Source organism: Taudactylus pleione, unplaced genomic scaffold (assembly GCF_031769625.1).
Source record: "Taudactylus pleione unplaced genomic scaffold, aTauple2 ptg000125l, whole genome shotgun sequence".
Taxonomy (NCBI): Eukaryota; Metazoa; Chordata; class Amphibia; order Anura; family Myobatrachidae; genus Taudactylus; species Taudactylus pleione.
In genome coordinates, this window is record NW_028284527.1 from 3,428,595 (window position 1) to 3,566,300 (window position 137,706).

At 44.4% G+C, this 137,706-nt stretch overlaps 1 protein-coding gene and 1 pseudogene across 1 annotated transcript; both read left to right on the forward strand.

Moving 5' to 3' along the window:
• The first annotated feature begins 2,016 nt into the window (after positions 1 to 2,016).
• Positions 2,017 to 114,566, forward strand: COG2 (component of oligomeric golgi complex 2). The gene is made up of 18 exons (XM_088472493.1): positions 2,017 to 2,124; positions 3,610 to 3,771; positions 6,704 to 6,769; positions 18,513 to 18,593; positions 20,945 to 21,042; positions 22,331 to 22,439; positions 28,624 to 28,803; positions 42,620 to 42,744; positions 45,962 to 46,088; positions 62,082 to 62,221; positions 64,926 to 64,987; positions 66,995 to 67,146; positions 85,800 to 85,997; positions 90,300 to 90,372; positions 91,789 to 91,931; positions 108,734 to 108,873; positions 111,191 to 111,368; positions 114,131 to 114,566. Exons 1-18 carry the CDS (start codon positions 2,068 to 2,070, stop codon positions 114,224 to 114,226), a joined length of 2,187 nt encoding a protein of 728 aa, XP_088328619.1. The 5' UTR covers positions 2,017 to 2,067; the 3' UTR covers positions 114,227 to 114,566.
• Positions 66,547 to 66,646, forward strand: LOC148523899 (U6 spliceosomal RNA; annotated as a pseudogene).
• Positions 114,567 to 137,706: the final 23,140 nt, after the last annotated feature.

Sequence of the window (137,706 nt, forward strand, 5' to 3'; positions counted from 1 at the left end):
GACATAAAGAGGACCTTTTTGTTTATTATTGTTATTTTCTGGACATTTCCCTTTTCCAAGATGGCGAAGGAAACGTTTCCGCTTTTACATGTGGTAGAGTGCGGGAGGAGATGGAGAGTGCACGCGTCCCTTCCGGCTCTAAAGAGAATCTCAGTTTGTTTACCTCTGGCGGAAGTCACGTGTTGCGTTGTCGCGCGACTTCCGGCATTTGCGATTCCGGAAGTAGCGGGATTCAGCAAGCATGTGGCCACTTTGGAAATTAGTAAAGGTATTTAAGATACAGTAGGTAAGCATCCCACTATGCTTTTGACGAAGGATAATTATATCGGAAACGCGTTAAGCAAGTGGGATGGTGAACATAGGGACGTTGGTATTGGGAGAACGGTGTATCCTGTAAAGCGGTGTTTGGTATCCGGAACATCTAACACTGCACCTTATTCCATCCAGGATTTTACTGGTATTTCCTATACAACCTACCCTGAGAGTGCATCCAATAGGTGGTGCTATATGACTGCTTTGTATTTGCTAAATGTGAGTGTATCACTTGGAATAAAAATTGTGTTTTATATGTGGAACATATTGCACTATTTTTTGTTCCTTCTTTCTTTGAAAAACTGATTTTGAAGTGATGAAGAAAGATTGAAATATGCTGAACTCTGGGAATACTTCATGTTTTGAATACCTCATCAGAGCTTTTGATGTAAGAGTCTTTCCTTTATATTATTTTCTGACAGCGCTGGACTGAAATCCTATATATTTTTGTATCATGTCCTTGTCCTGTTTTGTTTTATATTACTATTAACATTTTTTCTTGTGTGCTCATTTATGTACTGTGTAAGGCGCTACGGAACCTTTGTGGCGCCATATAAATAAAGGATAATAATAATCATCAATAGGGACTACGATTTTAGCCCATACTTGCTGACAATCTGGATGTCCCCACTACACAATGCCGAGAATACCGGTATTGTTCAGCAGGGGGCAGGATCACGATCACGCGATTCAGTGCAAATCACGTCATAGGCTCCACCGAACCCCCCAATTATTTTTAAGAATTTAGTGGCTACAGTTAGGGGGGAGTGGATGGTGGCGGCGGGGGAGGTTGGTGCTGGCGGCTGGCAGGAAGACTTGCCCACTGTTCCGGCCGCCTGTGAGTGTCATCCGATTTCTGGGAGATTCCCGGTTGTTCCAGGGAGTAGGCATCTTCAGATGGAGTAAACTGCTTTAAGCCTATGAAGGCTTACGAGCGGGATAAATATTTTCTGATCTTTCTCCTGCAGCTTCTGAATTGTGGCGGAAGCTTACAGCTTCTACAGGAGAAGTCTTTTACAAACGTGAAAGATTTCTACAATATGTCGGGCATACAACTTGCAGGGACAGTGATTACTGCAATGCTGTCCTTGAGACTTCCCCTTTGTACATAATGAGGATATTTTAATTAAAATATCCACGGCGATACGAAAATCTTAATAATCACAGAAGTTCAGACGGTGTAATGGTAGCATTGCTGCCTCACAGCACTGAGGTCGTGGGTTCAATTCCCACCATGGCCCTAACTGTGTGTTGTTTGTATATTCTCCCTGTGCTTGCGTGGGTTTCCTCCGGGTACTCCGGTTTCCTCCCACACTCCAAAAATATACTGGTAGGTTAATTGGCTCCCAACACAAATTAATGCTTGTGTGTATGTATATGTGTGAGCATGTGATAGGGAATATAGAGTGTAAGCTCCACTGGGGCAAGGACTGATGTGAACGGCCGAATATTCTCTGTAAAGCGCTGCGGAATATGTGTGCACTATATAAATAACTGGTAATAAATAATAAATAAATAATATGATTTATGCCAAGGGTCCAATATTATCCTCCACATATGTACAACGATAGACCTTAAGTAAATGGATTGTGATAACAGTTGGCGACCACCAGGAGGCGCTGCGATGTGTAAGTATTTTGCTAATGTCGTCGTGTCGTCATCATATGTCCCGGTGGCTGGCGGAAGTGCCGCGTCAGAGATTTCCCTTCTCACTGCAGGGTCTGTGTCTGTGAAGAGAAGGATCAAGTAGAGAAGATGCAGCTGCCGCAGAGTCCTGGCGCCTTGTGCTTCGATAAAGACGAGTTCATGAAGGTTCGGATGGATGGTGCTTGTCACCTTGTTACGGGTCCTGTTGTGCTGTATGATGTCACTATTTCGCTCTATAAATAAAAAAACAGTGTTATCACAGCTTTCATGTAAAGTTTTTATCAGTATGAGGTAAAATGCAACTGTCCAGTTGCTGTGGAGGCACAAATCCCGGCATGTTATAATAATATCTGCCTGCTGGGTCATATAGTTCCACAATAGATGTCCAGCAGCAGGTCAGTTTGCCTGTCACTAATATTTTTGCTGTACATGGCATTTGGATGGCTCAAAAATGTTTATATGTTTGAAGTGACTCTGTTGTAGAGAAGTATGTGACAGTTTACAGAATATGTGCATAAATGCCTGCTGCACACATTCTGTATACCCTCAGCTATTACACTATATGCTAACAGTCTGGGGCAGATTTACTAAAGCTTCTAAAAATAAGTGGTGTTGCCATAGCAACCAATTAGATTCAGTCTATCATTTTGTAGGATGTAATAGAGAAATGATAGCTAGAATGTTATGGGCAATACCACCACTATTCATTTTTAGAAGCTTTAGTAAAGCTACCCCTCTATTTCTACTTTTTTTTTTTCTGTCTCATTTTCCAATTTAAATAAGTGACTGAACTCAACAACTTTTGATCCATGTATATAATTTGCCCTTGGATGGCTCTAATTTTGTATCAGACTTCAAGAAAAGAAATTGTAAAACCATTTACAACTCTATATGTCCCCAAATTAATATAAAACAATCGGCTTAATATTAATTCCAATTAATCACCACTAACACATTAAAAACTTGAAAATGTAACACAAATAGACACACATACTGTAAAAGTAGCATAAAAATTAGCATCAGAACTTGTATATTACGGGAGATGTGTAAAGAGTGGCGAAGTTGCCCATAGCAACTAATCAGAGGCATCACTGCAGGGTAGTCCTGGGAGGACAAGTGCAGAGCAGATCTCATCTTCTAAAGCCGGGGCAACGCGGTTGCATGCGATGCGACCTTGCCAGCTGCATCTCATGCGATGTTACCAGTTAAGTGATTAACAGGAAAGGAGTAGAAATTATCAGTGAATGGATGCACAATGCTAGCAAATTAACAGACAAGTCCAGTAAATAATGACTTAAGGCGTTTTCCAGTGTTTGGTAACAAATTTCTATTGTTATTTGCTTCCATACATTACCAGATTTTCCATCCCACCAGATGGATTGGACAGGACAGATATATCAATAGGTGTGTACGAAGCTTAACATCAATAACACATAGTCAATAGATCTAATCTAAAATGTAAAGATTACTGTATTAAACCTGAAACTGTTCATTCACTGGTAGTGTTCCTTCACTGGAGATAGATATTTATTCTTTTTATCTTGAGAGGGGTGGTTAACTTTGCTGGTGTGTATATCTTGTGTTTACAACTTTTCTCTGTTTATTCAGTGTCTGAACTACTGTTTACTTGTATTAATTTCTTTTGGAAAGGACTCGTTTGATGTCGACCACTTTGTATCAGAGTGCAGGAAGCGTGTGCAGCTAGAAGACCTTCGAGATGATCTAGAGATTTACTACAGACTGCTCAAGACTGCTATGGTTGAGCTCATCAACAAGGACTATGCAGACTTTGTAAACCTGTCCACTAACTTGGTATGTTTATCTTGTATTTGTATTGTATACAATCCATGGCACTGTATCACAATGCTTTACATTTGGAAACTTTATGCATGCCAGTCAATTGTTTACAATGCACCAAATGGTACTTCATGTTTGGAAAAAAAAATGGAACTTTAAATCATAGCTTACTGCAACATTGTCAGCAATGTCATAATAGTAACCCTGAAGGCCTCAAATTCAAAGGCATTGGACATGTAGCGTTATATAAGAGTGCGGCAAAAGAAATAAGATGCTTATGAGACGAGAAACTTATTGAATCCTGACTTTCGATACTCTGGTCCCCAAAGTACTTAACGAAGGGTTTGAGATCACTCTGTTTTTGGCTGATTGATATAGCTTTGCCATAATATTAGATTTGATGTGGATTATGGTATCTTGACAGCTTGTTGTTTTGATGTACAAGCCCCGTGGATTTTATTAGTCGGTAGTTATGATATGGTTAATTTGTTTGTGTGACCATCAGTGTTCTCCCCAGAAAAATTTTCCAGCCGGGGGGCATCAAAAAGTAGCCGAGTGGGGGCCTTCGCAATAATAAAATGTTTTAAATCCTGACCTTATAATGATTTAAACTTGAAATAACAATATATATATTAATTCTCCTCTTCTTCTTAGAGGCCCCACTTGCTTGCAGCAAATAAATTATTATAATACAACTCTCAGATACTGGCCTCACTTGCAGGCTCCCAAATACTGTCCCCACAGATTTTTTGGGGGGGACACTGGAAAAATGGCACAGGGGCAGGTAGAAATATGCCCCTGTCTCCCCCAAATCATTATTCCTTATGAAGTATAAGTTTTCCTTATTAACACTAAGGCGATTACACCAGAACTCAATGGTTTTACAGCACATTATGCATATACAAAAAAAAAACGTATGTATTAGCTGTACAGTATATAAGAGCTTCTGGAAATTTAGCGCATCTATCTGAAACAAGACAGTACTAGTGTGTATGGGAACAGAGAGCTTACAGTAAGTTGTGTAGCTAGTTAGCGTACATACTGAATACCCCATGCACCCCATGCGCGTCAGCAGTAATACTGGAGTGGAAGTAACATCAGACTATGCTACTGCTTTCGGCATAGTACAGCCCGGTGTCCCCACATTACGCCGCTCACACCGGCACCCGGGGCTACAGGTGACTGTGTGTAACACAGCGCAGCAGCAACTTGTTACCTGACAGCTGATTACGCCGGCTCCACAAGGGCAGCAGCACTGGGATAACCACAGGAAGTTCCCGCAGGAAGCAGAGCCGGACCCTGCTGCATGTGGGGTTGGTGTAACTGCCAGCAGGTTCCCTCGGAAGCAGCACATTGGTTTCGCTCACAAAGTGTGTGTCAACAAGGACACGTTGAGGGTGACCGGAGACGCGGTGCATTGGGGCAAGGGGAAGTGCCGGGCGGTAGGCTGTTTCTGCCGGGCGATGCGCCCGCAATGAACAGCCTGGGGAGAATACTGCATCAATAGTTTTAGTATTCTCTAGAGACACTTATAGTTCTTTTTTTTTTCTAATTGTTTTCATTTGCTAATAATTCTCTTTATTTTTAACGACTAGGAATGCAATAGTTACCTGTTAAAAATGTTTTAATGCAGTGTATTAATAGTCTAACAGTTTTATTTTATTTTTGAGATAGTGTGAGATATGCATAGTCACTGTAATGTTGTGCAAAATATCTCTGTGAACCACATACCTACATGGTCAGGCTTGAGTAGTATTAGCTCAGAATTGGTATTGAAACTGTATAACATGTAGTGGTCCGCATTAGCAACTGCGTTGGCACATACTGTTCTACCTCTGTGGTTTGGGTTTTATTCTAGTGATTTAATAAGGTTTTTATACTAATGTCGATACTTTTTGTTTATGCACTAAACCAATATGGATTGCATGTGTTTTTTATGTGAAACCCTGCATATTTTGTGTCTAAAATGTATAATCTGTATAACTGATATATTGTTATGCCGGGATCATTAATTGGATAGCTGAGCCAATACAAGCCCTCTGACGACGTCTGTGAATAAACGCGTTGGAACGGTGCCTTGTGACTCTGCTACACTAAACCTGGACTCTATCACTGCAACGGTAATTGGCATGGTTCCAATATGCCTTGACGTTATACAGCAGTAGGCGGTGTGGTCTGAGTGCCCGGTAGAACCCTGATGTGGTAACTGGGAGGGAGTATATCCGGTGGAGTACATGTATAAAACCATGTGTTAATCAGACCACACTGTTTATTATGTGGTACGAGCCATGTCTTAAAAAAAAAATATATATATGTATGTATGTATGTATGTATGTATGTGTTGGTAGAAAATATACATATGTGTATATATAATATGAAAAAAAAAATATGTATGTATATGTTTGGCACTCTGGATAAATATCGATATAAAAAATATGGTACTCCCATTTACTGTGAAAACCAGATGAACAGTATACGCAGCATAGTCTAAAAAGTGACACCATCCTCCAATAGAATTGTGTACTTTGCACATAATAGATATTATGTGAATACAGTCAGTGAAATACAATTAAAGTCTACACACATGGTCAATTATACAAAGAAACAGGTTCTGTGTGATTTACGCTTGATAGATTGGGCCCTATGTGATTTCTGATATATGACCAATTGTTTCTGAATTCATTATAGTCCTATGGATGTTTGAACTGTAAAATGTACACGCATTTTCAAATAGCAGTGATGCTGATAACTTCGCAGTCAGCTAATTTGGTACAAGACTATGGAGAGATTCTACATTGAATGTGTTTCATAAGATTGATTGAAGCCATTGCATTGATTCTGCTTAAATCTGATTGCTACAGTGATGTGTTTGGACTATGGAGGGCAATGTAAAATGTGCTACTCTGTGTGGATGTCATCTGTAACAAATTTTCTTTGGATTTTCTAGGTTGGAATGGATAAAGCATTGGGTCAACTTTCTGTGCCATTGGGACAACTGAAAGAAGAAGTATTGGTACGTTTTATGTATTTGTTACCATGACGAAACAAGGTTTTGATGCTTAACCTATTTGCTCGTCTGTATCAGTCTTGTGGTCTTTGTTTTATTTCCTCACTTCAGTTTCTTTGCTAATCCTTTTGTTTGACCGTATATTGCAAAAAAAATTAAATAAAAGTTCTTCTTCGGGGTCCATAGGGATCCACAGGGATACCATGGTGATAATGTGGTTGGAGTGATCCAGGCACCACACAGTTAAGCTTTCAGCTCCCAGGATGCCTCAGGTCCTCCTCCACATATACCTCGCCACAGGCATTCAGTTGTTCATTTGGTGCGGCAGGATTCAGATGCACCTTTGGTAACGAGACTCCTCCGGCAGTCTCAAGCTTTATTTTATTTCTATGTTTTTTGAGTTAACAGTGCTGAGCGTCTGAATTAAGATGCATGCACTGCGACTCCGTGTACCTCCTAAGGATTCTATCAATATACCTCTATACGCACCTACCTATACCTTCTAAACCCTGCCTATAAACCTCTAAAATTGACGCTATTTGCGTAACCAGTCATACAGTAAAATAAAGACTTTAGACCTTGAACATGTGTTCCAAAGCACAAAGTATTATTCAAGTAAAGTACAGTCAGTTGCACGCTGTGGTCTAAGTACAATTTAGAGCAAAGAATTATACAGACCCAAGATACAGTCATACATACGCATGTGCTCTGGGACCAGATTCTGGCATCAGCAAGAGACCTCCGGCAATCAGCAGAATAGACTAGCAACCCAGGGTCAGAGCACACATATTTATACCCCCCAGAAATAGACAACACAATAGAGGAGTTTATTGCTGATCCCATTGGTTCCCAGTGCGGGTGCATTTGTTACAGGGCATTTAACAGGTTGATTCATGGCCACAGTCCAGCCTCCAACAGCTGGTTGCCTTCGTTTTCCCACCTCATGCAAATCTAGACTGTTGGTTTTACAAAGTACATTTTGGTTCTTTATGTCTTTACGGTCCATAAGTTGCGAACGCATGTTCCGATCTTCAGACCGATGAAACCGGAAAGCTGTGGATAAAGTGCGGATCAGTATAATATCAAACACGGCTTACTTATCATGTATTAAACCTTAGATACCAAAATAGTCTTTATTTCACAGCATCTGTAATAAATGAATAAAACTTGGATCTTTTACTTTATAGCTATGGAACCTTTTGTGTAAGTGTGCATTATGTAAGTATTAGAGATATGGGAAAAGACGCTAGTTAGGTTTATCTGATTTGGGGCAGATGTGCACGCATGCAGCTAATAAACAGCGTTCGCATGCAGATTATTGTTCATTCACTACTGAGCGTCATGTTAGCAGCGCAACTGTGCCTAATGAGCGGTGTTTATGCATGAGATTCTATCTATGATGGACTTATATATATGTTATGTTATTTACTTAACATATATACATATACACACACATCTCATTCCTTACTGACAGTTTCAGACTGCAATGCAAATGTGTTATGGGCAGTGGAGCCATTCTGTCTGGGAGTGAGACTAAAACCTGTTTAGGATTCAGACAAATTCAATTGTGTAGATCAATGTCTGAGTTATATTACAATTGCCACAACTATATTCCCAATTTGTATGTAAAACACTCACAGTATTCTGGTGTATTGTCTATTCTATTTACTTTTCTCAGGAGGCTGTTTTTCTAGTTGTTTTTGGTATTTCTCTATGCAAGGTTGTCCCCAGAATGGGCCTGTCATGGTTTCTAAAAAGATTATCAAAAAACATTGCCATATGTACTTAGCTCGTGAGTTGTAACTTAAAATGGCGCTGGTCGCAAAATGGCATCTTGCAGATTTTTATTTTTAAGATGGAGTCTAGCTGCCATTCGCAAGATGGCGTTGCGCATGCTAATTTTTACGCTGATTCCGTCTCCGCCACTAATCCAGCTTCGACACTCCGCCGGGCTGCAGCACCAGTAACAACTCTGGTGATTTCGGCGGGTCACGGCAGAGTTTGCTAGCAGCGATGCTGGGAACCGGATGCACGGAGATGTCAAGTAAGCGCGGCAATCTGTGCTTCTGGCGCTGGAAACGTAATGGTAGTCGCTGCAGTGAGGGCCCGGGGCCATCCGTTCACTTCACTAGACCACTGGGCCTTATCGTCTGACGCCAGGGATAGGCTGCAGACTCTTCTGCTGCCATGAGGTCAGCATACCCGGCCGGTTGATGCAGCTTAAGGGAGGTAGGCTCTTCCCCGGCAGCTCCATCCCCCACCCAGACGCAGATCCATCAAAGGTTTTTCCTGCGTCTGGGTCGCTCCTCCTACCTTCCTCGTGCATATGAGACAAAGCTCACTATCAGTGCTCTGTTGAAGCGGTTTTGTCTCAGGAGGCTTTTGGGTCAGTCTCCCCTGTATACCTCTCCAGTAGGTCAGGTAAATATAGTCTATTGCAATTTAATTACATTGTATGTGACTGTTTACTAGCTTCTGTTTTTATACTGCCTTTTGTTTCTGACTCTCAGTTTTATAACTATCACTGTTGTTTCTCTTTATCCCTCTGGTACAGGGGGGGGGGTGTTATTATTTTTTTTCCTGTGTACTTCACATTTACTTGTTATTTGTGAAGGCTATTGCATTGCATTTTTTTACCTTTTATAATTGATATGTCTAAAGGTAAAAGGGAACAGGAAGCTGAGGCCCCTGTGCTGGTTTCATGTAAATTCTGTTTGGTGGGCTTGTCCCCTCAGGACTTTATACAGGATGGTTTGTGTGCTATCTATTCAAAAGAACCACCTCACCAGTCCAGTCTACCAGCCCCTGTACAGGAGCCATCTTGGGTATCCTCCTCGTCGCAGGTGATGAGGCAGTTAGTGGATCGTTTGGCTACTCCCACGCTGCCTCCATTAATGGGATGCCCACAGTATGCTATGTTTGGCCCTCCTATACATCCATCCTGGATGGATGGTTATGCCCACTAAAGTCTGTGGGTCAGTCAGCTGTTTTGCGAGCAGATCAGTAGTTACTAAGGCGCCTAAGCGGACGTTATCTTTTTATCACTCTGCTCAGCATGTAGATTCAGATGCATCATCGGAGGAATCAGATGATGCGCTGGGTTCTTCTCCAGGGTTTAGCTCGGGAGAAGAGGACCATCTTTCCACGGTGAATATTCCTCCTTTTGATAAGGGAGGTCAAATCAGTTTGATGAGCTGGCTCCTAGAAAGTAGGTTCCAGTGTTTAGACACCAAAAGGTGGTAAAAGCTGAGTTTCCTAAATCTGAGCAGCTCACTGAACTTATGGAAGAGTCATGGAATAACCCGGTTAAACGATTCCATGTTACATAAAGTTTAGCATCTTAGTACATTCAAAAGCTGGGAAAGGATACAAAGTGGGAAATCCCTCCTACTGTGGATGCTCATGTGACTCATTTAGTCAAGAAGGCTACATTGCCTATTCCGTCAGCATCTTCTCTTAAAGATCCTACAGATAGAAAAATGTAAACATGCCTTTAAAGCAATGTTTTCTTCGTCTGGAGCGGTTACCCGACCAGCTATGGCTGGGGCTTGGGTATCTAAGGCTGTTGCAGAATGGTCCGGGACATTGGAAGATACTCTACCAAATGCTACCAGAGAACAGCTGACATATATCCCCCACATACGGGAAGCCGCCTCCTATTTGGGAGAAGATGCAATAGATGCTGGGCTTCTAGCTTCTAAACCATCAGCAGTTGTGGCTCGTAGAGTCCTTTGGTTAAGGTCCTGGAAAGCAGATACGGGTCAAAGAAGTCTCTGGAATCCATACCTTTTTCTGGAAATATACTCTTTCGAACAGAGTTAGATAAGATAGTGGCTACTTCGGTAGCTTTAAAATCTGCAGGTCTGCCATCAACAGCTACATTAAAGTCTTTTCGGTCCTATCGTCCTCAGGGACTAGCAAAAGGACAGTCTTCCTCCAGGTCGTCTAGTTCTCACAGGACCACCAAGCAAGCTAAAAGGTCCTGGTCGGCCAGACATTCAGCTTCTAAGCCGGATGACAAACTCTCTGCCTGATGGGGTGGGCCTCTTCCTGGGGGATCCCAGGGTGGGAGGCTGACGTCTTCAATTTGCGGACTACTGGCATCAAATAACAGACGCCTGGGTCCGAGAAGTGGTCTCTCAGGGCTATGCTCTCACTTTCCGTAGACCTCCTCCCCAGAAGTTATCTTGCACTACTCCCCCATCAGATTTGATCAAGGTCTTGACCCTCCAGGAGGCCACTTACTCTTTGCTCATGGTAGGCGTGATAATTCCGTTTCCTGTGTCTCAACAAGGAAAGAGTTATTATTCCACTCTATTTCTGGTTCAGAAAACCAAATTGGTCTTATCGCCCTATTCTAAATCTGAAAACCATAGTTTATGCGTATATTTAAGTTCCGTATGGAAACTCTCCGATCAAATATTTTGGCAATGGAACCTTGGGATTTTATGGCTATTTTATGGATATTCAGGATGCGTACCTACATGTATCGATTACGCCATCCCACCAAAAATTTCTACGGTTTGCTGTCCTGCAGCAACATGCCCTTTGATCTATCAACGGCCCCTCGGGTCTTCACCAAAATAATAGCGGTTATGAAGGCCTACCTCAGGCGTTTGAGTCGGAATACTTCCATACCTGGACGACCTGCTGATAATCTTCAGTGGTGTTACAATACCATCTTCAAATGACCATTACCTGCCTACAGACGCACGGCTGGATCATCAATTGGAAGAAACCCTCTCTATCTCCAACACAGCAGATGGTACATCTGTTGGCACTTCTGGATTCACAGGCACAAAGGGTGTTTCTGCCAGGAGACAAGATGGCAGCCTTATTGCGAGTATGCAAATTGCTGCACAATCAAAGGATATCCATTCTATCAGCAATGCAGGTCTTGGTGTCAATGGTATCCACCTTCGACATGGTGGAATATGCTCAGTTCCAATCTAGACCTCTGCAGTATTTGATTCTCTCCTGTTGGAACAGACAGAATCATCTAATACAGTCCCGGAGGATCCTTCTCACTCTGGAGGTTTCTCTCTTCCTCTCCCTCTCTCCAAGAGGATCATCTGGACAAAGGTCGCCCACTCTGGATTCCAAATTGGGTGCTCCTCACCACTAACGCTAGTCTTCGCAAATGGGGAGCGACGACAGGTCATCACACCTTTCAGGGAAGATGGACAAATCAAGAAATTCATCTTCCCATAAACATTCTGGAGCTTCGAGCAGTATACAAAATGCTTATCATGGCACAGGACCTGCTTCCGAGCAGGCCGGTCCAGGTCCAGTCCGAAGATGCGACCACAGAAGCCTATCTCAATCATCAAGGGGGCTCACGCAGCCATGAGGGAAGTGACAAACATTCTAGTCTGGGCAGAATGTTATCGTCTAGCAATCTCGGCAGTGTTCATCCCCGGAGTCCTCAACTGGGAAGCGGACTTCCTAAGTCGCCGGGGAATGGGCTCTCCACCCGGCTGTCTTTCAATTCCTGGTGGACAAATGGGGACTACCGGACATTGACCTGATGGCATCCTGTCACAATCACAAGGTCCCCAGGTATGGGTCAAGTGCCAGAGACACATCAGCCGCCTTCGTGGTTGCTCTGGCATTTAGGTGGGACATCAGGCTAGCATACCTCTTTCCTCCAATCTCCCCCCTCCCAAGGATTCTCAGAAAATTCAAGCAGTAAGGCGGTAGGGTGATACTAGTAGCTCCTGATCTGTTAGTGCAAGGTCCAAGCCTGCATCCGGACTTCCCTCTTCTGTCTTTGACGGCGAGGCTTTTGAGTCTTCCATCTTAAGAGCAAAAGGTTTCACTAGCTCTGTGGTTCAGATGATGCTTACGGCATGAAAGCCTTCCTTGGCCTGCATCTATTACAGAGTGTGGCACTCCTTTGGTCAATGGTGTTCAACAGAAAGTATGACCCTAAAGTTTTTATGGTTTCCTGGGTACTTTCTTTTCTCCTGGCTGTGTTAGACCTCGGTCTCCGCCTTTCCACCCTGATGGTACAGGTTTCTGCATTGTCAGTTTAGTTCCAGCGAAAGATTGCTTCCTTGCAGGATTTTTTTACAGGGTGTTCCCCGAGTTCAGCCATCCCACCGGTGGTTCTAAAAGGGCTGCAAGTTTCCCCATTTGAACCACTGGAATCAGGAGATTTGAAATGGTTGACATCAAAGACACTTTTTCTCCTCGTTATCTCTTCTGCACGCAGAGTCTCTGATGGCAGCTCTCTCTTGTTTCTCCCCCTTTTTGATTTTTCACCAGGATAGCGCTGTTCTCCGTACAAGGGCGGGTTACCTTCCAAAGGTAGTGTCCAGTTTTCATGTGAATGAAGAGATTGTGCCTCCAGATTTTCAGTCTCCTGACATTTCTTTAGGTCAGGGGTCTTCAACCTTGGCCCTCCAGCTGCTGTGGAACTACACATCCCAGCGTACACTGCCACCTTTTTGATATAACAGCATGCTAAAACTATGGCAGTGCATGCTGGGATGTGTAGTTCCACAGCAGCTGGAGGGCCAAGGTTGAAGACCTCTGCTTTAGGAGAAGCCTCCCTGGATGTGGTTTGTGCTCTCTGTATCTATGTGCATTGTACAGACTCTTTCAGAAAAACAAACTGTCTTTTTGTGTTATATGGTTTTCACAAACACGGATGGCCAGTTAACAAACAAACTCTGGCTCTATCGCTCAGGCTTACACACAAGCTGATCTACCTGTCCCCAACAGGGCGACAGCACATTCTACCCAGTTGGTGGGACCATCGTGGGCATTTCGTCATGGTGCCTCTGCTGAACAATTGTTGAAGGCAGCCACATGGTCTTCTGTCCACATTTTTCTTAGGTTCTACACCTTGATACTTTTGCCTCTCAGGGTGCTTCCTTTGGGTGACGCGTTCTCCTTTCTGCTCAGGGGAACCCCTTAGGGGATCTGCTTTAGGACATCCCCTATGGACCCTGAAGGAGAAAATAAGAGTTATGGTAGACTTATTTTTGATAACTCTTTTTCTTCGATGTCCATTGGGGTCCACAGGTGCCCACCCTGACTGTACGGCTGCATTGGGGTAATTTTTCTTTCGGTCACGGATTCCCTCATCTTGTTTGAGTGTTTCTGGTGTACGATTGTTCTTCCTTCTCTTCTTGCCTTGGGCTTGTTTACAGAACTGAATGCCTGTGGCCATAGGCGGGGTAAATGTGGAGGTGGAGGAGGACCTGAGGCATCCTGGGAGCTGAAAGCTTAACTGTTTGGTGTCTGGATCACTCCAACCACATAATCCCCATGGTATCCCTGTGGACTTCGAAGAAAAAGAGTTAACAAAAATAAGTGTACAATAACTCTTATTTTTCAGTATACTAAATGCTATTCAACAGAAATGAAGGAAAGAAGTAAAACAAACAAAAACACTGTTCGTGTACTGCTAAGCACTGAATGTCTCCATTAACGTATATAGTTGTACATAGCACAGTACGCTGAGTAACCCATCACTAATGCTGGCCATATGTGCTGACTTTCTAATGATGTTCTCATGCTGTAATGAGGATTCCAGTTGAAAGCAGGGACTAGAGAATCAAGGGGGAGATTTATCAAACCTTCTAATGAGGAAATATGTTATCCATAGCAACCAATCAGATTGTAGCTATAATTTATCTAGTAAGTTCTATAAAATCATCGCTAGAATCTGATTTGCTATGGGCAGCACCTACACTTTTCCTCTTTAGAAGGTTTGAGAAATATCCCCCTTAGTGTGAGCCCTCAGGCAACCACTAAGTATTCAGGACAGCAAGGAGCTGGTTGTAGCCAACAATTCAAATCAGGAAGAAGAAACATACTGTTTTCATCTCCTCTTCCCATGAGCTTGATCACTAGTAAGGTACCCATTAGCTGGCAGAGAGATGTCTGTTCAATTCTGCACGAAGGTCCTGGTGAAAATGGTATCTACCTTGGAAGTTATGCCGTTTGTATGGGACCACTTGAGGGAGTTCCAGATCAAACTAATTTGGAAATGTGACAACTCACACCATGATCTGGCCAGCCAGTTCCTCAGATTGTCTACAAAGCTCTGTTCTCTGGTGGCTGTGAGGTGAAAACCTCAGAATGGATCCACCATTTGGCATTGGACAATTGTGACAACAGACCCCAGCCTTCAAGGTTATAGGGCTGTCACCATTTTGTCCCACTTTTGGTCTCTTGGTCTCCAGAGGAGTATTCAGCATTTTTTCAGACTACTCCAGTTTATTTAAGGAAAGGCCATAATGTTCCAGTCAGACATTGTCATGGTATTGATTTAATTCCATTATCAGGGAATTATCTGGAATGTTCCATGTTGCAAGGGGGTATTCAACCGAGGGGTGAACTGGGAAGTAGATTTTGTTAGTAGACAAACCCAGGGGAATGCTCCTTTTCACCCAGAAGTCTTTGTGCAGATTGTGAAAAACCTGGTCAGAGAGGTGATGCCATCTCTAGGGGGCCAAAAGTTGGACTTTTTTGCTCAGTGACAAGGGATTTATATAATTGTTGGCAGATGCCTTGTCTGTTTCTTGGAGCTTTCGTCTGATTTACATGTCTACTTCCAGTAGAAATGGTTCCACAGGCCTGAAGAAGGAAAGTAGAGAATGTGTTTAGGTGATTCTTTGCAGCATCAGACTGGCCAAGAACGCTGGTTCTAATGGAATGGCTGTTGAACCATGATCCCTTGGGCTAAGGCTTTTGCTGACCATGTGGTTCAGACCATACTTAAGACTATAAAGCCAGTTCAGCCATGAAATTGAATAGGTTTTGGAAGAAGTCGTATATATCCCGTTGTGAACTGAAAAGGGTTTTTGGTTCCACCTAGATCACGAGATTATGATTCCGGACTTAGCCCATGATAGGTCTCTGTAAGAAGAGAGTGCTCTTCATTCTTTGGATGTTGTCAGGGCTTTGGGGTCATATGTACATCCGATTTGTGAAGTGCGCTGTACAGATGGCCTTCTGGTCCTCTATGAAGCCCACAGGAGTAGACCATTGCTAGGTGAGTGTCTCTTGGTTGGGAGGGTGTAAGGTGTAATATAAGCAGCTGTGCCAGGCTGCCAGCTGGTATTCGGTCCACACATTCACAATTTTTGATTCTACATTTTTGCATCCAAATATGCCACTATTGGACGAAAGGCATTGCACAATGCAACTTTGAAGTGTATCCTCCCGTAGGGACAGTTTGGTATGTCTCCACTGTTCCCGTAAAAGATGACAGTGAACATTGGATTTTTATACTTATATCTTTTTCTCTGAGTGTATTGGGCCACACTGAACACCCCCCCAACACTTTTAAGGGTACATTTACTAAGATGGGAGTTCTATTTAACAAGTGATGTTGCCCATAGCAACCAAATGAGAAGTAGAAGCTGATTGGTTGCTATGGGCAGCATCACTTCTTAAATAGAATTCCCATCTTAGTAAATTTACCACTTATACTCTTATACCCCTTTTCCACCAAAATTCCGGGTCTGACCCGGAGTTGGAACAGGGTTCCTATCCGGATAAGACCCGGAATTTAGTCGGCGCCGACTCGGGATATTCCCGAGTCGGCGCCCCTCACACCGCAGTTGGGTCTTCATAGAGATGACGTCATCTCCAAGCGCCACTGAAGCCGGACCAATCGGCCGGCTTGCAGCGCACTCCAGGTCATCGTGACCCGGAGTGCGCTGTTCTCACAGCAGGGTTTCACGGGCTACGCCCGTGTTAAACCCTGCTATTTACCTGGGTTGGATTGCCGGGTCACTCGATCCGGCGGTCCAACCCTCTCCCCTTTTACACCAGGGAGCTGCCCGGGTTAACCCTGCAATAACCCGGGTTTTAGCTCCGGTGTAAAAGGGGTATTATTCATTTTCTTGTTCGGTTTTTTTTTTTCTTATAAAATTTATTCTACAGTGTTTTGTGTTTAAGAACCTTGTTTCCCCCTCTCTCGTTTGGTTGCTCCTCTGTTCTGTCCCTTGGTGCTTTGTTAGAAATAATGGAGTATACCAGTAGGCTGCAGGGGTTAAGGGGGAGAGGAGTTTCGGCTTTTTAAAGATCAATTTAAAGTCGCCAAACTCCAGCTCCAGTAGTCATTAATGTACTCATAGAAGTATCAAAAACCCAGTTTTCTGGACTTTTCACACTTTTTTTTTTTTTTAAATCTGAATTTATTACCCTGAACCATTCTTATAATAAGCACAATATTCAGTGTTGGTGTTTTTGTCTGTGTCTATTACTTCATCCATTATTAATTACCTGCAGAAATCAATAATGTCTAAGGGTTAAGCTGTAGAAAATAGTCTACACATTATATATAGTATTTTCTTTAGTTTTAATAGTCAAATGTTTGCATGGTTCTGAAAATATCTTTCTTGGCGATAGAACTATAGACTAGAACTACAAAAATATGCTGATTATCAGTTATTCCTGCTAATCGCGTAAATACATGACATCATGTCACGTTAGCTCTTTGCATTCACATACATTTACTGTAGATATGCTATTGTGTGGTAGTGGAAATATGTGAGTGTGGTATAGCTTGAGATAAACAGGTCATCTTGTACGGTATATTCCATAGGTGGCTCCCTAAAGTGTTTTGTTTGTTTTGGAGTTTTCCAAATTAACCCAATCAAGACTAAACCTGGGAGGAGAAGTGGTGGAAGGAAATCAGCTCAGGTGGTTGCATGACATACACAACACAGATGAGCACTATAGAACAGAGGTTCCCAAAACCTGCCATTACAGTCCATGTTTTAAGGCTATGCATGCTTGAGTCAAGATGGTTAAATCAAATTGACTAAGGACTAATTAAGCCACCTGTGCTCAAGCGTGGATCTCCTTAAAACATGGACGGTAATGGCAGCATTTGGGAACCTCTGCTATAGAATATATTATGCACATGAGCCATCCAAACGTTTGTAGTAGCAAGCAGACATCACTCATTGGGGCAGATGTATGAAGCTCTGGAAAGTGATAAAGTGCAGAGTGATAAATGACCAAACAATCAGCTCACAACTGTCATGTTACAGGCTGTGTTTGAAAAATGACAGGTGGGAGCGGATTGGTTGGTCGTTTATCACTCTGCACTTTATCACTTTCCATAGCTTCATACATCTGCCCCCTTGTAACAAGGGGGGATGTGTCAAACCTTCTAAATGCTCATAGCAAGCAATTAGCTTCTATCTCATATATAAATTTACTTGCTGGGTAGAAGCTGATTGGTTGCTATGGGCAACTTCAGTTATCCACCTCTCCACTCTTTAGAAGGTCTTGTATGCTTCCCTTAGTCAGATACATCAGAATGACACAGAAACCTACAGCAGCCGTTTTAATCCAAAGATAATATTTATCAAGGCTTAATATGTATAAACTGTAAAATTGTTGAATTCAAACCAAGAAGTTGGCTATACAAATGTTGCCATTGTGTCATCCACTGTAACTGCCAGGAATTATCAGTTTGTACTTGGACTGCACTAAGGAATTCTTCCTGGATTCGGTGGAGTGCTTCATCTTTCTTCAGTTGGTTCTGGAGACATTAGATTAGCTTCGATTTCATTTCAATTTGGTGAGCCTATTGTTTTTTGGGTTATGTGAATAAACATTTAAATGTTAACAGGCTAAATGCCTGATTTGGAGATGTACGCTAACCCAATGGTTGGCGCACATCTCAGATGGTGAGTGGTCTGCGCAAGCCTCGCAGCCCCGACCATTTTATATTAGCTAGTGCTTTGCTAAAGGTCTGTTGTTTTTCTGTTTGCAGAGTCTCAAAACATCTGTGAATGACAACATAAGGGCAGTGGATGTGCGTCTGGCTAAACAAGATGATATAAGGAAAAAAAAGGTAAGTCCGCACTTAAGATAATACATTGCTTTTGTATTGGTAATGACATGACTGTGTGCCTTATTTGTCAGTGATAAAACTGCAATAAATGTTTCTTATGAAATACTTCAAAATGTGCAGCCTATTTAGAGACAAACAATTACTGATTAGCAAATGTTACATATGACTATATGATATTGTTCATGTGAGTGCCGCCTGAAAGTTAGATATATCTAGATCTATGTATATCTCAGAAATCCACTGCACTCGCCACTCCCAGATTTGGGGTGCAAACCTGCACTCGCCACTCCCAGGACCCCATGGGGTGCAAGTGGCTTGTGACCACATTGCTTAAATAAATAAAAACAGAAAACTCAGCACTCACCATTGTTAAATGACTCACAATAATACATAAATAATGGGGGTTTGGTTCATGGATTGATCAATGCATTTAAGCCTGCAGCCCTCATCACGGGACCCCATTTCTCTGCAGGTCCTACACTATCTGTCATTCAGTCTGAGTTCAGTTTAAACTCTGTGATAGCAGCTATCAGGTTACCATTAGTAGTGAGTCATTAACAATGGTGTGTGCTGAGTTTTTATATATATATATATATATATATATATATATATCATCCTACTAATGCGCATGAAGTCTTTTGATTGAAATGTCCAGAAATGATCTGTTCAGGTATATATGCAGTGCAGCTGCATCCCAGCTCCAAGCCACGGAGCGATAGATTCTAGAGGTAAGCAAGTTGAAAGGAGAGCGCACTCGTGATTATGTGAAAAAAAATAATTATACTTATAACTTTTGCTCACGTACATCAAAGTTTAAAACATTAAACTCCACCATGGAAGGTCCTCCGGATCCTGGTGTAATCGACAGGCCATGCTGAAGACAGCAATTCAGCGGACCACTGCCGGTTCTGGCAATACTTGATGACGTCACACGTCCACGTCAGTAGCTTACTGACGTGGACGTGTGACGTCATCCGGTATTCCCAGAACCGGCGGTGGTCCGCTGAATTGCGCCATCAAATCTATGCTGGTAAGAAGAATCCAGATGCTCTGGAGTAAACCAGATCCTGGCTATAGTGACTTTAGCCATGGTGAAGAGACAAAGGGGTATATTTACAAAAGTGCGGGTTTACAAAAGTGGAGATGTTGCCCATAGCAACCAATCAGATTCTATATAATATTTTCTAGAAGGCACTAGATAATAAGTACAATCTGGCAACATCTCCACTTCAGTAAACCTGCACTTTACAAATATACTATTTGGGGTATATTTACTAGAGTATTTTATTGTTTAGCTCTTCCAGCCCAAGGACAAATAAGCAGATCTTAGGAGGCAGCGATGGAAGCATAGGAGCAGTAATATTTATATCAGTTCAGACCTGAGTCCAGAAATCAAAGACAACAGGACAGTCCCACAGAAGATGTCACATTTGTAAAGTGATATAAGATATTGCTTTGAGGTTTCCATCTCCTTACAAAATATATTTTGTGACTCTGACTTTGTGCTCCCTAATCTGGGAGAGCTATCACTTTATAGAGTGTACCAGATGAATGAGAGGTACAATCTGCTTGGTTGCTATTGGCAACATCTCAACTCGTCCTATTCAGAAGGTTTGATAAATCCCATTTCCCCCCCACCCCCCTCCCCTCCATAGAAGACTCACTGTCAGGAGACAGACAGACCACATCTATACACTTTTTAGTTACTCCAGGCCTATACCAAATACATGTGCTACCGTTTGCTCCTGGCTTCGACCTAGCGAGTATGCTACCATGCTGGACGCATGTAAAGATGTGTTCAACTCAGACTACACACGTAATTGTGTCTGCGATTTTGAAAAATTGAGCTAGGGACACACATGGGTTTATTTGAAGCTTTGTTTTTGGAGTGTAGGAGATAACCCATGAAGAACATACTAACAACATACAAATGGTATTGCGGTGAGATTTGAACCTATGGCGTGAGCATTGTTAGGCAACAATGCTAGCCATTGTGCCACCAATATGTATAATATTGCAAACTTGATGCAAAAGTCAGGATAGTTTAAGTGTCAGACATTGTGGAAATGTATTAAAGAACAATATTACATAAGGGATTTATTTGACCAGCCTGTTTTATAAGCCGGAGGAAGCTCCGCGTTTACATACACATTATCCATTCCAAAAGAAAACTGCTAAGGGTGGTCAAAAAGCATGTTTTCAGGAAACCCTGAATGTTCCAGTTTCCCTCTCCAATAAAGTCAGTTCAGGGAAAGCTAAGCAGACATTAACAGGCAAATTGAATACTTATTCTAACAGCTTTAAAAGGAACATTCCTAAGTAAAGTGATGACTCTTTTTTCCTTCTCTCAGATGTGTGTTTTGAGGATGATTCACGTCATCCGTTCTGTTGAGAAGATTGAAAAAATTCTGCACTCCCAGAACTGTAAAGAAACTACAGAGCTGAACGGGTGAGCTCCATGTAGATATTTACTTTATATTTATTATATGATAAAGACTGGCTACCAGGGTGATCCTGTCTTGTGATTCTTGCAAATGACCGTGGGTCAAAAGCCACATGACAAAAAGTATAATTATTGCATGACTTCTGTCTAATAAATCAAGGCGCAGTTGCTCAAAATTGCCTGTCTCCAAAAGTTATATAAAGATGTAACCAATCTCTTCCACTGTTATTGATTGATGGCGTCATTATTTGTAGAGCTGTTGTATTTTACAGTCATTGGACAGTTGGGTAAATTTGCAGGCGCCAGTGTGATTTTTTGTTTGTTGCTTTTAAAGAAACGTTTCATGGTAACATGAGCTTAGTGATTGCCATGTTCAAATTGAACTCAGGTTGTGGAATGGGGAATCTGTAGAAGATGCAGGAAAAAAGAAAATGCAGGTGTACAGTCAATTTTCATGAATTATAAATAAGGTTTCTTAGCACGTTTGGCCAAAAATACATGCCCTCTTACCACGTCATGGTAACCCTCATCAGGAGGATCCCTTACATACCTAATACTGACACATTATATCAATATATCTAGGACTTAAGGTGCATACACACACGATTTTTTTAACTTTATCGTTCAATCGTTGAAAAAATCGTTCACTTTCTGAGTTAAAACGATGAACGATTATCGTTCATGCGTGTTCACGTTTGTAGTTCAGTCAGACTGACCAACTCAACAATTTTCATTAAGTAAATATGCAAAAATCGTTTGTAGTTCAAAAAAATTGTTCATTACATTTAGTAAATGAACGATTTTAGTAAACGATTTTCATTCATTTTTTCCTTGAAAAAATTAACAAAAATAGTTTACTAAAATCGTTCATTTACTAAATCGTTGTGTGTGTGTATGCAACTTTATCCATAACAGAGCCCATTTTCAATGTGTAGTTTGAAATGCAATGACCCATACTAATTAAAAACACCTAAGGGCAGTTGGGCGCGGTGCTATTTAGTCAGAAGAAGACTCTACCTTCAAGACACCTATTGAATCTGTAGAAGAGGCAGCTACAGTATGCCTTATTCTAGTTACCTACGCATTCAAACATTTTTATTTTTCATGTCATGTTCACTTTAACTTCACATTCTCCAAAACAGTGGAACTCCTACAACGATTTATATATAGAGAGATGTTTCTATTAAATAACAGTGTGAAACTAGTTTATTGAAATGTATTCCTAGTGACAAGGTAGGGGATGGATGTTTTTTAATGTACTGTTTTTGATTATGGTTTATCTTATGTTTTTAAGCACATTACTAACGGGGCAGATGCTGGAAAGGATTGCAACAGAATTTAACCAATTGCAGTTCCATGCCGTTCAAAGCAAAGGAATGCCTCTTCTGGACAAAGTGAGACCTGTAAGTACATCACCTAAGAAGTGATTGGATAACAGTATTACCCAGAGCAGGTTTCAGATAAGCAGACATTGCCTTTTCATTCAAAAAGTGGCCATGTATTTTTTACAGTTTGTATGTCAATGTCCTACAGAGAAGTTGTTTGTCTATTTTTTTTTAAAGAAATTCTGATTATAGCCTTTTGATTCCTTTCTTTTTAGTTAAGCATTACTTTTAACTGTTGTATTAATTTCAGTAGTTGTAAAGGATCTAAAAACCCCTTTTCTTCCTCCGTAGGGGACACAGGCTCTACACTGGGTATAGGTTGGTGAGTTGGCCCAGGCTCCCCTCTCCCCCTATACCCCGCCCTCAGCCAAAGGCACTTCACCTGCGGCACAGAGGGAAGCTGTGCTAACAGCTTAATTTTTATTCATTTTATTTTTACTGAGTGGGCAGCGCTGGGCGTCCTGTAGGATGCATGCACTGCCACTCCACCACTCCAGCGTCGGCTGCCACAGCGCTGGGGATTGAGTCAGCGTCTTCGACCGGAGCTCCACGGAGGGAACCGTAGCCAGCGCATCAGGGGACAGGTAAGACTGCTCCCTACCTGCAGGGAGTTGTATTGTCACGGCTTCTCAGCGCTTGTCAGGGAGACATCGGTGCTGGCAGTGGGGACCTAGGACCTCTCCGCATCCCCACAAGACCACCAGGGTAGCAGGGCGCCGCGATGTAGGCAGCCATTTGCCCTGAGCTCCATGCGAGAAGGGGAGGTAGCTCTCCCCATTGGCTCTTCCCCAGCCCCTGGGCGCTTTCCCTCAAAAGAGGCATTCCGTCGATGGGCAACCATTTTCATAGTGCCTGTTGGTTCAGCTTATCTACAGAGAATGCAGGCTCCTGGTCTCCCTGTGTTCTTCGCCCTCAGCAGTCAGGTTATACATATAGCTCCTTCCTCCCCTCTTAGGGTAGTTTGTTGAGCACTTATTGCATTGAGTTTGTGTGTTTGATTGTTTAATGTACTTTGCATAGTCTGTCTCTGCATAGCCCCACTTATTTTTCTATTTGTGGTTCCTTTACATTTCCCTGACCTTTTTGGCACATCACAGTTTCTTGCTCTGGTGTATGGGGTTCTCATTGTATTTCTGTACTATGTCTTCCAGGGATAAAGCTCCCAAGTAGGTGGGTGCTTCTGTGCTGGATAATAGTAGGGCTTGTGCTGCTGTTTTCTTCACAGGTTCCAGACCACGAAGGTCTCTGTGTTCTTTGTTTTACAATCCTACAGCAGGAGGTTCCTTCAGCTGCGCCTGCTAGTCAGGAACCTGCTTGGATTTCCTCACTATCCTAGGTAATGTTACAGGTAGTTGATACACTCTCAGCCTCTCTGTGTGATCTCCATTGTGATGCTGTCCCCTTTGCTGCCTTCTGCTATGGAGCCTCCTTGGATGCAGTCGTTTACGCAGTCCATTCAGGGGTTAGCGCAGGTGTCAGTATCTTTCAAACAGGTGCTGGACAGGGAGCGCGCTTCCAAGCGTAGGCCCTCTAAAAGGGACAGCTCTACACCCCTTTCTGATATTGATTCAGACTCTAATATTTCCTCAGACCATGAGGAAAATGTATCTGTAGCCTCTGATGTTGAATCATCTTCTATTCCGGAGCATTTCCAGTCTCCAGTAGACAGTTCCCTCGATTTAAAGCAGTTAAATCAATTTTGCTAATTAAGGATGCGGAGCTGGCCCCTATATCCAATGTTCCAGTGTTTATACGTCAAAAGAAGGCAGTTTCAGAATTTCCTTCTTCAGCGCAGCTTGAAGACATTTTGTTGAAGGCTTGGTCCAATCCTAATAGGCGCTTCCAGGTTTCTAAGTGCATTACTTCCTTTTATCCTCTGCCTATTGCTGATCAGGCTAAATGGGAGTATCCTCCTCCGGTGGATGCGCATGTTGACCACCTTGTCAGAAATACAACCCTTCCTTTTCGAAAGGGATGCCTTAAGGATCCGATGGATAGGAAGTTGGAAACTTTTCTTAAGTCTATTTACTCTAGTGCAGGTGCTGTAGCTCGCCGGCCCTCTCATCAGCCTAGATTGCTAAGGCCATCGGTCGTTGGGCAGATGGCCACACTTCAGATACCCACAGGAATGAACTTTTGTCTCTCATAGAGTCTCCATAGACATCTGTGAGGCAGTTTTTCTCTTAGGGAAGCGGCAATAGACACAGATATACTAACTTCCAAGGTTTCGCCCTTTTCAATGTCAGCTAGAAGAGCCCTCTGGCTTCGGCGGGCGAATACTGACTCTAAGAAGGCCATTGAAGCTCTCCCCTTTTCGGCTGATGTTTGGTCCAGAATTGGTCCGGAATTGGATATAATAGTGGCTACAGTGGCCCGCAGCTAAGACAACCTTTCTCCCATCCGGGGCAGCTCTCAGGTTTCGATCTTCTAATTTTCGCTCATATCATACAGAGAGGGTAAGGCCAAAGGCTTGTCGTTCTCTAGATCCTCTGCTAAAGGTTCTAAACCAGCAGGTAAACAACTCTGGTCTACCAGATGCCTGGCTGCTAAGCCAGCTGCCAAGCCTGCTGCATGACTGGGCAGGCCTCCACCTGGGGGACACCAGCGTGGGAGGTCAGCTTCTTTTTTCGGAAATTTGGAAGGTGACCACTGTGGACGCCTGGGTAAGAGGGATGGTCTCCCAGGGTTATGCATTGACCTTTCGGGAGCATCCTCCGACCCAGTTTTTTCCACAGGTCTTCCTTTGGATCAGGAGAATGCAGGAGCCTTGAGGTAGTCTGTTCGCTCTCTACTGGCCTCCAGGGTCATTGTCCAGGTTCCCGCAGGGCATTGGCTTCTATGCCCGTCTATTTCTGGTTTGGAAGCCGAACGGGTCCTTCTGATCGATTCTCAACCTGAAGTCTCTCAACAGGTACTTGAGGATTCCCAAGTTCCGAATGGAATCGCTTTGCTCCATTATTTTAGCCATGGAGCCGAGGAACTTCATGGCTTCCTTAAACATCCAGAATGCCTATTTGCATGTTCCTATCCATCTCAGTCACCAGCGGTCCAGGAGGATCTTTTCCAGTTTCGGGCTTTGCCATTTGGACTTTCCACGACTCCTTGTGTCTTCACTAAGGTCATGGCGACTCATCTTTAGAGCAGGGCAATTCGAATATTTCCCTATCTGGACAACTTGCTGTGACCTGGCCCGGTCACAGTGTATCTTCTCCAAGCTCACAGATGGGTCATCAGTTGAAAGAAATCCTCTCTGACACCATCTCAGGAAAGGGTGCATTTGGGGGCCTTGTTGGACTCCAAGGCTCAGCAGGTGTTCCTCCCGGCAGATGAGGTTCGTTTGTTTCTGTATCACCGCCGGGTCTCAATTCACTCTTGCATGCAGGGCTCCCTTCGACTTGGTGGAGTATGCCCAGTTAGGTTCCTGGCCTCTCCAGTTTGAGATTCTAACCCGGTGGAACAAATCCCATCTACAGCTCAGGTCTCAAATGATTGTTTTCTCTCGGGAAGTGCGTCACTCCCTTTTGTGGCCAGGGGACATCCCCATCTGACCAGGGGACGTCCCTTTTGGGTTCAGGACTGGCTTCTCCTCGCCACCAATGCAAGTCTTCGGGGGTGGCGGGCGGTGTCCTGGCAGCAGATTTTCCAGAGTCAGTGGTCGGCTTAGGAGAGCCAATTGCCGATGATCAACATTCTGGAACTGCGGGGACGATTTACAGAACTCTTTGTTGGGCTTTGCCTCTCCTCCAGAGTCTCCCAGTCCATGTACAGTCTGACAGTGTGACGGCTGCTGCCTACATAAACCATCAAGGTCACAGTCGCACCGCCATGAGGGAGTTCAGATGCATCTTCCATCCCTGTCTGCGGTTTACATTCCCGGAGTGCAATATTGCGAAGCTGCCTTCCTAAGCCATCAGGATGGGCCCTACATCCGGACATCTTTCAACTCTCCGTTCTTCGCTGGGGCTTGCCAGACATCAACTTGATGGCGTCTCGACACAATCACCAGGCTCCGAGGTACTGCTCACGCACCAGAGATCCGGGGGCCTTTCTGGTGGATTCAGTGCACCTTCCCACTCTTGTACATCTTCCCTCCAATCTTTCTGATTCCGCGGAACCTCCGCATACTGAAGTTGGAGGGTGGCCCAGTAATCCTAGTGGCTCCCGATTGGCCGCGAAGGGCGTGGTATGCGGATCTTCAGGGCTTCTCCATGGACGCTCTTCTGTGTTTTCCACTGCACCCAGATTTTCTGTCTGAGCCCGTGCTTTCATCCGGATCTGGCCCGTCTCGCTTTTATGGGGTGGCTCTTGAGACATCCGTCTCCAGGTCAGTCATTAACACTATGCTCAATGCCGGTAAGCCCTCTTCAGCTAGAATTTACCATCGGGTTTAGAGGACTTACTTTGACTGGTGTTCAGCTAGGAATCTTAACCCCGGTTCTTTCCGACTCTCTCTCGTTCTCTCCTTTTTGCAGGTGACGCTGGATTTGGGCCTCCGCCTTGCTTCACTGAAAGTGCAGGTTTCAGCGCTTTCTGTTCTCTTTCAGAGACAAATTGCGCTGTTACCGGATGTTTGGACTTTTGTACCTCCATTTTGTAGCCTCCATTTGTAACGCCGGTGGCTCCTTGGAATTTGTCTTTGGTTCTTAGGGCCCTTCAGTCTTCGCCTTTTGAGCCTTTAGACACTGTGGACATTCATTGCCTTACTTGGAAGATTGTATTCCTTCTTGCCATAGCTTCTGTCCGGCGGGTGTCGGACTTGAGCGCATTGTGCTGTCGCACACCGTTTCTAATGTTTCACCAGGACAGAGCTGTCCTTCGTACGCGACTAGGCTACCTTCCTAAAGTTGTTTCATGGTTCCACATAAATCAAGAGATTGTGGTTCCTTTTTTCCATGTTCTGGATTCTTCAACGTGAGAGGCCTCCTTGGATGTCGTGCAGACTTTATGTGGACAGGACACAGGACTTGCGTAGGACAGATGTTCCTTGTCCTGTATGACTTTCACAAACAGGGCTGGGCGGCTATTAAGCAGTCGAATCCGTTTGACTATTTGCCACTCTTATGCTGTGGCGGATCCTCCAGCATCGTCTGTGGTGACGGCTCATTCAACCCGGTCGGTGGGAACTTTGTGGGCAGTTGGACATGGTGCTTCTGCGGAACAGCTGTGTAAGGTGGCCACGTGGTCCTCTGCCAATAGGTTTCTGAAGTTCTATTCCTTTGACACCTTTGCCTCCCCTGATGCATCTTTTGGGCGAAGACATTTGGGACTTCCCAGCGTAGAGCCTCTGTCACCTATGGTGGAAGAAGAAAAGGAGATTTATGTGCTTACCTGTTAAATCCTTTTCTTCGATTCCATCGGGGACGCAGGACTCCCACCCTGACGTGTTTGGGAGTGGGGCCCCCGGGATTGTTCTGGCTGGACCTTGCTCATGGCATCACCACTTAATTCACATAGAATATTTTTTCACTTTTCTATGCGTTTGTGTATTATTTATGTCATTTTAATTCTTTTACATCTCATTAACACTTATTGATTTATCTTTACACACCTATCCTTTAACACTTCACTATCACCTTTTTTCCCCTTTTCGTGTGATGCCATGGGGGTGGTCCTTGGCTGGAATTTTTTTTGGGGTGCCTTGCTTCTCGGACGTGAACCCCTTAATTTTAGGGACGCTGCTATAGAGGAGCCTTGACGACAGCCCAGCGCTTATTCATATATTTGCAAATGTATGTAAACCAATACCTCTGAATTTATATTATCATGTAGGATTCAAGTATTTTTGATTTATCTGCAGTGTGCTGGGGGGCAATTTTCTTTTCTTTTTTCTCTCTCCCACCCTGACTCACCTGGTGCTCTGCTTCCAGTTCTCCTGTTCACATTTCCTGTGTGTTTGGACCAGAGTGTGTGTCGGTCTTTCTTCTCCTCCTTCCATTAGGCTTGTTAACTTAACTGTAGTGACTGGGGGCAGGGCATAGTGGGAGTGGGGAGCCTGGGCTGTGATGAACAAGTTTGACTATGTGGTGCCCAGACTTCAACCCACCAACCGATACCCAGCGTAGAGCCTGTATCCTCTATGGAATCAAATAAAAGGATTTAACAGGTAAGCACATAAATCTCCATTTTTGTTCTGTACTCTTTGTGGTTACAGTTTGTTTCTAAGATATTATATTGTAATTCCTTTGTTTTTCCTCTTTTGAAGCGTATAGCTGGCATTACCGCAATGTTACAGCGTTCTCTGGAAGGTCTCCTGCTAGAAGGCCTTCAAACCTCCAATGTGGATATAATCCGTCACTGCTTGCGGACGTATGCCACGATTGACAAAACTAAGGATGCAGAGGCACTTGTTGGTCAAGTGCTAGTAAAACCATACATTGATGAGGTACTATTTTCTCCATCATATTCCTGAATTTAGCACGCTAATTATACTTATGCTTTTCTTCAGCCCATCCTTAAATGTTGTAATTAAATGATTTGAGACCTATTTGTTTACACATCGTAAAATACACATATGCATTATCACAGCTGTTGAGTACACTAGGCTCTGCTCCCATCAGCCTGGCTCACATCTGTAGTCAGAGATTTAGCTGGAGGTGTGCCAGGGCTAGGCATTCCATGTGTCCCACTTATCCCAGAGCAGTCCTGTTTTTTGCCAACCTACAATCTTTGACTGAGTATACTTATTTTTCAATGACTGGCACTCCTGATGAATTAGTAGCAAATTTACATATTAGGTACTGTAATGGTTTAGTTTATTTGGGACCCAAATTGTAACAATTGGGTGGATCTTATTATCTGAGCAAACTTTAATTATAATGGGTTTCCTGGTTTTTCATTTTAAAATCATGAGTTTTCCACTGTTATTTTCACTATTTAGTAAAGTATTGATATTAGTTATTTGAAACATAACCATATTTCCTGCATAATTACATTTGATCATGTTGCTATGTTACTGGCTGTGCACAGCTTGCTACATTGCAGTCTGATCTAGTAGAATAGTGCCACCCAGTGACATTTTTTTTTTAAACATTTAAAAAGACTTGCTGTGTAGTACAGTGTATTAAAACCTCTTAATGTGGCATTTTTAAGACATTAATCCCTTTGTTTTAATGCTAATATATTACTTTCATCATAATAGCAGATTTTTTTTTGTTTTATTGTATTTCTTAATGTATTTAGAAATGTTATTGAAAAAAATAGTCTTAGGGGTTGTCTCAGACCACCCTCTCCATAGGCCCCCATTGTAATAGTATCTCCCAACCCCCAGTGTAAAGCGATCCCCCATTGGTATTATCCCCACCCCCCTAGTGATACTAGATACCCAGTGGCAGTACCCCTTCCCATAGAGAAGAACGCGCAGAAATCATCCAAATAGTGGGAGATCAGGCTGCGACTTCCCCCACACTGTGACCTGGAGCGCATGCGCAGTCCTGAAAACATTGCTCAGTAGCTACCAAATCAGCCCCTTTATACACTGAATCTCTGGAGATTTCTGCACCTCTCCTGTTTTTTTGTTTGTAAAATTCTAACTTTTAAACCAAAAAAGTATTTTAAATGTAGATATAGTAATGATAGCACATGTCTCAGAACAGTTTTTAGTTTGTATTTTCTACATACGCCATCCTCTTTAAACAAGATAATTCCCTTGTTCTGGGCGATTAACCCTATTTTCTGGCCATTGCATGTCTTCCCTGGCTTAAAATACCTTGCTTGCAGGGGCGTGTCTATAATGGATGCAGGGTGTTGTACGGAACACACGGGCCCCTGGATCCAGGGAGGGCCCACCCCCTGCACACATATTTTTAATACTTACCACTCCGCCGCCGGAGTCCCACTTCGACGCCGGTATTAGCGCTGTAGGGAAAACACTGAAAATGGCCGCGGTGCCATTTTTGCGGTGACCTGCGCATGTGCCCAGAGTCTACCGGTGCTGCGCTCAGTGCGCAGCCAGCCGCCGAAGAGAGAGGAGTGGGCCGCGGAAGGAGACTGCACACGGGCCCCCTCCTCACTTGAAATGCCCCTGCTTGCTTGCTGTAGATTACATTTACTTGCTCCTGTATTCTACATTATTTTGTCCACCCATGTGCCTATTGCTTCTATATGCCTATATAACTAAGTACCAGATTCAGAGATGGACGTAGTGCGCAGCCACTGCGTCTTTGCACGTACAGTAGCGGCTCTGCTACAATATGCAAAAGCCACAGGAGATGTCTTAAATAAAAAGACGCCCACTGCCAGCCTCTCTGATCCGTTGCTGCGTTCGAAGACGCAGTGATCGGATCAACTGCATGACCATCAGACATCTGAGTAACCCTCAGGCTACCCAGGTTGTCTGGGAAAATCACGCTGTTGGGGCCAGTGACATTGCATCAGCGACGCAGCAACTGGCTTTGGCACTCCCAGAAAATGGGCAGAACCTTTCGATTTCTGGGACGCTCTGTGTTGTCACCCCCAAACGCCAGCAGCATGTCAATCAAGATGGGGCGTCAGCGAGCGACATTGCAGACCCAGATCTGCACGTGCGCATGTGCAGATCTTAAAACATTGAAGATGTGCATAAGCAATTGGGTTTATATACATCTCTGAATTAGGCTCAAAGAGACAGAGGGTTAAACAAGTCACATCCATAAGACATTCCGTCCAAGCTAAATGCCTGTAGTGTTACAAGAAGTCACCCCATCAGCTGTGGTCACACATTTCGCCTTTGTTTCTGATGCCTTGCCCAGTCTTACTTCAGCACACTTGGGCATTAATACACATAGGGTCTGATGCTCAGCTGTGCGCGTATAGTACATACATTTTTGCTAAAAACTGCTGCACATAAAAATGTTTATTCTTCCTCTATAGGGGACACAGGCTTTAACGCTGGGTATAGGTTGGTCTGGGCAACAAATAGTTAAAACGTCTTAACCATCAGCCCCTGCTCCCCTCAACCCTATGACCCACTCCCAGCCACATGCAACTCCGTTTTTAGTTTAGTGCTGAGCTGGAGGCACCATTTTGTGGGACCTGCTATCTATTCTATTCTACAGATGTTCGGCACTCCCGATGTAAAGATGACCACGTCGCCAGGTGCCTTTCCCAAACAGTAGATATGAACAATAGATTTAATGGACGGCACTCCCGGCTTCCAAACCAATATAAACAGGCTCTCTCACTGCAATGTTGATGTCCACATTTTAGAGACTTAACTCTTTTATCAAGACATGGCTTATAGAAAACTGCACATAAATTTATAACCTGACCACCAACTGTGAAAAACTCCATCAGCGCAGCTCCCTGCAGACCCAGTGACGTCATCTGATATTGCTGCGGCGTCCCAGAAGCCCACAGGGGAGCCAGCTAACCATGTGACCCATCACCATAGTAACAAAAACACTGTAAAAGATACAGAACAAATTACAAGATACTGCAAGATGATGCTGCACATTAAATCTGTGCTCCCTTTTTTGTCTATTTTGACAGTATAGAATCATCATGTGTTTCTGGAGAATATGCCAAGGATATTACTTTATTAACACTGGATGTCCAGATATAGTCAGCTATCAGTTCTTGATAATGTGGGATGTCTAGCTTAAATATAGTAGCCCTCTTTAGGAAGCATTTACACATTTAAGTATTGTTATAGGCTGCTAGATTAGTATTTCCTCTGTCCCTTGATGTTAGCGCAGATTTAATGTTCAGCATCGTATTGCAGTATCTTGTAATTTGTTCTGTATCTTTTACAGTGTTTTTATGTTACTATGGTCTGGTGGTCAAATGTGCATGTCTCCATTCTACAGGGGGTTCACACCTGCCGTACAGCCAGGTAAGTGCAGCACTCCTTCACTTACTCAGTACGGGAGTGGCCCATGTTAACCAGCGAGGGCATAACAGGATAGAGTATCCATTTTTTTAAAGGGTTGAGTCCCTTGTAAGAATATTTCTGTAATTCTAAACAGAGCTGGCCCCTGGTTCAAAGCCCAGGTACTTAGGTGTTAGCAGAGGCTTCTTTAAGTACAATTGCTTTAGTTTATCCACTACCAGCTATGGGCCTTGCAACTTGGGAATCCTCCTACCTCTGCTGTTTGCTCTTGCCCAACTTATTACATTTGTTATCCTGGTCAGCTGGATAGTCTCCCCAGAACGTTCTCCTCATTTTTGCTTGGGTTGCTAGGGCTAGGGGCTGCTAGGCAGATGCCCTACAGGATGGTCTCTGTTCAAGGTCAAGTTTTTGTCTCTTGTGGGACAGACGGGCTACTAACTACCTCTGATAGAAGTATTAACCTCTTACATGCTGACTTCTGCCCTGGTGGTCAGGGAGTCCTCTGGCTGCATTCCTGGCACGATGTCATGGACTCTAGGAGCGTAGAGCCGCCTCTGTTTAGAGATGGTCCTTGTGCTCCACGGCTGGACGGCACAACCTCTAGGCAGTGCCCAAATACTTTATCTGTCTGCACCAGACCCTCTAACTTCTAGATTTGGGGACAGTTGGCAGGTCCGTTGCCACAGGTTGAGGTGGAGTTCCACCTAGGCAACCCCAGCTTGAGTGGATGGTTTCCGTCGTGTTTTTAATAGCGTAGAGACCAAGAAAGATGCCTAACAACCTAGGTCAGTAGTCGCTCTGGGGTAGTGTTCTTGTCTATGGACCTGCACAGCCCAGGTTTGAGTCTCATAGGGACTCATATAGATGTTAGCGGGTTTCCCAAAATCTCAGAGGAGCAGCTAAAGCTCTTTATTCGCTTCCCTCTGGCCTCCAGAATCATTGTCCTGGTACCCTGTTTCTCAAGGCGCGAGCTACTACACCAGCCTCTTACTGGTCAGACGACAGACTACTTGTTTCAGCCCATCATTCCCTGGGCAGTAGCGGGAACTTCAGGACACTTAGGTACCGAATGAAATCTTTTTTTTTTTTTTTTACTCCATCATACTCATTTTGGAGCCAGGGGACCTCTTGGCCTCCACAGGTTGTAGTTGGAGTGCGGCACAGAGATCCTAGTGGCATCTGATTGGCCACGAAGGGTGTGGTACGGCGGATCTTTGGGGCCTCTCTGCCGACGCTCCTCTGTGTCTTCCACTGCGGCTGGATCTTCTGTCTCAGGGCCCATGCTTCTATCCGGTTCTGGCCGTCTCTCTTTTGACAGGGTGGTTCTTGAGACGTCTGTCCTGAGAGCTAAGGGGTTCTCCAGGTTGATCATTAATACTAGGCTCAATGCCCGGAAACCCTCTACGGCTAGGTTTTACCATCGGGTTTGGAGGACTTGCTTTGTCTGGTGTTCCGCTAGGAGCTGTCACCCCAAGTCGTTCCGAATTTCTTGAGTCCTATCTTTCCAGCAAGCAGGGCTGGATTTGGGCCTCCACCTTTCTTCTTTGAAGGTACAGGTTTCAACCCTTTCTGTGCTATTCCAGGAACAGTTTGCGCTGTTGCCTGATGTTCAGACTTTCCTACGGGGTGTCCTCCAAGTACAGCCTCCATTTCTTCAGCTGGTGGCTCCTTGGAATTTGTCTGTGAGCTTTCTTAGAGCTCTTCAGTCTTCACCTTTTGTGTCTTTGGACAGTGGACCTTCGTTAACTTACCTGAAAGACTGTCGTCTTCTTGCCAGGGCTTCTACCTGGGGAGTATCGGATTTGAGGGCATTATTCTGTCTCTCTCCATTATTGTCCTTTGAATATGATTGAGCTACCTTCCTAAAGTTGTTTCCAGGTTCCACATCCGTCAAGAGATCGTGGTACCTTCTTTTCATTTTACAGGTTGTACGGACCGTCCGGATTTAGGTGGTTAGAACTATAGATCTTCATAGGACATATATGCTCTCTTTGTCCTGTATGACTTTCACAAACAGGGCTGGCCGGCTACTAAACAGTCTTTGGCCAGATGGCTTGGTTGGACTATACGCCAGGCTTATGCTGCGGGGTACCTTCTGATCCCGACCGTTGTGACAGTCGATAGGAACTTCTTCGGCAGTTCAATGTGGAGCCTCTGCGAAGAGGCTTTGTAAAGCCTCCAAGTGGTCCTCTGCCCATACGTTTGTGAAGTTCTATTCCTTTTGCCTTGTTGTGGCTTTTGGGCGAAGGGTTCTCAACGCAGCTCAGGATCGTCCCCTCCCTGAGATTAGCCTTGGGACATTCCAGCGTAAAGCCTATGTCCCCTATGGAGGAAGAAGAAAAGAAGATTTAAGATGCATACACACTAGACAATATTCTCCATGAGCGATATTGTCTAGTGTTTCCTCTACAGTGCTGGGCTCAACTTCGTTAACGACATTCAGCACACACACTGAACGATTTTATTCAGTGCCGGCACCCTCATCCCTAAACATGCAAAACCCGACATCTCGTCAGGTTGGCCTGCGTGTTCAGACGATGAACGACATCTTTAACGACCCGCGGGAGCGCGCATCGTTGGTCGTTCACCGCGTACACACTGAATGATATTGGACACGATGAATGATAACGTTATCGTTCAAATGTCCAACTTAACATCTAGTACAGGCCTGGCCAACCGGTGGCTCACCGGCTATTAGGGATTGCTAAAACTGTTGCAGGTCATGCTGGAACTTGTAGTTTCACAACAGCTGGAGAGCCACAGGTTGGCCAGGCCTGGTCTAGTGTGTACGCAGCTTTATATGCTTACCTGTTAAATCCTTTTTTCTATATCGGGGTCCATAGGGTATCCACAGGATACCTTGGGGTATAGGTGAAGACGTCAGGCATAGGGCACCATAGAGTTAAGTTTTCAGCCTCCCAGGATGCACCAGGGTCCCTCTCCTATACCCCGCCCCCGGGCCAAGGCATCTGTTTCGTTGGTGCCCGGCCGGAGTCGGAGCACATGTTTAAAGGGGGGGCTAAGATTAGCACCTGAAGTTTTCTACATTCGGCAGCTGTTGCTGCACATCTGGGAGTACAGCATGGACAGTCAGTACTGACGTCCATGTGGTCTCCTCTTCACCCCGCCGGTACCAGAACGCCGGTACTGATCCGGGGATGCTGGTAAGTACCTGGGGTCACGGCTAGCGGTGACCCTAGATGCTTCGGACCGTGGCCGGATCCAAGGGGGACAGGTAAGCGGCGGGGTCCAGCGGTGGGTCCCCGCTGAACACGGTCCAGAGTCCCCAGGCAGGGGGCTCCTGGGGACTGGCTGCAGCGTGGAGCCAGGCAAATAACCTGCGCTTCCACTATACCCCAGGGACAGCGGGCCGCGGCTAAGCGGCAAGCACTACGGTGTCCCGGGGTTTAATTGCATGCCAGGCGAGCGCGCCTTCCCTGTTTACAGCCGGCGCCTCCCCTGCTGCACACAGTCCTCTCTGCACCTGCCGATTGGTCCTGTGGCAGCGCTTCTCCCCCAGGCCGGCCTCCTCTCTGTTCCTCGGTGGCCATCTTCTTGGAAGTGTGGTGAACACTGCTGGAAGCTGAGTGTCTGTGGCATTGTGGTCTGGGTCCCCCTGCATACCTCTCCTCCGATAAGGTCAGTGTATGCAGCGCTGTGTCCTACCAGACTCTGTGTCTGTGTAGTTGAAATCAGCACTGATAGTGCAGGGAATTGATTCTTCTGCATTGTATGTGACTTACTGCTAGCGCTGCTGCCTGTACTTTCACTTTCTACTGTCAGCCATTTTACTGTCCCTGCTCTTACTCTCTAAAGCCCTTGCGGTGCAGTATTGCAGGGTGTTCTCCCACTATACTAATAAGTATCAATGAGAGGGTCACATACTTTACCATCATGTCTGAGAGTGACTTTCCTCACCAGCTTCTGTGTACTACATGCAGTGTACCAATAGTGGAGGGAGATGGTAACACGGAGGGGTTATGTCGGCAGTGTTACTTATTGGCGCGCCCAATTACTGTCACTGCTCCGGTGCAGGAACATCTTTGGGCTTATTTTGCTAAGGCGCTTACAACCCTGGTGGGCCAGCTAGCTCTGCCTCCTGCGTTCACTCAAATGGGATTATCCCAGCAGTCAGTGGTGTCGTCACCTATGCAAGGGTTCCCGAGACAGCTGATGGTACCCCACAGTCTCCCTATTTCCCCTCCCCAGGTTACACAAGAGCCTGCGTGGGTTAATTCATTGACAAATACGGTACAGCATTTGTCGGATGTTTTACAGGGAGAGTCTGTGTTGCGGCCATATAAGCGGCCTTTGGCGTCTCAGTCTGCTCATTGTGATGACGTGACGACCGATGATGGGGAGATTCTTGACCTATCTGATCAAGAGCCTCTCCGTACTAAAGAGTCGGACGCTAAGTCTGGGGTATATATTCCTGGCCTTATTCAGGCAGTCCGTACAGCTTTAGTCATTGAGGATGACTATCCTCCGGAGGTCAAATCCAAATATGCCTTTTTCAAGGATATTAAGGGTGATGCCACAGTGTTTCCTCTTTCTGGTCAATTGGTGGATCATTTAGAGGAGGCGTGGAAAAATCCTGGCAAACTGTATCGGCCTCAGAGGCGATTGGCGGTGGCTTATCCTTTTGCAGATAATTATTTTTCTAAGTGTGAATCCCCTCCGCAGATGGATTCTCATGTGACACGTCTTGTCAGAAGTGCTACTTTGCCCATGCCCTCCATGTCCTCCCTGAAGGATGCTACGGACCGCAAGATATGCCTCAAGTCCATTTATTCCCTTGCTGGAGGGGCGTCCAGATCGGCTATAGCTGTGTGTTGGGTAGCCAGAGCAATGGAGCGCTGGGCTGATAGCCTGGAGGCGTCCTTAGACTCAGACTGTTCAGCGGAACAGGCTCAGTTAGTGGGCAATCTCAGGGACTCAGCCAGTTATATTAATGAGGTGGCCCTAGATATCAGTCTCCTCACTTCCAGTATTTCCTCTGTAGCTGTTGCGTTCGTCGCACCTTATGGTTGCGTTCCTGGAAAGCGGATGCAGATTCCAAAAACGGCTTAGAATGTTTGCCTTTTAATGGGGTAGTCCTCTTTGGTCCTGATCTGGACAAGATAGTAGCTACGCTGGCAGCAGCCAAGTCTGCATGTCTCCCATCTGCAATGGTCCCTTCAGGTTCTGGTACGTCGGCCTTACAGGGCCCAGGGTAGGCCCAAAGCACAGTCTTTTCCACGACAGGCTGGCCCCAAGAAATCTGCCAAGCCCAGGAAACAGGCCTGGAGTACCAGATGTGCGGCTCCCAAGTCGGATGACAAGCCTGCGCCTGACGGTCCGGGCCTCCCTTTGGGGGATCCCAGGGTGGGAGGCCGCCTGCTTCAGTTAGCCCAGTGTTGGTTGACAACAATGCGGGACACTTGGGTTCACGAGGTGGTTTCTCAGGGGTATGCCCTCTCCTTTCGGCTCAGACCTCCCTCCCGGTTTTTCACCACTGGCCTTCCATTAGACCAGCACAAGGCGTTGGTGCTGCTGAAGGTATTGCACACTATGCTCCAGGCTGGAGTTATAGTACCTGTTCCGTTATCCAGAGGGGCCAGGGTTTCTATTCCAATCTCTTTTTGGTGCAGAAACCCAATGGGTCTTATCGTCCAATTCTCAACCTCAAGGCCCTCAACAAGTCTTTGAGGGTGCCTCGGTTTCGGATGGAGACCCTGCAGTCCATTATTCTGGCACTGGAACCTGGGGTTTACATGGTGTCGTTGGACATCCAGAACACTTACCTGCATGTCCCTATTCTTTTGCGTCATCAGCAATTCCTCAGGTTTGCAATCCGCAACGACCATTTTCAGTTCCGGGCGCTGCCTTTTGGCCTGGCGACAGCACCACGTGTTTTCACCAAGGTCATGGCGGCTCACCTGCGAACGCAGGGAGTCCGATTGTTGCAGTATCTGGACGACCTACTGTTGTTGGCCGAGTCCCCAGAGATCCTCCTACGCCATCTGGAACTGACAATTTTGGTCCAGCAGAATCACGGCTGGTTGATAAACTGGACAAAGTCCACTCTGATCCCATCCCAGAGGATTCTACACCTCGGGGCCTTGTTGGACTCTCAGCAGCAGCGGATCTTTGTGACGGAGGAAAAGATCTCGGCCTTACAGTTGAGGGTGCGCAGTTGTCTACAGGATCGCGGAGTGTCTGTGCACTCGGCAATGAGGCTACTGGGCTCCATGGTGTCAATATTCGACATGGTGGAATATGCCCAGTTTCACTCCAGACCTCTGCAACAATTGATCCTGTCCAAATGGAATGGGTTGCCTCAGAGCATAAGGTCTCAGATAATGGTACTCACTCCGGAGGTTCGCCTGTCTCTAACCTGGTGGTTGCAGACGACCCATCTCAACAAAGGTCGCCCATTTTGGGTGGCGAACTGGGTCCTTTTGACAACGGACGCCAGTCTCCGGGGCTGGGGTGCTGTCACGGGTCCACACTTGTTTCAGGGCAGGTGGACTCAGCAGGAAGCAGGGCTTCCAATAAACATCTTGAAACTCCGCGCAGTGTTCATTACTCTCCAGCAGGCACATCAGGTTCCCCAAGGACAACCGGTGCAGGTCCAGTCAGACAACGCCACCGCCCCGGCCTACATAAACCGCCAAGGAGGAACCAGAAGTCAGGCAGCACTAGCAGAAGTGTCCCGCATTCTGGTTTGGGCGGAGCGCAATCTCCTGGCCATATCAGCGGTAATCATCCCGGGAGTCCTCAACTGGGAAGCAGATTTTCTCAGCCGGCAGGACGTGCATCCGGGAGAATTGTCTCTGCACCAGGAAGTCTTTCAACTTCTGGTGGACAGGTGGGGTCTTCCGGAGATAGACCTCATGGCTTCCCGTCACAACAACAAGTTGCCGATGTACGGGTCTCGAACAAGAGACGAAGAGGCGTCTCTGGTAGATGCACTGTCCGTCCAGCGGACGTTCCAGTTCGCCTACCTCTTCCCTCCGTTTTCCCTTCTTCCAGAGGTAATCCGCAAGTTCAAGCAGGAAGGAGGCACGCTCCTGTTGATAGCTCCCGAGTGGCCCAGACTTCACTGGTTCTCGGACCTAAAAAGTCTATCAGTAGACGTTCCTCTGCGGTTACCGCTACATCCGGACCTGCTGTCACAGGGTCCTTGTCTTCATCTGGACCTGACTTGGCTGTCTTTGACAGCGTGGCTGTTAAGACGGCCCTGTTAAGGTCCAGAGGGTTTTCTGGCTCTGTGGTGCAAACCATGTTAGCTCGGAAGTCTTCCTCTTCAAGAATTTACCATTGTGTGTGGCATACTTTCTTTCAGTGGTGTCGCCCTAGAGGTTATGCTCCTCGGGTGTTTCGCCTATCTAGGGTGTTGGCTTTCCTACAAGCTGGCTTAGATCACGGTCTTCGCCTTGCTTCACTGAAGTTGCAGGTGTCTGCCCGGTCAGTCTGGTTTCATCGTAGGATTGCTGTGCTCCCTGATGTCCGCATCTTTATGCAGGGAGTTCTTCACATTCAGCCACCTTTTATTCCACCGGTGGCTCCTTGGGATTTGGCTGTGGTCCTGAGAGCTCTTCAGGGACCGCCGTTTGAACCACTGGGCCCAGTGGACCTCAAATGGCTTACAGCTAAAACTATTTTCCTTCTGGCCATTGCCTCGGCCAGACGTGTCTCGGATTTAGGGGCTCTCTCATGTCGACCCCCTTTTCTAATTTTCATAGGAACAGGGCGGTGCTTCGCACTCGTCCTACATTCCTTCCTAAAGTGGTATCAAGTTTCCACATCAGCGAAGAAATCGTTGTGCCGGCGGCCTTTAATTTACCTGATCTTTCAGCGGGTGAGGCCACCCTGGATGTTGTGCGGGCTTTAAGGATTATGTTGACCGCACCTCTTCATTTTGGAAATCGGACGCCTTGTTTGTCCTCTATGGCATCCGTAAATAGGGTTGGCCTGCTTCAAAGCAAACTTTAGCAGGATGGATTCGTATGGCAATTTCGGAAGCTTATCTTCATGAAGGCCTTCCGGTTCCATTCTGTGAGGGCTCATTCCACTAGGTCTGTAGGTCCTTCGTGGGCAGCTCAACGTGGTGCCTCGCGTGTCCAAATTTGCAAGGCTGCCACGTGGTCGTCTGTACATACCTTTGTGAGGTATTATGCTTTTGACACCTTTGCCTCTCAGGATGCTTCCTTCGGGCGGCGGATTCTCCTTTCAGCACAGGAGCGTCCCCACCCTTAAAGGATACTGCTTTGGGACATCCCCAAGGTATCCTGTGGATACCCTATGGACCCTGATGTAGAAAATATGAGATATGGTAAGAAATTACCTTTTGTTATCTCTATTTCTACGAAGTCCATAGGGTTCCACAGGACTCCCACCCTGTCGCACCTGTACTGCAGATGAGCTTTCTTCTGGTCACCGTTTTTTCCGTCTCCCTCTGGTGAGAATGTGATTCTTGTGTGTTTCCAGATCTTTCTTCTCCCTCTTTCTTCTCCTCCTCCAGCCTATGGCTTGTTACGTAACTGAGATGCCTTGGCTCGGGGGCGGGGTATGGGAGAGGGACCCTGGTGCATCCTGGGAGTCTGAAAACTTTACTCTATGGTGCCCGATGTCTGACGTCATCACCTATACCCCAAGGTATCCTGTGGAACCCTATGGACTTCGTAGAAATAGAGATAACAAAGGTAAGTTCTTACCGTATCTCATATTTTTCGATTCCATAGGGGACACAGGGTGCCCACCTAGCTTGTGGGGCTTTGCTCTGCTTCAGGTTCCCCTGTCCTGCTCTGCTGTGTGTTTGGACCTGTATGTGAGCCGGTCTTCCTTCTTTTCATTCTTGCTCCTTGCTTTAGGCTTGCTAACTTAACTGAGTTGCCTGTGGCTGGGGGAAGGTCCTAGGGGAGAAGGGAGCAGGGGCTGATGGGTTTTAACTATTTGGTGCCCAGACTCCTACTCACCAACCTATACCCAGCGTAAAGCATGTGTCACCTATCAGGGCCAGCTCCAGGGGTCGGAGCACCCTGTGCCAGCCCCCTCCAGAGCGACCTATCTTTGCGCGCGGCGACCGAAAATGGGGGCGTGGCCTAATTACCATAGGCCACGCCCCCATGTGACGTTATTAGGATGCGTGTCTGCCTCCAAATAATGTCAGGCTGGGGAGAGCCTCGCTAGCTGGGCTTCCCCCAGCCCTCTCCCGTCATTGAATGGATGCTGCGCGCATGCGTGCAGCATCCATTCAGACTCTCCGGGGTCTGGCACAGCTGTGGCGGTGGAGGTCCCCAACCTCCTGATTTAACCACCCGCAGGCCACTTCAGCCCATGGGTGGAACAGCGGGACAGTAATGTCCCGCTGAAATCGGGATGTTGGGGAGGGGTGCGCCCTCTACGGGTGGCACACATGTGCGACCGCTCAGGTCGAACACCCCTAGAGCCGGCCCTGTCCCCTATGGAATCAAAGAAAAGGATTTAACAGGTAAGCACATACATCTCCTTATTTAATCCCATATGTTGAGATGTATGCTTCGCAAAATGTATCCAGCTCCAAAAAGAGTTTTATGTCAGACATGCATTCTGTCAGATTCATTTATAAACACAACTAGGTGATAAGCACAAGTGACAATGCAAGTTTTATTTACACATGCTTTCATAGCGGAAACCGTATTTGATATTAGGTTTGAGTTACATGAAAAAATGTGTCTACAATACAGATATTTATTAATATTAAAATCCTATAGAAAGCACCTAGTCAGCGTTGAATTCACAATCCACCCTTTAAGGACAGGCTTGCTGGTGCTGGAAACTGTCACCATCATCTGTGTGCATTGTACTTACACCAGCCCTCAGGCCCCCACACATTTTATGGCAACTGATGGGTTTATGCTTATCTGTGCATGTCTTCATTTGTTCACAATTCTGTACACACCCCCTTGCTGTATTTTGTCTACATTATCAGACTACCTTCTTCCCTGCCCCAAGCACGAGTCAGATGCAGACTAATCTGTATAAGTGTGTGTGCAGATTTGTGGGCTTGTGAAGTGCAAATTGGCATACTTTCATTTCATCATAAAGCCCAATGTGACTTCCACAGCTGCAATCTGTTTTTGTCTAGCTACTGTGGGCTTGATTTGTTTGTCTGCTATTAATGTAAATATTTAAAATGGTGTTTATGCGCCTACCTTCTGTAACTAAATATGCTGCTTGTCACATTTCTGTGTTATTCCATGTTATAACTTGCATATTACAGTGTTAACCTGCAAACCATTATAATGGAAGCAAAAGCCTATATTTTCCTTTTTGCCTATCTATGCATAATGCAAACAACTATATTTTTAAAGAAAATGATGTACAAAGCAGATGTGAGCTAATTTTGAAATCTCCATTTATTTGACAGGTTATAGTGGAGCAATATGTACAATCTCATCCCAATGGGCTCCAGGTTATGTATAATAAACTTTTGGAGTTTGTTCCGCACCATTGTCGACTTCTGAGGGAGGTCACAGGAGGAGCCATTTCTAGGCGAGTTACTAAGTTAACACTTCCTGAAACTGGCGCACATGTACACTTTTATAGATTTTTTTTTTTTTGGTGTGTTTCATTATATATATATATATATATATATATATATATATATATATATATATATATATATATATATATAGTATTGCAATTTGGTGTCATTTCAGTAAAGGGCTGACTTAACTCCAGAATGACCGAATCTGCCAAATTTAGCAACTCATGTTGATAGACAAATTGAACATATTTAATAGTTTGCAGATCAGATGGACTGCAAACTCTTCCTGCTACCCCATTTCTGGGAAGGGTGGCCACCCAAACAGCGCAGCATTTCACTGAAAACCCCAAAGCATCGGATATGTGCGCTAGCCATCAGGTTAGCAGACATTTCTCGATCAGGCCCATAGTCAGTCAACCTCACAAACATGCTGATGATATTCATATTCTGTGTTCAAAGCACTCTACAGATATCTTGCATGAAATCATACAGTTTATGCTAGTGCACGTGACTACAGACATTGTTATGAAATAAGCGTGCTCCTAGTATTGTTGACCAGGTATTGGACTGGCTGCTATAGCTGCATACTGTTGCATTGTCTTCCAGCAGCTGAATATAGATGCAGCCAATTACTGATCTCAAGGCACTTTTGCTAAACAGAAAGGCAGGTCTGCTTATATTCCAGTTTAACATTTATGAAGGCGAATCATTCAATTTTGTCAGTTACCATTTAGCCAAAGCCTCAAATTGACCCTTTTTCATTGGGAGGTTATTTTAACCAATGCACCTTGTGTTACAAAAATGTAATATACTATACAAGAGGTTCCCAATCACTGTCCTCAAGGCTCCCCAACAGTTCAGGTTTTAGAGATATCCATGGTTGAACACAGGTGATTTAATTAGTACCAAAGCCAATTTGATATGACCTGTTAGGGAGCGTTGAGGACTGCATTTGGGAACCTCTGGACTATATCCTTTACATCAGGTACTTATTTATTGGGAGTTGTTATAATTCCTTCTCAATAGTTTGTCAAAATAATTATACTGCTTCAGGCTGGAGAAATATAAATGTGGCTGCCTTAACACTTATCCCATTTTGCTTTCAGTTTATCACATGTCAATGAAAGCATTAAAATGCATGAAAGATAGGACAAGTATTGGTCACACTTACAATATTAGCATGCAGAAGGCCCTGTTTCTTATGTGTTCACACTCTCTATGCCCAATACCGTATACTGTATTGATAAAAGTGCAACTTATGGCAACGCATTAACAATACATAACTACAGCGCACATTTGTTTCCAGTCAAACATTTCTGGGTGGAATTGTACTCTTAAGAATGTTATTATAATAGGCTGCTATTACCTAACCATGTGACATCTGGGTTCATTCACATCATTGTTGTTACCTATAGGTAATGTACCAATATTATCATTTTATTTTGGCACCTACTATGCATGGCATTCGGTATGTACTACACTATGAACTTTAAATATATTATTTTATTATAATAATTTGGTCAATAGAAGTCAAATGTAATCAAAGTTTAGTTTATTATCGAAAACCCTAGAGCAGGGATAGGCAACCTGTGGCACTCCAACTTCTGTTGAACTACACATCCCAGAATGCTGGGGTGTGTAGTTCACAGCAGCTGGATTGCCACAGGTTGTCTCCCCTACCCTAGAGCAACATCTGATGCATAAATGTATGTGGCTGTCTCATCCTGCTTATTGCACCGATATTCTGCATAGAACCTCATGCTTGCAATCGTGTGTGGATTTAAATGTATGTGACTGTCTCTCTTGCATAGATTTGTTTTTTTTTTCTTTTTTCCTGTATAGTCTGTATTGGTCAGTGAAGCATAGTTTATGGTATATATCTGCCCTGGTTTTTGCTCCAACTCAGAGCAAGTTATCTCCTTTGATCAGCAGGCCAATTGAGTCAGTTGTAGCCTGTCTTAATCAAGGGATACCACTCCTTATATTCAGTCTAGGGGCAGCTGGGGCTGTTTGCAGCTGGGGTTAAATGCACAAAGTGTGATTACATAACAGTTAATCAAACAGTTAAACAATCATTGACCAACATCTAAGGTAATTTCAGATTAAGAAACTGATTGCTTTAAAATTTGTCTAAAAATAACAAACCTAAAACTCACCATGTACTACACATTTCTTTTTATCAACTCCCTCCTTTGTATTTTCTCTAAGGATATAACATCCCTAACTCTCCCTGCATCTCACCTCTCTGGGCACACTGAGTCACTCACCTCCTCTAAAAACTAATGAGCTTTCTTTTCATCAAAAATTGACTATTACAGCCTCATTGTGTCACTATAAAAAACTTTTACACACCTACAACTATATCTACTTCTCCATCCTCCTGCTTTTATTATCTGGTGACATATCACCAAATCCAGGCACTCCCCCCACACACACAGCGGTTTTACTATGGAATAAATATCCTGCAAACCTCACGTGTCTCCCATCACCCTCCAAATCAATAAATGTGCCTTATAGAATTCACACTTGATCACAACTTATTATTTTACATCTGAACATCTCTTTACAATAACTACTTTTACCTGAGACTGCTGGTTTATACGTTAACCAAACTCTCTAAATAGCCCTTCATGAAGTGGCTTCAGCTCCCCGTCAGACTTCACGTAAACTGACATAACAGCCATGGCTTTCCACAGACACCTACAAAAACTGCCTCTTAAAGTAGAATGTCAGTGGCGTAAATCTTAATTCAAATGACTTCCACACATACTGTAAAATAGGAATCCAGCCATCTGTCAGCCTAACCCTCTGTCCCATGCTCACTGTCTACCCCATCCGTGTCACCCCTGTCTGTTTGCCCATCCCCTCTAGAATGTAAGCTCTCACGAGCAGGGCCCTCTTTCCTCTTGTGATTATCCTTTCTTTACTTATATTATCTGCTCTATACTCAAAAGCACCTAACCCGTGACTTTTGCCATCCTGCTTCTGTTGCAGCAGTGGTTATATACCATGTACTTGTCTTGTAGTGTCTTAAACTGTATGACACTGTTTTCTTGTTCTGCTCAACTGTTTATTTACTATGTTTATGTACTATGTTTGTGCACTATGTTTATGTACTATGTAAGGCGCTGCGGAACCCTTGTGGCGCCATATAAATAAAGGATGATAATAATAATAATAAAACTTGGCAGATGAAGTGATGATGTCATTGTTGCTTTGCAGTGAGAAGGCTGATATGGTTCCCGGGTATGACTTCTTAGTGAACTCGGTGTGGCCGGAAATATCACATGGGTTAGAGGAAAAATTGCCATCACTCTTCAACCCAGGGAACCCGGACATATTCCATCAGGTGCAACATTAGCTTACAGTATTGTTAACATTAGTTTTTCCTGGCTTTAAAGTTCCTTTCTGTTGTATCTATGTGTGTAATTAACTAATGTAGTTCAAGAGAAATATTAGTATAATAAAAGGACCACTAAAATGATTTAGGTTTTGGGAGCGTAACAGGGTTAGGTTTTTTTTTGGGGGGGGGGGGGTTAGGGTTAGACACCCTAGGGGGGTAGGCTAGGGTTAGGCACTAAGGGGAGAGGGTTAGGTTTGGGCACTAACGGGGAGGGTTAGGGTGCGGGGTGGGGAGGGTTAGGCTACAAAAGGGGAGGGTTGGCGGTGAGAAGGGGGGACGTTAAGTATACTTACCCGACCCCTGTCTTGGATACCAACCATCGGGATGCCGCTGTCTGTATTGTGATCGGAGGCATCCCGACAGCCGGTATTACATACCCATTCCAGTGGTGATATTGGAGCTAATATACACTGTTTGTGTCCAACCTTTTTGTAAATTCTAAATGTTTTGAACCAGAAGAAAGAACGATCTACCACCAAAGCAGTGATTGTTACTGCAAACTGCCCTTGGCAGAATCTAATGTTTAGTCTGGCAGATTTACAAAGATTTTATGTACTTCTATGAGGTGATAACAGAGAATTCAAAGCATTAGTCTGCTAGTAACTTGCCGAGACCAAAAGTGGCAAAAAGAAAAGGAATCAACTTGAGTTTGAAAGTATAGCCTGAAATTGCATTTAATTTCTCAATAAAAGTAAAATTGCAAATTATTGCTTCTTTAACTTCCGTACTTTATTACTGGCAAACTATTATTTGCCAGGGAATGAGGTGTAGATTTTCTAAAAATGAAAAGTATTGATTGGTTGCTCATAGAAACCAATCGTATTCTAGCTATCATTTCTCTATTCCATCGTAGAAAATGACAGACAGAATCTGATTGGTTGCTATGGGCAACTCCACCACTTGTTTGTTTTAGAAGCTTTAGGTCGAGTACACACTACAACGACAATCCGTACAATGGTCGGGACAAATTCCTTTCGTCCCGCACTATCTGTGATTTACCGTACACGCTGTGCAATTTAAACTGCACACGATATCTTCTGATTGGCTGTGCAGCTGTCAAAGCTGGATAATTGGCTGAGACAAGATCAGTTTAAAATTGAAGCGTGCGCGACGCCATCTTTGCGAATGGCAGCTAGACTCCATTTTAGAAACAAGAATCTGCAAGACGCCATTTTGCGACCAGCGTCACTTTAAGTTACAACTCACGAGCTAAGAACAGATGGCAATGTTTTTGATAATCAAAAAATAGACAATGCACCAGAAACTGTGAGGGTTTTACATACAAATTGGGAATCCCTGTTGGCAATTGTAATATAATCCAGGTATTGATCTACACAATTGGATTTGTCTGAATCCAAACAGGTTTTAGTTTCATACCCAGACAGGATGGTTTAGGTTCACAGCTGGAGGTCACATTTGCATTGCAGTCTGAAACTGTGAGTGAGGAATGATATGTGTGTGTGTGTATATGTATGTATGTATGTGTGTGTTAAGTCCATCATAGATGGAATCTCATGCATAAACACCGCACTACGCACAATTGAGCTGCTAACATGACGCCCAGTAGCAAATGCACAATTATAAGCATCATGCGATTGCATCTTTCACTATTTCACATACACACATTATGCTTCAGACCCCGAATGAAAATACCGTTTAGTAGCTTAATGCGCACGCATCTGTCCCCAGTTAACTAGCGTCTTCATATCAAACCCCGTACACTCACACATTACATATAAACTTACAAGGTTCCATTAGCATTAAGATTTAAGTTTATTCAGTTAATATAAACGCTGTGAAATAAAGATATTTGATAACTAAGGTTTTATACATGCTAAACAAGTCAGGTTTGGTTTTGTACTGATGCGTACTTTTTGCAGTATTCCGGTGTTATCGGTGGGGAGGTCGCATCATGCATTCTCGAGTTATGGATCGCAGAGGCTACAAGCAACAAAATGTATATTTCATGAACAACTGTTAGGATGTTACAGGGGGCGGGAAGGGAAAGACACCCAGCTGTTAGAGGCAGGGAGAGTCTATTTGAACCAGCCTGTTAAATGCTTTGTAACAGATGCTTCTCCCCTGGGAACCAATGACATTAGCAGCAAACTTCTTTATTGTCCTGTCTATTCTAGGGGGGTATAAATATGTGTGCTCCAACACTGGGTCTTTAGTCTTCTTGCTGAATGCTGACTGAGGGGTTTCTTGCTGATGCCTAGCATCTGGTACCGGAAGCGCTGCGTATGTATACTGTACTTGGGTCTGTATAATTCCTTTTGCGCCTAAATTGGGTCTGGATCAATTGCGTGTAACTGTCTGAACTTTTACTTGAATAACACTTGTGCTTTTTAACCTCAGATTCCAGGTCTAAGTCTTTATTCACTGTATGACTGCGTACGCAAATTAGCGTCATCCTTAGAAGGTATAGGCAGGTGTGTATAGAGGTTCAATTTTAATATCGTCAGATGGGGGCTCATCGAATGAAGTCACTTTCCTACTCACACGGCACATAAGGCTATCGATATCTCAGCAAAGGGTGGAGTGGCCACATGCAAGGTTTTCCTGCAACCGCTTTGTGCTGAAAAATCGCTATCCGTTTTCGTGTGAGCAAAGGAAGCTGACTAGAATCCAGGGACAAGAAAGGAAAAAGGTTGTTTTCCTTTGTTGATAGAACCTAGCGTTTAAAGGGGTGCCGCAGTATTGAGTATGCGGCTGAGTCGCAGTTTTGCGCAAAGAAAAGACGCACTTTTGCGTACGCAGTTAAAAAGTCATTATACGGTTGTGTGGTAGTCGCATTATTTTTTTTATGTGGCTGGTCGCACAATAGCGTATACGCACTTCCGGTTCTGCTGCCACGTGTTTTAACAAAGCCATTGAGGTTTACCTTTTTCAATTGTTACCAATATCTGGGTTAACGTTTATTTTTCTGCGCAGGAAAAAAGTGTGTAACAGTGAATATTTGTTGAACAAAGTTAAGGGTACCGTATGACCTTTAAGGGCTAGGTGCAAGGGTTAGTCTAGCCCAGTGTTGGCTAACCTTGACACTCCAGCTGTTATGGAACTACATAACCCAGCATGCACTGCTACAGTTTTGCTATTAGGGCATGCTAAAACTGTGGCAGGGCATGCTGGGATATATAGTTCCACAACAGCTGGAGTGTCAAGGTTAGCCAACACTGGTCTAGCCGCTCGGTAAGTAGCTTTACCGTTCTATACACAGTAGCAGGTGTACATGTTGTCTTTGTTGTAGAGAGGTGCGTGAGAGTAGCCGACATATAAACTCTCATAGGTGTGGAAGTTGCCTTACTAAATCTTATCCGAGTGTGGAAGTTGCCTTTTTCAAATCTTATCCAGGTGTGGAAGTTGCCTTACTAAATCTTATCCAGGTGTGTTGGCGCCGCCGACTTAAACCGCCCACAGGTAAGTGAAAGTATCTTGATTGTCTTTCACCAGTTTAAATCTTTATTGAAAAGTGTAGGAGTTGTCTCAGAATGGGAGCCGCGCAAACAGTAGAGATGTTAGACAATGATGTGCTGCTAATGGAGGCGCCGATCGGATCGGCCCGTCGTATCATGCATACTAAGTACGGTACTTATGCAATAAGGTATTGAGATTTATGGTTTAATATGACGAGGAAGAGTGTTAGACCGTTTCCCAGAATTGGTAGTTTTGATAAGGATGTATTAAATAATGTCCGGGATCACATCAGTTTGATGCGCTCCCGAGAGAAAAAGGTTAAATATTTTGAATGTTTAAAAGTGTGGCAGCATGAAGGGGATGCGTGGCTTAAGAATGTGGAAACGACGCAAACTAGCGTTGTGAGCACATTGCCAGAAAATACATCCGCGACGCTGAATTGCAATACGGGCGAGCCGCAAAATTGCGCGCCCGTGTGGCAAGGTAGCGTCGTGGAGAGTATTGCCTGCAGTTCACGCTCACCTCCCCCCACCTTATTTGGATGGAGGTGCAAGTACAGTTACCAAAAATACCCATAAAAATTTAACAGGCAACTTGTACCCTCTCTTAAGCAACTATAAAGAAAATGTGGCTGATGAGCCTATTGTAATGTCTGCCATTTCCCATGCTGTACAAATGATAGATGCTGCATCACCACAATCACGAGTGGTGCCGCCATCTCCATCGGTAACAGCAATGGAAGTGTTAATGCTCTCTGCACCCGTAGAGGAAGTTGTTCATACCATACGCAGCAGCAGCAGACTAAACCCCCAGCCAGGTAACCAGGTCAAAGGTAACAGCGCTACCGGTCTGCATCCCATTCGGACAATAACTGTTCCAAATGGAAATGCAGATGCAAACGGTGTAGTGCCCACGAGGGAAGTAGTAATGCATTGTCCTCGGACAAGAGCAGAACTAAATTCCATCATAAATGATTTCCCCGATCCTAAAAAGGAATTAGCCAAATGTCAAAGATTTTTGAGAAATTTGGGTAGTTCACATGAACCCACTAATAAAGATTGGCGTGTGGTGGTAAGGGCCTGTCTACCACGCAATACCGACGTGACAAAATTTATCACGGATTGTGTATTGGATGGTGCCGTTCCCTTAACAGACCAAGTAAACCAAGGTAACATTTCCCGCATTGTAATTCAATTGGGTATATATTTTCCAGTAGTAAACTGGAACAAAATTTTCACCATTAAGCAGGAGGAGAGTTTAAAAACCCGGGTTCAGACCTTACAACCTGGCTGGAGGGGAGTCACAATAGATACACTCATAGAATCTGCCATAGAGCATGATAAAAATATCACAAAGAAGAGAGAGAGACCCAGAGTGAAAAACTAATGGCTGTCAGTATCAAAGCTCTGGAGGGAATAACAATAACATCACAGCCAACAGACACACATGCACACACACACCTTCACCTGAACAGTTACACGTCCTCACCAATCCCACACCACAGCAAACACATCCTTACCCCACATATCATTCACAACTACAGGCCTCATCTACTCACAAACTTCATACCTCCCACCATACCCTTATCCTCCACATCCTTACCCATACCCACCACCTTTCCCTCTTGCTCAACTCCCACAACAATCCTTTCATCCAACCCGTTCAAAAACATGTTTTAACTGCAACCAAGCGGGACACATAAGTAAGTACTGCAAAGTAAAGAACACCACACATGAACACTGGTTTCCCATGGGTTCATAGGCAACCCCAGTATCTTCTCCCAGGCCTTATATGACTGTTTACAATCTTTTCAACCTGCCGATGGATCTGTTCTAGTGTAGAATGTGGACGATTTATTGTTGTATTTAGGTCATGTTTAAATGATATTAAACTGTTGTGCTTTGTCTCCCACTCACAGGACACAAGGTTGATAAGGATAAACGGCAGCCATGCCAGGCTAAGGTCGACTACTTGGAATATTATCCAACCCAGTGGCCCAGGCATTATTTAGAGCAGTAGCTATTAATAACAAGATTTAATTGCAGGAACCTGTATGCAGATACTATATCCCTAGAATTATTAAAAATGATGGGGGGATTTATCTTACAGGTGATGTTTCCAAGAACATGTGTAAGGTGATGGGTAACAACACTAAGTTTATCCCAGACTGTCTTTTCCTTTATTTGCCCCCCTTGAAGATACTGTTCAAACAGGCAGCCTCATGTGAAAATATGATAATGAGGTTACTGTGCAGGGTCTCACGAAGATGAATGCGAATAACAGAAATTGAAAGTGTTATTAACTAACATATTTAATGCAAGCTGTCATGATGTCAAACCTAGAGAATTTGTTATGACCCAAATTTTTTTTAGCTCAGGTTGTTTGACTGATCGGTGGAAAGGTCCGTATCTGACGATACCACATCCACAAAGGGTGGCCGAGGAAGATACGTGAGTCCATTCCACTCACTATAGAGAGGTTAACCAACCGGTGGAGATACAAGGCCGATAATGTGGACCTGTCGATTGCTAGCTTGTGCCGGAAGGATTAAAAAGGTGAGTTTTTGTCATGATGATCTGTTTGGGGATACTCAGTGTCTGTGATGGAGGACCGATAAAGGAAATGTGAGCTGATGGCAGAACTGATGGAGGGGAGTCAAGAGGAGGAGTGCAATGCCAATCAGGGGAGTGGCTGACCAATTTTAGTATTGTAATTGTTATGTTATTTGGGAAGAATACTTCCAGAATTTATGACCCTCACACATGTTGAAATGCTTGGTATACGTAAAAAAAACATACCATCACCATATCTTCACACGAAATATGAACACAGAGGCAAAAGAAACATGATACCTGGTGATGTGCATAAAGACGCTCAGTTAATCAGTGAGACAACTGGCTTTCATGTTTTAGTCGCATTGGATCCCACCAGGATTGCTCGGGGTACATTAAATTTTGGATATATTCAGGAACTTGCTAAATTGATAGATAATATAACCGAGATGTACAATGACACATTCAGGTATACAGGGAGAGAATTGCAAGCGTACAAGAAAGAACTGGTGCAACACAGGCTAGTGTTGAATTATTTAACTGCTGTTACTGGAGGGTATTGCGTAACGTTAGCCACCCAATTTGGAGTAAAATGTTGCACCTATGTCACCAATGATACCAGCGACCCTAAGGAGGTGATAGACCGGAAGATGGATGAAATTCTGCAGCTAAAGTGGGAATTTCGCAAGAACCATAACGCTTCAGTGGCTGAAGAAGGGGAGAAGATAGAAGGATGGGTTTCATGGCTGAACCCAGTGAAATGGTTCTCAGGTCCAGGGGAATGGGTCCAGGAAGTGATCGCCAGCATAGGCAAATTCCTAACCCTTATACTAATTGTCATAATAGTAATTGACATATGTGTCCGGTGTGTTCCTATTGTGTTGAAGTGTGGAAAATTTTAAAATAGAGTAAAACGAAAGAATGAAATTATGATGGTGGCCAGTATGAATACCAAGGTAAATATAGAACTGCATTACAACCCTGAGCTAGGAAATACCATCATTTAATGTATTATATTTAGCCATGCATAGAATGTATTATAGAAATGTTATTTATAAGAACACCTCAGATAATGTAAAGTCTCAATTCCCCTTCAAGACTGCTTTTATAAGACTGGTGCATTCCCACACCTTTCACATGATCTTCCAAGATCCACGTTGTGCGTATAATAGTAGTTTTATGTCCCCATCCAGAGACACATTATTGATGGATTAAGAAACACCTTGTGCCATCCCATAATAACACTAAATAATATGTAAATGTAAGCCTAAATTAAATTCTAATAGCAGATTGTGATAGCATGTTGTTCGCTATCAAAGGGTGGACTGTCAAAGCTGGATAATTGGCTGAGACAAGATCAGTTTAAAACGCCATTTTGCGACCAGCGTCACCTTAAGTTACAACTCACGAGCTAAGAACAGATGGCAATGTTTTTGATAATCTAAATAGAATAGACAATGCACCAGAAACTGCGAGGGTTTTACATACAAATTAGGAATCCCTGTTGGCAATTATAATATAATCCAGGCATTGATCTACACAATTGGATTTGTCTGAATCCAAACAGGTTTTAGTTTCATACCCAGACAGGATGGTTTAGGTTCACAGCTGGAGGTCACATTTGCATTGCAGTCTGAAACTGTGAGTGAGGAATGATGTGTGTGTGTGTGTGTATATATATATATATATATGTGTGTTAAGTCCATCATAGATGGAATCTCATGCATAAACACCGTACATTACGCACAATTGAGCTGCTAACATGATGCCCAGTAGCGAATGCACAATTATTAGCATCATGCGATTGCATCTTTCACTATTTCACATACACACATTATGCTTAAGACCCCGAATGAAAATACTGTTTAGTAGCTAAATGCGCACGCATCTGTCCCCAGTTAACTAGCGTCTTCATATCAAACCCCGTACACTCACACATTTACATATTCACTTACAAGGTTACATTAGCTTTAAGATATAAGATTTAAGTTTATTCAGTTAATATAAACGCTGTGAAATAAAGATATTTGATAACTAAGGTTTTATACATGCTAAACAAGTCGTGTTTGGTTTTGTACTGATGTGTACTCTTTTTGCAGTATTCCGGTGTTATCGGTGGGGAGGTCGCATCATGCATTCTCGAGTTATGGATCGCAGAGGCTACAAGCAACAAAATGTATATTTCATGAACAACTGTTAGGATGTTACAGGGGGCGGGAAGGGAAAGACACCCAGCTGTTAGAGGCAGGGAGAGTCTATTTGAACCAGCCTGTTAAATGCTTTGTAACAGATGCTTCTCCCCTGGGAACCAATGATCTCAGCAGCAAACTTCTCTATTGTCCTGTCTATTCTAGGGGGGTATAAATATGTGTGCTCCAACACTGGGTCTTTAGTCTTCTTGCTGAATGCTGACTGAGGGGTTTCTTGTTGATGCCTAGCATCTGGTACCGGAAGCGCTGCGTATGTATACTGTACTTGGGTCTGTATAATTCCTTTTGCGCCTAAATTGTGTCTGGATCAATTGCGTGTAACTGTCTGAACTTTTACTTGAATAACACTTGTGCTTTGGAACCACAGATTCCAGGTCTAAGTCTTTATTCACTGTATGACTGCGTACGCAAATTAGCATCATCCTTAGAAGGTATAGGCAGGTGTGTATAGAGGTTCAATTTTAATATTGTCACAGCACTGCCAACCAAAAGATATTGTGTACTACCCGTGGTAGCACGCAATTGTGCATACACCTTGCCGGATATGCACATTTTGTCATTCCAATTTATCTGGAAAGAACACATCATGCAAATATTGTTGTAGTTTGTACCTGGCCTTAGTAAATCTACCCCTTATGGTCAGTCCCTATGGCAAGCTTTAGGCCATGTTCATTGCATCCTGGCATACTGCTCTTAAGAAACCCTTTATTAAAGTCACAATGTAGAAATTATTAGAGCATTTAGCCCCCCAGTGTACAACACTCTTTCCTCCATGCATTTTAGGGTGCAGGTCACCTTAAATCAGAGGGGAACCTTTAAATCAGAGGGGAACCTTTTTTCTACAGAGGGCTATTTTGATATATATAACATTATTCGCGGGCCTGGTGCAAGCCATGCCCCCTCTGTGTGACATCACATGGGGCGGAGCCACAATCGCCTGTGATTACATGAATGCCCAGAGATTTATTTTTAAATAAGTAAAAATTATCATTCCTGACTTAATATGATCACTCTGACATAGCTGAAGTTTATGGGTCTGATTTAGAATTGGGAACAAAGCAACTTTGCCCCTGGGCAAACCATGTTGCAATGCAAATATGTTTGCTTTGCATGCAGGGTAGTATTGGCTGCTTTTGCATGTAGCCCACAAATACTGGGCAGCTTTAATTTTACACTGTAATTCAGAAGTTAGCTTGCCCCCCCCCCCCCTTTTAAATCTAAATCTATGTTTTAAATCTGCACCACCTACAGTGCAAAATGTACTTTTTATTTTTTTTTGCTTTGCTCCCAACTCTTAATCTACTATATGTCTGAAAAATAAAATATATCCATTTAGTGCCAGTTGTCTCCGTGGCAACAGCTGCTGCTATTGCTGTTGGCCATTCATTTCTACTTCAGGGTCCATAGGGTATCCACAGGATACCTTGGGGTATAGGTGTGACGTCAGTCGCAGGGCACCAAAGAGTTAAGCTTTCAGCCTCCCAGGATGCACTAGGTCCCCCTCCTATACCCCGCCCCCGGGCCAAGGCACCTCAGTTTAGTTTGGTGCCCGGCCGGAGTCGGGTGCACCTGTTGGAGTGGGGGCTAGAAGAGCCCCTGAAGCTTTTTCTTCATGCAGCTGTGGCTGCACATCTGGATGAACAGCATGGACAGTCAGTCCTGACGTCCATGCTGTCTTCCCTACACCCCGCCGGTACCAGAACGCCGGTACTGATCCGGGGATGCTGGTGGGCGTCTGGGGTCACAGCTAGCGGTGACCCCAGATGCTCCGGACCATGGCCGGATTCAAGGGGGACAGAGGTAAGCAGCGGGGTCCCGCGGTGGGTCCCCGCTGATCACATGGTCCTAAGTCCCCAGGCAGGGGGCTCCCTGGGGACTGGCTGCAGCGTGGAGCCAGGCGACCAACCTGCGCTTCCACTACCCTCTGGGACAGCGGACCGCAGCAGAGCGGTAGCGCTGCGGCGTCCCAGGGGTTAAATGCATGCCAGGGGAGCGCGCCTTCCCTGTCTCACAGCCGGCGCCTCCCCCGCTGCACACAGCCCTCTCTGCATGCTGCCGACTGGTCCTGTGGCAGCGCTCCTCCCCCAGGCCAGCCTCCTCTCTGCTCCTCGGCGGCCATCTTCTCCAGAACGCATGGTGAACGCTGCTGGAAGCGCTGGACGGAAGCATCGTGGTCTGGGTCCCCCCGCATACCTCTCCTCCGCTGTGGCTCAGGTCTGTGTATGCAGCGCTGTGTCCTACCAGGCCCTGTGTCTGTGTAGTTGAGTAATCAGCGCTGTTAGTGCAGGAATTGTTATTTCTCTGCATTGTATGTGACTGTGCTAGCGCTGCCTGTAACTTTTCTTCTCTAAACTGTCAGCTTTATTACTGTCCCTGTTCTTCTGCTAAAGCCCTTGCGGTGCGGTGCTGCAAGGTGGTCTCTCGCCTATTTAATACTTAATTGGTGAGAGAGGTCACATACGTGGTGCCATCATGTCTGAAAGTGATTTTCCCCTCCGGCTACAGTGTACCACGTGCAAAGTACCGTTAGCGGAGGGGGAGGGTAGCGCGGAGGGCCTTTGCCGGCAGTGTTTGTCCATGGCGCGGCCTATTACGGTTACAGCACCGGTACAGGAGCCGCCCTGGGCTTGTTTCGCTCAGGCGTTAACAGCTTTAGTGGGCCAGTTAGCTCCGCAGCCCGCGTTTACTCCGATGGGTTTGTCCCAGCAGTCTGTGGTGTCGTCACCCATGCAGGGGTTCCCACGACAATTGGTGGTACCCCACAGTCTCCCTATTTCCCCGCTCCCGGGTTCTCAGGAGCCAGCGTGGGTTAACTCCCTGACGAGTTCTGTACAGCACTTGTCGGATGTGTTGCAAGGGGAGTCTGTGATCGGCCTCATAAAAGGCCGGTGGCGTCTCTGTCCGCTCCTTATGAGGATGACGAAGGGACGTCTGATGATGGGGAGATTCTGGATCCTTACGATCAGGAACCTCTCCATACTAAGGACGCTGATGCTAAGTCCAAAGTATATATTCCTGGACTTATTCGGGCGGTCCGCACAGCCTTGGTGATTGAGGACGAAGTTCCCCCAGCGGCTAAATCTAAGTATGCCTTTTTCAAAGATGTGAAGGGCGATGCCACAGTCTTTCCTCTTTCGGGTCAGTTGGTGGACCATTTAGAGGAGGCGTGGAAACAACCTGGCAAAAGATACCAACCGCAGAGACGCCTGGTGGTGGCTTATCCGTTCGCGGATAATTATTTTGCTAAGTGGGAATCCCCTCCACAGGTGGATTCTCACGTGACCCGTCTTGTCCGTAGTGCCACATTGCCGATGCCATCCATGTCCTCCCTTAAGGATGCTACGGACCGCAAGGTAGAAATCTGCCTGAAGTCCGCTTATTCCCTTGCAGGGGGGGCAGCACGGCCGGCTATGGCCATTTGCTGGGTTGCCAGAGCGATGGAGCGCTGGGCGGATTCATTAGAGGCTTCTTTTGAATCCGACTGTCCGGCTGAACAGGCGGAGTTGATTGGCAATCTCCGTGATTCGGCCACCTACATCAACGAGGCGGCTCTAGACATTAGTACTCTGGTGTCTAGAATTTCTTCAGCAGCGGTAGCTGCTCGTCGCACCTTGTGGCTGCGATCCTGGAAGGCGGACGCAGATTCTAAGAAAGGTCTGGAAGCGTTGCCGTTTACCGGAGAAGTTCTCTTCGGTCCGGATCTGGATAAGATTGTGGCCACGCTGGCGGCAGCCAAATCTGCTTGTCTCCCGTCGGCCGCTGCTCCTTCTGGTTCGGGACCATCGTCCTTTCGGTCATCTAGGGCCCAGGGCAGGCCCAAACCACAGTCGTTTCCTCGACAGGCTGGCCCTAAGAAATCGGTCAAGCCCCGGAAGCAGGCATGGAGTACCAGACGTCCGGCCCCCAAGCCAGATGACAAGCCTGCGGCCTGACGGTCCGGGCCTCCCTTTGGGGGATCCCAGGGTGGGAGGCCGCCTGCTACAGTTCGCCCAGTGTTGGTCGACCACTACGACAGACACTTGGGTTCTGGAGGTGGTTTCCCACGGATACGCCCTCTCCTTCCGGCACAGACCCCCGGCTCGCTTCTTCACCACGGGTCTCCCATCAGACCGGAACAAGGCTACGGAGCTGCGGAAGGTATTGCACACTATGCTCCAGGCTGGAGTTATAGTGCCTGTTCCATTCTCCCAGAGGGGCCAGGGTTTCTATTCAAATCTATTTTTGGTACAGAAACCCAATGGGTCATATCGTCCGATTCTCAACCTCAAAGCACTCAACAAGTCTTTGCGGGTCCCGAAGTTTCGGATGGAGACCCTACGGTCCATCATTCTGGCGCTGGAACCTGGGGACTACTTGGTGTCATTGGACATACAGGACGCTTACCTGCATGTCCCTATTCTTTTGCGCCATCAACAGTTCCTCAGGTTTGCAATCTGCAGCGACCACTTCCAGTTTCGGGCGTTACCTTTTGGCCTGGCAACAGCACCACGTGTTTTCACCAAGGTGATGGCGGTCATGGCGGCTTCTCTGCGGCTGCAGGGAGTCCGCATGTTACCGTATTTGGATGACCTGTTATTGGTGGCAGGATCTCCAGAGCTCCTGTTACGCCACTTGGACCTGACCATTGCACTGCTGCAACGGCACGGCTGGCTAATCAACTGGCAGAAGTCCACTCTAATCCCGTCTCGGAGGATTCTGCATCTTGGAGCCTTATTGGACTCGGGACAGCAAAGGATCTTCGTGACGGAGGACAAGATCTCTACTTTACAGTCAAGGGTGCGCAGTTGCCTGCACAGCCGCCGGGTGTCCTTACACTCGGCGATGAGGTTACTGGGCTCCATGGTGTCGGTGTTCGACATGGTGGAATACGCCCAGTTTCACTCCAGACCTCTGCAGCACCTGATCCTGTCCAAGTGGAACGGGCTGACTCAGTCTCTGAAGTCCCAGACGATTGTGCTCACCCAGGAGGTTCGCCTGTCCCTTACGTGGTGGTTACAGACGACCCACCTCAACAAGGGACGTCCGTTCTGGGTTCCAAATTGGGTCCTGTTGACAACGGACGCCAGTCTTCGGGGCTGGGGAGCAGTTTCGGGTCCACACTTGTTCCAGGGCAGGTGGACGCCGACAGAAGCGGAGCTTCCAATAAATATCTTGGAACTCCGTGCGGTCTTCAATGCTCTCCAGCAGGCACAGCGGTTTCTCCAGGGTCGCCCGGTGCAGGTCCAGTCGGACAACGCTACCACCGTGGCCTACATAAACAGGCAAGGAGGAACTCGCAGTCGGGCGGCTCTCGTAGAGGTCTCTCGGATCCTGGTTTGGGCGGAGCGCAATCTTCCGGCCATATCAGCGGTCTTCATCCCGGGAGTGCTCAATTGGGAGGCGGACTTTCTAAGTCGCCAGGACGTTCATCCGGGGGAATGGTCCCTGCACCCGGACGTTTTTCAACTACTGGTGGACAGGTGGGGTCTTCCAGAAATCGACCTCATGGCGTCCCGGCACAACAACAAGTTGCCGGTGTACGGGTCTCGCACAAGAGACGAAGGCGCGTCTCTGGTGGATGCTCTGTCCGTCCGGTGGACGTTCCGGTTCGCATACCTGTTCCCTCCGGTCTCCCTTCTTCCACGGGTAATCCGGAAATTCAAACAGGAAGGAGGGACGCTCCTGTTGATAGCTCCCGCGTGGCCCAGACGGCACTGGTTCTCAGACCTTCAGGGTCTGTCCGTGGACAGTCCTCTGCGGTTGCCGCTACGACCGGACCTTCTGTCTCAGGGTCCTTGCCTTCACCCAGACCTGACTCGGCTGTCTTTGACGGCGTGGCTGTTGAGACGGCCATGCTGAGGTCCCGGGGGTTTTCCAGCTCTGTGGTGCGTACCATGTTACGAGCTCGGAAACCGTCTTCCGCGAGGATATACCATCGCGTGTGGCATACGTTCTTCCAGTGGTGTCGACCGAGAGGTTATGCACCGCGGGAGTTTCGTCTGTCTCGGTTTCTCGCCTTCCTGCAAGCGGGACTAGATCATGGGCTTCACCTTGCTTCTTTGAAGGTACAGGTTTCGGCCCTATCTGTCTGGTTTCACCGTAGGATTGCTACAATCCCGGATGTGCGCACCTTTATGCAGGGTGTTCTCCGCATTCAGCCGCCCTTTGTTCCACCTGTGGCGCCTTGGGATTTGGCTGTGGTCCTGAGGGCTCTCCAAGGACCGCCGTTTGAACCACTGGGCTCAGTGGATCTTAAATGGCTAACAGCTAAGACTGTTTTCCTTCTGGCCATTGCTTCGGCCAGACGTGTTTCTGAGTTAGGGGCTCTTTCTTGTAGACCCCCTTTCTTGGTTTTTTATGGGAACAGGGCAGTACTCCGCACTCGGCCCGAGTTTCTTCCCAAAGTTGTTTCCCAGTTTCATGTTAACGAGGAAATAGTTGTTCCGGCCTTTAACTCACCGGGTCTTTCCGTGGGTGAGGCCTCTTTGGATGTTGTGCGGGCCTTAAGGACTTATGTTGACCGCACTTCTTCGTTTAGGAAGTCGGACGCTTTGTTTGTCCTCTATGGCTTCCGTAAAAAGGGTTGGCCTGCTTCAAAGCAAACTTTGGCAGCCTGGATCCGTATGGCTATTTCTGAAGCTTATCTTCATGAAGGCCTACCGGTCCCTCCTTCTCTGAAGGCTCATTCCACTAGGTCTGTGGGTCCTTCGTGGGCAGCTCGACGTGGTGCCTCGGCAGTTCAGATCTGCAAGGCTGCTACGTGGTCTTCTGTCCATACCTTCGTGAGGTACTACAGGTTTGACACCTTCGCCTCTCAGGATGCTTCCTTCGGGCGGCGGATTCTCCTTTCTGCACAGGAGCGTCCCCACCCTTAAAGGATACTGCTTTGGGACATCCCCAAGGTATCCTGTGGATACCCTATGGACCCTGAAGTAGAAAATATGAGATATGGTAAGAACTTACCCTTGTTATCTCTATTTCTACGAAGTCCATAGGGTTCCACAGGACTCCCGCCCTGTCGCACCTGTGCTGCAGATGGGCTTTGCTCTGGTCACCGGTTTTCCGTCTCCCTCTGGTGAGAATGTGATTCTTGTATGTGTCCAGATCTTTGTTCTCTCTCTTCCTTCTCCTCCTCCGGCCTATGGCTTGGTAACTAACTGAGGTGCCTTGGCCCGGGGGCGGGGTATAGGAGGGGGACCTAGTGCATCCTGGGAGGCTGAAAGCTTAACTCTTTGGTGCCCTGCGACTGACGTCACACCTATACCCCAAGGTATCCTGTGGAACCCTATGGACTTCGTAGAAATAGAGATAACAAGGGTAAGTTCTTACCATATCTCATATTTTCTGTCTTCTCCAAATGAGGTTATGGAAGTTAGAAATTCTACTGCCCCATGTCAGAATATGTCTCCTAAAGCACAGAAAAGGTGGGTTATTATCACATGGACCAATAGGGTTTATAGATCAAGCAGTGGAGAAGTGGATCAGTTGAAAAGTTGCCCATAACCAATCAGCTTCTACATATCATTTTATAGAATGTACTTGATATGTTACCTCGGTGGTGATTGGCTGTAGGGGTGCTGGCTGGGAAGACTATATGAGCCACTTCTCCACTCTTATCACTGTTTGATACATCAACCCCAATATCCATTGTCCTGCTAAATAAGATTGTCCTTGGGGAATGTTTTTAGTATTGTAACAACAATAAAATGTGGGTTTAACCTATAAGTAGGGGATAGTTTAAATTCCAATTAACTTTTTGTGTAATTTTTTTTTTCTTTTAGAAATACACCATTAGCATGGATTTTGTGCGAAAGTTCGAGCGACAGTGTGGGTCACAAGCAAGTGTAAAGAGATTACGGGCACATCCTTCTTACCACAGTTTTAATAATAGGTGGAATTTGCCCGTGTATTTCCAGATAAGGTAAACATGTGGCTTGTCATTTTCCTAACTCCAGGTCAAAATCCTCCTGTCAGGGTTTATCTAGGCACATTTTCACTGAAAGAGCTGTGTGAAAGTTAAACCGATTTCATAATGCTTATTCCTTTTCTTCTTCAGAGATATCTTTATTTTTCTGGTTAATTACAAGCAATGAACACTGAATACATTTATCTCGTCAGCACATATGTAGAATATCTAAAAAAATAAATAAAAAAAAATGTATCTGTACTTTTGTAACAGGTCTTTTATCAACAAAGAAAATGACAGATTCACTGCACCATGTTTGCTGTGACTATTAAACTGCATCGTATATATGTTCATGTATTTATTTCTCAATTTTATGGTCTTTTTGAGAAATCTTTTGTTAAAATTCTTTATTTAAATGGTGTTTTTTTTGTTTTTTTACAAAGCCCCTTTGTTGTGGGTGAATTCTTATGATAGCCACCTCTGACAAGCTGTAAAAATGTAAATGTTTTTCATAGCTACCAAAGCCGGCCCCTCAATTGCATGCAGGTGGATAACAGATTAAATCAACTTTTTTCCATAAAGCCACATAACAATAACAGTGTGCTGGGCAGATAGCACTTGCTGGCAGCTGCTTAACATGCTACCATACCCTTTTTCAAAGAATTTAATTATTTAAAATAGAACTCCATTTGTGCGCTGCAAAAATATACTGTGACAAAATGGTTCAAATGCAAATGCCATTTGTGACTTTAAAAGCATGCTAGTGTTTCAGCCGTGGGAATCTGAGGGCTACAGCTCACTGACTCATTGAAATATGTCCAGAGGCAGGGCCGCCATGAGGGGTGTCCTCGGCCCGGAAAGAGAGGGGGCTTGATCCTGGCTCCTACTGCCGAAACCTGGAGAGCTGCACAGTGATGGAACTTCTGGAGGTCATGGAATCACTGACCTCCAGGCACCAGCTGTCACAGAGATCTGAACCCAGTGTAATTTGGGGATTTGTTTCATAAGTTTTTGTCTCCTGCTGCTCAAATTCATTTGTCTGAATGCCAAAAATAATTACTTCTTTATTGTGACAACATATATTTTTCTTCTTCCTCCACTAGGGGGCACAGGGATGACTTTGGGGTATAGCCTGGAGAGGATTGGTTCTGGACTATAGATAGACAGTAATTAGTTAGACAATGTCTAGATAGACACCAGATGTTAGACAGTTAATAGTTACACAAGGATAAAAGTTTGACACAGACAAAAGTCAGACACACTAAAGTTAGACATGTAAAAAGATCGACAGGTACAAAAGGTCGACACAAAACTGGTCGACACTTCTTTTTAGGTTTAGTGTTAAGGTTAGGCACTTACCCAGATGGTTAGGGTTAGGCACCAGGAGGGAAGGTTAGGATTAGGCACCAATGGGAGGGTTAGGGTGAAGATCAGAGCTACAAAACAAAAATTGTCGACACTTTTTTTTCTTCTTTCTTAAGATATTAGGGTTAGGTTTAGGGTTAGATAGCTCTGCTATTGGAAGTGCAAACTTTTTTTTCTGGGGGTTCTTTTCTCCTGTGGCTCCCTGAGATCTTTTATTTAGTTCTCCAGTTGGCTCCATTTGAACCGTTACAGACGGTGGAATTGCGTTGGCTTACGTGGAAACTGTTTCTTTTAGCCATCGCGTCATCCCGGAGGGTGTGGGATTTGAGCTCCCTCTTGTGTCGCTCCCCATTTCTTGTGTTCCCTTTGGACAGGGCTGTATTGAGGACTTGCCAGGGCTACCTTCCCAGGGTGGTATCCCGCTACCATATTACTGAAGAAATAGTAGTTCCTGCATTTCAGACTACGGATCCATCTCAGCCGGAGGCTTCGTTGGATGTGGTGAGGGCTCTCCTCATTATGTCAAGAGGACTAGAGAGATCTGCAAGTCGGACTCTGTCTTATATGATGTTCATATGGGTGGGTGGCTGGCTGGCTACTAGGCAGACCTCTGCCCGCTTGCTTCGCTTACAATTCGCCAAGCTTCCTCCTTGGTGAACCTTCCTACCCCTGTTGTGGTGACTGCCCAGGTCAGTGAAGACTTCTTGGGCAGCATGCAGTGGGAATTCTACTGATCAGCTCGGTACGGCTGCCATTTGGTCATCTGCTCATACCTTCATCAAGTTTTATGCATTTAATACTTGTCTTACCTGGTAAGTCTTTTTCTTCGACTTCATAGGGGGCACAGGGCACCCGCCCTGACGCACCTCTCTGCCTGCGTTGTGTTTCCTTGGTGAACGGTCCAGCTGTACTTTCCATGGCTTGTATGGGTCTATATGTATGCCGGCCTTCCTTCTCCTGCCGTGGGCCTGAAAACTAAACTGTGGTCTAGCGGCTGGGGGCGGGGTATAGAGGAGAGGAGCCTGGGCTTGTAGGTAATTTCACTACTGTTTGGGGTATAGCCTGGAGAGGAGTGTCTGGGCACCAGAGTCATCCCTGTGCCCCTTTATGGAGTCAAAGAAAAAGACTTACCAGGTAAGACATAAGTCTCCTTTATAATATTGTTCAAAACATAGTTAACACCTTGTATAGAATTAATAAAAATGCTTCTGTATGCAATACGAGACAAATTCCATCTTCGGGTAAATTGTAATGGCATGGTTGCATGTTATATTGATGACTGTCTCATGTAACCAACCCTCATTAGAGATTAAAGTATTGTTTCAAAGTTGATGTTTTATTTTTATTTTTTTAGGTTTAAAGAAATAGCAGGAAGTCTGGAATCTGCTTTACTTATGCCATTAGAAGATTCTTCAGGTATATTCTGCTTTTATTTAGTTATGCAAAAAGCAACTGATTTGATTTAAATTGTTTTGTACTGTAGACTGAATTATTAGATACAGAGACCCCTCATATGGGACAAAATAGATATAAACAAGATTAACTAGAAAACTGGAAATAGATACTCTGTATTTATTGTCCCATCATGCCCTATAATCTTTTCCCATCGAGAAAATTTGCACAGTATTTTTAGATACAATAAATAGAAGAAGATAATTTTTGTCTTTATATTTAATTTCTCTTGCAGCAAGGCTGGGGAACACTAGACAATGGGATTGTAGATTGGGGCTGGAGCTGGCACTTAAATTAAACTCTAGCTTTAAAAAGTAAGCTCCTCCCGCCTGCAAGCCCACAATTCCAGTATTCTTTAGGTGTCTGAGTAGTAGGGTACGGTTTAGAAGGGCTGCTCTGCAGCTCTTTGTTGTAGCTTAGTTTTCTTTTTTTAATATTTTTCTTTATAGTTAGGTCAAGCAGCGTACAGGAGTGAAGTGGCTGCTTGGCGCTATGTTCAGTGCATCGGCGGTGGGGGGTTGTGCTCAGCCAGGGGACCCCCACAGCACTCCGGTCTCCGTTGAGACCGCTGGGGACCAGCGCACACAGTCGCCCTTTTAGAGAGTGCCGACAGCTGGTGTGGTCCCGAATGGTGGCCACCATTTTGCCGGGCTTTTTTAGGCGGCTCCCCTTCCACACATGCAGGAGGAGCTTGCACGATACAGGCTGCCCGGATCAGCCGGACGACCAGAGTTTTTCCTTACAATGGGAAGTATTCTGGGTCCCGGGAGAGTGGAGATAGGAGGAGGCAGAGCTTCCATCTATGCTCTCCCCCTCCTGCAGCGGTACAGTCAGTGAGTACAGCAGGAGTTGCACACATCACTCCTCTGCTGGGGACTGTTACATTTGCCTGCACAGCACATGAAGCTACAACTCCTCTCCCCTACAGCTGCGGTGTTGGTCTCCTGGAAGGCTAACCTGTTTTCGTTGTACTAGCTGCCTATGTAAAACTGTTTTAATTTCTGCCTGCTCATTGAGTTCAGGTGCACACCTTGATGTCAGGCGTTACAAAATACCCTGAACCCGGCAGGACTTTTTCTCTGTATTAGGGCTCCCCTAGCATTTGGGGTGATGTTTTCATGTGCAGTGCAGGGGTCCTCGAATGCCTGGTGTGTATGGAGTGACGCGCAGGCATTAGGAGGCTGCATTGAGCAGGGTGGAACCTGCGTGGGCTCAGGCTCTTGGTGGGTCGGTGTCCACCCTGGTGAAGCTGGTGGAAAACCAGGTTCAAGCTTGGTTGGCTACCTCCTCTCCGGAGTGGTCTTCACCCTCTGTAAGGTTAAGTTGCCAGCCATGCCATGTCCCACCGTGAATCCGTGCCAGGCATCATGCGGCGGTGGGGTTTGCAATGGTCATGTGACACGCAGAATCAGCTGCGCGAGACGCAGATTACAGGTGGACTTGTAGGGCTTCTTCCTCCTTTCAGGGCTTAATTAGTAGTTTCGCACTCAATGAACTTGCGGAGACTGGCATCCTTTCGCCCGGTGCTCGCTTCTGCACCATATACACTAAAATTGGAACAGTGGAGATTAGCAGGGCCCCTGCGCATGAATGATGCACATTCGTAAAGTCTGCCATGGATGTTGCTGTTGGGCGCCACTCTCTAGGCAGTTTAGTTGTGGATTTCCAAGTGGTGGCTGTGGGTCCGTATAGGCGTTGGCGACGGAAAGTCGTTCCTTTCAGAGCTTTCCAGTTTCATCGCGAACAGCCTATGAGATACCAGATACAGAGGTCTCAGTTTCTCGCAAACTTGACTTCCAACGGATGATGTCTCCGTGTGGAACTACCTCACAGGGTTGTCGCTGTCTTTCAGAGTCTTCATTGTCAAACGTCATGTTGTTTTACATTGTTTTTAAACTGCATTGCAGCTATCCTATTGTGTTTTAATCACAGTTTTATAATAAATACTGTTTTTTTGTTTTTTTCTTTAAGCTGGGAATACATATTGTCTACGCGCTTCCCATGTCCTCTGGACCTGCCTGACCGCATGCTGGTCTGATCAAATCTTTTTACCGCCACTTGCTCATCGTTTCTGGAAGCTGACCCTTCAACTGCTGTCCCGATACTGTGTGTTCATTAAAGAGGTGAGGAATGCTATGATAATATGTGCTTTAACACAAAAAAGAAAGGAAAGAAGTCTATCTGGCAATGCGCTGGGACTGATTTTAATATAAAATATAACTTTTATTGGTATTCATTAAAAATAGACACACACAGCTCTCTGAGACGAAAAACTCAATATGAAAAATTAAAATGTCCTTACTATATGATGAAAGTGCAAAGTGAAATCTATATATGTGAAAGAAAATATATAAATGTGTATCGATTAATATTAATCCACTATGTTCCCCTGATGATAATACATTTATTTTCTAGTGGTCAGTTTGTGTTTTTATATAAGGGTATATGAGTAGCCTAATAATATCACTGGATATAATAAATCTGTAGGAGTGGTATTCTGTTTAATCGTTTACAGAAAGTGTTATCGTTCCAATCTTGAATAATTGTATCTATTTGTTTTGAAATTTCTTGCGAATAGAAAGTATCACAATGTATATTTAGTAACTAGTTTTGCAAATAGATATCAATCATTCATACCACTAGATAAAACCTTGTATTATAGTAATTACTCCGAAGTGGATGACAATAAATCTTATTGTTTATTATTCTGATGTTTGTGTCTTAATCTTTGGATCAAGACCGTTTTGTTTTGTTTTTTTAATCATTTTTCCCACATATATATGTCATGGTTTGTGATTATCCAATATGTGACTTAAGCTGTGCGAATCAATGATCTTATATTCAATATTCACTTCCGTATCATTCAATAAAAGCACATCTTCCAATGTGCATAAATGTACTATCGTTACAGTACAGTAATTTAAACACAGTCTCTGCCGCTTAGCCTGATAAATTGCATTTAACTGTTAGATTGCTATAGTTATCAGACTGCAGCTTATCCTCATTAAATGGATATTGAGAGCCGTTTATTGTTATAAATACTTTGCAGCGTAAAGCTGTCTGTATTCACGAGAGTGAGCTGACAGATGCAAACTGACAATGTCTGTTTTAACACAGCAATATAAGTTCATCCAACATTCACCTTCTCTGCTATCTTACTAAATTTATGCAGAGATCCCACCATAAATCATCATTGAATCATGGTCTATGCCTTCTTGTATAGTAAAGTAGAACTATCGAGTCAATGATTCATAGTGTCAAACTGCTGCTAGTGCTGGTCACTGTTATTCAATAAAACAGGAGTAAGCTGGTGGATGCAGACTGACAATTTCTAATAGCTTAACAAAGCAATATTAATTTTATTCGGCATTTACCTTCTCTGCTTTCTTACTTCAATGTATGCAGAGATCCCACCATAAATCATGGTTTAGTCACGGTCTAAGCCGTCTTGTGCAATAAAACATAACTGTTGGCTCAGTGATTTCTAATGTCAGACTGCAGCTAACCCCAATCGCTGTAAATTAATGGATCAAGGCTGTTTGTTTTTAACCATTTTCATTCAATCACACCCTCTGGTTTTTATAGATATTGTTTAACATAGGGTGCTACCGTGTTTCCCCGATAAGAAGACCTACACTGAAAATAAGCCCTACCCTTACTTTTGTAACCTGGTCCTAAATAAGCCCTACCCTGAAAATAAGACCTACCAAAATACCATTTTGAGCTGGGAACGCTTCAGAGGCCAGCGTTCCCAGTCATGCAGTGCGCGGGTGACGTCATGACATCACCCGCGCGGTGAGGATCCTGTGCAGCCGCGCCTGCTGGATCATGTTAGATCCAGTCAGCGCGCAAGTGAGAGGGCATCCCGGACGGCGGCGAGTCAGGTAAGTACCGTACTGTACTGGTGGGTGGGGGATCAGTTAAAGGGGGGCTTGCACTACAATAAGGGAGGCTGCATAAGGGACACTGCTACAGGGGGGCCTGCATAAGGGGCACTGCTAAGGGGGGACCTGCATAAGGGGCACTGCTACAGGGGGGCCTGCATACGGGGCACTTCTACAAGGGAGCCTGCATAAGGGGCACTGCTACAGGGGGGCCTGCATAAGGGGCACTGCTACAGGGGGGCCTGCATAAGGGGCACTGCTGTCAATGTTAATTAAAATAAGACCTACCCCGAAAATAAGCCCTATGGTGTTTTTTGAACAAAAAAAAAAACTAAGACAGTGTCTTATTATCGGGGAAACACGGTATTTAGCGCAGGGTTATTTATATGGTGTATCGCGGATGTCGGCTCAATTATTTTTATAGTCACATTATAACCAGACTCGATCAGCACAATTTAAAGTATTGAAGCTATCGGCTTCACATTGTATATATTTATTTCAGGGCCTCTGGCATAAACACTCAGATTAGCATGTTAACAATCTTATGCTGGTCTCTTATCAAGGCAGCTGCCAATTTTACATCAGGATCGTAACATGCATATCCAGAGTAAATCCTTTGGTATAAGACTCTCTATATCACTTTCCTTATAACATGTGGAACATAGTGAAATGCCAACGCGTGTTTCGCTTGAGCTTTGTCAAGGCTAGATACAATTATTCAAGATTGGATCAATCACACTTTTTGGAAACGATTAACAGAATACCACTCCTACAGATTTATTATATCCAGAGATGATATTAGGATACTCATATACCCTTATATAAATACACAAACTGACCACTAGAGAATAAATGTATTCTCATCAGGGGAACATAGCGGATTAATATTAATTTTAATCGATACACATTTATATATTTCTTTTCACATATATAGATTTCACTTTGTACTTTCATCATATAGAAAGGACATTTTAATATTTTCGTATTGAGTTTTTCGTCTCTGAGAGCTATATGTGTCTTTTTTTAATGGATACCAATAAAAGTTATATTTTATATTAAAATCAGTCCCAGTTCATTACCAGATAGACTTCTTTCCTTTCTCTTTTTGTGTTAGCGATTTTTAGAGATGTGCTACTGCCCAACTTATGATAATTCAAAAAATATATGACCAAATTGGGAATCTCCTTTTTTACAGTGCACCACATTTTGTAAAGATAGCAAATAGTACAAACAAGTCTCCCTAAATAGATTTATATCACATTAAAACTGTTCAGTGGGTCACTTTGGTAAAAACAGAGAAGGGGAAAACATTAATCGTCCAGTCCTCCAGTACAAAAGTCTGTCTAGCAGAGTAAGTTGGCCTTTCTCACATTTCAGAAGATTGCGTAGTGTTTTAAGTAATTACGAAGTACAATTCCTTTCCATGTCCCCTTAACAGGTTTTATGTGCTCCCAGGGTTGTTTTGTTAGATCTAGCACCGTTATATCATAAATTCCTTTGCAGATGTGCTAGGCTGTCTGTGGCCATGTCACCATCTCCTCGTCGCCCCCACACGGGTTGCAAGATTATTCTTTTTTTTATTGAGAATAGTAGTGACCCTGTGGTCCTGATTTTGTGTATAAAAAAAATGTATTTAGGGGAATAAACTTGTAGCGAAATGTACTCCAGTTTCAATATGTGGAAACCGAATAGTAAGTGTGCTGCTGGGTCTCTCACTCTTGATGAAACCCAGTGGCAAGGGGCTGAGGCATCAGCCCCTGTGCAGAGCAGCAGTGGCATTTCTTCTTCAGGGCCCACAGGGATACCATGGGCATATTATGGTTGGAGAGATCCAGGCACCAAACCGTTAAAGCTTCAGCTCCCAGGAGACCTCTGGTCCTCCTCCATATATACCCTGCCCCTAGCCATAGGCATTCAGTTGTTCGTTTGGTGCGGCAGGGTCAAGAGACACCTTTGTAACGGGACTGCTCAGGCAGTCCTAAGCTTTTATTTTGTATTTTATGTTCTTGGGTCGGCAGTACTAAGCGTCTGAATTAAGACTCATATACTGCGACTCCCTCTACCTCCGCCGGGCCGCAACACCAGTAACTGGGCTGGTAATTTCGGCGGGTCGCGGCTGAGCTTGCTAGCAGCGACGCTGGGACCTGGACTGCAACCGGACGCACGGAGATGTCAGGTAAGGCGATTTTTCACTTACAGGGAATCGCGCGCGGCAGTTTCTTCTGGTGTCCAGCAGCCGCTGCAGTCAGGGCCCGGGATTGTCCGAGTCCTCACTACACCACCGAGGCCTTATGGTCTGACGCCGGGGATCGGCAGTAGGCGCTTCTGCTACCACGAGGCCAGCATACCCGGCTGGTTAACACAGCTTAGGGGAGGTAGGTGCTCCCCTCGCAGCTCCTCCCCCAACCCAGAGACAGTCCCTACGAAGGGTTTCGCGCGTCTGGGTTGCTCCGCCTACCCTCCACGTGTATATGAGATGCTTACGGTTCACTATCAGTGCGCTGCGATAGCTGTTGGTCTCAGGAGGGTTTGGGGTCAGTCTCCGTGTATACCTCTCCAGTGATTAAGGTATACAGGGCTCTATATCCTACCATTCCTGGTGTTTGTGTTGTTGATTTAGAGTCCATTGTAATTATATTACATATGCATTGTATGCAACTGTTTTCTAGCTGCTATTGACACTTTTATTTCTGTCTGTCAGTTATAACTATCACTATTTTTTCTCTCCATCCTATGGGGTGGAGGTTTTTCTTTGAGTACTTCACATTCATTTGAGATTTGTGAAGACTGTCACATAGCAATGCATTTTTTACCTTTATGAACATGTCTAGATAAAAAGAAACAGGAGGGGGAGCCCGCTGTGTTAGTTTCATGTAAATCAGGTACAGTCAGGTCCATAAATATTGGGACATTGACAGAATTTTCATATTTTGGCCTCTATTCACCACCACAATGGCTTTGAAATTAAACAAACAAGATGTGCTTTAACTGCAGACTTTCAGATTTAATTTGAGGGTGATTACATCCAAACCATGTGAACGGTGTAGGAATTACAACGGTTTCTATATGTGCCTCCCACTTTTTAAGGGGCCAAAAGTAATGGGACAAACTAAACAATCCTAAATCTAACTTTCACTTTTTAATACTTTGTTGCAAATCCTTTGCAGGCAATTACAGCCTGAAGTCTGGAACGCATAGACATCACCAGACGCTGGGTTTCATCCCTGGTGATGCTCTGCCAGGCCTCTACTGCAAATGTCTTCAGATCCTGCTTGTTCTTGGAGCATTTTCCCTTCAGTTTTGTCTTCATCAAGTGAAATGCATGCTCAGTCGGATTCAGGTCAGGGGATTGACTTGGCCATTGCATAACATTCTACTTTTTAGCCTTAAAAAACTCTTTGGTTGCTTTTGAGGTATGCTTCGGGTCATTGTCCATCTGCACTGTGAAGCACCGTCCAATGAGTTCTGAAGCATTTGACTGAATATGAGCATATAATATTGCCCGAAACACTTCAGAATTCATTCTGCTGCTTTTGGCAGCAGTCACATCATCAATAAATACAAGGGAACCAGTTCCATTGGCAGCCATACATGCCCATGCCATGACACTACCATCACTATGCTTCACTGATGAGGTGGTATGTTTTGGATCATGAGCAGTTCCTTTCCTTCTCCATACTCCTCTTCAAATCACTGTGGTACAAGTTGATCTTTGTCTCATCTGTCCATAGGATGTTGTTCCAGAACTGTAATGGCTTTTTTAGATGTTGTTTGGCAAACTCTAATCTGGTCTTTCTGTTTTTGTGGCTCACCAATGGTTTACATCTTGTGGTGAACCCTCTATATTCACTCTTGTGAAGTCTTCTCTTGATTGTTGACTTTGACACATATACACCTACCTCCCGGAGAGTGTTCTTGATTTGGCCAACTGTTGTGAAGGGGTTTTTCTTCACCAGGGAAATAATTCTTCTGTCATCCACCACAGTTGTTTTCCGTGGTTTTCTGGGTCTTTTGGTGTTACTGAGCTCTCCGGTGCGTTCTTTCTTTTTAAGAATGTTCCAAACAATTGATTTGGCCACACCTAATGTTTTTGCTATCTCTCTGATGGATTTGTTTTGATTTTTCAGCCTAATGATGGCTTGCTTCACTGATAGTGACAGCTCTTTGGATCTCATATTGAGAGTCGACAGCAACTGATTCCAAATGCAAATGTCACATCTAGAATCAAGTCCAGACCTTTTACCTGCTTAATTGATAATGAAATAACGAGTGAATAGCCCACACCTGTCCATGAAATAGCTTTTGAGTTGATAGTCCCATTACTTTTGGCCCCTTAAAAAGTGTGAGGCACATATAGAAACCGTTGTAATTCCTACACCGTTCACCTGATTTGGATGTAATTACCCTCAAATTAAATCTGAAAGTCTGCAGTTAAAGCACATCTTGTTTGTTTTCATTTCAAAGCCATTGTGGTGGTGAATAGAGGCCAAAATATGAAAATTCTGTCAATGTCCCAATGTTTATGGACCTGACTGTATGTCCTATGTGTCCTCTCAGGACGTAAAGGATGGTTTGTGTGTTGTCTGTTATAAAGAGCCACCTCACCAGTCCAGTTTACCTGCCTTTGGACAAGAGCCATCTTGGGTATCCTCTTTGTCCCAGGTAATGAAGCAATTTGTGGATCGTATGTCTGCTTCCACAATGCCTCCTTGAATGGGGAGTCCACAGCATGCCATGTTGCACCTCCTATGCATCCTTCCTGTAAAGATGTTTATGGCCATTCTAGTCAGAGTATGGCACCATCTAATGTTGAAAGCAGACCGGTAGTTACTAAAGCCCCTAAGCGCTAGGTATCTTTTTATCAGTCTGCTTAACATGTGGATTCAGACGCATCATCAGAGGAATCAGATGATACGCAGGGTATTTCTCCAGGGTCTAGCTCGGGAGAGGAGGACCATCTGTCCACTGTGGATGTTCCTTCTTTGATGAGGGCGGTTAAATCAGTCCTAGATATTCAGGATGTTGAACCAGCTCATAGTAAGAAGGCTCTAATGTTTAATCACCACTGGAAGGTGGTCAAGATTGAGGGCCTGATTCAGAGCCGGACGCTATTTGCGTTCGTTCGTCCAGAAAATAGGGGTGGCTATTCAAATGAACCGTTCGCTCTATGCGGTCTGTTCACGCCTCTGTCTGAACGAGCGAACAAAACTTGCGGTCATTTTTTGAGAAAATACGCCCCCTGGCCGCTCGCATCCTACGTCATGTCCGCTATTTATTAGATTAATCGAGTACATCGACCAGTGTATGAACTGCTCGCTATTCTTGTGGTTGGTTTTTGCTACCACAATCTTGCGAGCAGTTCTGGCTATAAAGTAACCCAGTGACGTGGTCAATGACGCTGCTGTATTAATTATGCACACCCTTAAAACGCCCGTTTTGACCTTTAAGCACGCCTGCGTTCGGATCTCCACTCCCCGTTTTCAAGCACCTTCCCCTGATGCCACCCACATACACCTCATTCTGTCACTCAAAATAGCAGGCATTCGCTATTTAGCGAACAAACGATTTTCGGCCGCACTGACTGGTTCGCGCATGCGTGTTACGATCCGTACGCATGCGTAGTTGGGCAAACATCGCTCGGAGCGAACGAGCGGCCGCTTACGAGCGGCTCTGAATCAGGCCCTGAGTTTCCTGTATCTGAACAGCTCACTGAGCTTTATGGATGAGGCATCGGGTAACCTGGATAAACTATTTTATGTGAATAAAAGAATAACAGCTTTTACCTTTTCCCAGCTTCTATATGTACCTCCTACTGTGGATGCTCATGTCACGCATTTAATCAGAAATGCTACATTACCTAATCCGTCAGCATCTTCTCTGAAGGATTCCACAGATAAGAAAATTGAAGCATGTCTTACGGCAATATTTTCATCATCTGGAGCTGTTACTCGTCCATCTGGAGCCTGGGTAGCAAATGGTGTTGAAGAATGGATGGGGGCATTGGAAGACACTCTACCAGATATTACCAGAGAACAAAGGATGTATATCTCCCAAATATGGGAAGCAGCATCCCTTCTGGGAGGAGCTGCAGTAGATGCTGGAATTTTAGCTTCTAAAGCATCAACAGCTTCAATAGTGGCACACAGGGCCCTTTGGTTAAGATCCTGAAAAGCTGATGCAGGATCAAAGAGAGCGCTAGAAGTCCTTACCTTTCTATGGAAAGGTACTTTTTGGAGCAGAGTTGGATAAAAATTATAGCCACTCTGGCAGCTTCAAAATCAGCAGGTCTGCCATCTACGACGACTATAAAGTCTAAGCAGGTTTCTCTTTGGTCCTTCTGTCCTCAGGGACGAGCAAGGGAACAGTCTTCCTCTAGGTCGACTAGTTTTCGCAGGACAACAACGTGACAATCTAAGAGGTCTGGCCCGGGAAGATGTCCAGCTTCTAAACCGGACGACAAACCTTAGGCTTGAAGGGCGGGCCTCCTCCTGGGGAATACCAGGGTGAAGTGGTCTCTCAGGGGTATGCCCTCACTTTCAGGAGGCATTCTACCCAGAAGTTCTTTTGCACAGATCCTCCCATCAGATGCGGTCAAGGCCTTGGTCTTTCAGGAAGCCATTCACTCCCTGCTACAGACTGGGGTAATAATCCCGGTTCCTGTGTCGCAACAGAGACGCAGTTATTCCAATCTATTTCTGGTTCAGAAACCTAATGGGGCTTATCGCTCTATATTAAATCTAAAAACCCTCAACAAGTTTATCCATGTACCCAAGTTTCATATGGAAACTCTCCGGTCAATTACTTTGGCAATGGAGCTAGGGGATTACATGGTTTGCCTGGACATTCAGGATGCATATCTGCATGTTCCTATTATAACATCCCACCAACAATTTTTACGGATTGCTGTCTTTCAGCAGCATTACCAATATCGGGCTCTACCCATTCGTCTATCTACGGCTCACCAGGTATTTACCAAAATAATGGCAGTCATGACGGCATATCTCAGGCGTCAAAGAATCAGAATTCTGACATATCTGGACGACCTTCTGATATTGGCACAGACTCCGATTGTTTTACAAAGCCATCTTCAACTGACCATCGCCTGCCTTCGAAAGCACGGCTGGATAATCAATTGTAAGAAATCATCACCTTCTCCAACACAGCAAATGGTACATCTGGGAGCTTTGTTGGATTCTCAGGCACAAACAGTGTTTCTACCAGAGGACTAGATTGTGGCGCTGCCATTACGAATACGCAAGCTGCTACGCAAGCGAAGGGTATCCATTCTGTTAGCAATGCATCCATTCTGTTAGCAATGGAGGTCCTGGGATCAATGGTATGCTCAGTTCCATTCTAGGCCTCTGCAAAACTTGATTCTCTCCAAGTGGAACGGACAGTGGCCCTCATTCAGAGCCGTACGCTCTGAGCAGAGCGCACGCTCTGCATGAGGGCCGGGCTCCATTTTCATGGAGCATCCTCCTGGACGCTCGTATAGCTGTGGGTCACCACCCACAGGCTATACGAGCGTGCATTTTGATGGCCGCGATGGTCGTGACCATCGCGACCATCGAAATTGCGAGCCGGAGCCTGCGGTTGAGGTTTTCAACCGCAAGCTCCGGAGTGATTTTGGCTCTATCAGAGCCAAAATCACTCCCACTGACATCACTAGTGATGTCAGTGGGCCGGCTTCTGACGGGAGGCGTTCCCGTGGGAACGCCCCCGTCAGGGAGGCACGCCCACCAAAGGGGGCGTGCTGTCAATCAACATTGACAGCACGCCCCCTTTGATCGGACACAACGAGCGAAGGAAAGTCCTTCGCTCGTCGTGTCTGGCGCATGCGCACGACGGAGCTCCCTCCGTCGTGCGCATGCTCAGTGCAGACCATCCACCCACTTGCGAGCGGACAGCCACTCGCGAGTGGGTCTGAATCAGGCCCAGTATCCTCTAATAAGGTCTCAGAGGATCATTCTCACTCCAGGGGTTTATCACTCTCTCCTGTGGTGGCTGAGGAAGGATCATCTGAACAAAGGGCGCCCATTCTGAATTCCAAATTGGATGCTTATCACCACAGGCGCCAGTCTTCGCGGATGGGTGCAGTGACAGGTCATCACACATTTCAGAGAAGATGGATAAATCAGGAAAGACATCTGCCAATAAATATTCTGGAACTTTGAGCAGTTTACAAGGCACTTGTCATGGCACAGGACCTGCTCCAGGGCAGGCTGGTCCAGATTCAGTCCTACAATGCGACAACAGTGGTCTACCTCAATCAGGGAGGCACAATGAAAGAAGTGACAAAGGTTCTGATCTCCGCAATATTCATAACTGGTGTACTCAATTGGGAAGCAGACTTCCTAAATCGCCAGGACATGCGCGTCGGAGAGTGGTCTCTCCATCTGGTAGTGTTTCAGCTCCTCGTAAACAAATGGGGTCTACCAGAGACAGATCTCATGGCGTCACGTCACAACCACAAGGTCCCCAGGTACGGGTCCAGGTCCAGAGACCCATCAGCAGCCTTCGTAGATGCACTGGCACTAAGATGGGACTTCAACCTGGAGTATCTCTTTCCTTCGATTTCTCTCCTTCCAAGAGTTCTCAGGAAATTTAAGCAGGAAGGCGGAATAGTGATACTGGTGGCTCCGGCTTGGCCCAGAAGCAATTGGTATACCGACATACAGAAACTGTCCATAGGCAATCCTTATCCTCTTCTTCTATGGCAGGATCTGCTAACGCATGGTCACTGCCGGCATCCAGACTTACCTTGTCTGGCTTTGACGGCGTTGCTCTTGAATTTTCCATCCTAAGAGCAAAAGGTTTTTCTAGTTCTGTAATTCAAACTATGCTTAGGGCACGGAAGCCTGCCTCTGCCCGCACCTATTACAGGGTTTAGTATTTTTTTGGTCAATGGTGTTCTTCTAGGAAGTATGATCCTAAGGTGTTCAGGTTTTTTCCAGGGTACTGGCTTTTCTTCAGACGGGGTTAGACAGTGGTCTCTGCCTGGCCACTGAGAGTGCAGGTTTCTGCCCTGTCAGTCATGTTCCAGAGGAAGATTGCCTCAATACCAGATGTTAGAATTTTTTTCCAAGGAGTTCTGCGAGTTCAGCCTCTGTAGCACCATGGGATTTGTCTTTGGTTTTTAAGGGGCTACAAGCTTCCCCATTTGAACCTCTAGATTTGAAGTGGTTGACAGCGAAGACACTTTTTCTTCTTGCTATATTTCTTTTGCATGCAGAGTCTCTGATTTGGCAGCGCTTTCTTGCTGCTCTACATTTTTTATTTTTCACCAGGGTAAAGCTGTTCTTCGTACAAAGGAGGGTTACTTTCCTAAGGTAGTGTCCCATTTTCATGTTCATGAAGAAATTATAGTTCCAGCTTTTCAGGCTCCAGATCTTTCTGTAGGTGAAGCCTCCCTGGATATAGTTCGTGCTCTCCGTATGTATGTGGAGCGCACAAACTCTGTTAGCAAAATCAGATGCTCTCTTTGTTTTATATGGTTTTTCAGAAATGTGGATGGCCAGCTAATAAGTAGACTCTGGCGAGATGGCCACGCATGACTATATCTCAGGTGTACACACAGGCTGATCTCCATGTCACAAGCACAGTGACGGCACATTCTACTCTGTCTGTAGGGCCATCGTGGGCATTTAGTAATGGTGCCTCTGCTGAACAATTGTGCAAGGCATCCACGTGGTCTTCTGTCCACACTTTTTTCTTAGGTTCTATGCCTTTGGTACTTTTGCCTCTGAGGATGCGTCCTTTGGACGACGAGTTCTCCTTTCTACTCAGGAGCGTCCCCCACCCTAGGGGAACTGCTTTAGGACATCCCCATCGTATCCCTGTGGATCCCTATGGACCCTGAAGAAGAAAATGAGTTATGGTAGACTTACCTAGGTAACGCCTTTTCTTCGAGGTCCATAGGGTCCACAGGGCGCCCACCTTGATGCACCTGGCTGCATGGGTAGTTTTTTCTTTCGGTCACTGATTCCCTCATTTTGTGTTAGTGTTTCTGGTACGATTGCTCTTCCTTCTCCTGCCTTTGAGGTTTGTTAACTAAACTGATGGCCTATGGCTAGGGGCGGGGTTTATATGGAGGAGGACCCGAGGCATCCTGGGAGCTGAAGCTTTAACTGTTTGATGCCTGGATCTCTCCAACGATAATATCCCCATGGTATCCCTATGGACCTCGAAGAAAAGGAGTTATCTAGGTAATTCTACCAGAACTCTAATTTTTATAGTCACACTTCAGCCCCAGTCAGTAGCCACAAAGCAGTTGTGTTTCTTATGGCAGCTCCTGGATTCAGATTAATCCCTCCTGGGCAAAGCACCACGCGTCATGCTGGCATCCTGAGGGCTTTCAAAATTGCAGTATGGGTTTTAAGATACACACTCTCCCTCTCTCTCTCTCTTCAGGTGATTTCAGTTTAGAGGTGGTGCTGGACCCTGAAGCAGTGATCTTGGTAGATTTAAAACTAAAGCCCTTTAACCTTCCAGTTCATGATCAAAGCAGAAAACCCACATGTGTGCCACTGAGTGCAATGTTTCATAGTCTAGGCCGATACAAGATTAGTTGATCAACCGAGACTTGCTGGATTATTCCTGCTAGCCTGTGTATATAAACTAATCTTGCATCGGTCTAGACCGATATATATCATGTTGGTGCATAAAAGGAGTTCTGTTTGTATGCAAAAAGGCAGGAATCGGCTGCTTGCTGTAATCATCGGATCTGTGTGGTTTTTCACCTGTGAAAAGTGACCCTGCTTCCAGACTTTTTTTTTATTTTATTTTCACTACAATTGACTTCCCTGCTTTCAGTCAGGTTTTTATCATTAACTCTGAATTTTATCGTCGCCTGTTCTCTTTAGGTTCAGGTCTCGGCCTCTTACATGCTCAGAGGGTGGTATGCATGGAAATGGTACAAGTGCTCCAAGTTTCTGTGTTCCCTCTTCCATGGCATTATTCTGCATTTTGGATTCTTTATTTATGGATCCCACATGGCATGCAAAGACTTGCTTGCTTGATCTTCTTTATCATAGATTATACAAATCTCTATCTTTAAAAAAGAAAACGAAAAAAGAGCTTGGTTTTTGCTAGTTACATTCAGATTTTTAGTGGCAGTGCTAGCGCAGACATCAACTTTCTTTCTGTATTGTATACGTATGTGGCATTAATACTTCCTCACAGCTGGTACTTCATACAATGTGGATGAAACCGAATGCGGGCATATTTATTTTCTATTATTGTTTCAAAATGTTGCATAGTGTTGTCATGGCTACTTTCAATCAAGGCTATATAAGGCCAGGTTGGGTGTGGCTCACAAGCCTGCCCCTGTATAGATGTTACCCTCTGTACCTTAGAGGTCAGTGCATCTAACTACAATTTAATGGTGTGTTGGGTATATATGCTAGTATAGGAACTTGCAGACATTTGGGGGTCCCTTGGCGACCTGCAAGCTTAAATGATTTGATCAAAATCTGCAGCGGCTCCTACCCTCTAGGTCCAGGAGGGCTGCCCATGCTGCAGTCCTGGACACTGCTTGTGCGCATAGTCCTGGGCCGTGGTCCCAATGCCTGCACAATTGAACCGACAGGCTCCTGGATCAGCGCATGTGCATTGTGTTCAAACACCGGCTTCTAGGGACTGCGTCAGCTGCAGCCCCTAGAAGCCGCATTGCGCTGTCGGAAAGAGAGAGGAATGGCTTCCTATTGAAAGAGCTTTCTCTATTAATCACAGCCTGGACTGGTAGTCCCTGGGGGAGAAAACAACAGCCCATGGGCTGCCTGTCCTATGTGTGATTGGCAGATAGTGCTTCCAATGGGAAACCATTGCAAGTGAAGGAAGTGTGAGGAATCACAGGAGGTGGCAATTTTTACTGAAGGGAAGGGGGGTGGGGTTGCTGCAGCCCTTCAGCCCCTAGGTAAAATCCACCACTGATTAAAATATGAATAATATCCCCATGCTTTTCTTTGTTAGATATACAGAGATAGTAATAGCTCCAACAACAATTGTCTTTCTGTTTTGTGTGCATTAATATTGCCAAGCAGTTTGTACCATGTACAATATGGGTAGAACATTTATTTTCTATTTTATCATAGATTATGCCTACTGTCAGTTGAAAAGTATTCTTCTCTCCAATATCATTACATACTACTAAGATTCTCTGGGAACTGTGGGACTGATGTTATCAGTAATTACTTCTGCATTGCGTGCATGGAACTAAATGCATATATTCACCTATATTCATATATTTGCACTTTGTAGCAGTCATCATCATTGTGCATCATCATCACTGTGCATAGCCCTTAATTCTGTCAACGCATCATCTCTGAACTGTACCTGCATGAGAATGCCATGTTACAGCCCAGTTTCATCCTATCAGTTGTGTAGATGTAACTGAAATGCGTACGACACGATTACACACAAGATACTCTCGGCAATTGGGCATATGGTCAACTCTGCACCAGCCCCATCTTTAAAATTGTGCTACGATAATATGCAGAACTCGATCAGGGTAGTAATACATTTTCTTTTTAGTCAGTGACTCTAACAAGCAGTCATATGCCACACACTAATAGAACTAAAAGTGTACTTCCCTTTTCAAAGTTCTGTCAGTGATGACATCGGTGTTTTGCTTATGCAGAAAAGATGGTGTACAACTACTTTAATAAATTATATCATTCTGTTAGACTTGCCCATTACTGCTTGCCATTTCCTACTTTCTATGGGGTTCCATACAAAAGGTCGACATGGAAAAAGGTAGACAGGTACATAATGCCGACATTGAAATGGTCGACTTTTTTTGTTTATTTAGTATTGTGCATGTCCTGGAGCGTTAGGGTTACTCACTAGGAGGGACAGTTAGGGTTAGGCGCCAAGGGGAGGGTTAGGGTGAAAAAAAAGGGTTAGAAAAAAAAAATTGACCATTTCCATGTCAAACTGTTGTACCTGTCGACCCTCTGTACTGTCAAATTTTTGTCATGTTGACCTTTTGGTGACTACCAGATTGTCGATCTTTTGTATCACACCCCTTTCAATGCAGTTACTGGTTTTAGTAACACTACTACTTCCTTTTTTATCAACATACATGAAAATCTCTCTCCCACAACTTCCAGTAGTGTATTACATTTGCAAATGATGGGTTAGAACTGCGCTCTGCTGTATGGGCAGATGGGATGTGAGATGTATTGTTTGTGTCGGGGTGCTGCACCTTCCTAAAAGCAGGAGTACCGGGTCCTGTGTAACGATATAATGGGGTAGAGGGTGCGGAGGGTGCGCTCGCCCTAAGGGTGTAATGCTGGAGTAATAGTGTGTTGCTGGTCAACAGTCTTAGGATGTCTCGGGGGGAGGGGAGTGGTGGGTTGTCCCCTCCCCCCGAGACTTCCTTAGACTGTTGACTGTTGACCAGCTCTGGTGTAAGCTGGCTGTGGTGTCAGAATGTAGGGGGTCTCCAACGCGTTTCGGCAGGGGCTCTGCCTTCTTCAAGAAGAAGGCAGAGCCCCTGCCGAAACGCGTTGGAGTCCCCCTACATTCTGACACCACAGCCAGCTTACACCAGAGCTCTTCATTCCTGCGGAGAACTCGGTCGAGCCTTGCTGCTTCCAGAACCCTCTCTACCCACCACCCGCAGGGCCGCGCTGGGCATCACACCTAGCAAAGCCCTTCGCACCCCTCTTGATCACCACTCCACCTGCTAGACCCAGGCGACCACGCACCGCCCCCTGGGAGCAACCAACACCAGCTCCACTCACAGCTGTTCGTCCAGCAGCAATCCCTAAGCGATCCACACCAGCAGGCACCCACCAGGCAGCGGGAACAGAACGCCAGCAACGCGATGCACCAAGCCCCACAGTGCACCAGCAAGCCACTACCACACACAGAGCTTCCTCCAACCGCTGACACCGCAACAGCCATCCAACACCGCATCTGCAAAAGGAAACTAACACCAGCTACCAGCAGCCCAAGCCTTTTTCACCAACAAATCCTACCGGTAGGTAAGTGACTCCGAGACTTATACCCCTGAACGGGACGCCGCCAGGGTGTACATCCACAACCGCCAGACCCGCTGCCAATCCACCACTCCCCTCCCCCCGAGACATCCTAAGACTGTTGACCAAAGGTTCAGCAGGGGTAATGTGCCGGTCTATTGAACTGCACGGAAAGGAGCCCCCTAAAAGGGTCCACTCACCTCCCCAGTCTCCACCCACACACACCCCCAAGTGGATCGCTCACCCCACCTGGGTGCCTGGGACCAAACAGGATTAGTACTGTTTTTTTCCAATAAACCCTTTGGCCCCCATTTCTGCCTCTGTCTTCATTTCCTCACCCACCACCTCCAGTCCATTAGACCCCCTTCCCTCCCTACACCCCATCACTCCACAAACAACATCGAACACAAAAGACCACAACACACTATTACTCCAGCATTACACCCATAGGGCGAGCGCACCCTCCGCACCCTCTACCCCAGTGTATTACATTTGCCATTTGGTAGACCAAATTATTGGTCAGAAATTCCCAATTCTTTTTTGCTTTAGAATATATTCTGCAGCACGGTGGTCAACAGTGAAATTTTTTTGGGCACAAAGCAGCTAAGACACCATTTGTCAGCTAGACTGCTCATGGCAAGGCGACAGGAAATATGGGAGTTCGAACGAGGCATAATAGTGGGTGCCCAACATTCCATTTCCGATGTTGAGGACATTTAACATTCCACAATCCACGGTGTGATGTGTGTACCGGAAATACCTCATGGAAGGCATTATCACCTGCCGTGGGCAGCACAGAGGACGATCATGGGTGCTTAATGATTGTGACCAGCAGCGTCTAGCCTGAATTGTTTATGTTAATAGACATGCGTCTCTAGCTGAAATCACATCCACATTCAATGCAGGAGGTAAGAGAAGCATATCAAGCAGGTCAGTCCAGAGTGCCCCTCTTAACACTACGATTGGGCTTGTGACTTCCCTAATTTGACCCTGGAGGACACGCAACATTTGCCATAGTTCAGTGAACCACAGTTTCAGTTCTTTCGGCTGATGGTAGGATTCAGGTGTGGCGCAGACCCCATGAGGCCATGTACCTCATGAACACGTCATTGACCGGTAACCGCTACATTGCATTGCTTGATGGCCATTTGCAGCCTTTCATGGACTTCATGTACCCCCACATTGATGGAATATTCCAGCAGGATAATGAACCGCGTCATTGGTCCAAAGATGTCCGGGATTGGTTTGATGAGTATTCTGGAGAGTTCCAACAAATGGTGTGGCCACCACGTTTGCCCGACATAAACCCAATCGATCATTTATGGGATGTGGTGGTGAAGTCCATTCACACCCAAGATGCTGCATCTACAAATGTCAGGGGGTTGTGGGAAGCTATCCAGATGGCATGGGTCAACATCTCTCTATAGGTCTTCTGTCCACTTGTGGAATCGATGCCACTGAGTTGCTGCACTTAGCCAAGCTAAAGGGGGTCCTACATGATACTACTGTATGCACCTATCCCATGTCTTTTGGCACTTCAGTGTATAGCTTACATCAGGGCTCGACAAGATTTTGTAAAAGTTCAGGAGCCAGACTATCTTCTGTAACCAAAATATATAAAAACATGTATAGACCACCACACGTGCCCCTCAACCTCCCCAGATGCCATCAGACCACCACATATGCATCTTAAATTTTCAGATTGTGCCACAGGCCCATACCTACCCCCAATTGAATATATGCCATGCAGTAGGGCCCAAATGCACATTATGCCACACAATAGAGCCCAAATCCATATTATGCCACACAGTAGCACCCAAATGCAAATTTATTATTATAATAAAAAAAATTCCATTTGGACAAAAGTATATGACCCAGGAGAAAGGTGCAGGAGTCTTATTAATTAAATTACAGTGGAGTGAGGAGTGCAGCCCTCTGTGTGCTATGCAGCTGATGGAGCTACACCCCCCCCCCTCTCCCCAGTAAAACTGATCACATTAGTATGAAAAAAAAAAAATGGTGTCAGAAAGTACTACGCCTGGGCAAACCACCCCCAGCAGCTACACCACTGCTCAGCTACAACACCTGGACAAACCACCCCTTTCTGCCATACCACTGCTCGGCTACACCCAGACAAACCACCTACCACAGCAACCCCACTACTCTGCTACCCACAGTGACCACACCAATGCTCTGCTACACCCAGGTAAACAACCCCCTGCAGCCACACCACTGCTCTCCAAACCCTAGGCAAACCACAACCTGCGGCCATTCCACTGTACAGCTACCTCCAGACAAACCACCCCCTGTGGCCACGCCACTCCTCGGCTATCCCCAGGTAAACAACCCTCTGCAGCCACACCACTCCTCGGCTGCCCCTCACCCCGGGAAAACCTCCCTGTGCGTTCGTTTCTCTGGTCGGCTACCACTTCTGAAGTCCCCATCCCTGTCTACTCATAGAGACCATCTTACCGGAGAGCCCTATATAGCTGGAGTTTGGAGAATGAAGAGTCAGTAAACCGACTGACAGCATAGTAGAATCGGCGGCATTTACGACATGCACTCTGCATGAAATGGTCGCCGCAGTATAGTCACGCCCACAAATCTCTTCAGAAGATGTTCAGGATCTGCTTCCTCCCACTCCAGATAATCTGGTCACCAGGGAGCTAAGTGGGAGCTTCATATCTGTTCTTTCGAAGTAAAGTAATACATTATCCATATCTCATATAATCACTTAAAAAATTTGCAATCAAATTTTCCATTTAATATATTGTTTTAGTTACATTTTGGTAGTTAACATTGTTTCATAATAAAGTGTACCAGATGTAGGAACACATTTCTCTGTAACGGATTACTTTTCTGTTTATTGCTCTTTCCTCAATGTTTCTTCTTTGTGATTTTGATATACAGTTGGCGTCCCGTGCAACTTCGGAAGCCTGTGTAAATGAGAGTAAAGGTTTGCTGCCATCAAGTAACAGAGATTTGGCTCCCTCCAATGTGGCTTCTGAGGACCAAACAAGCGGATCAGCGCCAGTGGCCCAATCTTCCGTTCTGTCAATGCGTCAGCTAATACATATTGTAGCAGATGTTGATAAAATAATTGATCAGGTAAGGAGAAAGTCTATTACTGCAAGGAGAGGGACTCAGTCATGCCCTGACAAAAAAACATGCACAAATAAGGAAAAGGATTCCTGACTCCTATTGCGTCTGTCACTGATAAAATTCAAATGGGAATCTTTTTTTCCTGCAGTAATTCAAATTAAAATGTTGAATAATGTGAATAAAAGGGATCTTTTTGTGTTGCAATTAAGTAGGCCTTTACCAATGTTGTGCTTCTCCATAAACCTCTCGCTCGTGCGTAATGAGAAGATAGATATCTATCTATCTCCTTTTTGTGGCATATGCCGCAATTCCCATGCTGTGTATTTTATATATATGTGTGTGTGTGTGTGTGTGTGTGTGTGTGTGTGTGTGTGTGTATATATATATATATCAAAAGATGACAAAAGATATAGTAAACATCTGAAACGTTGGTGTACCTGGTCGTACGTTGTGTCCGTTGTTTCTTCTCAAAGTCCCTGGAGTGCTGCCGCCTGTTCGATATAGATCTATATATACATATATACACATATATATATATATATATATATCACATACACACACACACACACACACACACACACACACACAGTCAGGTGCATAAATATTGGGACATTGACAGAATTTTCATATTTTGGCCTCTATTCACCACCACAATGGCTTTGAAATGAAACAAACAAGATGTGCTTTAACTGCAGACTTTCAGATTTAATTTGAGGGTAAGTACATCCAAATCAGGTGATCGGTGTAGGAATTACAACGGTTTCTATATGTGCCTCACACTTTTTAAGGGGCCAAAAGTAATGGGACTATCAACTCAAAAGCTATTTCATGGACAGGTTTGGGCTATTCCCTCGTTATTTCATTATCAATTAAGCAGGTAAAAGGTCTGGAGTTGATTCTAGGTGTGACATTTGCATTTATAATCAGTTGCTGTCGACTCTCAATATGAGATCCAAAGAGCTGTCACTGTCAGTGAAGCAAGCCATCATTAGGCTGAAAAATCAAAACAAACCCATCAGAGAGATAGCAAAAACATTTATGTGTGGCCAAATCAACTGTTTGGGACATTCTTAAAAAGAAAGAACGCACCGGAGAGCTCAGCAACACCAAAAGACCCGGAAGACCACGGAGAACAACTGTGGTGGATGACAGAAGAATTATTTCCCTGGTGAAGAAAAACCCCTTCACAACAGTTGGCCAAATCAAGAACACTCTCCGGGAGGTAGGTGTATATGTGTCAAAGTCAACAATCAAGAGAAGACTTCACAAGAGTGAATATAGAGGGTTCACCACAAGATGTAAACCATTGGTGAGCCACAAAAACAGGAAGACCAGATTAGAGTTTGCCAAACAACATCTAAAAAAGCCATTACAGTTCTGGAACAACATCCTATGGACAGATGAGACAAAGATCAACTTGTACCAGAGTGATGGGAAGAGAAGAGTATGGAGAAGAAAAGAAACTGCTCATGATCCAAAACATACAACCTCATCAGTGAAGCATGGTGGTGGTAGTGTCATGACGTGGGCATGTATGGCTGCCAATGGAACTGGTGATGTGACTGCTGACAAACACAGCAGAATGAATTCTGAAGTGTTTCGGGCAATATTATATGCTCATATTCAGTCAAATGCTTCAGAACTCATTGGACGGCACTTCACAGTGCAGATGGACAATGACCCAAAGCATACTGCAAAAGCAACCAAAGACTTTTTTAAGGCTAAAAAGTGGAATGTTATGCAATGGCCAAGTCAATTCCCTGACCTGAATCCAATTGAGCATGCATTTCACTTGATGAAGACAAAACTGAAGGGAAAATGCCCCAAGAACAAGCAGGAACTGAAGAAATTTGCAATAGAGGCCTGGCAGAGCATCTCCGGGGATGAAACCCAGTGTCTGGTGATGTCTATGTGTTCCAGACTTCAGGCTGTAATTGCCTGCAAAGGATTTGCAACAAAGTATTAAAAAGTGAAAGTTAGATTTAGGATTGTTTAGTTTGTCCCATTACTTTTGGCCCCTTAAAAAGTGGGAGGCACATATAGAAACCGTTGTAATTCCTACACCGTTCACCTGATTTGGATGTAATTACCCTCAAATTAAATCTGAAAGTCTGCAGTTAAAGCACATCTTGTTTGTTTAATTTCAGAACCATTGTGGTGGTGAATAGGGGCCAAAATATGAAAATTTTGTCAATGTCTCAATATTTATGCACCTGACTGTGTGTGTGTGTGTGTGTATTGTGTATGTGTATGTATGTATGTATGTATGTGTGTATATATATATATATATATATATATATATATAATATATTATATTATACAGAGACAGACAGACAGACAGACAGACAGGATAGTCATTGAAACGTTTTGACCCCAGGAATAATTGGTCTTGTGTGATTCATTGAAACCCCTGAGTGCCGAATCTATCCTGTCTGTTTTATTATAGCATTTAACCATGTTAACTCTTAAATAGTGTTCTAGTCCAGAGATGTCCCACCACTTTTTAATCTCTTTGGTATATAATTTCTCAATATCCCAAAATAAATCATGTCAAAGTTTTTCCTCTGCTATAGGACAATTAGTGCTAACATCAAGTTCTTCATTAAAAATTCTGGAACATAGATCATTCCTTTTTAGGTATTTGTGTTCTAAACATTTTCGTGACTGTAGAAAAACACTAGTGTAAACACTACTAATAGCAGCCACAAAGTGACGGTTCAATGTAAAATTATAAAAGAAAAAACACTTGGCGCTAAGGTGTATACAATGTAAATGTGTGAGAAATTGTAAAATTTTAAAAAAATGTGTAATACAAAGGTCCAAATCAATCCAATGGGATACAGTTCCAGAACTGCATAGGAAATTCCACGTGAAGGATGGCAACACAACTCCTTGTCTAGATCCACACCACCTCCTTTATTCAGTAATATATAAAATGACAAAGGTGCCTCCTAGTGCAATAAAGTGCAAATGCCACCAATATTTGCTCAAAAAGCTAATAAGTGGACCCGTACCAGAATAATAAATGAGTAAGCTTATCTCAATGTTTTTCCACAAGTATACACAAATTCGTCCACCATAGAATCATTCATAAGTTTTTAATGGAACTCCAACAACATACATAGGATAAAAACAGAAACACATATATTGCAATAAAGTTTGTACATAAGGGCACAAATATTTATAAAATGCCCATACATTCAAGGATTAAAAAAAGGCTTATCTGAATATGAATGTCTAGTAGCACCCAATGCGTGTCGTCTAGATAGGGTTATGTCCCATCTCCTGGACTTCCTCAGGGGTAATGAATAACCTCTCACATGAAACTCAAGTTTATATAGCACTCTCAATTACTCAATTCTGACAGGAAATCAAAGATGGCCGAAACCGGATTTCCTGTTCTCGGATGTAAACAAGCATCCAGTACTTACTCTCTTATTCTTAAACCATCATAATACAACATCATTCCTATATCCACATGGTTCATACATGTACTGGGAGGAACCTTGAAATAGAATTTGCACAGGAGAGCGGACAATACTGGAGCTCCCGAAAACCAGAAGTCTCCAACACTCGTGAGGTGCGCATCAAAAAAAGCGTCCTCCTGGAACTTATACCAATACCGTAGTTCTCCCTGAGAATCATTTCCGCTAAATTGAAACAATTTAAATCTCCGGTCACAAGACCGAAAGTACCCACGTGATGCGCTAGGCAAACGGAATCTTCCTAAAGGCTAGCAGAAAAAAGCTCAGAGGGCCAGACCAAATGATTCCGGGGTGGCCTTATACGGCCCCCGGGCCTGAGGTTCCCCATCCCTGCACTATAGTATAAAATGTTAACCTTTTATTTTAAGTGCTATTACTACTGAGACAAGTTATTTATATAGCGCACACATATTAGACAGTGTTTTGCAATTACTATTTAGTCATTCACATCAGGTCCTATCCCAGTGGAGCTTAAAACTGCATACACACATGGGTTAAAGATTTAGACACCAATTAACCTACCAGTATGTTTTTGGATTGTGGAGGAGACCTGAGGAATTCAAGCGAACATGGAGAGAACATGCAAACAATAGGGTCCTATTTGGAATTGGATTAATTACCTCAGTGCTGTGAGACAGCAAAAGCTATTCATTGTGCCACCGTGCTGATATCTTCCCTTCTATTACCACACATTTAATCCTAAGGTTAGATGTTGCTTCCTTTTCATGTCAATGTACTATGTGTTTATGAAGTTCTTGCACAGTGCTGCGAATTGTAATGAGCATTTAATAGTTTATAACATCTACTATTTTGGTTTTTCTAGTTGCCAGAATTAGTTGAAGTAACTAAAGTGAAACTTGGTTTAATTGGTTTTAAAAACATGGCAATAATAACAGGTAAGCCTCTTATGCATTGGTTTATTGTTTTTTTTTTGTTTTTTTAAGTGGACCTACAGTACACAAAGTGAGGTTATCCATTTTGAACCAGTATATAGCCTATGAATGCTCTAAGAAAAGGTGACATCACTAAGTATCGGTCATGATTGACACATGACTTTTTTTATTCAGATGATAGGCTGCATTCTCATGACTGTTCAACCAATTAATAGCTGCATATAATGTTTTCCAATGTTAAATAAAAGCAATAGTCTAGTGTCCCCGTAATCAAAATGAATAGAATATAATAATCTGTTGTGTACAGAGTAACATGAGTTATTTGAAAACATTTTTATATAAATTCAATAAAAAATATACATTTTATTAACTAGTTTTCTCTTTAGTCATGTGAAAAAGAAATAATTGCTTCAAGGTGTCTTTTTACATATCGAGACATAATTAGCAATAATTCAGTCATCCCAAAGGCCTATAATCTTATATTAGGAATAACCACAACATATTTAGTTTGTCATTATATAAAACTGTAAGTATACCTATGAGTAAGTAGTTTGTAAAGCCACCTTTAATGGGAATTACTAAGAAATTGTTTCTATAGGAGTTTATCGGTCTTTCACATTATGTTTCAGGAAGTTTAGCCTCTGCATCTAAAACACTGCTTCATTTCATTAGGTAATGCACAGATCTTTTTATGCCCCACCTTAGCATTACAGTGGGTTTGAATTCTGGAATATGGTAGGCCATTACAAAACCTTGATTCTATTCATTAATTTTCAGCCTATCGGTTGTATATTTGCTACACTGATTAGAATCATTGTCCTGTTGCAAAGTTTGTTTGTCACACAGAGTGCCTCATGCATTTTGCTAGAAAGAGGCGTTCATGGTGGACTTGCCTTCATCGCTGTGCATGACTTTGGGTTTGAGGTTTGTGATGACACACAGTTTAGTTTTCACCAAACATGGAGTTGTGCATTTAGTCCTCTTTTGTCCTGTTCGTCCAGAACACATTGTTCCAGAAATCGTGTGTTTCACTCAGATTTAACTTTTAACCTAATCCACATTGTGATGCTTTCTTCTGGATATTTTCTTTTTCACACATTACTATTTAAGTTGGCTTTTTTTGTTAAATTATGATCAAGTTATATCTGCTATATATTATTGCTAAATGCGATTTAGATTAAATCAAATTCTAGGACTTGATGTATGTTTGATGTCCTTATGTAAAAACACATGACTATGCATAGTGACAAAAATATTTAATATATGCTGCAAAATAAGAGACCTATATGTCCCAGAAATAAGAGTGTCCACTACTTTTAATAGAATGAATTACAAAAACGGGAAACTTATGTACGTATATTTTACTGTTCTAATTGTTAGTTCTTTACATCAATTTAATGTGAATACTTGTTTCCCTAGGGGCTTTGGAGGACATAATCCGCTCTTTATCAACACCTTTGTTGGTCATAAATAACAAAATCTCACTGGACCTTAGTGAATCCTGCTTGGTTTACTTGAAAAGTGCCCTGGAAGTCCCTAGACTTTACAGAAGGACAAACAAAGTTAGTATGACCCTATCTAGTACAGTGCTGCTTCAGAATGTCGTATTGTGCTCTGCTTTCTGTATACTCCCGGAACATCTGGGAGACTCCAGAATATCATGTATTCCTCACAGTCTTCCAGGAGAGCAGATCACCCTCTCGTTTCCCACCCATATCCAGAGGGGTGAAAAATAAACTAGGTAAGTTTTTATTATTCCAAAATCAACCACCTTTAAATTCAGTCAACAGACTGTTTTTAAAACACAACTGGTCCATCAAGCCTTTTTACTTTACTTAATTATCAGGACCTGCTGAGAATGTGTTTTAGTCAACTTATTTCACAGTTCAAATAATATCCACTAAAATGACTCCCACTGTATGCCTTTTTGTATTCAGATAACTTGTTGGCTTTTCCTCCTTTTGTTTTAATTATTTAGCTTATTCTGTATTTTTACCATGAGCAATAATTGCAGTACATATGCTGAGGAGGTCCATCTGAACAGATTTTATAATATTTAGGCATGGGGTTCTGCTTGTAGGGGCAAACCATTCATGCCCAACTGTGCCATTCACCAACGTCACTCATTTGTATAAACATGAATTCTCCGAGACCATACACGTTCTGGCTATAATAACTTTGGCCAAATATTGAATTGATGATTTATATGATGCTAGGTCAAGATGCACTCCAAAAATATATATTTTTGGGTAGTGGAGAGGGATGTCAGTGCTGGTGAAAAATGTGTTTTTAAATACATCAGGATTTAACTGAAGGTACACGTGTTTGCCTGCCCTTTCCTCCCCCCTTCCTCCAAAAACATTGGTAGATCATCTGTGCATCCCATATAAAGGGCACCAGTATTATTTATTTTATTTATTTATATTTTTAAATAGTTTATTGTTTTCTATTACTGCTCCCTTGGTCACTACTATTGATCTTTAATTACACAGCATATATTATATTTACTTTCTACTTCAGGGTCCATAGGGTATCCACAGGATACCTTGGAGTATAGGCGATGCGGCAGCAGCACGGGCACCACAGAGTTAAAACTTCAGCCTCCCAGGATGCACTGGGGTCCCTCCTCTATACCCCGCCCCACAGCCAAGGCCATCAGTTTTTTCGATTCCCGGCCAGGAGTCGGAGCACTTGTAGCAGAGTTGGGGCTGTTACAGCCCCTGAAGACTTCCAAAAGCAGCTGTGGCTGCACATCTTGAGCAGTACAGCATGGACAGTCTGTACAGACGTCCATGCTGTTGCTCCTTCACCACGCCGGTACCAGAACGCCGGTACCGATCCGGGGATGCTGGTGGGGGTCTGGGGTCACGGCTAGCGGTGACCCCGGACCACCCGGACTGTGGCCGGATCTAAGGGGACCAGGTAAGCGGCGGGTCCCGCGGAGGGTACCAGCCGGAAGACACAGTCCTCAGTCCCCAGGCAGGGGGCTCCCTGGGGACTGGCTTGCGAGTGGAGCCAGGTATTAACCTGCGCTTCCACAAGCCCCAGGGACAGTGGGCCGTGACTGAGCGGAAAACGTCCGGGGTTAAATGCATGCCAGGGGAGCGCGCCTTCCCTGTTTACAGCCGGCGCCTCCCCCGCTGCACAGTGCCTCTCCACAGCAGTCTGGCGGGCTGTGTTCAGCGTTCCTCCCCCGGTGCCCGCCTCCTCTCTGTTCCTCGGTGGCCATTTTATTAGTAATGTGCAAGCGCTGCTGGACGCTGATGCTGGTGGCTGTGTGGTCCGGGTCCCCCTACATACCTCTCCTTCAAGCAACGATAAGGTCAGTGTATGCTGCGCTGTTTCCTACCAGGCTCTGTGTAGTTGATCTCAGCGCTGGTAGTGCAGGAAGTTATTTCTGCATTGTATGTGACTTAATGCTAGCGCTGTCTGCCTGTACTTTCACTTCTGACTGTCAGCCATATTTTCTGTCCCTGTTTTTCTTCTGCTAAAGCCCTCCCGGTGCGGTACTGCAGGGTCGTCATTGCCTCACTATAAATGTATTTATTTGTGAGGAAAGTCACATACACTCTGTTACACTCATCATGTCTGAGAGTGAACGTGATTTTCCCCTACTGCTAAAAGTGTACCACTGGTAATGTACTAATGGCGGAGGGTGTTGTAACACTAGGAGGTTATGCAGGGCGTGTTTTCTAATATCACGCCCAGTTACTGTGTCTGCTCCTGTACAGGAACACCCTGGCCTTGTTGGGCTTGGGTCGGCTGGCCACACCCCCTGCGTTGCCCCTTAGGGGTTATCACGGCAGTCTGTTGGGTCCTCACCCATATAGGGGTTCCCCAGGAAGCTGAGGGGTCCCCAGTGTCTCCTGCTCTCGTCCACCTAGGTCTCGCATGAACCTACGTGTGTGGGTTCACGGCCATTTCTGTACAGCACCTATCGGTCGTGTTACAGGGGGAGTCATCTTTGCAGTCTGCTAAGCGGTCTGTAGTGTCTCAGAATGTTCTGCATGATGATGATGTCATGACATTTGATGACGGTGAAATTTTTGGACCTTTCAGACCAGAAGTCTAAGTCAAAAACATATATACCAAGCCTTATACGGGCAGTCCGTGCGGTCTTTGTTATTGAAGATGGCGACCCCCCTGTGGCCAAAACTAAAACCCCTTGGCGATTAATTATTTTTCCCAAGTGGGAGACTCCTCCGCAGGTGGATTCTCATGTCACACGCCTAGTATGGAGTACTACGTTACCAGGCCCTCCATGCCTCCTTCAAGCATGCCACGGATCATTAGGTAAAATATGCCTAACGTCCAGTTATTCCCTTGCTGGAGGGGCGTCCAGACCGGCTATGGCCGTGTGCTAGGTGACCACAGCCATGGAGCGCTGGGCTGATAATTTGTAATTGTCTCTGGACTCTGACTCGTCGCCTGAACTGGCGAAGTTGGTAGGCAATCCCAGAGACAGCCACGTATATTAATGAGAATCTCCTCGCCAGCCGTGGCAGTTCGCTGCACCCTAGGGTTGCGCTCTTGGAAAGTGGATGCAGATTCCGAAGAGGGCAGGTCCTTTTTGGCTCTGATTTGGACAACATTGTGGCGACTTTGGCAGCAGCTAAGTCTGCGTGTCTGCCATCGGCTCCGATCCCATCAGGGTCTGGTGCTTCGTCCTTTCGGGCCTCGGGGGCCCAGGGTAAGTCCAAAGTGCAGTCCTTTCCTCGACAGTCAACCAGAAAATCTGCCAAGCCAAACAAGCAGGCTTAGAGCACAAGACGTCCTACTCCCAGGTCGGACGATAAGCCTTCAGCCTAAGGCCTCCCCTTGGGGGACCCCAAAGGGGGAGGCCGGCTTCTTCAGTTCACCCAGTGCTGGTATCTGACTACCGTGGACACTTGGGTCAGAGAAGTGGTCTCTCTGGGGTACACCTTCTCGTTCGACGAAGGCCTCCCAGACGGTTTTTCACTACAGGTCTTCCATCCGTCAAGGCCATGGAACTCCAGAAAAGCTGCACTCTATGCTCCAGGCTGGAGTTATAGTGCCTGTTCCGTTATCCCAACAGGGAACAGGATATTACTCTATTCTCTTTCTGGTACACAAACCCAATGGGTTTTACCGGCCAAAACCTCAGGTGTCTAAACAAGTCTTTGAGGTTCTTCGGTTCAGGATACAGACCCTCCGTTTCATTATATTAGCAATGGGACCTAGGGATTTCATGGTGTCTCTGGACAATTATGAAGCCTACCTTCATATACCTATTATCGTAGCGCAACAGCAATTCCTCAGGTTTGCGATGCTAGGCCGCCATTTCCTGTTTCAGGCACTGCCCTATACTCTGGCCACTGCGCCTCGAGTATTTACCAAGCTCATGGCGGTTATGGCAGCCCACCTTCAAATGCAGGGGGTCCGCCTGTTGTCCTATCTGGACTATCTCCTGTTGTTAGCAGGGTCTCCAGAAATCCTTCAGCGCCATCTGCACCTAACAATATCTGTGCTGTGCAATTATGGCTAGCTGATAATCTGAGAGAAGTCCTCCCTGGGTCCCTCACTGAGGATGCTCCATTTCGGAGCCCTGTTAGTCTTTCAACACCAGGGGATCTTTGTGACAAAGGACAATATCTCTGCAATACAGAAGTTGCCTTCGCAGCCGACAAGTGTCGGTGCACTCAGCAACGCGGTTACTGGGCTCCATGGTGTCGATGTTCGACATGGTGGTATATGCCCAGTTTCCACTCCAGATCTCTGCAGCAGCTAATCCTCAACAGATGGAATGGGTTGCCCAATCAGTTAAAAACACAGACGATTGTGCTTTCCCCAGAGGTTCGTCTGTCTCTAGTCTGCTGGCTACTAACTGCTCACCCAAACTGGGTGCCCCCCTTGTCAATTGCGGACTGGGTTCTTCTAATGACGGGCGCCAGTCTCCAGGGCTGGGAAGCAGTGACGGGTCCACACTTCGTTCAGGGACGGTGGACGCCAACAGAATCTGCATTTCCAATAAATCTCTTGGAACTTTGGCCAGTATTCAAAGTTCTCCAGCAGGTAACACATGTCCTCCATGGACAGTCCGTGCAGGTACAGTCAGACAGCGCCATCACGGTGGCTTACATAGACCACCCAGGAGGAAACCGAAGTCGGGCAGTTCTGACAGAGGTGTCCCGCATTCTAGCTTGGACGAGGCCAACCTCCCTGCCATAATTCGGCAATGTTCATGCCAGGAGGCTTCAACTGGGATGCAGACTTTCTCAGCTGTCAAGACGTGCATCCAGGGGAATGGTCTCTTCTCCAGGAAGTATTTCACCAACTGGTGAACAAATGGGGCTTTTTCAGAAATAGTCCTCATGTCTTCCCGACACAACGACAAGCTGCCTGTGTACAGTTCAATCACAAAAGACGGAGGGGCTCTTCTGGTGAACGCCCTGTTGGTCAGGTGGACCTTCAGGTTTGCGTATCTGTTCCCTCCGTTTTTTCCTTCCTCGAATTATTTGCAAATTCAAGCAAGAAGGCGACACGCTTCTGCTCATAGCTCCAGCGTGGGCCAGGCGGCACTGGTTCTCAGATCTTCGGGGTCTCTGTCGACACCCCGATATTGTTGCCTCTGCATCCGGACCTGTTGTCTCTGGGTCTTTCCTAGCAGGTCGTCTGACTTTGACCACATGGCTGTTAAGTCAGCCCTCTTAAGGTCCAGGGGTTTTTTCCAGCTCTGTTAACATCATGCTCATAGCTCGGAAACCTTCTTCTGCAGGGATTTACCACCGGGTGAGGCATACTTTCTTTGAATGGTGTCGTCCTAGAGGTTCTGATCCTCAGGTCCTTAGGATATCCAGGGCTTTGGCTTTCCTACAAACGGGCTTAGATCACGGTCTTCGCCTTGCTTCGCTGAAGGTGCAACTTTCTGCCCTGTCAGTCTAGTTTTCAGCGTAGGATCGCTACACTTCCTAATGTCCACACCTTTATGCAGGGTGTACTTCGTATTCAGCCTCCCTTCGTTCCGCCAGTGGCTCCTTGGGATTTGGCTGTGATCCTGAGGGCTCTCCAAGGACCGCCATTGAAACCTCAGGGGCTTTCAAATGGCTTACAGCTAAGACTGTGTTTCTTCTGTCCATTACTTTGGCCAGAAGGGTGTCAGATTTGGGGGTTCTCTCAAGTCCTCCTTTTCTGATTTTTCATAAAGACAGGACGGGGCTTCGCACTCGCCCTGGTTTTCTACCTAGGTTGGTATCTAGTTTCCACATTTAATTAGGAAATCCTAGTACCGGCTTTTAATTCCCCAGTCCTCTCTGCGGGTGAGGCCTCTTTGGATGGGGTACGTGCTCTAAGGATTTCTGTTGATCGTACCAGTTCCTTTAGGAAATCGGACTCCCTTTTTGTCCTCTCTAGTTTCCATAAGGAAGGTTGACCTGCCACTAAACTTTTGGCAGGATTGATTCAACCTCTCTTAATCCTCACTCTACTCGGTCTGTGGGTCCTTCGTGGGCAGCTCGCCGTGGTGCCTCAGCTGTTCAGCTTTGCAAGGCAGCCAAGTGGTCTTCTGTCCTAACCTTAGTCAGGTATTATGCATTTCATGCCTTCGCCTCTCCGGATGCTTCCTTCGGGCGGCATATTCTCCTTCCAGCACAGGAGCGTCCCCTCCCTTAAAAGGATACTGCTTTGGGACATCCCCAAGGTATCCTGTGGATACCCTATGCACCCTGAAGTAGAAAATATGAGATATGGTAAGAACTTACCCTTGTTATCTCTATTTCTACGAAGTCCATAGGGTTCCACAGGACTCCCGCCCTGTCGCACCTGTACTGCAGATGGGCTTTCATCTGGTCACCGTTTTTTCCGTCTCCTATTAGTGAGAATGTGATTCTTCTGTGTTCCAGACTTTCTTCTCTTTCTTTGTTCTCCTCCTCCGGCCTATGGCTTGTTACAAAACTGATGGCCTTGGCTGTGGGGCGGGGTATAGAGGAGGGACCCCAGTGCATCCTGGGAGGCTGAAGTTTTAACTCTGTGGTGCCCGTGCTGCTGCCGCATTGCCTATACCCCAAGGTATCCTGTGGAACCCTATGGACTTCGTAGAAATAGAGATAACAAGGGTAAGTTCTTACCATATCTCATATTATTACACAACATATTTAAGAATAATATTTTTTTTTTTTCTTCAATGCTTTGGGTTTTTTATTATCTTTTATTGCTATAGCAACTCCAAATTACACAGTACAGTATAGAAAATAGATAAATAATATTCAGGTGACTTCAGCACCAATCTGAGCTACCTTCATGTACTGCACACATGTATAAGAGAAGGTCCACCAAATGATCTAGAAATTAAACTGGTCTATATAATCATATAGGGGTTGATTCTGAGTTGGGAGAAAAGCAAAAAAGTAACTAAATTTGAACCTGGACAAATTATGTTACAATGCAAGTGGTGCAAATATATATTTTTATTTTGCATGCAAGGTAAATACGAACTGCTTTTGCATGTAGCCCACAAATACTAGACAACTTTAGTTTTACAATATAGAGTTCAGCCAGGATACACCCCTCTCAAATGTAAATCTCTCTGCAAATTTAAAATCTGCCCCACCTGCAGTGCAGCATGGTTTAATGTTAATAATTTTTTTTGCTTTGCTCCCAACTCAGAATCAGCCCAATACTGTCTGTATAATGTAGTGTTTTCCTCCAGGACAGTGGTTCCCAAACTTTCTTGACTCACTGTGCCCTAAGGCGTAAGCATTTTTGTCACGGCACCCCTAGGCCTAGCAATCATGATTAAATTAAATAAATTGTGCTTGCCTGTTTTCCTTCCCAGTTCAGGTCATGTAGTGGAAGGCAGAGTTGTGCTTCTGTATGACCACATATTTATGATCGGCAGCACTGGTTTTGCCACAATCACATTGACTGTAAATTTGATTTGGACCTAGACATCCAAACCAATGGCCACGGCATTCAGTTTGGGAACCACTACTCCAGGGCATTAATGTGGGTTGTTGTTTTTTTAAAGTGGGGGTAGATTCTGCTTTTATATTTCTAGTAAATTATGGAACATAAAATGAGTACATTACAAAGCTCACAAGAAATTGAGATTCACTTAGTAAAAACCAACATATCTACACTTCAGCAGTGCACATTATTCATTCCCGTTAGCAATTTTAGTATTTTGATCCAGTTGTGATATCTTGTTTGGTTAGGTTTAGGCTATGGGAGGGGAGGACAAGGGCTATGTACTAGGGGAGGGTTGTGGGTTAGCAATGCTCACCACAGAAACAGCCGGAAGTCACCGTTAGCTGACCGCTGGACCCGCCAGAAACGTATTACAGGTTGAGTCTCCCATATCCAAAATACTTGGGACCAGGGGTATTTTGGATATTGGAATATTCCGTATTTTGGAATATTTACATAAAATATTGAAAAATCTTGGGAATGGGCACCAAATCTAATTACAGAATGCATTTGTGTGTAATATACACCTTATACTCACAGCCTGCAGGTAATTTTATACAATATTTATACAATATTTTCAATAATTTTGTGGCTCAAAGAAAGTTTGTGTACATGCATGAAATTTATTTGTTTTATATACACAGCCTGAAGGTAATTTTATACAATAGTTTTACATTTTTTGTGCCTTAAACAAAGTTTGTGTACATTGAACCATCAAAAAGCAAAGGTTTCAATATGTCAGCCATGCTAAAAATATTCCGTATTTTGGAATATTTGGATATGGGAGACTCAAACTGTACTGATATTCTAATCATGTCAAAATTTCTTTGTGTCCATTATGATTTATTTATTTTTATTTATTACCAGTTATTTATATAGCGCACACATATTCCGCAGTGCTTTACAGAGAATAGTTGGCCATTCACATCAGTCCCTGCCAAGTGGAGCTTACAATCTGTTCCCTATCACATGCTCACACACATACACTAGGGTTATGATGAATGTTGACGTAGTTAATGTCGACAAAATATACAGAGCCCATGGTTAGCTACATGCACTAAAGCTGGTTGAAGGAGAGGAACACATGAAGTCCTATTAATTGACAATACAGAGAATATTTTATCACTCACATCAGTCCCTATCCAAAATGGAGCTTAGGCTGGGTACACACCTATAGATATATCTGTCCAATCTGTCTGGGGGGGGGAGGAAAATCTGATCTGTTTTCCAATGTTTGGGAGCAAATTTTTATTATTGTTTGTTCCCATACATTACCAGATTTTCCTTCCCACCAGACAGATATATCTATAGGTGTGTACGCAGCCTAACAGGTCTACATTCTCAACCACATTAGGGTTCTTTCTTTTTTGTCAGGAACCAATTAACCTAACAGTAGATTTTTGGAATGTGGGAGGGAATTCCTACAAACTCAGCACAAATCATGCTCAGAATAGAACCCATAACTTCTGAAGTTAATGCTTTTCTTCCCATTTTATTGTTAACAAAAAAAAATCACTAGTGCAAGTCCAAGAGCCAAGGTCATGCTTATTGCTGTCTTTTGTTCCATTTACTCAGTTGTGGAATGGTTACCCTGGATCAAGTTGCGTAAGCTGTAGACAATGCTGCCAATCAATTTATGATAGCACAGTATTAGTGAGAAGATTTTGAGGCTAATTAAGGTCACACAAGCTTCAATATGGTTGATGCAGTATTGCTGATTAACTAGATTTGTGACTGTTTCATGACAACCACATCTGCTAAGACTTGGCAGTCATCCCAAGGAACCACATTGTTAGGGAGCCGTTTAATTCCTGGTTTATGATGATCCCACAATGTGGTCATCAGCTGTTCAAATTTTCAGACCTGTCTCATCAAATCCAATTAGTTTGCGGACCTAGCAAACATATGACGTTGTCAGGCCAATGTGGTAAATCAAAAACCAACAGGGGCATTAGTGTAGGCATTGAAAAAGGAAATAGAAGGCAATGTTAACCGCTGGAGTTAGACTGTTCTTTATTGTTGTTTTTAAACAATATACTTTGGCTTCTGCTGATAATATACAATATTTTGATAATCTTAGATAAAACCTTTCCCTATTTAAACTTGTAAAATGTCCTTTTCAAGACCAGTCTCCATAGTTTCCTCCTAGTGGTCACATTACACGTTAATTGCTATTTAAACTATTTTCAAGGTTGCTGTGAAGCCATCTTATAACAAGTTTTGTTTGTAGACCCTCTATATTCCCTACGTGTTATAATTACCTCCTTGTTTGTTCTCTACAGTGAGCTTTATCTCTTGTCCTACCACAGTGTTCCTGCCATGCAGGTCTGAAGGTCATCACATCACTAGTTCATCCCCAAATAAACATTATTTGGTGTACATAATCTGTAATGGTGTAACCCATTTTAACGCTGTCACATACTTTCTAATACACAGCTGTTAGTATGTTACACAGGCACTACCCTCACATGCCACAGTGCATTTGTAATTTAAGAACTCCTATTATCTCTGTAAATTATTGTAAACTTTACACTTTTAAAATGTCAATATTGCTTCCTTTTGTGTGTTAGAGTAAAATGACAGCTAAAAATGATACGTATGTGAGCTAGGAAAGTTTCACATTTCTTCTATAGCCGTTTCTTTACACACAGAGCTGGCATGCAATGCCGCAGCAGCATGACAACAGATTGTGTGATGAGCATTTCTCCAACACTGCTTCCTGTGTTCTTTAGCCGACTGGTAATTGCAAGTCGTAATATAGACTTTTGTAACCATATGGCATCTTGGCATCCCAGTGTGTGTCCAAGTTGTCAATAGTTTAGAATGGTAATGTATTGAATATTTGGTAGTAATTCTTTACAGAATTTTCAAAGAAATCTTGACTATGAAATACACTATTCGGTATAGTAGCAGTTCACAAATGTGGAAATCCTGTCAACATTTTTTTTTTCATTATTAAGCACTATACCCACTAATTAATGTATACTGAAGGAAAAATGTAAATCAATGTATGTATTTACCACTGCACTTATATAAGTGTTTCGTAGTAAAATGACGGTCATGCAGTGTGATCATACAGATTAACACCCGTTTGGTCATTATTCCCCTTTGAATATGTGTAATTACATTGTCTTTATCACAGAGGTACCTTGCTGCTTTATCGCAATAACAGCTGTCTGGATCTTAAATATTTTGTTTGTCCATGTACTGTGGACAATTTGACCCCAATTACCACTATACACTATCAAAATCCAATCAGATGTACTATGGTAAAAAAGTAATGACAAGCTAATCAATGACCTGAAAGGTCACATACTGTATGTGAAATCATAGTGATTTGGTTCATTAGGTATGTGCCTATACAACTGGATTGATGGAGTTTGGCTGTCTACTGGTTAATTTAGACCAGCAGGAAATTACACTCTCTTTATGAAGGTTTCACCAGGCATTGAAACTTTGTGTACTGAGTAGTGGCTCTTCATAAGGGCAACCATGTGTATATACTCTTGAATCAAACTAGAAAATGAGCATTTCTGGAATACGTACTTGTAAGCACAATAGGTAAATTGTCTTGCTGCTGTTTTTCGTTATATTCTTTTTCTTTTATATGTACTACTAGCTGAAGTACCCGGCGTTGCCCGGGTTTAAAACTTCAAGTTTTTAAGTCCCCGGGTCTGCCCAGCGTACACGAACGGGAGGTCCGGCCAGGACATCAACCCCCTAGTATGTCTTCTAGAACCCAGTGTTACCACTCTGTAAATTTTTCATCCAAATCCATCCAGTGAAAGGCCCAGAGCAGGCTCCCTCGGTCAAACTTGCTGTTTGCCCAGAGTGAGGTCCAACTGGGACCCCAACCACTCCATTAGGCATCCCAGACCAATTGCCACCTCTCTGTGAAATTTTCATCCAAATCCATCCAGTGGAAGGCCAAGAATAGGCACCCCCGGTAAAAGTTCTGCCCAGCATCGCTGGGCCAAAGTTTAGCCTAGCATGCACAAACCGGAGGTCCAACTGGGACTTCAACCCCCTAGTATGTCTTCTGGGATCTAATGTTACCACTCTGTGAAGTTGTCATCCAAATCCATTCAGTGGAAGGCTCAGAACACGCTCTCCACATCAAAGTTCTGCCCAGCGAACACCAACAGGAGGTCCGAACGGGACCCTAACCCCCCTAAAACCTGGCCAGGATCCAACTGGATCACCTCGTGTTGGTGTCATCCCAATCGGTGCAAAGATGTCTGAATGCATAACAAATAAACTGACGAATTAATTTTATACATAAGATTCATTTAAACAATCCCTGTCAAAATTAAAATGTGAAATCATGAATGTCTTCTTACTCCATAGGGGACACAGACTTTACGCTGGGTATAGATTGGTTGGTAGGAGTCTGGACACCACATAGTTAACTTGTTCACCACAGCCCAGGCTCCCCCCTCCTCCTGTACCCCACCACAGGCACTATAGTTTAGTGTTGGTGCCTGCAGCAGCTATGAACACAGATTCCTTTTTTTTATACTTTTTTATTTTTCACTGAGTGGGCAGCGCTGGGCATCCAGGGGGACGCCCGCACTGCCGCTCCATCTCTCTAGCGCCGGCGCCCGCACCCCTGGCAACTGGGTCAGCGTGTTTAGCCGGAGCTCCGGACTCAGCAGCGATCCGCAAGGTGCACCAGGGGACAGGTAAGGCGGTTCCCTACTTGAAGGAAGCTGTGTGGTTGCGGCTTCTCATCGCAGGTCAGGGTGACACCGTCTGTGCTGGCAGTGGGGACCTAGGTCCTCGCCACATCCCCACTAGACCACCAGGGCAGCTGGGCAATGGGGCGCCGCGGTGTTAGCGGCCATTATACCCTGGGGTCGTTGCCAGAAGGGGGAGGTAGGCTCTCCCCGTTAGCTCCTCCTCAGCCCCTGGGTGCTATCCCTTAAGAGGCATTCCACCCAGGGTCACGCCTCCTCTCTCCCCTCCTTTACAGAGCTGGGCAGCCATTTTCACAGTGCCTGCTGGTGCAGCTTGTCTCCGGAGAGTGCAGGCTCCTGGTTATACATTTAGCTCCTTCCTCCCCTATTGGGTTTGGTTTGTTGAGCTCTTACTGCCTTTTTCTACTGTGCATTGAAGGTTTCTTTATGACTCTTTAGTGTACTTTGTATAGTCCAGGTCTCTGTATAGCCCCACTTATTTTTCTATTTGTGGTGCTTTACATTCTTTGCTCTACCCTTATTGGCACAACCCAGTTCCTGGCTCTGGTGTGTGGGGATCTCCCTGGATTTCTGTACAATGCCTTCCAGGGGTAAAGCTCCTAGGGAGGTGGGTGCTTCTGGGCTGCAGAATTGTAGGGCTGCTGTTTCTTCACAGGTTCCGGACCACGATTGTCTTTGTGTTCGCTGTTTTGCAACCCCACAGCAGGAGGTTCCGTCAGCTTTACCAGCCAGCCAGGAACCAGGTAATGTTGCAAGTAGTTGATAGGCTCTCATCCCCGGGGTCCGCCCCCCCCCCCCCCCCCTGCTGGGATCCCCTCAGGTGTGGCCCAGTTCTCCAATGTAATGCCATCCCCTTTGCTGCCCTCTGCTGTGGAGCCTCCTTGGATGCAGTTCTTTACAAAGTCAGCTCAGGGTTTGGCGCAGGTGTCAGAATCTTTCAAACAGATGCTGGACAGGGAGCGAACTTCAAAGCGTAAGCCTTCTAAAAGGGAAAGCTCTACACTACTGTCTGATATTGGTTCAGACTCTGATGTTTCCTCTGACCATGAGGAAAACTTATGTGGAGCCTCTGATGTTGATTGCTATTCCTGGAGGATTCCCAACCTCATGTGGACGTAGTTTCTCAGATCAAAGCAGTTAAATGGGTGCTGCTGATCAAGGATGCAGATCCGGCCCCTATGTCCAATGCTCTAGTGTTGAAACGTCAAAAGAAGACTGGGAGTTCCCTTCTTCGGCGCAGCTTGAGGGCCTTTTGGCAGAGGCATGGTCCCATCCTAATAAGTGCTTTCAGGTCTCTAAGCGCATTACTTCCTTTTATCCTCTGCCGGCTGCCGATTGGGCTAAATGGGAGTCTCCTCACCCAGTGGATGCGTTTGTTGCCTGCCTTGTCAAAAATACCACTCTTCCTAACACAGCTTCCCTTAAGGATCTGATGTATAGGAAGTTGGAAACTTTTCTTAAGTCTATATACTCTAATGCAGTTGCAGTAGCTCGCCCGGCCCTTGCATCAGCCTGGGTTGCTAAGGCCATTGGTCACTGCCATGACGCCCTGGAGGATGGCCTCACTTCTGGTACCCATAAGAATGAGCTTTTGTCTTGCAGTGCATATCCATGAGGCGGCTTCTTATCTTGGGGAAGCGGCTATAGACACTGGTATAATAACTTCCAAGGTTTCGGCCTCTTCAGTGTCAGCTGGAAGAGCCATCTGGCTTCGTACCTGGCATGCAGATACAGACTCTAAGAAGGCCCTTGAAACTCTCCCCTTTTGGGGGATGTTCTCTTTGGTGCGGAATTGGACAAAATAGTGGCTACAGTGCAACATCTAAGACTGCCTTTCTCCCTTCCGGGGCAGCCCCTAGGTCATGATCTTCTAATTTTCACTCCTTTCGTCTGCAGGGAAAAGCCAAAGGCTTGTCATTCTCTAGGTCCCAGAGATCCTCTGCTAAAGGTTCTAAACCAGCAGGTAAGAAACCCTGGTTACCAGACGCACGGCTGCTAAGCCAGCCAACAAGCCTGCTGCATGACTGGGTGGGCCTTCACCTGTGGAACATCAGTTTGGGAGGCCGGCTGCTTCTTTTTACCAACTCCCCGCTCCGACCCAGTTTGGATCAGGAAAAAGCAGGAGCCTTGCAGGAGTCAGTTTACTCTCTACTGGCCTCCAGGGTCATTGTTCCGGTTCCTTGGTCTCAGCGGGGCACTGGCTTCTATGCCATTCTGTTTCTTCCAACCGATTCTCAACCTGAAGTCTCTCAATGGGTACTTGAGGATTCCCAAGTTCCGAATAGAATCGCTTTGTTCCATTATTCTAGCTATGTAGCTGGGGGACTTAATGGCCTCCTTAGACATCCAGGATGCCTATTTGCATGTTCTCATCCGTCTCAGTCACCAGCGATTCCTCAGGTTTGCGGTCCAGGAGGATAATTTTCAGTTTCAGGCTTTGCCATTTGGACTTTCCGCGGCTCTGCGTGTCTTCATAAAGGTCATGGCGGCTCATCTTCGGAGCAGGGTAATCCGAATATTTGCTTCTTCTGGCCAAGTCTCCAGAGGTTCTCAAGGAGCACGTTCTGACCATGGTGGATCTTCTCCAGGCTCACGGATGGGTCATCAATTGGACGAAATGCTATCTGACTTCCTCTCAGGAAATGGTGCATTTGGGGGACTCCAAGGCTCAGTGGGTGTTCCTCCCAGTGGACAAGGTTCGGGACTTAAAGTCCAAAATTAATTTATTTATGCATCATCGGGTGTCCATTCACTCTTGCATGCAGATTCTGGTGTCTCTGGTCTCCACCTTTGAGTATGCCCAGTTTCATTCCCGTCCTCTCCAATTGGAGATTCTAGCCCGATGGAACAAATCCTATCTACAGCTCAGGTCTCAAATGATTGTTCTCTCCTCAGGAGGTGAGTCTCTCCCTCTTGTGGTGGCTCCAGGGGTCCCATCTGACCAGGGGATGCCCCTTTTGGGTTCAGGACTGGGTCCTCCTCACCACCAACTAAGGTCTTCGGGGGTTGGGGGGGCGGCATCCTGTCAGCAGACTTTTCAGGAGAGCCAATTGCCGATAAACATTCCTGGAGCTTCGAGTGGTTTACAGAACTCTGGCCTTGCCTCTCCTCCGGAGTCGCCCAGTCCAGGTACAGTTTGACAATGCGACGGCTGTCTCCTACATAAACCATCAGGACGGCACTCGCGTGCGCGCCGCCATGAGAGAAGTCCTGTGGATGGAAAGACATGTTCCATCCCTGTCGGCAGTTTACATTCACGGAGTGCAAAATTAGGAAGCAGAGTTCCTAAAACACAAAAGGCCGTTCATTCGGGCAAATGGGCTCTACATCCGGATGTCTTTCAACTCCTTGTTCTTCACTGGGGCCTGCTGGATATCGACATGATGGCATCTTTACTCAATCACGAGGTTCCGAGGTACTGCTCACACACCACGTATAGCCTCCATTTGTTTGTTGCTCTTTGGAACTTTTTTGTTCTTAGGGTCCTCCAGTCTTCGCCTTTTGAGCCTTTAGACAGAGTGAACATTCATTGGCTTACCTGAAAGACTGTCTTCCTTCTTGCCATAGCCTCTGCCCGGCGGGTGTCGGACTTGAGTGCATTGTCCAGTTGCTCTGAATTTTTTATTTTTCTCCAGGACAGAGCTGTCCTTCGAACTTGACTAGGCTACCTTCCTAAAGTTGATTTCAGGTTCCATATCAATCAGGAGATTGTTGTTCCTTCTTTCCAGGTTCCGGATTCTTCACCGTAGGAGGCCTCCTTGGATGTCGTGTGGGCTCTCCGGATTTTTTATGTGGACAGGACAAAGGATTTGCGTAGGACAGTTGCACTTTGTTCTGTATGACTTTCACAAACGCGGCTGGCCGGCTACTAAGGTGCTAGCCAGATGGATCAGTTTGACTATTCGCCACGCTTAAGCTGCGGCGGATATTCCAGCCCCATCCATGGTGACTGCTCATTCTACCTGGTCAGTGGGCATTTCGTGGTGCTTCTGCGGAGCAGCTGTATAAGGTGGCCACTTGGTCCTCTGCCAATATGTTTCTGAAGTTCTATTCCTTTGACACCTTCGCCTCCCTTGATGCTGCTTTTGGGCAAAGAGTTCTCAGAGCAGCCCAGGAGCATTCCCTCCCTTACGGGTTAGCTGTGGGACGTCCCAGCATAGAGCCTGTGTCCCCTATGGAGTAAGAAGAAAAAGATTTATGTGCTTGCCTATTAAACCCTTTTCTTCGATTCCATAAGGGGACACAGGTCGCCCACCCTGACGCACCTAGCTTGAGGGGCTTTGCTCTGCTTCTGGTTCTCCTGTTTACATTTGCTGTGTGGTTGGACCTGAGTGCATGCCGGTCTTCCTTCTCCTCCTCCTCGCTCCTTGCCTTAGAGTTGCTAACTTACCTAAGGTGCCTGTGGCTGGGGGTGAGGTATAGGGAGAGGTGAACAAGTGGGCTGTGGTGAACAAGTTAACTATGTTGTGCCCAGATGCCTACCCACCAACCTATACCCAGCGTAAAACCTGTGTCCCCTATGGAATCTTAAGAAAATGATTTAACAGGTAAGCACATAAATCTCGAATAACGACGAATAAAATGTGGTAAAGAGTTAATTTATAGTACTTGTATGGTTTCACTTTCATACTGTATGTAGTCACAATATTTATATATCCTACGTAGGCTGTAGCGGTTTGCTAAATAACAAATATTTTATTTCACAGTATAGCCGCATAATTAAGAAACTTAACTACTGTTTGCAGGAAATGCCAACAAAAGCATCTTCTTACATTTATAATGCACTCAAGCCTCTTGAACAGCTCCACAGTGAATATAAAAATACATTGAAACAAGCAACCTGGGAAGAATGGCTTAAAGGGGCGCTCTCTGAATGTACGCAAAAGTAAGTAAATGGAATATATTAACATTAACATTTGTGCAGACTTCACATTGAGTTGTTTTTTTTTTTTTTGCTCTAACACATATACATATATATATATATATATATATATATATATATATATATATACACACACACACGTGTACGTGGAATGGCGCTCTTGGTACAATGTATTCCAGCTACCGAGGTGCCTTCCCAATATAAGTATAATAGAAGAGGTGTCTATGTAAAAACAATAGACCAGGCGGCACTCATCCGGACTTGTAGAAAAGTATAAATGTGCATATAACACCGGTCATCTATAAAATTAAAACCACCTGGCAAATATTGTGTAGGTCCCCCTCGTGCCACCAAAGCAGCTCTGATCCATCAAAGTATGGACTCCACAAGACATCTGAAGTTTGTCCTGTGGTATCTGTCTGTCACCATGAAGTTAGCAATATATTCTTGAAGTCCTGTAAATTGTGAGGTGGGGCCTCTATGACTCTGACTTGTTTTTCTAGCACATCCCACAGATGCTCAATCAGATTGAGATCTGGGGATTTTGAAGGCCAAATCGACACCTTTATCCATTTTGTCATGTTCCTCACACCATTCCTTAACAATTTTTGCAGTATAGCAGGGCGCATTATCCTGCTGATAAGAGGCCACTGTCATCAGGGAATACATATGTATGAAGGGCAGGACCCAAGGATTCCCACTAGAACGTTGCCCAGAGCATCACACTGCCTCCGCCGGCTTGTCTTCTTCCCATCCTGTATCCTGGGGCCAACTCTTTCACAGATTAACGACCGTGCACAGGATGTAAAAGAAAACGTGATTCATCAGGCCAGGCCACCTTCTTCCATTGCTCCATGGTTCCAGGTCTGACGCTCACGTGCCTACTATTGTAGGTGCTTTCGGCTGGGAACGGGTCAGATTTGACCCTCTAATTGGTCTGCGGCTATCCAGCCCTTTCACATCAAGCTGTGATGCACTGTGTGTTCTGACACATTTCTGTCATAGCCAGCATTCACTTTTTCAGCAATTTGTGCTGTTAGCCTTTGCTCGCCACGTGCATAAATGAGCCTTGGGTGCTTATGACCCTTTCGACCGATTCACCGGTTGTACGTACTTTAACCACTTTTGGAAAGTATTGACTACTGCATATCGGGAGCACCTTCTTTTTTGGAGATGCTCTGATCCATTTGTCCAGTCATCACAATTTGCCCCTTGTCAAAGTCGCTCAGATCCTTATGCTTGCCTATTTTTCTTGCTCCCAACACATGAGCTTGTGTTCACTTGCAGCCCAATATATCCCACCCCTTCACAGGTGCCATTGTAATGAGATAATTAATGTTATTCACTAAACCTGTCAGTGGTTTTAATGTTATGGGTGATCGGTGTATTTATTGGCACTATAAATTATACAGTAATTGTTCTTAAATTATGCAAAATTCAGTTGTAATTGTTTACTATGCACGTATTCTGCATTACAATATTATGTGAATGAGTATCCGAAAGTAGGGACATTACATTTCAAATAAAATTAGTTCCTCTGGGTTCAACCTATTTTTGGGTGTATTGATTTTTGAAAACACACCGTACTGCTTTTACTGTGTCTCAACTCATATATTCCATCTCAGGCTATATCACTTGCCCAGAAAGTGCCCTCTACAAAACGCAGTGCCACTTTCTTATTGTAACTTGTACCTGAGGCAGCCTCTGTCTGTCTTATTATGTAATGAGCATAAATCAACCTATTACCAGTTTCTTTGCTTGTCTCTGACCATTGTGCTGATTTGCCATGATGAGTTTTGCATTGTTTTCTGCTCCACCTTTTTTGTTTTACTGCCCTAACCTGCTTTTGATTTAACCCATTGTCAGAATCAAATGCACTATGTCCTACTTGCCGTTGTGTAATCCCCCTCTCATGTACTACCATTCTTGCCCCTTCTAGTCCCAATGCCCTGGTCTTTCTCCTTGCTATCTGTATGAGACTCTTGTTCCTATAGTCTTGCCTTTTTTCGATTTCTATTTTGACACCTGTGTGGCCCTTGTCAGATCACATTTTTTTATTTTGTGAAAATAAATATCCATTGGCCGGTTAAATCTAAGAACGCTTATTTAAATTAATCTTTTAACATTTATGCAGATGTGAATGATTCTTTACTTTTTAATGTTATTAATATCTTGCTTATAATTGTATACAGTTACTGTATATTTATTTACAGTCGTCTGCTGTGATATTGGTTAGCGGTTACTTTATTAACATTTATTTGTATAGTACCAGTACATTTTACTGCACTTTGATGAGTATGGATTCATTTATGCCCTATAGGTACTATGAGACTGTAACTGATGTTCTCAGTTCTGTTAAGAAAATGGAAGAAAGTCTGAAAAGGCTTAAACAAGCACGTAAAACTGCAATGTCTAGTAATGCCACCAATGGCGGGATTAGCGATGACAACAAAATCAGACTTCAGCTAGCTCTCGATGTTGAATATTTTACAAATCAGGTAAGTTATTTATGCTCTGTTCGCAGTCCTAAAATCAATCTATCCATTGATCCAGAGCCAGATTAGCTATAGGATGAATGGGACTACAGCCACAGGACTCCACATAAAACTAGGCCCATCATCATGACGGCAGGATGAGGACCAGCCGCTCATATGACCACATGGTCATCCATAAATCTTGAAGTATTACAATTTTATTTCTATATTAATCACAAAAGGATGCATATTTTCCTACTCTAACATTGGGGCTGAAAGTGCAGGGGTTGTATACACCCACGTGGCCCTGGCCATTCCAGCACGGCACTGGCCACAGGTCATCTGCTTCTCACAATACACCCTTGATCATTTTCAGCCATGTGGCCCTTAATCTAACTCTGCATTGATCAATGGAAATCTGGTATGGATTTTAAGTAGCTACTTTAGCTTTCAATTTATATTTAACCATTGCACTTACTCTATTTGGGTTGCATAAAATACACAATACAAATAAAATACACTCTTCACAGGCTTAGAAAACTACTGCACATTCTCATATATGGGCCTATGGAATTTTTCATGAATCTGACAAATACAACTGATTGCGCCCTGAGGTGGGATAGGGAAGGGGCAATGTAATGTAAGCCGGTATTGTAAACACATGTTCATGTAATTGTGAACAGCTTCAGACTAGCACAGAGATGCACATACACCTGTCAGACACAGCATTTGGGACAGTTTGAGGGCAGGTCAAATAGGCACCAATAATGATGACAATCACCAACACTAGCTAACCTCTTCATATTGACTGACTGCGGAATCAGCACTAGGGGCTTTTGTGTTTTCATATTTTTGAAGGAAAAAAATATTAAATTCATTCACTTGTAGATGCCCACTGTATTTGAGAGATTTTGTATATTTTATTCACACTGAATAGTGAGTGCGTATTTTGCTATTAAAACAAATATGTTAAAACTCTGCTCAGTCCGAAGAGGTTAAGAACTGCATTTTTAGTTTGACTTGCATGTTAATAGTAGTGGTGACTTGTTCAATAGACCATTAACCCTATAATTCTCTTTTTAAAATAAGGTATTTAATACCAGAAAACTCAACACATCCTTACCACTTGTAATGTACATGCTGAGAGAGTCCCACTTGTCCAGGGCACTCAAGAGATTAATTATAATGTGCACAAAATGTCATTCTTAGGTTTTCATTATATTAAATGACAGGATTAGGTAACATCTATATAGGGTTAAAAAAAATACATTTATAGTTAGACATTTGAGTAAAAAATAATTCTGTAAATTAATTTTGAATAAACCACACAATTAACATACTCTTTCTTCAATTTTGCATATTTGTCACATTTAATTGTTTCTGAAATTGAAACAAATATGAACATAAAGCAAACCCTGCATGAGTAAACACAAAATACATATAAATGATCTATTTATTGAAGACAAAAATTTGCAAATTGCAGCATGTTTGTACCATTAATTTTTAACATCTTATAAATAAAAATTAAATTATGCGACAGATCTGGAGACCACTTTCCTTTAGCTCTACTTCATCTGTATTCAAGTGAGCTGTATCTAAGGTGTGTCTGTTTTGAGTGTTTTATTGTGACACTGTAACATATTGAGAATCATAATCCGATCCATATAAACAGGAGGTGTTTTGTATAGATGTTGGCCATAGCAGAAAGTGTCTTGCTGTTATGCATTTACAGATAGAAATATAATTTTTGTTCTATCCCTAGACTAGAAAATATTCCTACTTTTAATGTTTACCTACGAAAAACAGAAGTCATATTTCAGATCATTCTTCTGTGCATAAATGAAAGGTGTTTTGTTTTTTTAGAATGTTTAGGCCAGTATCCAATTAGCCGCGTCTAATTACCTCGCCCGGGGCTATCCAATTAGCCTCGATGCTGGCACTTATCAGGGATTTTGCAAAACCAAATCCGTGATAAGAAGCCATTTCTCTCCCGATCGTAGCAGTGAAAATACATAGGTCTATGACTTTTTGCTGATCCTATGTGTTTTCGTGAGAAAAACAGAACATTTTCGAACCTAAAAAACAAGGTTTAATTGAATACCGCGTAAAAAAAAAATCGATGAAAAAGACAAGAAAATCTGCGAGAAAACCCAGGTTTTTTGCGTCCCAAAATTTTTTGCTGCTAAATGGATACCTGCCTTAGACTGTCAGTTCACGTGTAGCATTATTGGCAGTATACCATAAATTTTAACAGAATATCTTAAATGCTTTATGCGATATGGAACAATAACCTTCAAAGTTATGATGCTACTTTTGTATTTTACTGTGCACTGTAAATCTTGTTACTCTATATACCTTATTCTGCTGGTACATTGTATGAACTCTCAGGCTGTGGAAATACTATGAAAGCCAAAAAGGCATGCTGTTTAGCTTTTCCGAAGGTCCCAGAAAGCGGCCTTTCATGAGCGTATAGCATTGCAGATGTGTGATCTCTAACCACCACACATTCTTCAATCAATGTCAGCAAATCAGATACAGTTACTGAGTAACAATCCAGGATAAACCTCTACCACACCTAGGCACAGGCTGCTGTGCCTCATGCTAAATCTGCCGCCCAGCCACAACTACCCTATAAATTATTCATAAATTTGCTTCATTAAAGAGTGCATACATGTGTTCTTTGTTGTGTATCTGCTACATCACGTTCACAAAGTTTAAAATATTCAACAGTGTGTGTCTTTTTGTACAGATATATAATGTCTAACCTTTTTTTTTTTTTTATGTAGATTCAGAACCTTGGTTTGAGCACAGATGACATAAAAAGCTGTGCTGCTCTTACAGAGTTAGTGCAAGCTGCCAGGGAGCAGATTGTCACAGAATAAATGTATAATATGGAGCTGCTATGATCTATTTTCATCTGGTAAACTAACAGGTTCTACAGGTTTCTGGTTATATTAACAAAAGTATGTTACTGTGTTTATTTGCAGCAGCAAATGTCTTTACCAAATCAGTGATTAATGTTGTATGTTTTTTTTTTCTATGTAGAAATGCTATTTTGGTTGTAAAATATAAATAATAATGCAATGTTCTAACTTATCTTATAGATTTAAATAATTGTAGATTATTGGTTAATATTTAATGCAGATTGCTTTTCACTATACTTTATTACAAAAAATTGTCAGCACTTTTGTAGAATCCCACAAATAAATGATTCCTTTTCTATTTTTTTGTCCTCCCTTCCTGCAACTAAACATACACACACACACACACACCCCCACACACACATATATATATGTATATGTAGCAAAGTGAATAAGACACGTTTGAGTTGGCATTTGGTGTAAGGAACTCCAGATGTAACTAGACAACAGCTAATTGCGATTGTGGTAGTTGTGCAGAACTTATACACAGCTTTCTGAATTATAAAATTTCACATTGATCGTCACCACTACCTATCATGTATAGTGTAAAGAAGCATTGTAACTGGAAATCCACTAACGCTAGGTTATTTTACAGGCTAAAGCCTGAAGGACATACAGACCCTGTTTAGTTATTCTTCTAACTACTATGATGGAGATGTCGGCACTGCCTTACCTAGAACTTATTTTAGATAACCTCATTATGGTAAAGATATGATGGCAAAAATGCAGCATTTTCACGAATACATTTGCATCAAGGGAGAGTAATCCTTCCAGAACAGTGACTTATGAGAAAGTGACATCTGCTACACAACCAGCTTTTGTTTTATTTTATTAAAATTTTTATTTTTCCCCCGACTTTTGAGTAGCGTTGATGATCAGATTGGTGGAGAGGCATGTGAGATGTGCAGGAACTGAAGACAGCATACTAAACTCACCGAGCAAGGCCGTTCTGGTCAGATGCAAACTGTGTCCGATTGGAATATGAGGGCGTATGGCACTGGAGCATGAGGCAGCTGCAGCAGAGATCTTTTTTATGTACATCTATCATGAAAATTGTAAAGGATTCAACAACGTTCCAGCACCACTGTATAATGGGTTTCATATTTATTAGTAGACTTGATAAAGGTAAACAGGAAGTTACTTTCTTCTTCGGGTTTCATAGGGTCCACAGGAACTACCTTGGGGCATGTAGTTGGAGTAATCCATTGCACCAAACAGCTACAGCATGTCAAGCTCTCAGCAAGCACAGGACCTCTTCCCTATATACCCCGCCCCCAGTCACAGGCATTCAGTTTTTTTGTTTGGTGCTCGTCAAGTATCCAGATGCACCTGTTATAACAGCGGAACTACTTAGCCAGTCCTAGGCTTTATTTTTTTGATTTACCTTAGTACTAACTTAACGCAGTATATAAAAAACTAAGTGTACATGCTACGACTCCTACTACCTCCGCAGATGCCGAAACACCAGCTCCTGAATGGGCCTTGGGGATTTTCGGCGGGTCTTAGTGAAGCTTAGCTAGCAGCGATGCTGGGGCCTGGATCCAAGGAGATGACTAGGTACGGCGATTCCTCGCCTGTCCGGGAATCGTGCGCTGGCTTCCGGTGTAGGAAACACACCGGAAGCTGCTGCTAGTGAGGTCCCGTGAGCCGCGTCCTCACTTAGACTGCTGGGGCCGTATCGTCTGATGCTGGGGATGGGTAGTAGACACACTAGTAAGCGTCTTCTACTGTAAGGCCAGCGTACCCGTGCCGTTAAGCAGCTTAGAGGAGATAGGTGGTCCCCCGGTCGCTCCTCCCCCAACCCAGACGCAACTTCCTGTGTGGGTTCCCATATCTGGTTTGTAATTTATGACCACCTCATGTATTGAGACGCTCGCAGTTCACCTATGGTGCGCTGGTGATTCTCAGAGTTGTGGGTCAGTGTCCCTGTATGCCTCTCCCTTGGGTTAGGTATACAGTGCTCTATATCCTACCAAAACCGGGGGTTTGGTCCATTGATTCATAGCCCATTTGCATTGGCATATGAAGTTTATATTTGCATTGTATGTGACTGTAATGCTAGCTGCTGTATTGACACTGCCTTTTTATTTTCTAAACTGTCGGCTAAATCTATCACTTTGTTTCTCCTCATCCCTCTGTACAGGTGTGTGGGGTTTTTCATTATCTTTTCAAATTTATTTGACATGACTGTCACATTACATTTATACCTTATACCTGTGATTCATTGTTATGTCTAAAAGCATGGGAAAAAGTTGATTGGACATGATTTTGAAAGGCATATACCTGTCTATATAAGGTCCCACACTTGATCGTGCATGTCAGAGCACAAACCAAGCATGAAGTCCAAGGAATTGTCTGTAGACCTCCGAGAGGATTGTCTCGAGGCACAAATCTGGGGAAGGGTACAGAAAAATATCTGCTGCCTTGAAGGTCCCAATGAGCACAGTGGCCTCCGTCATCCGTAACTGGAAGAGGTTCGCAACCACCAGGACTCTTCCTAGAGTTGGCCGGCCATCTAAACTGATTGACCGTGGGAGAAGGGCCCTAGTCAGGGAGGTCACCAAGAACCCGATGGTCACTCTGATAAAGCTACAGCATTCCTCTGTGGAGAGAGGAGAACCTTCGAGAAGAACAATCATCTCTGCAGCAATCCACCAATCAGGCCTGTATATTAGAGTGGCCAGATGGAAGCCACTCCTTTAGTAAAAAGCACATGGCAGCCCACCTGGAGTTTGCCAAAATGCACCTGAAGGACTCTGGTCTGACAAGACAAAGATTGAACTCTTTGGCGTGAATGCCAGGCGTTATGTTTGGGGCAAACCACGCACCACTCATCACCAGGCCAATACCATCCCTACAGTGAAGCATGGTGGTGGCAGCATCATGCTGTGGGGATGTTATTCAGTGGCAGGAACTGGGGGACTAGTCAGGATAGAGTGAAAGATGAATGCATCAATGTACTGAGACATCTTGGATGAAAACCTGCTCCAGAGCGCTCTTGACCTCAGACTGGGACGACGGTTTATCTTTCAGCAGGACAACGACCCTAAGCACACACCCAAGATATCAAAGGAGTGGCTTCAGGACAACTCTGTGAATGTCCTTGAGTGGCCCAGCCAGAGCCCAGACTTGAATCTGATTGAACATCTCTGGAGAGATCTGAAAATAGCTGTGCACCGACTCTTCCCATCCAACCTAATGGAGCTTGAGAGGTGCTGCAAAGAGGAATGGGCGAAACTGCCCAAAGATAGCTGTGCCAAGCTTGTGGCATCATATTCAAAAATACTTAATGCTCTAATTGCTGCCAAAGTGCATCAACAAAATATTGAGCAATGGTTGTGAATACTTATGTACGTGTGATTTCTTATTTTTTTTTTTTTTATTATTAAATTTGCAAAAATCGCAAAAAAACTTTTAAAATGTCATTATGGGGTATTGTGTGTAGAATTTTGAGGACAAACATGAATTTATTCCAATTTGGAATAAGGCTGTAAAAAAGTATAGCGGCGTGAATACTTTCCGTATGCACTGTATAGCCACTCAGCAGGTAGTGCAAACGAATAGTCCACCTGTGGTAAAACAAAAGCAAAAGAGACTCTGATACTCAGAGTTCGGGTTCTTACTCTGTTGAGGAAGACCATCAATCCTCAGTGGAGCAGTTAAATCCGTCCTAAGTATAGAGGAAGAGGAGGTTCCGCCTAAGGGCCGTATTCAATTAGTTTCATGTTCGCGATAGTGTCACCTGCTGGACTTTTTGCCTATATCGAGTATTTTAGCCTCGGAAACTTATCGTATGCGTACCCGCGATTCACCCTATTCAATTCCAAAAGACGCGAAAACAGAAACATGCAAAGTCAGAATTGGAGAAATCGGCCTGAACCCCCCAAAAAGATGCAGAAACAGGGGATCAATGTAGTAGTGCCCGAATAGCCCTAATTAAACTGTTAGGTGTACTTAAGTTGGTACAATTGCCTCTAATTAGCGTCTTTGCGCAAGTGGTAAAGAATAGCTTTAAGCAGTTTTTTTGTGAGAAAATAAGTAGTCCTGTAAAATATGAGGTACTTGAAAATGGGTGCAAGAATATTTAAAAATCGCTAAAGTGAAGTTATAAAAAAATGCACCTTAAGCAAACACCTGCAGTCAAAAAAAAACACCTCACAGATACTTACAGACCCCCAAAAAGTCTATATCACTACTTTTTACGTTTGTTCCCCCACTTTGTACTTTTTTGCCTTCAAATTCAAACTACTTTGTAGGGGTATTCCTTACTTTTTTTTTTTAGTTGTTTTTTTTTAATGCAGTTGTCCTTTGGGGGACTGTTCCGAGGGTTCTGAGTGGTTTCTCCACCTTTGCACCCCATAATTAAAATGTTGCACTACTTTTCTGCTATTCAGAGTTGGGGGGAGGGGGAGTTCTCTTTATAAAGAGCAGTATAATGACTTGTGATAAAGATACCCAGATAGCAGATCTTTGTGGTGCGCCATGAGAACTTGTAGTTGGATTGCAAAAGTCATAGACTGGACAAGGGTATGTGTAGGGGCAAGGCTTTGGTCTTGGACCAGTTAATTTTATAGCCTGACAGATGGCCATAGTCAGTGAGAAGATGAAACAGATTTGGTAGGGAAGTGTGGGGTGAGGAAAGGGGAGGAAGAAAGTCATCGGCAAACAATGAAACCTTGGTCAGACCCACCAACGTCGATCCCCGCAATGTCATTTGAAATGCGAATACATGCCGCCAGGGGTTCAAAGGTTAAGGCAAAGAGCAGGGGCGACAAAGGGCATCTTTGTCTAGTGTCATTTGTAATCCGCAATGGACACAAAGCTAGTTCATTTACAGAAACCCTAGCCGATGGGTCCGAGTATAAGGCCTGAGGAAGTCTCCACCAAACCCAAAATGCCAAAGAGTCTCAAACATGAAGGGCCAACTACTTCTGTCAAATGCTTTCTCTGCGTCCAGAGAAAGCAAAAGAGCAGGGGTATGCAGGAAATTTATAGAATGCATAAGGCTAATGATGCGCCTGGTATTGTCCCGTACCTGTCTGCCAGGGATAAACCCCACGTGATCGTTATGTACAAGTGAATGCAATATCTCGTTTAAATGTAAGGCCTGAATTTCAGCATATCTTAATATCGATGTTAAGGATATGGGTCTATAATTAGTTTTTAGTCTTTAGGTATGACAACAATCCTGGCCTCGAGCAGAGCTAGAAAATGGAGCGCCATGCAAAATATTGTTAAATAGAGTCGACAAGTGGGGTATAAGATGGTGTTGTAATGTCTTGTAATAACTAGCAGTAAAACCATCAGGCCCCGGCGCTTTATTGGTCTTTATGGTTTTAATGGCGGCGGCAACCTCCTCAGCCGAGATCTCAGCATTGAGTGTAGAAGCTGTCTCAGGGGGCAAACTGGGAAGTTGGCAGCTTGATAGGAAGTCCGGAACTCTGTCTCAAAATCAGGAGAGACCTGGGAGGATCCAAAAGCATTATACAGTTTGTCATAGAAGCAGAAAAAGGCCTCAGTGATGAGTCTGGGATTACGTGATAGTTGACCTGTAAAGGATCGAATGGAAAGAACATTACATTGTGCCAATTCAGACTGCAGTCTAGAGGCCAGGAGCCTGTCTGCTTTCTCGTAGAAAGATTGGTTGAGCCATTTTTAGACTATTCTTAGCCTTAGCAGTTAAAAGTAAGTGCAATTCACCTCTAGTGGAAGGCAGAGCGGATAAATCCACAGGTGATCCTGAGTGTTTGTTTTAAAGAAGAGACCATATTTGCTCAGAGTTCCTGAATGCGTTTAGTCCTGGTTTTTGTAGCATGGGCTGAGGCTCTAACAAATGACCCCACACAACAGCCTTATGGGCATCCCATAATAGCATAGGGGTAATATTTGGATGCTTATTAGATTTAAAATATTGTGACAGTTCTTCTGCTAGTTGAGCTTTGAGCAGGGGATTAAGAAGGAGTCTATCATTTAAACGCCACGAGGGCTGGCAGGTGGACATTCGAAGACCGAGTACATATACTGTGATGGGGCCATGGTCGGACCAAGTGCTGGGATATATGGAGGTGTCCAGTATACACTGGGCTGGTTTAGTGCTCAAGAAAATAATGTCTAACCTTGTGTATATGTCATACGGGGAGAATAATAGGTATAATCTTGGGCATTGGGTTCTCTCCAAGCATCAAAAAGATGTTGTTGCGATAACAAAAGATTCAAGGCAGCGGAGTTATGAGAATGGGAATGTTGTAGGGAATTAAGGAGAGGTTTGGACCTGTCCAAGTGGCAATCTATAGTTACATTAAAATCCCCACCTAAAACCACTAAGCCCCGTCTATGAAGAGCCAGTAAATTATTAAGGGAGTGGAGACAACAGCTTGGGATTGATAAGGGGTATAAACATTCACAAATGTGTATGGGATCCCATTCAAAGTCCCAATCAGGAATAGGTATCTATCCTCGGGGTCTTTAACTATCTCTGAGGGTGTAAATGGAGGGTGACGAGAAAATAGAATGGAGACACCTTTCTTTTTGCGAGTGTAGTCACACTCATGAAAAGTATTTGGGAACTGTTTAGAACAAAGCAAAATGGGTTTCCTGTAAAAACACTACATCGCTTCCCAATTGTCTGAGAGTATGGAACAACAGAGAACGCTTATGGGGGCTATTCAGGCCCTTTGTGTTCAAGGAGAAAATCTTAAGTACCATTTATATGTAGAAACAAAAAAGCTGATGTAGAAACAACCAGCAGGGCCCCCAAAGGAAAATAAAAGAGATAAGAAGGGTCAAAAAGAGGAAAGGTAAAACAAAATAAAAAATATCTAACAAAATAAATAAAGTGAGAGCAGATTAGCAATTGTGATCTGCTCACATGATCGGACCCAGGGAAAAAATAGTCCAGAGAGCCTAATATGTCCGATGTCGGCCGAATGGAGGGGGTGGTCACATCCGGCCGGAGAAGGGACGAATGTGGAGACAATAGAGTCCAAGTCCCATGTGCGGGCAAAATCAACTATAATATACTTAGTGTTAAACATATTAAGAAAGGAATTACAGGGATATGGGGTAGGGGAATGAAGGGTGAACATCCCAGGAATGCTAGGGGGTTATAGAAAAATAACAAACATGTGCATAGGTGTAGTAGCATCACTGAGTACTCTGACAAGCTGCACCGAGAGGACAAACATGGTTCACAGTAGGCATAGTCAGGGAACCTGCGAGGCATCACAGCTCTAAAAATATCCTAGTGACCTAAAACACGCTAAAAAAAAATATTTTTTATTTTACATTTTTTTTGCCCCTTTTAGACAAACTAGCAGCAAAACAGAATGGAGGACCCAGAGATGCAGGGCAGGGAAGGCAAGGCTACGGTGTCTCCCCCGCATGCTGTCGGACACTCTATAGCCAGAGTATATAATTATAATGGAGTATTCACAGGGGTGTATAGCAGTGGGAGCATTTGAGCCATGCCCTTTGGAAACCCATCCAGGTAGAGTATAGATCAGCTTTAAGAGTCTGATTTCTTAACTGTAAATACAAACAGTAGTACCAACATTAAAAAATGTAAACTCACAAAAAGGACCTGCATGAAGGGACTCAAAGTCCAGGGCCCTCCTCAAATTCCATGTCGAGGGGAGAGCGTGTAATCTCCCAAATTCCCATTGGGGTTTACAGAGGGAGATTTACGTGGAGACAGTCTAAGGTGAGAAAAAGGAATGAGATCAGGTATCTGGACGCGAAGGTCACCCTGCCGTATGCCAGTCCTGGGAAGGGGAGGTGTTTACAGGAGAAGGGCGTTATGATGTGGTTAGAGCTGTAGAGAGGTTCAAGTGACGAAGCAATTGCATGGCTTCATCAGGTTTCTTGGCAGTCAAAACTTTGTCATCAGACCGGACCTGCAGGGCAAAGGGGAAGCCCCAATGATATTTGATGTTATTCTCTCAGCGTCCCGGTGATATCCTTCATTTCCCATCAACTTGCCAATGTGATGGGAGAAAGATACTGGAAAATAAGTAGCTTGGTACCATCAAAGGTGATGTCTGCCTTCGTATAAATCTGGTCTTTTGCCATATAATAATGTAGTCTCAGAGTAACATCTCTAGGCATGTTGGCATCCAGAGATCTAGGACGAAGTGCTCGATGGGCCCTGTCTTGGAGTAGCATGTCATCTGAAACTGAGGGGACAAGAACCCGAAAAAGGTGGAGTAAATAGTCTGATAAGTGGGCCGCTTCCACGGATTCCGGCATGTTGCGGATACGGAAGTTGTTCCTGCGGCCTCTATTGTCCAAATCCTCCTGTTTATCAGCTAAGAGTAACACATCTGTGCAGATTTGGGCTACTTCTTGCTCAGACTCCTGCTGGAAAGCGATAAGTTCCTCTTGCTTTCTTTCAATAGCATCGACCCTAGAACCCAAAGTAGCCACTTCTGTTTTAACACCCGAGAGAGCATCTTGGACTTCCTCACGAACTACCTTTTTAATATTCTTCATTTCAGTAAGAAGTATTGCAATGTCCACTTTAGTGGCTGATGTTGAAGAGATTTCCTCGTCGGAGTCCCTATCAAAGGTCTCATCAGTAGGTGAAGCATTAGAGGGTTTTTGAGAAGATGAGAGCGCAGAATTCTTTAAAGTATCCAACAAGATTATGGGATCCTGACTTTTTCCCACCTTTAGGCATGGAGGAGATATGAGGGAACTGGAAGCGAAAACTTGACTGTCGATACTGAATAGGGAAAGGGGTAACTCCTAATACATCGATAGCGTACAGGACTAGATTCTTAGAAAAATTATATTACATGTCCAGCAGGGATCAAACTGTGAAATATGAGCTTGTGTTACATATAGGAAGGTGCAATTGTAAGTATATATCACCAGGTGCAGCCATAGTTACAAAGATAGAAAAAGGAGGGGGGTTTAACCCCCTATTGTTCCTCAGCACACTGAATAGTACCTGCAACAATATATGAAGACTATATGGTCATAGAAATCAGAGATATTAGTTGCATGCATTTGCAAATACATGGGAAGCTGCTAGGCCATGTCACGGCTTCTCTGTCTCTAGCAGTCCCTAACACTAAGGGGTTCACATCCGGGGCGCAGTGCACCCCGAAAAATGACCAGCCCAGGACCCCCCCCCCCAGGGCATCACACGAAAAATGGAAAAAGAGTGACAGTGCAGTGTAAAGTATAGCTGTGTAAGACTAATTAGTGAGTGTTGGAAAAAGGGGTTAAAACATGTGAATTATTACATGAAAAAAATACAAACATAATATGTGGTGTAAAAAGCAACTATGTGTATTAAGTGGTGATGCCATGAGGGGGCCCAGCCAGACCAGCCCCGGGGGTCTTACGCCCGAAAGCTCACCCCAAATGTAAAATATACCAATTATAAGGCCTCATGATAAAGGCACATATAAATTTTATTAAATGTAAGGCCTCCTGATAAAGGCACATACATAAATGCATCCACATTGAGAGCCAGCTTACCTGGGAGTCACCCCTGGGAACTCCAACTAGCACTACTAGAACCAGCATGCCCTACTAATGCTGGCTCCTTCATGCCACTCATACCAAACAAACAAAAAATGGCAGCTGCTCAATCAATCTAGCAGCACTAATCAGGTGCATGAAAGGGAGGGGTCATACTAAGTAGAAAAAGGAGGGGGGTTTAACCCCCTATTAACCCCCTATCATTCCTGCTGAGAACTCGGTCGAGCCTTGCTGCTCCCAGAACCCTCTCTATCCACCACCCGCAGGGCCGCGCTGGGCATAACACCTAGCAAAGCCCTTCGCACCCCTCTTGATCACCACTCCACCTGCTAGACCCAGGCGACCACGCACCACCCCCTGGGAGCAACCAACACCAGCTCCACTCACAGCTGTTCGTCCAGCAGCAATCCCTAAGTGATCCACACCAGCAGGCACCCACCAGGCAGCGGGAACAGAACGCCAGCAACGCAGTGCTCCAAGCCCCACAGTGCACCAGCAAGCCACTACCACACAGAGCTTCCTCCAACCGCTGACACCGCAGCAGCCATCCAACACCGCATCTGCAAAAGGAAACTAACACCAGCTACCAGCAGCCCAAGCCTTTTTCACCAACAAATCCTACCGGTAGGTAAGTGACTCCGAGACTTATACCCCTGCGCGGGACGCTGCCAGGGTGTACATCCACAACCGCCAGACCCGCTGCCAACCCACCACTCCCCTCCCCCCGAGACATCCTAAGACTGTTGACCATAGGTCCAGCAGGGGTAACGTGCCGGTCTATTGAACTGCACGGAAAGGAGCCCCCTAAAAGGGTCCACTCACCTCCCCAGTCTCTACCCACACACACCCCTAAGTGGATCGCTCACCCCACCTGGGTGCCTGGGACCGAACAGGATTAGTACTGTTTTTTTCCAATAAACCCTTTGGCCCCCATTTCTGCCTCTGTCTTCATTTCCTCACCCACCACCTCCAGTCCATTAGACCCCCTTCCCTCCCTACACCCCATCACTCCACACACAACATCGAACACAAAAGACCACAACACATTATTACTCCAGCATTACACCCATAGGGCGAGCGCACCCTCCGCACCCTCTACCCCATTCTATCGTTACACAGGACCCGGTACTCCTGCTTTTAGGAAGGTGCAGCACCCCGACACAAACAATACATCTCACATCCCATCTGCCCATACAGCAGAGCGCAGTTCTAACCCATCATTTGCTATTATTCAAATTTGTTTGATTCTGAAACCAAATGGGTCTAATCTGAATCTAAAGTCTCAACAAATTCATCCATGTACCCAAATTCCGTATGGAAACCCTACTGTCAATTATGCTGACAATGGAGCCTGGAGATTTCATGGTTTCCCCAGACATACAGGATGCGTATCTGCATGTACCTATTGCACGATCTCGCCAAAACTTTCTGAGGTTTGTGGTGGGTCAGCAACGTTACCAATTTCAGGCTCTGCCTTTCGGTCTAACGACAGCCTTTCAGTTATTCACCAAGATAATGGCAGTAATGGAGGCTCATCTCAGGCGACAAGGAGCCAGGATACTACCGTACTGTTATTAGCGCAAACCCTGAAGGTTTTACACCATCTCCAAATGACCATTACCTGTCTGCAAGATGATAACGCGATATGTACTGGATTACTTAAAAACCTTACTTGTCATAAAGGATAATGAAATAATTCATACAAATACAGATTCTAAAATAAATGACAATGCTTTTACTTAAAGGCAGCTTATTCATACACGTATTTTGCCAATGCAGACTCGCAACAAAAAAATAGGTTATCAGCAGGAGTAGGGAATATTTGTAAAATAAATTTGACACCCAGTGCAGAATAGCAGCCAGCCAATTTCATACATACGTATGGCATCAGCACCCCCAGACCCTCGTTGTGTGCGCTCTCCTCTTTTGTCTAACTGCTCCCCCCTCCCTCTTTCTCTCATGAGCGTTATACTATAATTCTGGCTATACCTCCAGTTAATCCAATGGGGAATATTAATTTAATTAATATTCGTATGTGCTAGGCCTTAATTGGTTATGGGTGTCTTAAACTATACATATCTCTGCAGTTAATCACACCTGCAAAGAAATAAAACACTAATCTCTATATACTTTTTAATACATCATTTAGCATACATTTAGCTAAAATATTAAACAAAATGGCTGCTGCATCAGACACACACACTTGATTACTTTAGAGAGAAAGGGAAGGCCTTATCCTCTTTAGGCCTGAGGCCATTCGACAAATACGGCCTTCTGCAACACACAACTAATTTATATATTCTTAATTAGTTCTATATACTCTAAATTGCAGTGTAACAAAAGAAAGTAACATAAGCATGCATAAATTTGTGAATTGCTGAAGGAATATGTACATCCACATATTACTGTGTTATCAAAGATCACAGCTTGATAATCAATTGGAAAAAGTTTTCTCTTTCTCCAACTCAGCAGATGGTACATTTGGGAGTGCTGCTGGATTTCCTGGGGAAAACTTTTACCAGTTGACAAGATTGCTGCCCTACAAGTAGGGGTACGCAAACTGCTCCACAATCAGAAAGTGTCAGTTCACTTAGCAATGCAGGTACTGGGGTCCATGGTATCCCCCTTTGACATGGTGGCTTATGCCCAGTTCCATTCCAGGACCCTGCAGCAATGGATTCTGTCTCATTGGGATTGTCAGTATCATCTGATAAAGTCTCAAATGATCTGCATCTCGCCAGAGTTTCGACTCTCCCTTGCATGGTGGCTGCAAACAACTCATTTAGACAAGGGTATCACATTGTGGATCCCAGATTGGGTACTCCTCACCATGGATGCAAGTCTGCGAGGGTGGGGCGCGGTGACAGGTCATTACACCTTTCAGGGAAGATGGACAGCTAAGGAAAGTCACCTGCCCATAAATATTTTGGAGCTTCGTGCAGTGCACAGGGTGCTCATTCTGGTGGAAGGCTTCCTTCAGGGCAGGCCTGTCCAGATTCAGTCTGACAACATCTGCAGTGGCCTACATCAACCGTCCGGGAGGCACATGAAGTCCAGCAGCCATGAGGGAAGTGGTGAACTTTCTGGTTTGGGCAGCATGCCATCTTCCAGCAATCCTCAACTGGGAAGCAGACTTTCTAAGTCATCAGGACATACAGGCCGGAGAATGGCTCTTCATCCGGGCATCTTTCAGCTCCTGGTGGACAAGTGGGGACTACCGGACGTAGACCTCATCGGGTCACGCTACAACCACAAGGTCCCCAGGTACGAGTCCAGGACAAGGGATCCCTCAGCCGCCTTCGTGGATGCTCTGACAGGGCTTCAGGTTGGCATACCAGTTTTCTCCAATCTCCCTCCTCATAAGGGTGGACAGCAAATTCAAGCAAGAGGGTGGCAGGATGATACTAATAGCTCCTGCCTGGCACAGGAGACATTGGTTCACCAATCTGACAGGTCTATCCATAGACTGTCTGCTTCCACTTCCTCTACGGCCGGATCTGCTAGTGCAGGGTCCCAGCCTATATCCGGATCTACCCCGGCTGGCAAAAAGGTCTAAAACCACTGAAGTAGCAAACTTTGTGAAAACCAATACTTGTGTCATTCTCAAAACTTTTAGCCACGGCTGTACATTGTACTTCCTTCTCCACCTTCCGTCTCTTGCCGTTAGGCTTGTTTACAAACTGAATGCCTGTGGCTGGGAGCAGGGTATATAGGGAGGAGGTCCTGTACATGCTGGGAGCTTGACAAGCTGCAGCTGTTTGGTGCAATGGATTACTCCAACTACATACCACAAGGTAGTTCCTGTGGACCCCATGAACCTCAAAGAAAAAGAGTTAACAATGTTATACCATAACTCTTATTTTTTACAGACTTTGACACACAAGCATTGTATATACTAGGTACTAATATGTCTGGTATTAGTATCACTCTGTAGCCTATTACATCATGGCTACCAGCACATTTCTATAAATCATACAAGATATAATGTTTAGAGGGCAAACTTACTATTTTGTTTTATTAAATCAATTATTTAGAATCGGGTAAGGAAAACCATCAAATCAGTGTAAGCAATCAAAGTGTTTCTAGACATGACCACCCCCTTGTAGGTTTGTCTCAAAGTGTGTCCTGGGAGGAACAGTAACAGAAATCTTTGGCTTTATATGAATTTTCCAACAGCTACAAAGGTTTGAATTCATTTAAATACATTCTTTTATTGGATAGGTCTAAATTGGAGCTTCTGACATCTGCATTGCCTGTATATGGTGCTTTATCAGTCTCATTAATGCCTTGAGAGCTATTTCATTATTTTCATATGGTTGTAACTACCATCCCGGCGCTCAGAATACAGATGGCGGAATCCTGACCACCGGCATCCCAGCGGTAAGTATTAGGGTTAGGGGAGTGTTAGGGTTAGGCTGTGGGGGGATGTTTAGGGATAGGCTGTGGGAAAGGTGGGTTAGGACACTTACCTAATTGGGTTGGGATTCTGAATGTCGGGATGCCGCTGTCTGTATTCTGATTCCCCTGGCATTCCGCCAGGATCCCAAACCAAACCTTTTTCATACAGTAATGCAAATTGGTGTATGGCTTTCTTAATGGATTTAAACTGTGCACTTCCTAAGGCCGACGTGTTGTAAAAAAATAAACATTAGTCAGTCATTTTTAAAATTGTGGTTAGCTAATGACATGTAAATGAGTGCTATATCCTGGTGGTCCGTCTGCATCAACCAAATAATGCCGTCTGCAGCAAAACAAATAATCATAGAATAAAGCAGCACACTTGCACATCACAAAGCATCATATGCATCAATAATAATGCAGAAATAATACAAACTAAAAAACATTTTTAAACCTTGGCAAACTGACATTACCATATCTCCATTTACTTCTTGAATAAAGTCTTGAAGCTGGATAATTGGCTGAGACAAGATCAGTTTAAAATTGGATCGCAGCGACGCCATCTTGCGACTGGCCGAAAGACGCCATCTTGGAAATGAGATCGCAAGACGCCATTTTGCGAATGGCCGCCTAAGCGCCATTTTAGATAAACTCACACTTTAGTACATGTGGCGATATTATTAGCATCATGCGATTGCATCTGTGACCATCGCCATACGTTACGGCGATTCATCAAAAGCCCATTTCATGACTTTACGTAGTTTGGGTGCTCTGGATAAAGTGTGTGTATTATTATAATTCCCCTAAAGGATATATTTCAGAAATGGCTGTACAGTATGTCAAAATTGGATTGCATTAGCTAAACAGAGCAAATTGCCACGTGACAACTAGCCTGTGAAGACAAGCTTCGTGGACATAACGTCTGCTCTCACTCCAGGTGGCCCTGCTCGAATACAGCAAGACGGTCGTTTGTAGCACCTTACATTAGCAGGCTTCCTACAATAAAATACCTTCAAAGCCAAGAGTGTTATCTGAGGTTTGGGTCTTGTAGCTGTGCTAATTTCCATCTACACAGGCCCTGGGAGAACAAAGACCAGTATTTTGGAGCCTGAAAAGGGTGGGGGCTGCTGGGGCATGAGCAAGTCATGGAACTATAATGCTCAGCATTCCACACTACTAGGTGTTCACTTCTAGGGATAGCTGAGAGCGAAGAAGTGCTCCCCATGTCGGTCTATGGTGGTCTCCCTCCACACAGAGGGCCTCATTCAGAGGCGGTCGGAGGATGCAAGCGGTCGCTCAGAAACTGGGCGGCCACTTGCATCCTGACCTGCCGCCTCTGTTTCGGTCATTAGGCTGTGGGTTAATACCCACAGCTCAATGACCATCGCGACCATCAGGGCTTACGACGAGACCCTAGGGTAGGGTCTCACTTGTCGTAAGCCCTGGAGAGCTTCTGGCTCTGTCAGAGCCAGAAGCTCTCCACTGACATCACTAGTGATGTCAGTGGGGCCTCCCCCAAATGGCAGGTGTTCCCATGGGAACGCCTCCATTTGGGCTGCCACCCCCCCGGCCCGCCTTCCAAATGGGGCGAGCTGTAAATCAACATCGACAGCTCGCCCCCTTTGGAAAGAGACCCGCTACGACCGGCGCTGTCGGTCTTAGCGGGTCTCACGCATGTGCACGAAGGAGCCGGCTCCCTCGTGTGCATGCACACTAGACAAACATCGAGGCAGCCGTGCGGTCGTAGACCGTACGGCCGCCTCTGAATAAAGCCCAGATTCTCTAAGACTTCAGATCAGCGTTATCTCTGCTCTAATGAATTCACGTTCCTATAGAGGCTCATGCTATAATTGCGTAATCACTGTGAGTTTAAGTGAGATTTAAGTGCACCATTTCTCATACACACATTAATACGCACAATTGCGCTGTTAACTAGTCGCATATTAGCGAATGCATAAGACCCTGTATAAAAACGCTGAATATTAACTCCATGCACACGCATCTGTCCCACATACTTACACATTACATATTCACATACAAGGTTCCATAAGCTTTAAGGTATAAGATTCGAGTATGCACGTTTATTATCATTGCTAGGAAATAAAGGTTATTTCGTAACTAAGGTTTTATACGTGATAAGTAAGCCATGTTTGGTATTGTACTGATGCGTACTCTCTCAACAGTATTCCGGTAATATCGATGGAGAGATCGCAACATGCATTCTCAACTTATGGACCGCAGAGACTTCACACAACAAAATGTACATTATATGAACAACTGTTAGGATTTGCATGAGGCGGGAAACCAGAGACCACCAGTTGTTAGAGGCTGGATTGTGTCTATTTGAACCAACCTGTTAAATGCCTTGTAACATATGCCCTCTCCTTTAGGACCAATGGTATTAGCAACAAACTTCTCTATTGTGTTGTTTATTCCTGGGGGGTATAAATATGTGTGCTCTGACCCTGGGTTCCTAGTCTTCTTGCTGAATGCTGATTGACGAGGGGTTTCTTGCTGATGCCTACATCTGGACCAGAGAGCGCTGCGTATGTATAATTGTACTTGTGTCTGTATAATCTCTTTGCGCTAAGATTATATGAGGATCATAGCGTGTAACTGCTGTACTTTTACTTGAATAATACTTTGTGCTTTGGAACCACAGGTTCTAGGTCTGGAGTGTTTATTTACTGTATGACTGCGTACGCAAATTAGCGTCATCCTTAGAGGTTTATAGGAAGGATATTAGAAGGTATAGGCAGGGGTATTTATAAGGTTCAAAGGCAGTATCATTAGTTGAGGGCTTATAGTGAAGTCACTTACCCACTCACACGGCACTTACGGTTATCGATTTCTCACCAAAGGGTGGAGTGGCCACATGCAGGGTTTACCTGCAACCGCTCAGTGCTGAGAGATCGCTACCTGTTTTCGTGTGAGCCAGGGACGCTGACTAGAATCCAGGGACAAGAGAGGAAAAAGTTTGTTTTCCTTTGTTGATAGAACCTAACATTTAATGGGGTGCTGCAGAATTGAACACGCGGCTGAGTCACCGTTTTGCGCACAGTAAAGACGTACTTTTGTGTACTCAGCTAAAGGTTGTCATACGGTTGTGTGGTAATTGCATTATTGTGTATGCGACTGGTCGCACAATAGCGTATACCTACTTCTGGTCGTGCTGCCACGTGTTTAAACAAAGCCATTGAGGTTTACATTCTTTTCAATTGTTGTCAATATCTGGGTTAACATGTATTTTTCTGCGCAGGAAAAAAGTGTGTAACAGTATTTGTTGGTAGGGGTAACTTGTTCCCTAAAGTTAGAGATACCGTATGACCTTCAAGAGCTAAGTGCTAGCCGCTCGGTAAGCAGCTTACCGAGCAGGTGTACATGTTGTCTTTGTTGTAGAGAGGTGCGTGGAAGTAGCCGACTTAAACTTCCATAGGTGTGGAAGTTGCCTTCTTAAATCTTATCTGGGTGTGTGGAGTAGCCTTCTTCAAATCTTCAGAGGTGTGTGGGCGCTGCCGATTAAATCGTCCACAGGTAAGTGAAAGTATCTTGACTGTCTTGCACCAGTTTAAATCTTTATTGAAAAACATAGGAGTTGTCTCAGAATGGGAGCCATGCAAACAATAGAGATGTTAGACAATGATGTGCTGCTAATGGAAGCGCCGTTTGGATCGGCCCGTCGTATTATGCATACTAAGTACGGTACTTATGCAATAAGGTATTGTGATGAAAGGTTTAAAATGACGATGAAGAGTGTTAGACCGTTTCCCAGAATTGGTAGTTTTGATAAAGCTGTATTAGATAATGTCCGGGATCACATCAGTCTGATGTGCTCCAGAGAGAAAAAGGTCAAATATTATGAATGTTTAAAGTTGCGGCAGCATGAAGGGGATGCGTGGCTTAAAAATGCACAAGCGACGCAAACTAGCGTTGCGAACGCATTGTCAGAGAATACATCCGCGACGCTGAATTGCAGTGCAGGCGAGCCGCAAAATGGCGCGCACGTGCAGCAAGGTAGCGTTGCGGAAGGTATTGCCAGCAGTTCACGCGCACCACCCCCACCTTATGTGGATGGAGGTGCAAGTACAGTTATCAAAAATACCCATAAAAATGTAACGGGCAATTTGTACCCTCTCTTAAGCAACTATAAAGAAAATGTTCATGATGTGGATGATGAGCCTATTGTAATGTCTGCCATTTCCCATGCTGTACAGATGATAGATGCTGCATCACAACAATCACGAGTGGTGCCGTCATCTCCAGTAACAGCAAGGGAAGTGCTAACACCCTCTGCACCCGTAGAGGAAGTTGTTAATACCATACATAGCAGCAACAGATTAAACCCCCAGCCAGGTAACAAGGTCAAAGGTAGCAGCGCTACCGGTCTGCATCCCATTCGGACAATAACTGTTCCGAATGGAAATGCAGATGCTAACGGTGTAGTGCCCACGAGGGATGTGGTAATGCATTGTCATTGGACAAAAGCAGAACTAAATTCCATCATAAATGATTTCCCCGATCCCAAAAAGGAACTAGCCAAATGTCAGAGATTTTTGAGGAATTTGGGTAGTTCTCATGAGCCAACTAATAAAGATTGGCGTGTGGTGTTAAGGGCCTGTCTACCACGCAATACCGACGTGACAAAATTTGTCACGGATTGTGTATTGGATGGTGACGTCCCCTTAACACACCAAGTAAACAAGATAACATTACCCGGGTTCAGACCTCACAGCCTGGCTGGAGGGGAGTCACAATAGATACCCTCATAGAATCTGCCATAGAACATGATAAAAACATCTCAAAGAAGAGAGAGACCCAGAGCGAAAAACTAATGGCTGTCAGTATCCAAGCTCTGGAAGGAATGACTGTAACATCACAGCCAGTAGACACACCTGCACTATACACACACTTGCACATGAACAGTTACACGTCCTCACCAATCCCACATGACAGCAAACACATCCTTACCCCACATATCATACACAACCACATTTCCCATGCTACCCACAAATTTCATACCTCCCACCATACCCTTATCCTCCAGAATCCTACCCATACCCACCATCTTTCCCTCTTGCTCAACTCCCACAACAATCCTTTCATCCACCCCCTTTCAAAAAGATGTTTAAACTATCATCAAGTGGGACACATAAGTAAGTACTGCAAAGTGAAGAACACCACACATGAACATGGGTTTCCCATGGGTTCATAGGCAACCCCACTATCTTCTCCCAGGCCTTATGACTGTTTACTATCTTTTCAACCTGCCAATGGATCTGTTCTAATGTAAAATGTGGACGATTTATTGTTGTATTTAGGTCATGTTTAAATTATATTTAACTGTTGTGCTTTATCTCTCACACACAGGACACAAGGTTGCTAAGGATAAACGGCAGCCATGCCAGGCTAAGGTCAAATATTCGGAATACTATCCAGCCCAGGGGCCAGGCATTATTTAGACCAGTAGCTATTAATAACAAGATTTAATTGGAGGAACCTGTATGCAGATACTATATCGCTAGAATTATTCAAAGTGATAGGGGGACTCATTTTACAGGTGACATTTCCCAGAACATGTGTAAGGTGATGGGTAATAAAACCAAGATCGTTCCAGACTGTCATTTCTTTTATCTGTCCCCCCTTTGAGATACGAAGATGAATAACAATAACAGAAATTGAAAGTGTTATTAACTAACATGTCTAATGCAAACTGTCATGATGTCAAACCTGGGGAATTTGTTATGATCCGAATTTTTTTAGCTCAGGTCATTTGACTGATTGGTGGAAAGGTCCGTATCTGACGATTGTTGACAAAGTACCACATCCTCAAAGGGTGGCCAGGGAAGATACGTGGGTCTATTCCACTCACTATAGGGAGGTTAACCAACCGGTGGAGATACAAGGCGGAGACGAGGCCGATAACATGGACCTGTCAATTGCGAGCTTGTGCTGGAAGGATTAAAAAGGTGACGGTGAGATACCTGAGCTAAAGAAATGTGTAGATCAGTGCTCCCAGCAATGGAGTTGTCTGCTGTGGTCATCCTAGTTCTTTCTTCCAGAGTTTTTGTTGTGATGATCTGTTTGGGGATACCCAGTTTCTGTGATGGAGGACCGATAGAGGAGATGGGAGCTGATGGCAGCGCTGATGGAGTGGAGTCAGAAGGAGTGCAATGCCAATCAGGGGAGTGTCTGACCAATCTTAGTACTGTTATTGTTAAGAGAGCTGTTATTCTGGATACTCGGGGACGTTGTGGAGGTTTATCGTCTGAAGATCCTGTATTTGTGAGCTTTGTGGGTCCCTAGTTGATGAGAATTGCATCCAACGGTGCAAGCCTAAATATAACCTGTACTGGGGTGGGTATACTTTAGAGGATTATCATAGCATGGTAGGCAAAGTGTTAAATCAAACTGATTGCTGGGTGTGTTCACATGTGCCACAGGGACAGCATAATGTAGGGTTGGTGCCAATTCCGCTGAATATCACGGAAATTTTAGAATTACCACCTCATTTCAAACTCTATCAATTCCAAGTAGATAGATCACTTTTGTGTTTAAACATAACCAACCCCAATAAACCCGGGAGTTGGAAAGTGACAGGGAATAATCAGACGATGACCTTCTCACAAAGAGCTGATAATGAGTCCATAAACCATGATCTGTTATGCTCAATTAAATCTAGTGGGAGACATTTTAGGTACCGGTATGCATTGAGTTCCAACAAAGAAATTATTGGTAAGGTGCCAGATGGTTATTGTGCTAAAATAATACAGCCAGAAACTTGCATGTACCAGATGGAAGACCCAGAAATAGGATTGTTTGCAAGGGAAATGTGCTTAATGATAATGATGCATACCATTCCTTATGTTCTCCCTGATAATGTATATTTTATATGTGGAAGAAAAGCGTATAAGTGGCTCTCCCCGAGTTCCGAAGGTTTGTGTTACCTGGGAAGAGTGGTCCCTGAAGTTATGACCCTCACACATGTTGAAAATGCTTGGTATACACAAAAACACACCGTCACCATATCTTCACACACAATATGAACACACAGGCAAACAAAATATGATACCTGGTAACGTGCACAAAGCCACTCAGTTAATTAGTGAGACAACTGGCTTTCAAGTTTTAGCCGCATTGGATCCCACCAGGATCGCTCGGGGTACATTAAACTTTAGATATATTCAGGAACTTGCTAAATTGATAGATAATATCACTGAGATGTACGATGACACATTCAGGTATACAGGGAGAGAATTGCAAGCGTACAAGAAAGAACTGGTGCAACACAGGCTAGTGTTAAATAATTGAACTGCTGTTACTGGAGGGTATTGCGTAATGTTGGCCACCCAATTTGGAGTAAAATGTTGCACCTATGTCACCAATGATACCAGCGACCCTAAGGAAGTGATAGACCGGAAGATGGATGAAATTCTGCAGCTAAAATGGGAATTTCATAAGAACCATAATGCTTCAGTGGCTGAAGTAGGGGAGAAGATAGAAGGATGGGTTTCATGACTGAACCCAGTGAAATGGTTCTCAGGTGTAGGGGAATGGGTCCAGGAAGTGATCGCCAGCATCGGCAAATTCTTAATCCTTATACTGATTGTCATCATAATAATTGGCATATGTGTCCGGTGTGTTCCTATTGTGTTGAAGTGTGGAAAATATAAAAATAGAGTAAAACGAAAGAACAAAATTATGATGGTGGTCAGTATGAATACTGAGGTAAATACAGAACTGCATTACAACCCTGAACTAGGAAATACCATCATTTAATGTATTATATTTAGACATGCATAGAATGTATTATTGAAATGTTATTTTAAAACACCTCAGATAATGTAAAGTCTCAAATTTCCCCTTCAAGACTGCCTTTATAGGACTGGTGTATCCCCACACCTTTCACATGATCTTCCAAGATCCGCGGTGTGCGTATAATAGTAGTTTTATGTCCCCACTCAGAGACACATTATTGATGGATTAAGAACCACCTTGTGCCATCCCATAATAACACTAAATAGTATATAAATGTAAGCCTAAATTTTATTTTAAAATTAGATTGTGATAGCATGTTGTTCGCTATCAAAGGGTGGACTGTCGAAGCTGGATAATTGGCTGAGACAAGATCAGTTTAAAATTGGATCGCAGCGACGCCTTCTTGCGACTGGCCGCAAGACGCCATCTTGGAAATGAGATCGCAAGACGCCATTTTGCGAATGGCCGCCTAAGCGCCATTTTAGATAAACTAACACTTTAGTACATGTGGCGATATTACTATTAGCATCATGCGATTGCATCTGTGACCATCGCCATAAGTTACGGCGATTCATCAAAAGCCCATTTCATGACTTTACGTAGTTTGAGTGCTCTGGATAAAGTGTATGTATTATTATAATTCCCCTAAAGGATATATTTCAGAAATGGCTGTACAGTATGTCAAAATTGGATTGCATTAGCTAAACAGAGCAAATTGCCACGTGACAACTAGCCTGTGAAGACAAGCTTCGTGGACATAACGTCTGCTCTCACTCCAGGTGGCCCTGCTCGAATACAGTAAGAGGGTCGTTTGTAGCACCTTACATTAGCAGGCTTCCTACAATAAAATACCTTCAAAGCCAAGAGTGTTATCTGAGGCTTGGGTCTTGTAGCTGTGCTACTTTGCATCTACACAGGCCCTGGGAGAACAAAGACCAGTATTTTAGAGCCTGAAAAGGGTGGGGGCTGCTGGGGCATGAGCAAGTCATGGAACTATAATGCTCAGCATTCCACACTGCTAGGTGTTCACTTCTAGGGATAGCTGAGAGCGAAGAAGTGCTCCCCTTGTCAGTCTATGGTGGTCTCCCTCCACACAGATTCTCTAAGACTTCAGATCAGCGTTATCTCTGTGCTCTAATGAATTCACGTGCCTGTAGAGGCTCATGCTATAATTGCGTAATCACTGTGAGTTTAAGTGAGATTTAAGTGCACCATTTCTCATACACACATTAATACGCACAATTGCGCTGTTAACTAGTCGCATATTAGCGAATGCATAAGACCCTGTATGAAAACGCTGAATATTAGCTCCATGCACACGCATCTGCCCCAAGTTAACTAGCGTCTTTACATCAAACCCCACATACTCACACATTACATATTCACATACAAGGTATAAGATTCAAGTATGCACGTTTATTATCATTGCTAGGAAATAAAGGTTATTTCGTAACTAAGGTTTTATACGTGATAAGTAAGCCATGTTTGGTATTGTACTGATGTGTACTCTCTCAACAGTATTCTGGTAATATCGATGGAGAGATCGCAACATGCATTCTCAACTTATGGACCGCAGAGACTTCAAGCAACAAAATGTACATTATATGAACAACGGTTAGGATTTGCATGAGGCGGGAAACCAGAGACCACCAGTTGTTAGAGGCTGGATTGCATCTATTTGAACCAACCTGTTAAATGCCTTGTAACATATGCCCTCTCCTTTAGGACCAATGGTATTAGCAACAAACTTCTCTATTGTGTTGTTTATTTCTGGGGGGTATAAATATGTGTGCTCTGACCCT

Bases quoted from the DNA above. Each gene is read 5' to 3' on its own strand.
- COG2 (XM_088472493.1), top strand. From the start codon at position 2,068: ATGCAGCTGCCGCAGAGTCCTGGCGCCTTGTGCTTCGATAAAGACGAG. The intron at 6,770-18,512 runs GTACGTTTTATG...TTCTGTTTGCAG, and splicing joins AACTGAAAGAAGAAGTATTG to AGTCTCAAAACATCTGTGAA. The intron at 64,988-66,994 runs GTATATTCTGCT...TTTTTCTTTAAG, and splicing joins GCCATTAGAAGATTCTTCAG to CTGGGAATACATATTGTCTA.